The sequence below is a fragment of the Jaculus jaculus genome, chromosome 5 (genome assembly GCF_020740685.1).
Source record: "Jaculus jaculus isolate mJacJac1 chromosome 5, mJacJac1.mat.Y.cur, whole genome shotgun sequence".
Lineage (NCBI taxonomy): Eukaryota > Metazoa > Chordata > Mammalia > Rodentia > Dipodidae > Jaculus > Jaculus jaculus.
The window spans coordinates 50,576,985-50,719,651 of NC_059106.1; the positions used below are offsets into that span (position 1 = coordinate 50,576,985).

The window sequence follows — 142,667 nt, forward strand, 5'->3', positions numbered from 1 at the left end:
TTGTTACTCAAACGCCTCAGTAGATGTAGACTCCAGGAGAGCTCCCCTGGAGCCTGCATATGAGCTGGAGACGGGCCCAAGAGTGGCACCACCTGACAGGCAGGCAGCTGTCCTCAGCAAGTGAAGGTAATGGTCTTGAGGGGTCTGCCAAGTAGCCTGGGGGACAAGGAATAGCTGCGCGGGCCTGGTTCTTTGTGAGATCCGTGGTGCCCACCCCAAGAGCAATGGGGGGGCCTATTGTGCTGCCGCTGTTAAGGGTTTGCTGAGAAGCAATGGTCCTCACCGAGAATCCCACTCTACTCTTCCTGAGGCTTCTCCAAGACACCCACGTCCAAGACCAAGCCTTAAGAAGGAAGCTGGCCGGTTCCCCCAGCGCATGTGAGCCTGGAAATGTTCCTGATCTGTTCTGGGTTCTGACACAGGCCAATGATGCCTAGAGGTGAGGGCCAAGGTTCCCGTGAAGTCTATTTGCATTTCTAGATGACCTGGAAAAGCCAAATGGAGGGTGGTGGACCCAATTCTAGGAAAGGGAAACCTGGCGCTTGGAGGGATATAGCATCTGCTTGCCCTGGCAGGGTCCATCTCCTGGGGCACTCACCTGCTGCTGAGCATGGGGAACTCAAGCCTGCTCCACAGGCCCTGACCACGCCACCCGCACAGGCCTTTTGGCTAGCCCTGGGCTCTCACAGCATGGCTGCTCACAGGACACCTGTGAGAAGCACCCCCCCCCCCCAAGTCTGTTCAGCAGGGGACACCTAGGGGCAGAAGTCTCCAATGTCTCAAAGCTGGGTAACCAACAGCACACACAGTAAGGCTGGAATTGGTCTGGGGACAGAGCGCTGTGCTGGTGTTGGCCTTGCGTGCATGAAGCTCCCCAAAACTGCAACAAGTAAACTTAGCCAGGCTTGGTGGCGCACGCCTTTGAGTTCAAGACCAGCCTGAGACTACAAAGTGAATTCCAAATCAACAAGGGGGACCCTACCTTAAAAAAAATCTGTTGTCCAGGGCTAGAATTCCAGCCCCCAAGTTTCTTGGCTACCCTGGCCAGAGCCAGTCCAGTGGTTACTTGACTTGCCATGTCTTTAATAAGCTGTCCCCTCCCATCTGCTTAGACTGAGAAACTGCTTCCTCACCTGTGCAAGGGAGTGACTACGTGGATGTCCTTGGGACGAGGTGGGGGTAAAGGGACAGGACTCGGTTTACCTAGAAGGTCTTAGGAGGCGGCCAGCAGGGAGGGAGCCTGCTGTGCCCCATGGGTCTAACCCTGTAGTCCCTGAACTCTATCTCTGGCTTCGGACCCCACTTGTGGATAGGTGGGGGCACCTAAGGGCCCAGGAGAGGTGAGGACAGTGAAAATTCCAAACTTCCCATATGCTACCCCTGAGTGGGTGGCTTTTTTTTTTTTGGGTGGGGGGGAGACAAGGTCTCATGTAGCCTGGCTGGCCAACTCACTAAGGACAACCTTGAGCTTGTCTTGCATCCACATCCCAGCTGCGAGAGTTGCGTATGTTCAACAGCACATCTAGTCTATGTGGTGCTGGGGATTGAAGCCTGGGGTCTTGTGTATGGTGGTCAAGCACTCCAACTAAGCTGCATTCCCAGATCACCTAGTTCTTTTCAGATTCTATTTGCATTCACATGGGTGGGGGAAGGGCACCCCAGGGTCTGTTGCTGTCAGCTGTGCCAACAAGCAAGTACCTTTTAACCACTGAGCCAGCTCCAAGACCCCCCCCCCCGCCCATTCTCTCCCCTTCGAGGCAGGGTCTCACTCTAGCTCAGGCTAACCTGGAATTCATTATGTAAGACTCAAGGTGGCCTCGAACTCTTGGCAATCTTCTTCTGCCTCCCAAGTGCTGGGATTAAAGGTGTGTGTCACCATGCCTGGCTTTTTTTTTTTTTCCTCAGCCCCTTCTAATAGTGTTTCAGGTGGGGGTGCACTCAGCTGAAAGAGCCCCCCCCACACTTTGCCCTTTAAACCATTTAGAGATTTTGTCCCATTTGCTTGGCCCGCCCTGCTAGCCCTAGTTCCTGGTGAAAGCATGGGCTCTGCAGCCACTATCCTCAGATCAGTGACTGAGCAAGTCAGCCGCTCTTCAGGCCTCTCCAGTGATCATCCTCTTGGGACCAGGGTCCTGTATGATCCTGTCCCCACCCTCCCAATGGAGAGTGGAGTGAGGGTTAAGTTCACAAGCCCTAGACAGAACCAAATGGGCCTTTTATTTTTGGGGGGATAGAGTCTGGCTCTAGCCCAGGCTGACCTGGAATTCACTATGTAGTCTCAGGGTGGCCTTGAACTCCGTGTTCCTCCTACACCTCTGCCTCATGAGTGCTGGGATTAAAGGCATGCGCCACCACGCTGGGACCGGATGGGCTATTCTGTTCTGCTCTGGGGCCTAAAGAGATGCTGGGGACAGAGGGCACGGTCCCGGGAGGACGCTGACCTGGCAGTGGCAGGAGAGCAATGGCTATGTAGGGGACTAAGCCCCAGACTGGGCCACTCTGCACCCGCCCTCAGGAAGCTGCTCTGCTGCCAACCGCCAGCGACCTTGCGGGGCTTAGGCTTTGCCAAGGGAATGCTGTGCCGGCAGCTCCCATCAGCGCTTGAAGTTCACAAGGTCTCCTGCAGGGGCGCCAAGCATGCACGGGCCTTCCCACCACGCCTTACCTATCTGCACCTCACACTTCCTCTATGAGCAGCTTTCAGACTGTTGGTGCGCATTACAGAAGATATGCAGCAGCCACCCATTACAGGCTCCAGGGCCCTAGCTGTGGCCTTTGCTAAGGCCAGCAAGGCTGCAAAGAACACAGGATTGGTCTCTTGGTGCCCCCTGGTGGGCTGCTGTGGTGAGGTACCCATAGCACCTCTGTGTGGATGAAAGTAGGGTTATCCTGATAACGCCCCTCTCGTGGGGCTCAAAGCATGTGAAACTCAGTGATGACGGCCTGCCTAGGCCTAAGTCTTGTGGCACTGGAATTAAAAGCGAGCAGTACCATGACTGGCCCCATGGCCCCTAAATGATGCTTCCCCAGCGTGCACAAGACCTTAGGTTTCTGATCACCTGCACCACCAAAGCGCAGAAGAAACATCAAAACATCTTAGGGCAGGCTGGAGAAATGGCTTAGCAGTTAAGGCATTTGCCTGTGAAGCCAAACACCCAGGTTCAATTCCCCAGGACCCATGTAAGCCAGATGCACAAGAGCGCGCATGTGTCTGGAGTTCGTTTGCAGTGGCTGTAGGCCCTGGCACACCCATTCTTTATCTGTCTTTTCCTCTCTGTGTCTGTGGCTCTCAAGTAAGTAAAAATGAACAAAAAAAATTTAAAAAACAAAAACAACTTACGTCAAAATACACTCACATACCTAATTCACCGAGCAAGCACTGTGACTAAAAGGGACCTTCGAATGCTCTAGGTTTGGCTGAGTCACAGCACACAAAGACATCTCATGTAGTGGGCTTGGTGGCACATGCCTATGATCCCAGCATCAGGAAGGTAGAGAGGGCAGGATCAGCCTGGGCTAAAGACCCTTTCAAAAAGTCAAAAACCTAGAGGCCATGTACATGTTTCTGGACACAAACCATCTGCCAGCCATGTTCTAGGCCCCTCGGAGGCCAACTGTGGATGAGCACACTCCCAAAACCCAGGAAAAATGTGACAAGACCATCTCTAAGCTGAACAGAGGACCTAGGCCCTGGCCCCTCTCCCTGTTCCCACAGGTCAAGGGATAGAGTCGGGGTCCACATACCTCCCAAGCCCTGCAAGGAGGCTAGAAGCCCCCATTTATGGGATCCACACGCAGGGAGCTTAGAAACCAGCTGCTTCCCACGCATGTGCTACTGAAAAAGAACCACAGAGGCTGAGACAGAGTAAACAATGATGCCATTTATTTAAAATGTTTACTCCAAGAAATATATATATAAAAAAAATAAGACAATTAACAGCACTAAACCAGGCACCTTCAACCAAGTCACACTGTCCTCTTTCTGTCCCCTTCACACTGCCCTCATCTCTCGAGCAGGAGCCCATGGGCACACAGGCCAGAGCAATCCCCCACCTTGGGCTCTGCACCTCTTTCCTATCCTAAAGGGGCTTCCCTCGGGAAAGTGTAATTCTGCGCCACAAGTAGGAGCTGTGGCAGGGCACAGGGCTGGCTCCCTATGGAAGGTCCCTTTCCCTAGTCCCTAGGGGGCACTCTAGCGTACTGCTGGTTTTAATGTTGTCCCTTGGAAGGTCTGAGCCCAGCTCAGTCCAAGGAAGTTCCAGTGCCTCTTTGTCCTTGGCCCTTTTGTTAACCATACAACGTGAGAGAGACCTCCAGAGTACAAGGAGCAGACGCAGAGCCACACACCAGAGACCAGGGAGAGGCTGGGGTCCTGCTCAGGGCAGCGTGAGGGGGTGGGGTCTGCGGCGCCTTGGACAAATCAGATTAGTTCACAGTAGCGCCATCGCTGCAGAAACTTGTTCCTGGACTTACTAGAGTCAAACACAGGACAGGAGAGGGGGGTAGACAAAGACCAAGTCTTAGAAGACTCAGACCCATCTCCTGTGAGGCTGGGGGACTGGCTGAGACAGAGGCCACACGGAACGGGCAGAAGCCACTGGGAGACGTGATGGGCAGGACAGGGAGAAAGCCACAACTAGATCGTTTTTGGCATTTTAACATCAAGACAATGACAAGCGGCCACATCAGCAAAAGCAAAAACAGAAGTTCAAGACCAATTATTTAATATTCCCATCCACCCAGTGTCACACGGAAGTCCCATCCCCTCACCCCCACCCTAAGCACCACCCAACTCAAACCTGGTTAAAGCACCCAAACCAGCCCAGACCCTCTGGACACAAGAGCCCCAGCCCAGGCTGCTACCCGCTCAGGTCCAGTGAGGAGGGGTCCGGGAAAGGCACCTCGAAACTCAGCTGCGCAGTCCATGCCGGGACGGGCTCAGGCAGAGGGCACTTGCAGGGGGGACGCAGGTGGCAGTCACAGCATCTGCACTGACACTCGGGGCAGGGGGACTTCACCAGGAATCCCAACTATTTGGTACCAGAGCCAAGCAAATGCGCCAAAGAGCATTAGGGCCCTCAGAACAGTGACTGAGTCTCAGAACAGGGCGCTGTTCCGGGCAGGAGCCAGCAGGAGTGGACAGGCGAAGCAGAGCAAGGAAGACAGCGGCTGGTTCAACGGAGGACTGGTCCTTCTTGGCCGGGGCTAGGAATGTACTTTTGACTGCTGGCTGACCAATCTCTAACTGGCAAACGCTAGCAATGGGGCTGGGACTCCACAGGGAGCCGTAAAGCTGGACCTTTCAACAGATACAAAGGTTCCCCACCTGTCTGCCCCACTCCATCATCCCTTGGTTCCTTGGTCACCTGTTGCTCACTTGGACTTCTTTGACAGCTAATGTAAATATAAATGGCTAAACGCAGACCCCCCCCAAGGCCCCCACCAAGACTGCGGGCCTTCCAGGCAGCCAAGGAGAGGAACAGCACAGAGCTGGCCTCAGCAGGTCTACAAGAAAAAGCAGGCAAGTGACTGGAGGATCCTGGAGCACACAGTTGAGTTTGCATGGGCTGTCTTGCCTAGACACTGCTGGCTCCTGGAAAGGCCATCTCCCGCTGGGTAAATGGCCTCTTCGCATGTGGCACCCACTCGGATCACAATGCTAATGACAACTGGAACAGAAGGTCTGGGCAAGAACACTTAGGAGAAGAAAAATACAACGTAAAAAAAAACCTAAACTGCTCAGTTTCTGCCTCTTGTAGGAATGGCAAGTTGATAATGAGCAAATATTTTAATAAAACATTGAGGGAGGAAAACACTTTGGAAAGCATACAGAAAAAGGTAGTTAATGTTGAATCACTTAGAAAACGGAACCTCAGGGACGCTAACGAAGATGCACCTTCGGCCAACTTTTGCTTCCTAAATTCCTCGCCTGACTTCCGGTCCCAGTGCGCGTGGAAACGACAGCTGCCGCGGGAGGGGAGCGGCCGCCTCAGAGGGTGCGCGGGTTGTACTCCGGCAGCCTCTTGAGCTTCTCCTTCTCAGCCTCGCTCTCGTCCCGTGCGATCACCAACGAGTGCGAGTACCCCATGGCCACCTGCGGGACGAACCGTGTCAGCGGGGCGCAAGTAAAGAGACGGCCGGACACTGGACAGGCTGAGGGGTCAAGCATGGGGGAAACAAGACCCTGCCTGGGAAAGTGAACCAAGGCCCCTGCTTTCCACCTGGAAGACAGCAGGTCTCACAGGGTAGATAGCCAGCCTGAGGACAGGGAATCACCTCAATGTGTAAGGCCTTCCCCTCCCCATCCATCTGCCACACTTTCCACTGGGGACTTGGGGGGCTGCCTCCCACTCCAGTCTATCTAGTGACTTCCGTGCCTGGTCATGGCCAGCACGACTCTGCTCCCTCTCTCCTGATGGCAGGTCAGGACGCATCACAACTCACCAGGCTTTGAAAGCACCTGTGAACAGTGGGGCAGCCACGAGCTTACCTGTTCTGAGAAGATGCCATCCAGAGTCTTCACCTCCTGGGCTGCAGTGGAAGACTTGGGTTTGTGGTCCCCATATCCCTAGAGGCAAGAAGAGGCTCACCAAAACACGGGCACCAATGTAGTTGGCCAGAGAACTGGAGAGACGCCCTGCCACTCTCAGCAGTGTAAGAGCCACCAGGTGACAGGTTTTCCCTCAGCTGACCCAGATGCTAAGTCCTACCTTGGACTAAATAAAACCTCCTGAGGAACATCACAGGGTGACACCCACAGAGGGAGGGCGGTTCACCACACCCCACCAGGCCCATGCGGTTCAAAGGAACACTGGCCACCCATGTTTCCTCAGTGCCTGACACGTCAGAGAAAAGCAGTCCTGGTTACAAGTAGCAACTCCAAACCCTGGAGGTCCCAAGGGGAAGAGGAAGTGGTTAAAGTGAAGGTGAGGCCTAGGCTGTCCCAGCTTCCTTCCCCTCCTGCTCACCCAACAGTTGTGGCAGTCCTCCCAAAACTCACACCACCTTCTCAACCCCACGGGCTTCCCAAAGCCCATACAGCCATCCCAGACTTCTAAGTTCTATTTGGTTTTGTGTGTGTGTGTTTTTTCCAGGTAGGGTCTTGCTCTAGCTCAGGCTGACCTATGTAGTCTCAGGGTGGCCTCAAACTCACAGCAATCCTCCTATCTCTGCCTCCCAAACGCTGGGATTAAAGGCATGTGCCACCACGTCCGGTTCTATTTGAAAGGTACAAGTCCTTCACTTTTTGAGATGGGGTGTTGGCTCTGTCCTGTCACTTAAACTGGCCTAGAACTTTCAGCATTCCTCCCGTTTCAGCCTCCCTAATGATGACTGTCAAGGTATACTTCTGAGGAACCCCACAAGCCAACCCTGCTTCTGAGAGCAAAAGAGAATTGTGGCAGATTCACACTGTCCCTGTCCCTTCCCTTGAAGAAGAGTCCCCAAGTCTGGAAACCCAGACAGAAGACAAGTATGTGCTGAGCCTCAGTGAGGAACAAGAAGCCATGGAGACGTGAGGGCCCAAGTACAACTCAGCCTGGCCCTACTCTACTGGTCAAGTCCTGTCCCCACGAACAAGGCAGTACAGAGGGGAGGCTGGCCAAGTCCATGGGAAAAAATGATACAAGAATACAAAAGATGAGCCGGGTGTGGTAGCGCACGGCTTTAATCCCAGCACTTGGGAGGCAAAGGTAGGAGGATTGCCATGAGTTCAAGGCCACCCTGAGATGACAGAGTTAATTCCAGGTCAGCCTGGACCAGAGTGAGACCCTACCTCAAAAATCCAAAAAGAAAAAAAAGAAAAAAAAAGAATACAAGAGATGGAAAGATGGCTTAGCGGTTAAGTGCTTGCCTGTGAAGCCTAAGGATCCCAGTCCGAGGCTCAATTCCACAGGAACAACGTAAGCCAGCTGCACAAGGGGTCACATGTGTCTGGAGTTCATTTGCAGTGGCTGGAAGCCCTGGCACACCCATTCTCTCTCTCTCTCTCTCTCTCTCCTTCTCTCTGCCTCTTTCTCTCTCTCTCTGTCGCTCTCAAAAAAAAAAAAAAAAAAAAAAAAAAGCCAAGGACCATGCTGAGGATTCAACTATGGCCATAGCAAACATACCATCAGTATAATTAATGCCATAGCCAACCACCTCTTCCTCTCCTTCAAGTTCAAAGTTAAGATCAGTGCTTAAATTAACTCTAGGACCTTAAGACAAGATATCTGAATGGAATGGCCAAGAAGAACCAAGCAGCACTGGTTCTTACTTCACAAAAGTCACCAAGAGTAAAAATAGAAAATTTGGGCTGGAGAGAGATGCCTTAATGATTAAGGTGCTTGCCTGTGAAGCCTAAGGACCTAGGTTTGGCTCCCCAGAGCCCACAGAAGCCAGATGCATAAGATGGCACATGCAAGCTGGGCTTAAGTGGCATACGCCTTTAATCCCAGCACTTGGGAGGCAGAGGTAGGAGGATCGCCGTGGGTTCAAGGCCACCCTGAGACTACATAGTGACTTCCAGGTCAGCCTGAGCTGGACTGAGGAGACCCTACCTTGGGGGAAAAAAAAAAAAAGATGGCACATGCACCTACAGTTTGCGGTGGCAGAAGGCCCTGGCACACCCATTCTCTCCCTCCCTCCCCCCCTCTCTGCACCTCTCCCGCCCCCACCCCAAGTAAGTAAATAAAATAGAAAATTTGGGGGCTGAGAGGAAGATGGTGCAGTTAAAAGGGCTTGCTTGCAAAGCCTGCCAGCCTGGGTTCAACCCACATAAAGCTAGACATTAAAAGTGATGCAGCTGGGCATGGTGGTGTACGCCTTTAATCCCAGCACTTGGGAGGCTGAGGTAGAAGGATCGCGGATGAGTTCAAGGCCACAATGAATTTCAGGTCAGCCTGGGCTACAGCGAGACCCTACACCTCGGGAGTGATGCATACTTCTGGAGCTAGAGTTCGTTTGCAGCTGCAAAAGGTACGTACCTGCTATGCCAGAAGGCTAAAAGGATACAGGGCTCCTGACAACCAGACACATACTGTTTAGGCAGATACTAACTGCTTCCTGTGGCTCTGGCTCCACTAGGAGGGAAGAGCAAAGGGCCCTTCCAATGACAGGCCCACAGAACCGAGGGGAGGGCCCGGGCCTCCCACCCTGAGAGTACTCAGTACCCACCAGCCAGGACGGTCCTGAAACCTAGCATGCTTCTACCAATGTTACAGAGCAGGGTAGACCTTACTGTGACTAGGACACCTCCTTGAGCACGTGTTTAGGAGAGGGCCACAGCCTGCCCCTCCCACCCTGGGATGAAGGCTCACCAGTTCCCCAAAGGTTGGCGAAGGACCCCAGCTGATGGTGCTCTCATCGGCCGCCACAATGATGCTGCTCTTCCTGAAACAGGCAGAGGTGTCACCACCCACCCACAGCCAGGGACACCTGCCAGGCCACCGTGCCAGCACAATGACCATCGGGTGTCAAGGCTGACCTGTGAATGACTCTGCGGCCCAGGCTGGCCTCACATTTGTGGTGATGCAAATGCTCCTCCCTCAGCCTTCTGTGTGATGGGATTAAAGGTGTGAGTCACAATGTCCAACTACAGACAACTTTAAAAACACACCTTTGGAAAAGGGAAAAAAACAAAAACAAAAAACGTACCTTTAATCCCAGCAGTGGGGAGGCAGAGGTAGGAGAATGGCTGGGAGTTTAAGGCAAACCTGGGATTACAGAGTTGGCTTCCAAGTCAGCCTGGGCTACTAAGACCTACCTTGAACAACCAAAAATAAAATAAAAATAGAAACAAACAAAAAACACATGCTCATCTCCTCACTTAATCAGGGACAAGATAATCCCCCACCCAGAGGCCATCCCTGTCCTGCATGGCCACTTAGGGCTCAGGGCCTGTTGCAGGACTGGGACCAAAGTCAGGGCCTTGCTGCCCACCCCTCTCCCAGGGCTCTTTGAGTAAGGTCACGTTGGGAGACAACAAGGAGATAAAGTGACCGTCTGCTCCCAAGCGAAGGGCTTCACAGCAGCCCTACGCTGGAGATCAACAGCTCATAGTCACGCTGACCACTGACGCGCATGGAGCGCTGCAAAGCTCAGCACATTTCCTGCAAGGATTGTGGAGTTCAAGGCCCTCTCTGTCCCAGCGGCTTGAAAAACTAAAGCCTAGTTTCCAACTGAGGGTAACTTTCCAGCCTCTGCCGCCACACTCCCCCCCCACAATGCTTTCAAAGTAATTGCATAGAGAGGAGGGGCCATGTTCCCTAGTACCAAGCAGGCCCTCTCTTTCCCCAGCCACACCTCCAGTAAAACATCTCCGACATAGGAATGGCACCGACGGCCATCCAGCAGCCTTCACTGCCACCTACCCACAGGCCAGGCTCCGGATCCTCCAGCCACAGAGGTCCTGCACTGCTTTCGGGTACATGGTTGATTCACGGGAGGTGTTAGTGGCCCCCCAGAAAAACAGGCCACCTGCAAGAAGGCAGAGCACTAAAGTAAGGCCACAGGCCAGTGACAAAGTGCTGTATTTAAAATGACACTGGGGAACAGTAAGGGTTCACAGGGACAGATGTCTATCGCGGGTCCCAGAGGGAACAGTGGTCATGAGGGAAGGAACCTCAGGTAGGAGGAGGAGGAGCCACTAACCCACTTCACTGACGGCAAAGGAGCAGGTGTAGCCAGCGTAGATCTGGGACGCGCCCCTCCCAGGGAAATCAAACAGCTTCACAAGGCGAGGCACCATCTCGTCTTTCTGCTCAGCATGGCCCAGCCGGCCATAGCCCCCAAAGCCCCAGGAGAAGACACGCTTCTGGGAGTCCAGGACCAGCTGTGAGGAGGGAGGTGGAGAAAGGTCACCACTGCTGTTCTTAAGACCAGGGGTGGCAGCTGACAGGATAAGGGCAGGACACGAGGACAGCCCACAGCTGCAACCATCCATGGACAGAAGCAGTGTGGACAAGGAGCCTTCAGCACAGGCGTCTGTGGGCAATGCCGTTTCCTTTAACCACAAGTGTCTGCCTTTCCTCTTCAGAAGCAAACGGGCCTTCTCCAGACAGCACAGCATTGCTCTGGATTCCCAGCACAGGGTAGACTAACCTGCTGAGCATGGAGGAGAAAGACCTGCCTGCTCTGCACTTCCTGTGCCACAGGTACACGCAGGTGGGCTGTGCCTGTTACAACCTGCCTTCCGTTCTGGGTCTTGGAGGGTTAATGTCCAACCATGCCAAGTGTGCAGCTTACTAAAAACCTCAGAGGCCACTAGGGTTGTGGTTCAAAGGTAGAGTGCTTGTCTAGCATGTACAAGGCCCCGGGTTCCATCCCCAGGAACTACAAAAAATAAACCTTTGTTTTCCTCAAACTGTCCTAGAACTCACAGCAATCCCCCACACCTGTCTCCTGAGTGCTAGGGTTAGAGATGTGCACCACCACGCTCAACAAGATAACCATTTAGCGTAAGAAGCCCTAACCAAAGGCTCACTGCTTTTACTTTGCCTGACTAAGCTACAGAAAAGAGAACTCTGGCTTGCACACCTGCAGGCCTGGACCTCTCATCCCTTCTACTGTGAACACCACAGAGGAAAAGCCCAAACCAAGAACATGGCCCAAAACATCATAATCCAGGCTCAGAAAGACAAACATCACAAATTCTCTCATATGCAGACCTTAGCTTCTGTTAAGTATGTGTATCCAGGTGGGAACAAATGTGGGGGGAAAACAGGCTTTCAGGGAAGGGGTGAGAAAGACAATGTAACAAAGTGGGGAGGGGAATACTGGGGGCAAAGGGCCGCAGTGGGGAAAAGTGGGACAGGGAGAAGAGGGGTTCAGAGGAGGAAAAGAACCCACCAAAATGAAATATGGAATACACATCAAAATTCCATATATGCGGGCTGGAGAGATGGTTTAGCGGTTAAAGCGCTTGCCTGTGAAGCCTAAGGACCCCGGTCCGAGGCTGGATTCCCCAGGACCCACGTTAGCCAGATGCACAAGGGGGCGCACGCGTCTGGAGTTCGTATGCAGTGGCTGGAAGCCCTGGCATGCCCATTCTTTTTTCTCCCTCCCTCTCTCTCTCTCTCTCTCTCTCAGTCTCTCTCTCCTCCTCCTCTCTGTCACTCTCAAATAAATAAATAAACAAAAAAAATTAAAAAAAAAAATTCCATATATGCCAGGCATGGTGGTGTTCACCTTTAATCCTAGCACTCGGGAGGTAGAGGTAGGAGGATTGCTGTGAGTTCAAGGCCAGCCTAGGACGAAACTACATAGTGAATTCTAGGTTAGCCTGGGCTAGAGTGAGACCTTACCTTGAAAAACCAAAAAAAAAGAAGAAGAAAGAAAGAAAGAAAGAAAGAAAGAAAGAAAGAAAGAAAGATCCATCTAGAAAACCTGACAACCCATCATGGATGGTTGACAGGCACCCCACCCCCTCCCTGCAAAAAAATACAAAGTAGAAGAGGAACTGACTGGGAAGAAGGGAACAGACTGAAGGATGACAGGCAAGAGGTAGTTAACAGGAGGGCTTTATGCTCAAAATACACCATGTCTTGAATGAAAATGTCAAGAAAATATTTAGAGCTGGACATGGTGGCACACACAGTAGAAGGATCGCCATGACTCAAGGCCACCCTGAGACTACATTGTGAATTCCAGATGCCAAGTCAGCCTGGGCTAGAGTAAGACCCTACTTTAAACAAACAACAACAACAAAAAAAAAACCACAGAAAAGAGGGGCTAGGGCGATGGCTCAGTGGTTAAAGGTACTTGCTTTCAAAGACTGTTAGTCCCAGTTCAGTTCCCCAGTACCCATGTAAAGCAAGATAGGCATCCATTTAAAACAGCTAGAGACCCTGGTGTGCATGCATACATAAATATATGTGTACACACACCAAAAAAAAAAAATTAAGAAAGAAAAACAGCTGAGCATGGTGATATACACCTGTTATCCCAGCACTTGGGAGGCAGAGGTAGGAGGGCTGACGTGAGTTCGAGGCCAGTCTGAGACTTCAAAGTGAATTCCAGGTTAGCCTGAGCTAGAATGAAACCCTACCCCTCACCCCAAAAAGGTAATAATGGAAAAGAAACACCCTTAATAACTAAGCAGGCCTAGCCCTAGCAAACGGGGTATCCATTACCTGTGACTGCAAAGCCAGGGACATGCTCACTGTGTTCCTGAGGGTAGGGGTGACAGTCACATTTAGTACTGACTATGGACACCAGAGACAAGGAACTCTGGCCACACCCAGCCGACAATATAGACAGCCTCTGAGGAAGGAACGCTGCCCACCTGGACGGGGTCTGGGCACTCTTTCTACCAGCATGGCGCTTGAACGGTGCCTTACCGTGTGATTGGCTCCACAGGCCACGTCCCGTACCACCACATTTGGGACAGGCAGTATCTGCCCATCCTTGGTCTTCTCGATGAAGATGGCCACCCGCCGGGGCACCAGCTCGCAGTCATACTCTATCCGCTGGGCCCGGGCAATGAACTTCCCATCCGAGTTGTGTCCTGTGTTGGGCAGAGCAGCAGCGTGAGGACGTGACAGACTCCAGGCCCTGCCCTGGCCAGCTAGGCCCCCTAGCATCTCCAGCCTGAGGACCAGCCCACAAAGGGGGTCCTGAGTTGAGTGGAAACAACATATATTTTTTAATTAAACAGAATTTGGCCAGGTGTGGTGGTGCACACCTTTAAAGCCAGCACTCAGGAGGCAGAAGTAGGGAGAATCTCTGAGTTTGAGGCCAACCTGGCACTACACAGTGAGTTCCAGGTCAGCCTGGGCTAAAAAAAAAACAAAACAGCAGGACTGGAGAGATGGCTCAGCAGTTAAAAGTGCTTGCCTACAAAGCCAAAGGACCAGGGTTCGATTCCCCAGCACACACATAAAGCCAGATGCACAAGGTGCTGCATGAGTCTGGAGTTCTTTTGTGGTGACTAGCAGCCCGAGTGAGCCAGTTCTCTCTCTATCCTTCACTCTCAAATAAAGATCCAGGAGTGGTGGTGCAAGCCTTTAATCCCAGCACTCAGAAGGCAGAGGTAGGAGGATCACTGAGTTCAAGGGAGGCCTGAGACTACATAGTGAATTCTAGGTCTAGGGCTAGAGTGAAACCCTACCTTGAAAATCCAAAGAAAAGCAAATAAGATTTTTTAAAAAGGGAGTTAAATATCTTTTAAAAATAAACCAAGCTGGGCATGGTGGTGCATGCCTTTAATCCCAGCACTTGGGAAATAGAAGAGGGAGGATGACCGTGAGTTTGAGGTCAATCTGAGCTAGAACAAGACAACTCCTCAAAAAAAAACCCAAACAAACAACAAAAAAAAACAGGTGAGTTTAAGGGCACTCTGAGACTACATAGTGAATTCCAAGTCAGCCTGGACTAGAGTAGGACCCCAAATCTCGGGGGGGGGGGACAAAAAACAAAAACAGAAAAGGCATAATAAGGCCCAGCCCATGCCCCACTAACCAGGGGTCTGGCTGCCTTCAGCCCTGAGAACTGAGCAGCAGCACTCTTGCTCCTAGGCTACCAGTGCATCGGCAGTGCTGTGACATGTCTCCAGTGGGCACTACACTCACACAGCAGGGAGCAGCCCGTCCAAGGCAATGCTGTCATGCAGAGCCACGGCTGGTCCCCACATGGGATCTTTGTGGACAGTGGCGTGTGAATGCTGTGCTGCGGAAACACCACGGGGTCACCACTGGATGGAGCTTTGCAGGGTAGCGGGTGCTGTTCAGAACGGCCTTCAGCGAGAGGCTTAGTTAGCTCTGACACCACTGGCCTTCTCCTTCCACTGGGATGCGCCTGTCAATTGAAATTCTGAGTTGCCTCAAGAGGAGCATCCCCATCCTTGCAGACACTGGCACATCTTAGGACACTGTAGTAACCTAACGCTCCTCCCCCTTTTTTCTTCCTCCCTCCCTCCCTCTCTTTCTCACGCATGCACGCGCAATGCCATTTAAACACTTGTTCTCATCAACAGGAGTTCCCAAGTCCCTTCAATGTCCTATCCAGGCTGGACACTGAACCAAGCTAGCAGTGCCAAGGGCAGAAGGCAGGTCCTGTAACTCTTCATCCTTCTCCTCCAGAAAAGCTGTGCGAGGCTAGGCATGGCATCTCGCAGAGCAGCAGTTCCTCCCAGACAACCCAGGGAGTGCCCTTGTTTCGCCAACCTTTCTAACCCAGTCAATGCCCTACAGCAGACAGTTGTGACGGTGTGACCTAGAGGAGACCCTTTCCAAGATTACCCTTTCCTAATTCTTTTTTTTTTTTTTTTTGGTTTTTTCGAGGTAGGGTCTCACTCTGGTCCAGGCTGACCTGGAATTAACTCTGTCATCTCAGGGTGGCCTTGAACTCATGGCAATCCTCCTACCTCTGCCTCCCGAGTGCTGGGATTAAAGGCATGCGCCACCACGCCTGGCTACCCTTTCCTAATTCTAAAAGCACCTGTCTAGACAAGAACGGAAACACAAGAGCCAGGCATGGATTACAAGCATGCAACACCATGCCCAACTCTGGGTGGAAATGTGTTTGTAACACAAGCTAGAGAGTTAAGTGAGGCTACATGAATGTTAACCAAGCCAGCTTCCCGGCCTACTTTTAAACAAGCACAAATTAAACAAAAGGGAGTCTGTGCACAGGGCTTCAGACGCCCCACACAGGCCATCCTCATCACTGCTGAGATGGCTTTCCTGAAGGAAAAGCCATCGCCAAGGGAAGCTGTGTGTGCAGTTCTAGGAAAGCCAAAGGCAGCAGGGGAGCTGAACACGTAGCAGGAAGCACACAAACACACTTCCGGGGCTGGGCTGAGCCAGGCCTGCCCTGGGTACAGCAAGAGGGCCGTGGCCATGGAAACCGTTTATCCAACAGTCCCGACAACTTGGCAACCAGCAGGATGTGCGTAAGGGGCTGTTCCTTCTTCACTTCTGACTTGAGGTATATTTAGTTTCACAAAGTCACTGTTCCCTGAAGTCTAAGGCCAGCGCACCGCTCTGCCTTCTATTTATACTTTCCCATCTGCGTGCGCACTCCTAATGACGTGGGGACCCAGCAACCCAGATCCTGGGGGCCTGCAGGTTGTCCGGAGGCCAGCAGAGGGCGCCCATGCCTCATCTCCAGGAGGAGAGCTGAGTGGAAAGGCGCCAGGAAGAAACACACACCTCAGTGTCAGATGGGAAAGGAAAATGGAGACCTTGCGAAAGGAAATTCAGATGGGGAGCCTCGGCCCCTTTCTGCGAACTCCTGGCTGGAACTAGGAACTCAGTTTCAGGCCCGTGCGGCATTTATGCAAACCCACCTTAGGGTGAATGCGTCCTGGGAGGCAGCCTAACCGCCCTGCACACCAGGCTGCTGGTGCTGAGCCTGACACCCAGGCCAGGCTTTGCAGAAGCCACTTGCTGTTACATAATTTTCTCATTTTTAAGTAAAGGTTCAATTTGTACATGTGAAGCTAAATGGAGGTGGGGTTCGGTTTTTGTCTTTTTTTTTCCCTCTTTTTAAAATCAGAGGAAAGACTCTTTTGTCACACTCCTGATGTTTGCAGGAAAGCAAAGCATTGTAATTCTGTGTAACCCTGTGAGTAATGGTGAGATGCTCCACTAACTGAGACCCACTTAACGGATAAAGGCTATTATCTGAGATCAATTACCCACAGTTCCAACACGTGTGTGCAGCTTCACACTGACTTCTGGCTCTAAATTTACAGCTAGAGAGCTTTTAAAAAAAATCTACTTTCTTACCCAGCTGGCCATATTCAGGGCACCCAAAGGAATAGAGGTTTCCCTTGCAGTCCATTATCATACTGAATTCAGCCCCACAGGCCATTTTGGTAATTGGCTGGCCGTTGTACATTATCTGAAAAGAAAACATAGCAGACTGTCAGATAGGCCTAAAGGACCAGTAAGTCTCTCTCAACTCCACCCTGGAGTGAAACTATGCCAGGGTTATTTTGTAGCTCTGAAGGCCAGAGCTCAGAACACTGTGTAATTCAGAGCCTAAACTGTAGGGACACCTGGTGACCTCCTCCCAGGACAGAGCGGAGGCAGAATCATCAGTCATGTATCCTGTTCTGGGGTCTCTGTACTCCTGAAAGCACTCCAATTCAATGACATGCATGGGAACCAGGGTTGGAGACAACAGAAACCGACAAGTGATCCCAAATGTGAATGACAAAGAAATGCTTTGTTCATTCTCACTGGTGGTCTACCAGTTAGAGCCAGCAGTTTAAAATTCTCCTTAGTAGCATATAGCTACTCCCACAAATAGATCTTAAATTTTTTTTTTTTTACTTATTTCAGAGAGAATGGGTATACCAGGGACTCCTGCCCCTGGGAACAAACTCCAAACTCGTGAGTCTGGCTTTTCATGGGTACTGTGGAATCAAACTCTGGCTGTCAGCCTTTGTCAGCAAGTCCCTTTAACCACTAAGCCATGTCTCCAGTTACCCCTATTAAGGAATCCTTTTTTTTTTTTTTTTTTTTTTTTTTTGAGATAGGGTCCCACTTTAGCCCAGGCTGACCAGGAATTCACCATTTCACCATGTAGTCTCAGGGTGGCCTCGGAACTACAGCAATCCTCCTACCTCTGCCTCTGGGTGCTGTGATTTAAAGGAATGCTGGGATTTGAAGGCATGTGCCACCATACCCAGATTCATTAATGAATCTCAACTGAAGGTGTGAACAATGAATTAGAAAGACTCAAAATTAAAGAAGCCAGGACCCAGAAAATGGCTCTTGCTTCAAAGTCTGTGGGTCTGGGTTTGATGCCATAGCACCCATGCACAGCCAAAAGTGGAGCAAGTACCTGCAATCATTTGTAGCAGCACGAGACCCCGGCACTTGCACACACATGTGCATGCACACACACACATAAAAAATTTAAAGTCTGGCGTGGAGAGATGGCTTAGTGGTTAAGGTGTTTGCCTGCAAAGCCAAAGGACCCAGGCTCAATTCCCCAGGACCCACATTAGCCAGATGAACAAGGGGGCACACGCATGCATCTGGAGTCCGTTTGCAGTGGATGGAGGCCACACGCCTGTACCCTCTAGTTCTCTCTTCCCCCTCCCTTCTTTGTTAAATAAGTGAATAAAAACGGTTAAGAATTAAAAAAAAAAAAAAAATTTTTTTTTTTTTCAAGTTAAAGGTAGCAGGTAGCAAGGTTGTTCCTACTAATACAGGACCTGGAAACCAAGCTCAGAGCCTGGACAGGCCCAGTTGGGAGCTAGAGGAACAGAAGTAAGTAACTAGTGCTTAGGCCAGTGATGGAGAAACAGTGCAGATGCCAGGCACTTGCCACCTCTGCAAACTGCCTGGTGGTCCCACTCCAGAAAGTGTGTCTAGTAGAACAGGGGTCCTTTAACCCTAGAGCCACATCTTTCTGAAGCCAAGAAATCAAAGCCCCCCACCAGCCCTAAGCCACTCACACTGGGCACTCACTGCCTGACTGCCCGTGTACATTTCAGGGAGAAGCCATCACAGGTTTCTCATAAGAGACTGACACTTTCTTGTGTTCTGAGCATTCAACGGGTGACTTCACACCAGGTCAAAACAAATACTTGCCGGTGAAGAGCTTACATCCCTATGACATGTCCCACTTTCTTTGGAACAGAACAGACTTAAATGAAGCAAGGCCCCTCTATTCCCATTTTTTCCTTTGGAAACAGAACACTGTTCCCAAGATGTTGTCCAACCCAGCATACGCAATATGACCACAGCCTGAGATCTGCTCGGACCTGTGCAGGGCTGGGGACAGCATCTGTCTGGTTGCCAAGGCCCAGCTGACCCATCTTGTTCTCTCCAAAGGCAAACACAGATCCAGTTTCTGAAAAGAGAGAGAAATAACAAAAAAGGGAATATAAGAATGAATGTTTTTACTTGGGCTGGAAGGCCACTGAGAAATCCTGCTGGAACTGAGCTGATAACCTCCTCCATGTAGACCAGCTGACAAAAAGCTGGAAGAGGCCGTTCTGCATGCAGTTCAATGGGAGAGAGAGAAACCACCAGTGAAGATACTCACTAGTGGACACTGCAAGCTTTATATTTGGCCAGCTAGGCCAAATGAGCCAACCGGTGCAATGTGTCATGGTGGAAACCAACTGCCCTCCAATTGGACTGGAGGCCTGTTCCAAGGGAGGGAATACATCCCTGATGCTGAAAACTTAAAACAGGAGTAGTCATGAGCCCTAGAGGTGTTAACATCTGCTGATGTCTGGGTAAGTGTATATACTATGCTTATCACACTGCCAGTAAGCAGTTCTCTTAATATTCATACCCTTATATTAATGCTACTCTCACTTTGGGTAGAGATTTTCTCTTTTCTGATGGCAGTGATCTTGGGATGACTTAGAAGGTATCATGGTGCTGGAAAGAAGTGACTGGAGTACCGAGTAACATCTCGATCACACCCTCCAAGGCTCAGGGTCTCATGCAGAAGAGGTGGTGGAAAGAATGTAAGTACCAAAGGAAGGGAAGGACTCCTTGCAACATGCTCCCTCCAGACATAAAATGGCCTCAATATCCATGACCATGACCTCACTGTGCCTGACACTACCTATACAAGACCATCATAGGAGGAGGGAAAGATCATGACATCAATATAAAAGAGAGACTTACTGAGATGGGGAGGGGATATGATGGAGAATGGAATTTCAAAGGGGAAAAGGGCAGAGGGAGGGTATTACCATGGGATATTTTTTATAATCATGGAAAATGTTTAAAAATTTTGAGAAAAAATAAAATTAAATTTTAAAAAAGAATGAATGTTTTTAACTATATTTGACATAAAAATTATCAAAACAGCTTACCAACCAGGCAGAACGCGAGTGGGAGATTGGGAACAGGACTGTGCGGTGCACCGCAGCCTGGGGTCTTGGCTCCCCACCACCATGGGGTGCTCTCACTGCTCAAGAAGTCCCCACTAACTGGGCTCCTAGTTAGTTACCTTCCAGATGTTGACCACAAGTCACTCAGCAATCAAACCCATTCCCCTCCAGTGAACTGTTTTGGGCCCTTCTACCAGTTAGGAGGAAGATAGCCACCTCCTTACCTGTCAATGCCAGGGTGTGGTTGCGCCCACAGGCTGCCAACACAATCGTCTCGTGGCTGAGACCCTCAATGAGTCTGGGGGCTTCCACCCTTTTGGTATCGCCATGGCCCAGCTGTCCCTTCTCATTCCGACCTGCAGAGTACAGCTGGCTAAATGAGCAGTTTCCATTCCCATCCCCATCCCTGTCCCACAGAGGAAGCCTCCAACAAACCCCAAGGTGACAGGGGCTCCTCTGTGCAGTGGAGCCCACAGGCCTGAGCAACAGAGCTGCTCAGACACCATGCAGTGCGCCCCTCTGGCTCCTAGTGCCTCATAGTAGACTCATGACAGACACCCAGCCCTGCTGCTAGTCATGGGAAAGTGTTAGCTGTGCAGGGTCAGCCCAGGGATGCATCCAGAACCACAGTGTAAGTAAACCTCAGCAAGGAGAACAGGAAGAACCTATCTGAAGTTGGGAATATTGACATAAAAGGCAGTGGCATGAAACCAGGAGATGGGGGAAGGGACCAACAGCAACTGCAGAAAACAAACCAGGGCAGATGTCGGCATGCCATCAAGAGCCTGTGAAGGATAAATTTGGGCCACACATACTTGTAAGCTTTTTTCCAACAGAATTACAAAATTAGCAGAGTGCAGAGAAGACAACAGATGTTAATATATTTGGACGTTGGTACAGCAGCTCATGAAATCATACACACACACACACAAAAGGTTCAAACAGACCAAAATAAAAATGTAGTCATATGGTCCACAAGCCAGCCAAGGGCCAGAAACAAAGGGTGGGTGTGAAGCCAATGTGCCCAGCTACTAGAAAATGGCCTGAGACAAGAGAGCCTCAGGTATTACCTTACAAGTGACCTGAAGGAAGAAAGGTGGGGAGCCACAGGAAAGCCACACGTGGAGGAGATGGAGAGGCAGACAGGAGCCACCAAGGACCCGGGTAAGAACAGAAAAGGGAACAAAGGATGTGTGGAGTGGACACCGAGCAAAGGTCACAGATCCAGTGCTAGTGGGACCCCACCTCACATGGAACCAAGGGCCTGGGACAAGAGGTGGCAGCTACAAAAGCCAGTGTGGCAATTATGAAGCAGCAAGAACGCAGGCCGTGGCTGCTCTGTGCACAAGGCAGGCCTGAAACAGACTGACGGTCTGAGGCCCGCTTCACCAGTCTCGAAGCTCAGGAAAGTCCGCTCACAGGTGCCAGTTTGAACACTAAGAGTGGGAGGGGAGGCGGGAGGAAGGGGACTGACTACAGGGTCTCGTCAGGGTCGGAGAACAGCAGGGCGGTGCCTTGGCGAGGGCACAGGCCTTTTCTAGATGCTGAGAAGCAAGTTCCCGCAGCAGCCCATGCCCATGTGGTCGGTACTCACCCCAGCTCCACAGCTTCCCTTCTGTGGTGATGAGGAGGCTGTGGGCCGCACACGAACCTGAAACCACCGTCCTCACCCGGACCCCGGACAGGCACCCATACCTGTGGGGCCCCCACAAATTCTGACCGAGGTTGCGGTAAGCGACTGTGAAGAGAGGAATATACAATGGGCTGCTGTGGAGCCCCAAAGATGGGTGACCAGGAACCACCTCTTGAGCCACCCAACAGCCCCAAACACAAGCTGCTCTGTGACATTGGCCACCTCTACAATGATGCAGTCATTCCCACCTGTGCCACGCGAGCACAGCTTAGAGCCACACAGCCGCTGGGAGCATGCTACAGGGGTGTCACAGGCAGGAGCCAGGGACTGGTCCTCAATTCTGCCTTCAGACAGGGCTACTACCCACACCCCAACGTTGGCACACAACCCCCAATTAGGGACGTCGTAACATACATCCCCACCCATCCTCCTGCATCTTGGGCCTCCCTGACAGAGGGTCCTTCTCAGCCACAATCCTAAAGGCACCTGCCGTCCTTGGAGAAGGCTTCACTGTCACCCTCCCATGGCTCCAACCTGGCTGTCATCCTCACATGCCTATACCTGTCAGCCAACTTATACCCCTGACCTTTGCTCACTAAGTCATTCCCACCCCCATGTCATTCTCTGACCCCTACACCAGGGATGTCCCTTTAACCCAGGCCATGGTAGCCCTATGCTTGGGATGCCCCTAAGCCTAGCAGGCAGAAAGCACTTGGTGCTGAGGCAGGACTTAAGAGAAAAAAAGAAGCTTCACTCCCTCAGCTTCCCCACTAGGCTCTCAGGACGGGCATGGCCACTTTCTCCCCCCCACCCCCACCACCAAAAAAGCAAGGCTCTGAAGAACACTTTTAGAATGGTGGCGACCAGCTTGAGAAGCTAGCTACTGCTGGTCAGGAACATCCCCATTCTCCTTGGGTCACCACACAGGCAGGGCAGACCCCATGCTGGGCACCAGAGGACCCTGCACTGGGACTCAGAACTTCAGAACCGCACCTCACCTACAGAAAGGTAGGAAGAAAACCAATCCCTTCCAGGGGACAGAGCAGAATGACAGCTTCACATGCGACAGGAGTGGAGGAGAAGCCTGAGGCAACAGCTGAATCACAGTGGGCAGAAGATGTAGGGCTGAGGGCATGTCAACCCCCTGGTGACCCTGGCTCCATAGCCAGACTGGTTGACATTAACCCTCAAGGTCTCGAGATGCCCAGGGCCTTGGTCTTTACCGTGCACTGCGAACAGCAGGCGTGACCATGCTGTCATGTCAACCAAGGGAACATTTGGGCCTCAGATCCAATGGGCCTGTGAGAAGGCAGCTCCAAGGACCCGAGAGACATGCAGGGTAGGCAGATAATCTATCCTGCGGATTTCACAAGTCCACAGATAACCAGGACTTCCCAATTAAAAAACAAAATTCCCTTTCATCCCAGCACTCAGGAGGCAGAGGTTGGAGGGTCGCCGTGAGTTCAAGCCCACCCTGAGACTCCACAGTGAATTCCAGATCAGCCTGGGCTAGAGTGAGACCCTACTTCAAAAAACCAAAAAAAAAAAAAAAAAAAAAAAAAAAAATTCTGGTCGGTGTGGTGTTGCACTCGGGAGGCAGAGAGGTTGGAGGCCTACCTTACAAAGCAAAACAAAAAATACCAGGCTAGAGAGTGGCTCAGCAGTTAAGGTAGTTGCCAGCAAAGCATAACAACCTGGGTTCACTTCCCAGTACCCACATAAAGCCAGATGCACAAGGTGGTACATGCATCTGTCTGGAGTTTATTTGCAGTGACTAGAGGCCCTGGCACACCCATTCACTGTTTCTCACATCTCTCTCTGCTTGCAAATAAATAAAAATACTATTTGGGCTGGAGAGATGGCTTAGTGGTTAAGGTGCTTGCCTGAAAAGCCAAAGGACCTCAGTTTGATTCCCCAGGACTCACATAAGCCAGATACACAAGGTGGCGTATGTGTCTGAGGTTTGTTTGCAGTGGCTGGAGACGCTGGTGCACCCATATTCATTCTCTCCCCCCCACTCCCCGTGTCTTTCTCTCAAATAAATAAATAAAAATTGAGGGCTGGGGGATGGCTTAGCAGTTAAGGCATTTGCCTGCAAAGCCAAAAGACCCAGGTTCAATTCTCCAGGACCCACATTAGCCAGATGAACAAGGGGTGCACATGTCTGGAGTTCATCTGCAGTGGCTGGAGGCCCATTCCCCCCTTTCTCTGCCCAATAAATAAATAAATAATAAAATATTTTTAAAAATTAAAAAAGAAACATATTGTTTAAAAATTTCGGAAATTTGCCAGGCATGGTGGCACACACCTTTAATCCCAGCACTGAGGAGGCAGAGGTAGGAGGAGTGCCATGAGTTCAAGGCCAGTGTGAGGCCTACACTGTGAATTCCAGATCAGCCTGAGTGAAAGTAAGACCCTAGCTTGAAAAACAAAAACAACAAAAATATTCCATAAACCTGATGTAGAAAGGATTAAAGGACAAAAAATGAAAATGAAGCTGGAACAAAAGGCCTTCCCTTGGATGAGCCAAACCAGCAAATGCCCACCACTGTAGACGGTACAAAAGTGGCAGTGACCTTCAAGTGGAGACACCCTGACAGATCTGCAGTGGCAACGACATACACCAGGGAGCAGCGGCCATACTTGTCCTGCCTGTCTGGACGTAACTTGCCTGTACCATGACCTGTTTCCAGCTACAGTGGCCATTGCTAGGATCAGAAACAGGGCTGACAGATACTGGCCCAAAGTGAGAGGTGTCATCTGGGACATGGGGTGGCCTGCTGGAGGCCAGCCATTTCTACAAGGGGAAGAACAGCCTATCAACTCCATCTCTCTAACAAAGGAATCACCTTGCTGCCTTCCTGGGAGGAGATGAAAATATAAACCCCCGGGGCTGGGGCGCCAGGGTACTTATATCTGTTTGCAGGCAAAGCAAAGTGGGAAGCTCTTGGGAGCATTAAGCCATAAAATGTGGCTAGAAACAGGCATGGTGGCGCACGCCTTTAATCCCAACACTCGGGAGGCAGAGGTAGGTGATTGCTGTGAGTTCAAGGCTACCCTGAGACTACATAGTGAATTCCAGGTCAGCCTGGGCTACAAAACGAGACCCTATTCTGAAAAACAAAACAAAAAATTGGCTAGAGCCAGCTCTCTTCTCTAGTCTGGGCCTACTGTCCCCAAAGAAAGGTAACCCATTTTTCCATCAGGCAACCAGACACAGCAGAAGTGGACTTCCCTGTTCCCCGTTCTCCAGCTCCTGCAACAAGTTGGCAGTATGCTTGCTCAGCAATACAGACTGGCAATGTGACACCTCCACACCTGACATGCAACAAGCGCCCAGGGACTCCCAGCGTCCCTGAAGAAGGACCAGCCTCTTCCTGTGGTGAAAGGAAGTGACATAAGAAACATGCAGGGGGGCGTGCGGGGTTCACTTTCCTCGGGGTTAACCCTCAAGGGAACTGGTTTTGTAAGTAAGCACCTGTAACTGCAGAGCCACTTCTCCAGCCCAGTGGAATTGTTTTGTAAAGGCAGAACTGAGCAGAGACTTGCATAAGACCAAGGTTCAAATCCACACCACCTCAATTCAGTGAATGGATGACCTCAGGCAATTCACTTGGCCTCTCAGAACATGCCCATAACCACAGAATACCTACCTGGTGGGTGGGCACCAGACAATCAACTTTCAGAGACTGTTTCTCATACCTTGTTGTTTAGGCACTTCCTTCCGACCAATCAAGTCCCAGTTGGTGGCCCCAAAAATCAAAAGCTGCCCCTTGCACTTTGACCCTTCAAGTTTCTAGAGACAGAAGGAAAACAATCACTTGTTAGGCTGCCTGGTTGGCTTTCCAAACCCTTTTTCTTTTCTGCCTATGTGCCCCATACTGCCCTTGAGCTTGTGATCCTCCCACCCACAACCTTGGAAGTACTGGGGGAGGGAGGTAGTTTACAAGCATATAAGAAGAATTTGGAGCTGGGCACCTTTGATCCCAGCACTTGGATGGCAGAGGTAGAAGGATACTTATGAATTCAAGGCCACCCTGAGACTCCTTAAGTGAATTCCAGGTCAGCCTAGTCTAGAGTGAGACCCTACCTCAAAAAAAAAAAAAGAAAAGAATTTGGGCTTGAGAAATGGTTTAGCAGTTAAGATGTTTGCCAGCAAACCCACAGAACCCAGGTTCAACTCCCCAGGACCCACATAAGCACAAGGTGGCGCATGGGGAGTGTGTCCGGAGTTTGTTTGCAGTGGCTAGAGGCCCTGGAATGCCCATTCTCTATGTCTTTCTCGCTCTCCAAAATAAGTACTTTTATAAATTTTTATTTTTCATTTATATATTGGAGGCAGAAGGGGGAAGAGACAGAACAGGGGCACCAGGATCTCTAGCCACTGCAAACAAACTCCAGACACATGAGCTCCCTTGTGCATCTTGGCTTACATGTGAGATCTGGAGAATAGAACCTGGGTTCCTTAGGCTTCACAGGCAAGGGCCTTAGCCCTAAGCCATGTCTCCAGCTAAAATAAAATATATTTTTTAAAATATTTAAAAAGTGACCAGAGCGCTCGGTACTGTAATATCTCTATCACAACTTCCAGGGTCTAATGCGGAAGAGGTGGTGGAAAGAATGCAAAAGCCAAAGGAAGGGTAGGACTTCTTACAATGTGCTCCTCCAGACACAAAATGGCCTGCATATCCATGACCTCACAGTACCTGACACTACCTATACAAAACCATCATAAGAGGAGGAAAAGATCATGACATCAAAGTAAGAGACTGCTTGAGATGGGGAAGGGATATGATGGAGAACAGAGGTTCAAAGGGGAAAGTGGGGGGAGAGAGGGAATTACCATGGGATATTTTTTATAATCAAGGAAGTTAATAAAAATTTGGAAAAAAAATTTGTTGGGTTGGAGAGATGGCTTAGTGGTTAAGGCATTTGCCTGCAAAGCCAAAGGATCCTGGTTTGACGCTCCAGGACACAAGTAAGCCAGATGCACAAGGGAGCACATGCATCTGGAGTTCATTTGCAGTGGCTGGAGGCTCTGGTACACACATTTTCTCTCTCTCTGCCTCTTTCTCACTCTCAAATAAGTAAAAAATATACATATTAAAAAATGAAAATAGCCGGGCGTGGTGGCACATGCCTTTAATCCCAGCACTCAGGAGGCAGAGGTAGGAGGATCACCGTGAGTTCTAGGCCACCCTGAGACTACATAGTGAATTCCAGGTCAGCCTGGTCTAGATTGAGACCCTACCTCAAAAAACGAAAAACAAAAATAAAAATAAAATAAAATAATTAATTAGATAAAAATAAAAAAAGAATGTGTTGCCGGGTGTGGTGGCACACAGCTTTAATCCCAGCACTTGGGAGGCAGAGGTAGAAGGATCCTTATGAATTCAAGGCCACCCTGAGACTACACAGTGAATTCTAGGTTAGCTTGAGCTAGAGTGAGAACCTACCTCGGAAAACCAATAAATAAATAAATAGAAGAATTTGTTGATATTTTCACTCCAAAGCTTGGGACAGTGTTCTCCTACCCAGTCACCCCCTCATCTAACTGACCCAAGATGGGAGACCCTAAACCTGCCCATAGCAGCCCACCGATCTATTCAGTGCTCCAGTGGAACGCTGACATGTGCGTGCACGGTGGTCTACATGATGGAGGGGCGAGCAGGACAGCCCGGTACACCAGTGGCCTTCGAGCCTGCAGCCGCATCACATCTATGCCCACAGTGGCTTAGCCTTGAGGGAGGGGTGGCCTCAGGGGACAGCAGGGGCTACACTAGCAGCCTTCCATGGGCGCCCTCACTGCTTCCCACCAGCCAGGACCTCTGGTCACCGAGGGCAGCCAGGGCACTACAATGCTTGCCCTCCCCCAACCTCAACACTGAAAGTTAGCAGGGCCACTGAGTCCAACTATTCATGCAAATTTGTCATTTTAAAAGGTCATTATTCAATTCTGGGCTGCATCTGTAATATTTTCAATACTTCTTAACTGTCAAAATATACCTTTTTTTCTTCCCTTCTATATACATTTTCTTTTTGGCTTGCTTTTTTGAGGCAGGGTCTCACTCTAGCACAGGCTGGCCACTCACGGGAATCCTCGCCTACCTCCGGGCTAGGACCAAAGGCTTGTGTGGCCAGGCCTGACTCCTTGTTCTGAAACAAGGTCCCACTATGCAGCCCAGGCTGGCCTCAATTCCAGCAACCCCTCTGCCTCAGTGCTGGGATGACAGGAATGTTATCACTATACCTGGTTTCAAAATACTCTTGATAAAATGTACATGGTGGGTGAGGAGATGAAAAAAATGGCTCGGCAGTTAAAAGGTGCTTGCTTGCTTGTGATGCCTGCTGGCCTGGCTTGGATTCCCCAGCACCCACATAAAGCCAGGCACACAAAATGGGGCATGTATCTGGAGTTGATGTGTCGCTAGAGGTCCACAGACGCCCAATCTGTCTGTCTCTCAAATCTTCTTAAAAAGAAAAGAAAAAGAAAATGAAGAAAAGGTACCCCAGTAAGCCAGGCGTGGTGGCGCACATCTCTAATCCCAGCACTCAGGAGGCTAAGCTAAGATGATAGGAGAAGGACTGCTGTTGAGTTTGAGGCCAGCCTGATACTACAAAGTGAATTTCAAGTCAGCAATGGGCTAGGGCGAAACCCTACCTCAAAAACACAAAACAAAAACCAAAACAAAAAGGTACATGATGGCCTGGCATGTAGCTTAGTGGCACAGCCATGCTCAGCCCTGAGCAAAGCCCTGGACTCCACTCCCCGCCCTACACTCAATCAATGCAGCTAAATAAAGCAAACTGAAGACTCAAATCTGTGGGCCCACTTGGGGCCTTCCCTTCTGCCTGTGTTCTGCACACCATCCCTGGTGCTGACGTCACTCACTTTTGGCACCAACTGGATGTCCCTGGCAACACACTCCACTACTGGCGTCCCCAATACCACAATTTCTTAGGGAACCATCTCTCCCAGGTGTGTTCTGCCATGCTCAGTCATGTCCCTGAGACAGGAGGAAGGGGCTAAGCTACAGGACTGCGGCCCAACCAGCCCAGGTGGGAAGCTGCTTCTGCCTGCTGAATTATTCAGAGCTCCCCTGGGGAGTTGGGCAGCCTCCCCAGTGCCAGACATAAATGGAAGCCTACTTTCCCATTATCTCTCCTTCTTTACTGAAAGGCAGGTGTGGCTGGAATATTCTAAGAGCCTCAGTGCCCCAGGAGGCTGGGTTCTCTGCAAGTCACTGTGTGTGTCTTCAGGTCAGCATGAAGGATGGAGCAGAAAGGGAGATGGACAATGCCTTTAATCCCAGCACTCAGAAGACAGAGGTAGGAGGGCTACAATGAGTTCAAGGCCAATCTGGGCCCACAGAGTGAACTCTAGCTCAGCTTGGGCTAGAGTGAAACCCTACCTTGAAAAACCAGAAACACTGTACTGATCAGCCCAAGGACTGCTCAACCGTTCCTCTGACTTGTTGGCTTGACAGTCTTTAACCCAGACTGCCTTGAAAACTCAAAATCTTATGTATTTTTAAAAAAAGGTACTTGTGGGCTGGAGGGATGGCTTAGTGGTTAAGGCGTTTGCCTGCAAAGCGAAAGGACCCAGGTTCAATTCCCCAGGACCCACGTTAGCCAGATGCACAAGGGGGCGCATGTGTCTGGAGTTCGTTTGCAATGGCTGGAGGCCCTGGCGCGCCCATTCTCTCTCTCTCTCTCCCCACCTCCCTCTTTCTCTGTCAAATAAATAAATAAAAATATTAAAAAAGGTACTTGTAAAGTTCATGTCATCCTTGGCCATAGACCTGCACCACCAATCATTGAGGAATAGACCCCAGAGGGGCCCCCCAGAGACAGCTTTGTATCCAGAGCAATTCTCCTAACCCGGTAAATGTCTGAGGCATGCCTCAGTGATGGCGTGTGCACTGGGCGTGGGCGGGGCCCTGGACCCCATACCCAGCATCAAAGGGAAGGAAAGTGGTGTGCACCCCGAGTCCCAGCACAGAGAAATAATAAGATCACCAAGCCAGACATCTTTAATCCCAGCACTTGGGAGGCGGAGGTAGGAGGACCACCGTGAGTTCAAGATCACCCTGAGATTACATAGTGAATTCCAGGTCAGGCTGGGTGAGACCTTACCTCAAAAAACAACAACAAAAAATCCAAGCTGGCATGGTGGCACATGCCTTGAATCCCAGCAGAGACAGAGACTAAATAGTAAGTTCCAGGTCAGTCAGCCTGGGCTACAGTGAGATCCTGCCTCAAAAAAAACCAAAAAGTAAAATAAAAATCTACAAGCTGTGCATGGTAAGGCTGAGGCAGGAAGACTGTCATGAGGTTAGGCCAGCCTAGGGCTAGAGTGAGAGCCTGCCTTGAAAAAATAATAAATAAATAAATAAACGAATGAATGAATGGGGGAGAGGAAGAAAAAAACAATAAGCTTCAAGGCTTAACCCAATCTGCATAAATGGACAAGAGACTAGACTGCTTTGAACATGAACTTGACATCTGCAATATTTCTGTGTCAAAAAGGCCTGTGCAGCAGACATTCCTGAACAACAGTCTCCACAGGACCAGCAAATTTTAGTTCACCTTGCTGCCTCCCAACCAATGGTCTTAAGTATGACCTGACCCAGATGAATGGTGGAAGGAAGGACAGAAGGAAGGAAGGAGCGAGCCAGGCCTTTGGGGCACACCTTTAATCCCAGCGCCCGGGAGGCACAGGGAGGAGGATCGCCATGAGTTTGAGGCCATTCTGAGATTACATAGTGAATTCCAGGTCAGTCTGAGCTAGAGTGAGACCCTACCTCCGGGGAGAAAAAAAAAAAGGCGGGGTAGTTAGAATGAGCTTCTTCAAACAACAAAATGGGATTTCTGGTTTAAAGCAATTTTTGAATTATTGCCAAGTTTAAGAGGAACATTTGTGAGGCTGAGTCAACCTTTTAAACATCCATTTAAAGGACAGTTGTTCTCAAGGCCCAGAATAAAATGATAGCAACAGTCCCTATGGGGTTACCAACTCACCCACTTCAAAGTTCTGTCTTCAGCTGTATTTACTGGGTTCTCTGAGAATGGACAGAGTTGTCCCAGGGTCCATGAAACCTTAGCAACCCGGACTGGAAAAACCACGCAGGCCAGGACACCTGTGCCACTCCCCAGTTTCTGAGGACCGAGCCAAGGTTGCTTGCTTTACTTGCTCTGCAGGCTGTGAGGCTCACAACAGTCCTCAGAGGACAAAACATCCACCTGACAGATACCTGTGAATCCTCTCAGAGACCTGTGGGTCCTCTCAGAGAGCATGGTCCAAGCCTGAATTCACAGGCATTTTCTAAAAATATGCAAGTTCATCTTGCCCCTCAACACTGTGTGTGACTAAGCTCCTCTCCCACCCCACCCCCCAAGGAGGCATCTATACAGCTTTGAGGTGAAGGTGAAGGCAAGCAATGACTCCTGAAGCAGCCCACAGGGTAGATTTGAGAATGCTCTCTCAGAAGTCCTGAAATGTGAGGACTGCTAGTGACCTACTGCAGCACATCAGTCCCCAACTCTGCCTAGCCAGAGGGAGACTGGAGCCTTGGGGCCAAGGCCACTGGGCAGGAGGCCAGGACAAAAGACTGCCTAGGCCTGTGGGAAGAACAGGATTACCAGGCATATCGCTGACCCTGGACCACATTCATCAATCCAAATGGAGAAAGGAGCTGGGAGGGGGGCACTTTCCAGAGGCGTAACAGAGCATCACTCTGGAATTCCACAGTCCCCTGTATTCACCTATCCTCAAAAACACTGTACTGATCAGCCCAAGGACCTGCTCAACAGTTCCTCCGATTTGTTTTGACAGTCTTTGACCCAGACTGCCTTGAACTCACTGCAACCCTACTACCTCATTAATGAGCCACCACATTCAGCTCTTGGCTTTACATGATGGGAGTAAGGAACTTATGGCTTATAAGTTCCAGTTCCTACACAGACATACTGTTTATTTACACACGTATAATGCATAGGAACAGGAAGTGAAGCTAAGTTAAATGTACACTAAGACAAGCAAAACTTCAGTGGACTCAGACCTCTCACAGTTCACGAGAACAAACCACCTTCCAGAAGGAAGGGCTGTCACTCTCAAGTGAATCCCAATATGGGAGATCGTTTACCCTGACCATGCAACCAGAGCCAGCGTTAGTTAACTCACAACTAGATGGTGCTTTTACAAATTTACTCAAAACACAAAGACAGGCAGAAGCCAGTCAGGCTTTGCTTCTTAGATCTGTCCTTATAACACTGTGACAGGGAATGCGGATGTTAGGAGTCTTGAAAAGCCAAGATACTCTGGCTGGCGAAGGCCCTACCCCTACCTAGCCAGACCTTCTAAAGGGCTCTCCTGCGATAGCGACCATCACTTCCCCTGGAAGGCCCTTGCTATCAAAGCATGGCTACACAGACAACCAGCAAAGTCTAAGAGCCAGATCCTTCTGCACTTCCTACCATCCAGACAAGGCCCTTTAAACGCGGTTTTTCCTTATTTAAAGAAATGCGCGGTTGTTTTTTTTTTTTCTTTTTTTCTGGAGACAATCTCATGCGGTCACTATAGTGGAGGATGCACCTTGAACTTCTGATCCTCCTACCTCTACCTCCCAACTGTAGGGATTACCACCTAAGGACAGAACCTCAGAGCTTCGTGAGTACCAGGCAAGCACTCTGCCAACTGAGCTATGGCCACAGCCCAAAGTGCTCTATCCCTTACTTCTGAAGCATGCCTGGACATGCTGGGCAACACTCAAGTGCCCACAGCCCTTGTCATCAGTGGAGAGCATCCTGCGGGTAGAAAAGGCACCCTCCACTCTAAACCTCATGTTCTAACTGTTAACTGAGAAGGTGATGAAAGTCTGGAACCCCTCTTGCAAAACACAGTCCCCCACAAAACTTGCTTTAAAAAGTTCCGTGGAGACAGGGCAGACCCTAGACTCCCAACGCCGGTTCCGCAGAGGCTTTGAAGTTGGATGAGCAACGAGCTTCCCTGCGACGGCACCACGGAAGCCCACTCACGCCGCGGGAAGCCCGGGCCAGCACCCCACACCGCATTAACGGCCGGCGGCAGACAAAGCCCAGCACCTCTCCGCGGGGGCTGCCAAGACCGGGGGAGGGCCTCGGAGCATGCGCCCTTCCAACCCGCCGGCGCCGGCGGCCCCCGCCTGGGCGGCGCGCGCGGACGGCGCAGGGCGCACGGGGCATGCGCGTGAGCCGGAAGGCCCCGCCCCCCTGGGGCGCCGGAGCCGCGGCGGCGGGAACCTCAAAGCCCCGGCGCGAGCCGGCGCTCCCCGCAGGACGCGGGCCGCCCTCCCCGGCGCGCCCGGGACTCGGGAGCCGGCGCGCGGGGGGTCTGGAGGGAGCGCGCATGCATGCGCGCACAGGGCTCTCGGAGGGCCGCGGTGGCACCCCCACCTCCCCCGCCCGGGGCCCGAACGAAGTTACCCAAGTCCCTGCTCCGGGGCGGGGGAGGGGCAGGGAGCGGCTCGCGCGGCGCCGGGGGCGGGGCGTGACCCCCGCAAGGCGGCGACGGCGGCGGAGGAGCGCAGGCGGCCTCCCCTCCCCCGCGGGGCCCGGGGCGCGCGCCCTAAACCGCCAACGGCCCGCGCAGGAGCCCCCACCTTCTCTCCCCCCCAGGGGGGGGGTCCTGCCAGGCCGCAGCCCGCGCTCCACCGCGGGTCCTTTTGTGCGCGGAGGCGGCGATGATTCAGCCGTGGCGCCCGCGCGCGCGCGCGCGAGATCCCCTCCCGTCCCCATCCCCATCCCCCTCCCAGGCCCCACTCACGACGCGCTCCTTGGTGTGTTCGGGTTCGGTGATGATCACCGCCGCGCCGCCCGCTTTGCCCGCCGCAGCCGGCCGTGCCGCGCGCTTGCCGCCCCCGGGGGCCCCGTCGAGCTCCAGGCCGTCCTCGTCGCCGCTGCTCCCGCCGCCGCTGCTGCTGCTGCAGCGCTCGGGTCGCTCGCGCTTCCTCCCCGCCGGGCCGCCGCGTTTCCTGGGCCCCGCACGGGCTGTGCCATTGCCAGAGCTCGGCTCCTCCCAGGCCGCCGCCGCCGTCGCCTTCTTCCTGGGCATGGTCGCGGCTGGAGAAGACACGGGGCAGCGCGCACAATGGACGGGTTATAAACTGCGCGGGGGGGAGGGGAGGAGACGCGCCACCACCGGCCTCCACTTCCTCCCCCTGCCCGCCCCAAAGTGGCGGCCGCGGGTGGGCGGAGGGGGCGAGCCCGAGAGGAAATCGCGCCCCTCCCCGGCTCGGGCCCCCAGGCGCCTACAGGGGAGAATCCCGCGCGGGAACCCGAGGCACCCCCTGGCGCAGGAGAGACCCCCGAGAAAAGTGGACGACCCTCTTCTCTCTCCCCCCCCTTTTACCGACCCCATCTCCAACTTAAGACCCAGCGCACAAAAGCATCACAGTTCCAGACTGCCCCGGAAAAAGTGCAGGCGAGGGAGAAGGATGCTCGGGTTTGAAACCCGGAGGGCTTCGGACACTTTCAAGATGCCCGGGGCACCGAGGGCCGAAGGAGCTCCCTCCCTCGGGCACCCCACCTGCTGCTGCTTTTTTTTTTTTTTAATCTCCGTGCCCCCTCCCCAACACTCAATGGAATGCAGTAGAGTCGTGTCATCCCCCCCCCTTTCCCAGCTCCGCTGCCCTGAAGCACCTCAATTCTCCCCAGGCTGGGCATCCTCACCTCCCGCTCCGCCGAACCGAGCCCCTCGGGGGATACCCCGCAAGGTGGGGGGGGGCTCGAATCCAGCCGCCCCCGGCCGCGAGCACCTGCTCGCTCCCACACGGGAGGAAAAGACAACTTTGATGGGCCTCCGCCGCGGCCCCGCGCGTCGGCCGGTCTGCTTGTCTTTTTTTTTTTTTTAATATATTGATTTTGAACAATGGGATCTCTGTCTGTCTCCGATTAAACCACGTGGATCCGCCTTCCTTCCCCTTTCTTATTCATTCAGTCCCCTCAGCCCTCCCTTCTCGGATTTTTTTTTTAACCTTTAATCAAAAAGAAAAAAAAAAAAAAAAGAGGGGGAGGAGAAAGGGGAAAGAAAAAAAAAAAAAAACTTTCCCAGACCCTGCAAACTGGTCCCAGTAGATTTGCAAGCCCCTACCTGGCTGGAGTGAAGAAAAACCCGAGAGAACAAGGAAGAGGAACAACTCGAGAAGAGACGGGTTGGAGGGCTTCTTTCTGTTTCCGGCCCAGACGAGGGTTGCAGCCCACTCACCAGATACACTTAAAATGTAAATACGAGCTTCCAGAACAAATGCTACAACACAAAACAGAAACACATGTGCGGCCGGGCGGCAAGCGAGCGCGCGGCGGGCCGGCCGGCTCGGGGCCCCGGGGAGCGCGCGCCCCCTGGCGGCCGGCGGACCTGCGTCGCGCCCCCCCACCCCACCCCGCGTCCTCCCCGCCCGCCCACCCCAAGCCTGCGCCCCGGGCTCCCGGCGCCACGCCGCAGGCCCTGCTCTCCCCGCCGCCTGCCGCGTTCCGCAGGCTCGCGAGCGCGCCCGGGGCCTTCTCCACGCAGCTCGTGTTGCACGGCGGAAGCGTGTCCGGGGCTCAGGAGGAGAGTGTTGGATTGTTGTTTTGTTTTTTTTTTTTCCTAGGCGCGTCTAGACAGGTCACCCGAGGACACTCGTTGGAAAAGAGTTAGTTTTGCTCACGCAGCAGCCAGCGAGGGACGTGCCCTAATTGAACGAGTGGAATGAGAGACGGATACAATTTGAATAACTTTCCCCAATGCAGACCGAGAGGCTCGGTTGCATTTGCCTGTGAACCTGATCCCTGTATGTAGCTAGGTGCTGTGACATGGTCAAATGACGCGAAGGCTTGATGTATTAGTTCATTCATCACAATTTACTTCAAGGCCATGGATGCACTTGAAGATAGCTTGGATGGATGATTTTTTTTTTCACGTTTTGATGTATTTTCTGAGCCCGCGGTACGTGCAAGACACACACTACTAAGTGCTGGGGTTTTACAAGAGCTGGGGAACATGATTTCTGCCTTACTGGAATGCAGAGTAAGAAGAAAGATTAATTAAGCAAATAGCGTGATAAGCACTTCAAAGTGATCCCCGCAAGAAAGAACATTACAGGGAGGGAATGTATTCAAGGATCAGGGAGGGCACTGCCTGGGCAAGTTGAACATGGCAGGAAAGAAATAAGGCACACTGGAGGCGGAGTTGATGGGTACCAAGGGTCCTGCCAGCCTGGTCGGGGAAGAGTGCAGAGTCCAGGGATCCTGGGAGAAGAAATGTCCAGAGGCAATGAAGTGAGATTAAAGTGGCAGGAGCCAGGTCGCACAACTGAGGGAGTCCCATGGAACCCTGAGGTTTGTGGGAAGATCTTGGCTTATCTTGGTCTGAGTTGAAAAGGGCTTTCTCCATCCTCACATTATGATGTCAGTATCACCTTCTCTCCTTCCAAAGGGTTGGTGGGGGGGTTAGACGGGTGTATGGCATATGCATCTGTGTGTAGCTTCACATGCCCTGTGTGCACAAAGGACAGAGAGAATGTCCTGTGCCTTCCTCTAAAACTCGTGGCATTATATACTTGAGATGCAGTCTCTCTCCCTCAACCCCAAATTGCTGTTTTCGGTCAGTGAGTCCCAAAAATTCTCTGCCTCTGTCCCCCTCATCCCCAGCACTAGGGGTATAGGTATGTATGATATGTGACCACACCCAGCTTCTTACCTGTGTCCTGGGAAGTCAAGTCAACTGCGTGAATGTTTTACCAGCAAGTATGGCTGAGCCATCTTCACAGTCCCTTGTTTCGTTTTGTTTTGTGGCAGGTTGCCTTCAAACTTGCATGTAACCAGGCAAGCCTCAAACTTCTGGTTCTTCTGCCATCACCTCCCAAGTACTAGGATTGCAGGCATGAAAATTCCTTCTTTAGAGAAAAGCCTGAAGATGGTTAGAAAGTTCTGGAATCTTTGCAGTCCACTCCTTCATTATAACAAGAGGCAGGATGGTGTGAATTCCAGGTCAGCCTTGGCTAGAGCGAGACCCTACCTTGAAATAAAAGGCGGGGGGGGGGGGGTAGATGAAGATAACAGGGGCAAGGCAGAGAGAGAATCCAAGAGTCAAATCCAAGTTATTTGGTCAAAGTCATAAATCCGTGTGTTTTGGGAGCCGAGAACACTTAAGGTAAAGCAACTCTAAGACTCAGGGATCGCCTGCTGCATCTCGGAATTTCAGAAAGGTCAAGGAGAGTAGAAGCATCCTTTGAAAACCTCTTCGTAATAGGCCTGGCATTAAGAAAGACTGAAGAGATTAAACCTTAGTGCTTTGATATAAAACCTAAGTAGAACCAACCAGAAAATAATTTTGCCCAAGTGTGCTATCAAGTCCCAGTTTCAGGAAAAGACACGCGAATGCTTGTCAGGCAGAGGAGGTACTTGGTTGGGTGTTTATCCTCCCAACACCCTGTGTGGCCAATTAGGAACACCGACACTGCCTTTAAAAGGATTTCAGCCTGCAAGCGAGTCTTTTTCTTTCTTGCTCCTGCCCCATTATGCTGCTTTCTTCCTGTCTAAAGTGCTCGTGCGTCAGAAACACTGATGCAATGAGACGCTAATATCACCAAGGTGTGGTGCTCCCAAAACTGGTTTTTCTTGAGGTAGTGCAGGAAAAGAAGAGCACTTGGGGACAACACTCGCCAGCTGGCCTTCCTTGTCGGATGACCAAAGAGATTTCTGCCGCTACATGCCTCATACCTATACCAGTGTTAGCACAGGGGAAACAGAGTGACGCTCCTGGCTGAGATGGGTGTGTGGCGATTCACACACTCACCAGCTGGGCATGTCACTCTGCCGCTCAGCTTACGTAACCAAAGACATAGAGGTGTACCTACCAGGCAGGCGGCAAGCACTTCCTCCCCTCGGATGTGCTTGGAATTTTACTACTTCAGTTGAGCAACTTCTCAAGGCACAGAAGAGATTGGGACAAACTTGGAGGGAAAGGAATTGCAGGGCTCAGTGGTTAAGGCACTTGCCTATAAAGTCTAACAACCCTGGTTCAGTTCCCCAGTTCCCAAGTAAAGCCAGATGCATGAAGTGATGCATGCGACCACCACCGTTCTCTCTCTCTCTTAAATAAATAAGCAAATAAACAAACAAACATAGGTTGTTCAGGAAATGCCCCAGCAAGCGTGAGGACCCACATAAAAAGCTAGGCCTGGGACTGGGGAAATGGTTTAGCGGTTAAGGTGTTTGCCTGCGAAGCCTAAGGGTCCAGCTTCAATTCCCCAGGACCACATAAGCCAGATGCACAAGGGGATGCAGGCATCTAGAATTCGTTTACAGTGGCTGGAGGCCCTGGCATGTCCATTCTCTCTTTCCCTCTGTCTCATCCTCTCTCTCTCAATTTAAAAAAAAAAAAAAAAGAGCCAGGTGTGGTGACGCATGTCTTTAATCCCAGCACTTGGGAGGCAGAGGTAGGATGATCGCCATGAGTTCAAGGCCAGCCTGAGACTACAAAGTGAATTCCAGGCCTGAGCCAGAGTGAGACCCTGCCTTGAAAACAACAACAAAAGGCTAGGCCTTTAATCCCTGAGGGCTAAAGTAGGAGGATCACTGTGAGTTCAAGGTCAGCCTGGTGAGACCCTACCTCAACCCACCTCCCCACCCCATAAAAAAGGTTGGGACACAGGTCCCTACCTATGGAAATGGCAACATGAAGTGTTGGAGGAGATGGCTCAACAGTAAAAGGTACTTGTTTACATACTGTGCTGGACAGGGTTCAATTCCCCAGCCACCACTAAAGCCAAATAGGCAGTAATGGAGGCCCTGTTGTGCCCATCCTTCACATCCCTTGCCTCTTTCTGTTCCTCTCTCTTAAATAAATAAATAAAAATATTTTTGAGATGGTCGTGGTGGTGCACGCCTTTAATCCCAGCACTCAGGAGGCAGAGATAGGATCGCCGTGAGTCTGAAGCCACCCTGAGAATACAGAGTGAATTCCAGGTCAACCTGGGCTAGAGTGATTCCCTACCTTGAAAAACCAAGAAAACTTAAAACAGGGATAGTCATGAGCCCTAGGGGTGTAACATCTGCTGATGTCTGGATAAATGTATATACGATGCTCATCAAATTGCCCAGTAAGCACTTCTCTTAATATTTATACCCTTATATTAACGCTACTCTCACTTTGGTTAGAGAATCTTCTCTTTTTAGATGGCAGTGACCTTGGAATGACTCAGAAGGTATCATAGAGCTGGAAAGAAGTGACCGGAGTACTGAGTAACATTTCGATCACACCTTCCAAGGCTCAGGGTCTAATGCAGAAGAGGTGGTAGAAAGAATGTAAGAGCCAAAGGAAGGGTAGGACTCCTTACAACGTGCTCCCTCCAGACATAAAATGGCCTGGATATCCATGACCTCACAGTGCCTGACACTACCTACATAAGACCATCATAAGAGGAGGAAAAGATCATGACATCAAAATAAAAGAGAGACTGATTGAGATGGGGAGGAGATATTAAGAATGGAATTTCAAAGGGGAAAGGGGGGGTATTACCATGGGATATTTTTTATAATCATGGAAAATGTTAATAAAAATTGAGAAAAAAAAAGAAAAACCAAAAAAATAAATGTTTCTTGTTTTTGTTTTTGTTTTTCGAGGTAGGGTTTCACTCTGGTCCAGGCTGACCTGGAATTACCTCAGTAGTCTCAGGGTGGCATTGAACTCATGGCAATCCTCCTACCTCTGCTTCCTGAGTACTGGGATTAAAGGCGTGCGCCACCACGCCCAGCAAAAATATATTTTGTTAAGCAACACATTCCCCCTCCTCCATGTGTTGGTATTTTTTTTATTTTAATTTTATTTTTTTGGTTTTTCAAAGTAGGATCTCGCTCTAGCCCAGGCTGACCTGTAATTCATTATGTAGTCTCAGAGTGGCCTTGAACTCATGGTGATCCTCCTACCTCTGCCTCCTAAATGCTGGAATTAAAGCATGTGGTACCCTGACCAGCTTTAAAAAAATTTTTTTTAAGTTTTATTTATTTATTTGAAAGTGACAGAGAAAGAGGCTGATAGAGGCAGAGAGAGAGAGAATGGGTGCACCAGAACCTCCAGGCACTGCAAACGAACTCCAGATGCATGCGCCCCCTTGTACATCTGGCTAATGTGAGTCCTAGGGAATCGAGCCTCGAACCAGGGTCCTTAGGCTTCATAGGCAAACACTTAACCACTAAGCCATCTCTCCAGTCCATGACCAGCTTTTAAAAAATTATTTATTTATTTATTTGAGAGAGCAAGAAAGGCAGATAGAGAAAGAATGGGCATGTCAGAGCCTCCAGCCACTGCAAACTCCAGAAGGATGCACCACCTTGTACATCTGGCTTTATGTAGGTACTGGTGAATCAAACCTGTGTCCTTTGGTTTTGCAGACAAGTGCCTTAACCGTTAAGCCATTTCTCCAATCCAAATATATTTTTTTAAAAAATGGCAGCATGAGGCTGGTTGTGGTTGTGTATTGTGTATGCCTTGAATCCCAGCATTCAGGAGGTAGAGGCAGGAGGATCGCTGTGAGTTCAAAGCCACCGTGAGACTATAGAGTGAATTCCAGGTAAGCCTGGGCTACAGTGAGACCCTACCTTGAAAAACAAACAAACAAACAAAAAAAGTTTAAATATTACAGTGGGACCTTTAAGTCCGCAGCCTGTGAGCCACTCCTGGGCTTGGCCTGTGGTTTATTCACCTTTGTTTGTCTAGGAAGCAACCAGGGCAGCTGGCTTGACACAAGCTGTCAACGTCTGCCTGTTGACTGACCTAAATAATATGCCAAGGAAGCACGGAAGTCCAGGGACACCGTGGGACATCCCAGAGCCTCATAACTGGATGGGAGGAGAGCCTGGAACCTGTAGTGTGTGTGGTCTTGAGGTCTTCTGAGGAATTGATCTACTGGATGCTGGGTGTGAGGGCACATACCTGTAATCCCTTGAGAGGCTCAGGTAGGAGGACTGCATGAGTTTGAGACCAATCTAGGGCTATAGAGTGAGTTCCATATCCTGGCCCCTCCCATACACACACACACACACACACACACACACACACACACGTGCAAATAAATAACATTTTTATTTATTTATTTGAGAGAGACAGATGGAGGGAGAAAGAGTGTGAGAATGGACATATCAGATCCCACTGCCATTGCAAATGAACTCCAAATGCATGGACTAATTTCGTGCATCTGGCTTTATGTGGGTACTGGGGAATTGAACCCAAGTCATCGACTTTGCAAAGAAAAACTCATCTGCTGGGCCATTTCTCCAACCCCATATATTTTTTAACTTAAAAAAATACATATATATGTTTTGTCTCTTTGTTGTGTTTCAAGGTAGGGTCTCACTCTGGCCCAGGCTGACCTGGAATTCACTACGTAGTCTCAAGGTGGCCTCGAACTCACAGCAATCCTCCTACCCCTGCCTCTTGAGTGCTGGGATTAAAGGTATGTGCCACCAAACCCAGCTTTGAACTCTTTTTTAAAAATTTTTGTTGTTGTTGTTCATTTTTATTTAGTTATTTGAGAGCAACAGACAGAGAGAGAAAGGGGAAGATAGAGAGAGAATGGGCACACCTGGGGAATTGAGCCTTGAACCAGGGTCCTTAGGGTTCACAGGCAAGAGCTTAACCACCAAGCCATCTCTTCAGCCCAGCTTTGAACTCTTGATCCTCCTGTTTCTACATACCAAGAGCAGGGATTATAGGCATGGACCACCATACCTGATTTTATGTAGTACTGGGGATTGAACCCAAGACTTCATGCATGCTAACCACATACTCTACAACTGAGTACAACTGAGCTACATCCCCAGCCCTGCCTTTTTTTTTTTTCCTTTTTTGAGGCAGGTTAGCACCTAGTTATGGATGGCCTTGAACTTTCTATGTTGCCAAGGATGACCTTAAACTCCTGATTTTTTTTTTGTTTCCACCTCCCAAATGCTGGGATAACGACAGGCTTGTGCCAGCAAGCCCGGCTCAGAGTACCTGCTTAGGATATTCCAGGTCATGGGTAAGATCCAAAATTAAAATAAAATCAAGTGAAGCAGGTAACATATAGCTGTAGTCCCAACAATTGGAAGATGGAGACAGGAGGATCAGGAGTTCAAGGTCATCCTCAGTTACATACTGAGGTCACAACTAGCATAGGCTACATGAGACCCTGTCTCAAAAACAACAGCTAGAGGGCTGGAGAGATGGCTTAGCGGTTAAGCGCTTGCCTGTGAAGCAAGGACCCTGGTTCGAGGCTGGATTCCCCAGGACCCATGTTAGCCAGATGCACAAGGGGGCACACGCGTCTGGAGTTCATTTGCAGTGGCTGGAGGCCCTGACGTGCCCATTCTCTCTCCCTCTCTCCCTCTCTCTCTCTCCCTCTCTCTCTCTCTCTCTGCCTCTTTCTCTCGCTGTCTGTTGCTCTCAAATAAGTAAATAAAAATAAATAAAAAATTTAAAAAAACAACAACAGCTGGAGCCCTGTGTGGTGGTGCCAGTCTTTGATCCCAGCACTTGGGAGCAGAGGTAGGAGGATCACTGTGAGTTCGAGGTCACTCGAGACTATATAAGTGAATTCCAGGTCAGCCTGAGCTACAGTGAGACCCTACCTACCTTGAAAATCCAAAGTAAATAAATAAAGAGTGTGAAAGACCCCAGTGGAGGAGGAGCTGGAGGGGCCTTGAATCGGCACAGTCTGCAAGGTGGCCTGACTGAGGTGGCTAGAGGCTTTGAGCTTCCCAGTGTTGTTCCACTCACGGATGTCTGTCCCTCTTCCCCAAACAAACGGGAGATCAGCTGACCCTAGTGTTTGAGCATAGAGACCAAACCATATCCAGACAAGGACCCCCACCAGGCTTGACAGCTGAGACCATCAGGGATCTGTTGATGTATCAATTTCTAAGAGACCTTGATTCCTTCCTGCCAATTACATTGCTCACCACATCCGGAAATCAGAGAACATTCTATTGACAAGTAATGGGACAGTCAAGCTGGCTGACTTTAGCCAGACCAGAATCTACAGCTGTGAGATGGCCTTCACCCCTGTGTTTGTTATATTCCCCCCTGGGTTTGTTACATTCTGGCCCCATACTTCTGAAGTTCTCTGGCAATCTACATATGCAACGCCTACGGGCATGTGGAACATTGGCTGTATCTTCACAAAAAAGGTTCTCAAAAGCCTCTCTTCTGTCGAAACTCTGGGGCTGTTATCTTCTCATTGCTGGGACAAAACAGCTGATCAGAAGCAGATGATGGGAGGAAAGGGTTTGTTTCAGCATATAGTCGTAAGGGGAAGTGTCATTATGACGTGGCAGAGCAGAGGCTGGGCATCACATCTTGTCACATCAGCTGGTGGGTAGCAGTAAAAGTGAGATCTTCATACATCAGCAGCAGGGCAGAGGCAGCAAGAAAGAGTGAGCTGCAAGGCCCTCCCTCAGTGACACATCTCCTCCAGCAGGGTGCCACCTCTCAAAGGCTCCACTAGCAGGAAGTGGAGTATGAGGTTTAACCACAAAAGCATGAGGTTGTGGGGGACATTTCACATTCAAACCACCACAATGACCAACTGGGCACATCTTGTGTCTGATTGCGCTGCCCCTAGAGGGTGACTGGCCTTAAGCCCTATCTCTATCTGGAGGAGACTTTTTCCCCAAGAGGGCCAGTGCAGTTGGCAGGATTGGACATGGAGGAGTGTGGTAGGCAGCTGCTATTGGAAATGTCGACTTTTAACCCACTCTGCCTTCCAGGCACTGCAGCACTCATGCACATGAGGAAGATGGTGGTCTAGAGCGAGCACTGCAGTGGAGAGACCCCCCCCCCCACTGAAAAGCCTTTCCTCTAAAGCTGGGAAGACCCCTTCAAAATTCTTTATAAGTATTTTTTTACTTGAGAGAGAGGAAGAGAGAGAAAGATAGACATAGAGTGACTATGGGTGTCCTGGTCTCCTGTCACTGCAAAACAAAACAAAACCAAACCTCCAGACGCATGTGCCACTTTGTACATCTGGCTTTACATGGGCACTGGGGAATCAAACCCCAGCCACCAAGCTTTGCAAGCAAGTGCCTTTGACTGTTGAACTATTTCCTCAGCATGACTCCAATGTTTATATTTTAAAGCATATTTTACTGCCGTAAATAACATTACTGTGCTGAAAGATGGCTCAGAGGCTAAAGGCATTTGTTTGCAAAGCCTGCTGGCCAAGGTTCAATTCCCCAGTATCTGTGTGTAGCAGACAGCTTCAGGTCGTTAAGATGAACTTCCAAACCAGGCACAGTTATGGAGGAAGGGATATTTATGGTTACAGATCCAGGGGAAGTTCCATAATGGCAGAAGAAGATTGCCACTTTCACAGGTCCAAACCAAAACCCAAAAGGCACACAACACATCACACTTAGGAACTCCAGGCAAAGCTCAAGCACTTTGCATATCTTTAGACTGGAAGTCCAAATCCACCTCCACACCTCAGGGCTGGACCCTAGGATCCACCTACAGTGACACCACCTCTAGCCAGGTGGCTGCAGATCTAAATTCCAGACTTTTTTTTGTCTTTTTTGACAGAGAAAGAGGTTGAGAGTGAGAGAGAATGGGCGCACCAGGGTCTCCAGCCACTGCAAATGAACTCCAGATGCTTGCGCCCCCTTGTGCATCTGGCTAACGTGGCTCCTGGGGAATCGAACCTGGGTCCTTTGGCTTTGCAGGCAAATGCCTTAATCGCTAAGCCATCTCCAGCCCTAAGTTCCAAACTTTAATAAAATCCTGAATATACTGGGGGCCATCCATTTAAACTACCACACCATGTAAAGTTTTTTTTTTGTTTTTTTTTGTTTTGTTTTTTCAAGGTAGGGTTTCGCTCTAGCCCAGGTTAATATGGAATTCACTCTGTAGTCTCAGGGTGGCATCGAACTCTAGGCAATCCTCCTACTTCTGCCTCCCAAATTCTAGGATTAAAGGCGTGTACCACCATGCCTGGTTCCATGTAAAGTTGGATGCAAAGTGGTACATGTGTTTGTCATTTGTTTGGAGTGGACAGAGACCCTCCTGTGCCCATACACAATCATACACACAAAAGGGATGGAGGTGCATGCATTTAGTCCCAACACTCAGGAGGCAGAGGTAGAAGGATCTCTGTGAGTTCAAGGCTACATAGTGAAACCCAGGCCAACCTAGGCTAAAGTGAGACACTAACTCAAAAGAAAGAAGGAAAGGAAGAAAGAAAGAAAGAAAGAAAGAAAGAAAGAAAGAAAGAAAGAAAGGAAGGAAGGAAGAAAGAAAGGAAAAGACATCCCTTACCTCTACTTGAAGCTTATCCTCCTGCCCTACACTAAGGGAAATAGTTTTACTCTTCCCCTCACTACCTTGATAACAGAATTCTCTCTTTTTTTCATATTTTAGTATTTGCAACTAGAGAGAGATGGAAAGACAGAAAGAGAGGGAGACACAGAGAGAATGGGAGTGTCAGGGCCTCTAGCCACTGCAAACAAACTCCAGGTGCATGCGCCACTTTGTGCATTTGGGTTTATGTGAGTTCTTGGAAATTGAACCTGGTTTCTCTTGCTCTGTAATAAATAAATCAATTAAAAATATTTTTTAAGCCGGGCATGGTGGCACACACCTTTAATCCCAGCACTTGGGAGGCAGAGGTAGGAGGATCGCCATAAATTTGAGGCCACCTGAGACTACACAACATATTGAAATCCAGGTCAGCCTGAGCTAGAGTAAGACCCTGCCTCAAAAAAAAAGAAAAAAAATATATATATACTTGAGAGAGAAAAGAGGAAGACAGAGAGAGAGAGGGAGAGGGTATGGGCATGGTAGGGTCTCTTGCCACTGCAAACTCAGATGTATGTGCCACTTTGTGCATTTGGCTTTGCATAGGCTCTGGGGAATTAAATCCAGGCCATCAGGCTTTGCAAGCAAGTGCCTTTAACCACTGAGCCATCTCTCCAGCCTCAGAATTCCTTTTTAAACTGTAAAATCACATGAGACCAAGGAAACACACAAGAGCAGGTGTTCTAGCCCTGAGCAATGCCCTTCCTCCAGCCAGGAAACGGCACTTTCAGCAGGATTGCGCATGTGCTGTGTCTGCATCTGAAAGCAAGAGTAATGTTAGTCTAGTCATTCGCTTTCCTCATGGAAGGCTCCCAGGCCCATTCTCCCCCCCCCACCCAGCTGCTCCCTGCACAGTGCATAGTGAGGAGGTACCAACTGAAGGCTGCAGGACTCGCCAAGCTAGCCCAATGAAGACTAAGGTTTACTTTAGGAGACCTCAACAAACATTGACGGACCTTGTGGCCCATGTTGGCAGCAGGGCCCTGCTTCTGCTCCCGAAGACCTGAGGGGCTTGCCCCTGTGCGGTCCCTGCCGCCGCCTGCCCCTTCGGCGTCAGGCCATCACGTACGGATCGTGTCCCTGCTGGTCTCACCATTTCTCCTTTAATACAGAGAGGCCAGAAGAAATTTGAAATGAAAACGGGCTTATCTGGGGAGTCAAATCTAATTTTTCAGAACCGGGAAAAATAAGATAGAAATCAATTTTATCAACGTCTGTGGGTTATCTTGGAACTACCAGTCGCTCCCTATTCTGCACGAATGTTTGCATTCATGTTGTGTTCTGGCCTTATGATGGAACCACAATTGCTAGAATTGGTCTCTAATCAATAGCTCACCAGTCATTTTCTAAGAGTCTCCCTCACCCAAGCTCCCAAATTAAAAAAAAATCATATTTTCCAGTCTATTTTCTCTGGTGGTAGTCAGTATGGATGCAGTGTTCTGGTGTTTGTGCACGCGCGTGTGTGTGCGTGTGTGCGTGCGTGTGCGTGTGCGTGTGTGTGTGTGTGTGTGTGTGGTGTATGCATGTGCATGTGCCCCAGGCACTCATCTGCAGTGGTGTGTGCTCTCTTACAGTGACCAGAGCAGAACCCTGGGTTCTCTCACTCTTCTGCTCACTCATACGTGAGCCAGAGTCTCTTACTGATCTGGGAACTTGCTGGGGTTTTTCCCAGAGTTACAGATGTGCTTGGCCACTGCTAGCTGCTTCTGGGGTTCTGGGGATTGAACTCAAGTAGTTTCTCAGGCCTCATGCTTACATAGCTGAGCCCTCAAGCACTGAGCCCTTTCAACAGACCTGTTTTTGTTTTGCTGAGACAGGGCCTCATGTAGCCCAGCCTGGTCTCAAATTCACGTGTAGCTGAGGATCCCTCGAACTCTTGAGACTGAGTGGGGCGTGGCGGCACACACCTGCAATTCCAGCTCTTGGGCGGCAGAAGCAGGAGGAGCACGAGTCTCAGGCCAGCCCAGACTACTGAGCGAGACCTATCACAAGAAAGTAATCATACTAAAGCAGGACATGATGACTCATACTTATGATTCCAGCACCCAGGAAGCTGAAGTCGGAGAATGATCACTGTGAGTCTGGGCTACAGCGTGATATCCAGGTCAGCCTAGGAAAGAGTAAAACCATGCTTAACGGGGGGGGGGGGAGGGGGGAAGGAAGGGTATGGAGCAATGGCTCATTGGTTAAAGGTGCTTGCTTGCAAAGCCCAGCTTCCTGTGTTCAGTTCCCCAGTACCCATGTAAAACTAGCTGCACAAAGTGGCATATGCATCTGGAGTTCATTTACAGTGGCATGATGCCCTAGCATGCCCATTATTCTCTCAAATAAATAAATTATATACATATATATATATATATATATATATATATATATATATATATATATGGAGAAAGAGACAGAAAGAGAGCGAGCTAGAGAAATGGCTCAGTGATTAAAAGTGATTGCTTACTAAATAAATACCCAGCCAGGCCAAATGAGCCAATGGGTGCAATAGTGGTATGTCTGTTACAGGGGAAACCAACCACCCTCTTATTTGACTGGAGGCCTGCTCCATGGGATGGAATATATCCCTGATACTGAAAACCTACAACAGGGATAGTCATGAGCCCTAGGAGTGTAACATCTGCTGCTGTCTGGCTAAAAGTATATACTATGCTCACCAAACTGCCGAGTAAGCACTTCTCTTAATGTTCACACCCATATATTAATGCTACTCTCACTTTTGATTAGGGAATCTTCTCTTTTCAGATGGCAATGACCTTGGGAGGACTCAGAAGGCAGATGGTGCTGATAAGAAGTGACAGAGGAGTGCTCAGCACTGAAATATCTCTATCACACCTTCCATGGCTCAGGGTCCATGGTGGAAGAAGTAGTGGAAAGAATGTAAGAACCAAAGGAAGGGTAGGACTCCTTACAACGTGCTCCTCCAGACACAAAATGGCCTGGATAGCCATGACTTCACAGTGCCTGACACTACCTACACAAGACCATCATAATAGGAAGAAAGATCATGACATCAAAATAAAAGAGAGACTAATTGAGAGGGGGAGGAGATATGACAGAGAGCCGAGTTTCAAGGTGGAAAGTGTGGGGGGGAGGGAGGGAATTACCATGGGATATTATTTATAATTATGGAAGTTGTCAATAAAAAAATATTCTCAAAAAAGCCTGGTGTCAGGCTGGAGAGATGGCATAGCAGTGAAGGCACTTGCCTGCAAAGCCCAAGGACCCAGGTTCTATTTCCCCAGTACTCATATAAGCCAAATGTACAAGGTGGAGCATGCCTCTGGAGTTCATTTGGGCTAAAGGCCCTGGCCCACACATTTCCTCTCTCTCTCTCAAATAAATTAAAATAAATAAATAAATAAGCCTGGTGTTAAGCCAAGTGTGTTGGCACATGCCTTTAATCCATAGTGAATTCCAGGTTTGCCTGAGTTACAGCAAGACCTGACCTCAAAAAAAAAAAAAAACTAAAAAAAAAAAAAAACCAAAAAGCTTGGCAGTTAATTTCACATTCCTGGCAGAAAACACCTGACTAAGAACAACTTGTGGGAGGAAAGTGTTTATTTTGGCTTACAGACTCTATAGGAAGCTCCATGGTGGCAGAAAAAACAATGACATGAGCAGAGGGCAGACATCACCACCTGGCCAACATCAGATGGACAACAGCAGCAGGAGAATGTGCCAAATACTGGCAAGAGGAAGTTGGCATTAACACCCATAAGCCCATCCCCAACGACACACTGCTTCCAGAAGGCTCTAATTCCCAATAAGTTTATGGGGACACCTGAACCAAACCACCACATTCCACCCCTGGCCCTCATAAACTGATAATCATTCATGATGTAAAATCAAATCACCATACCTGGCATGGGTCAGATATAGTGATGCATATCTTTAATCTCAGCAGTTGGGAGGCTCAGGTAAGAGGATCACTGTGAATTCAAGGCCAGCCTGACACTACATTGTGAATTCCAGGTCAGTCTGGGCTACAGTGAGACCCTACATCAAAACAACAACAACAAAACAATTCACATCCAGGCAGAGGAGACCACCTTGGAGAGGGGCAAATGTACTGTATAAACCTGGTATATACCAGATGTGTACAATACTTTTTGCATTGGCTTTATTATTTTTTAAATTTTATTATGGGAAACTTTAATAATTATAGACAATAAACCATAATTCCCTTCTCCCTGCACTGGCTTTATGTTGGTGGCTGGGGAATTGAAGTCAATTGTAGACAAGGGCCTTTAACTTCTGCGACATCTTCCCAGCCCCACTTTAAAAATAAATTTGAGATAAATTGCCCTTGATGGTCTTCAACTTGCAATCCAGTAGCTGAGATTCTAGGCTTATACCACCATAACTATCCTTTTTTGGTTTTCTTTCTTTTTTAAGAAAATTATTTCTTTTTATGAGAGAATTGGCACACCAGGATCTCCAGTCATTGCAATTAAAATGTGTGTGACCTTCACACTTGTATCACCTTGTGCATGTGGTTATGCAGGACCTGGGGAATCAAACATGGGTCTTTAGGCTTCGCAGACAAACACCTTAACCACTAAGCCATCTCTCCAGCCTTTGGTTTTCTGAGATAGAATCTATAGCCTTGAACTCTCTGACCTTCTTCCTTGGCCCCAAGTGCTCTTGGATTTCTCCCTCTTTCTCTCTTTCTCACTGCCCAGGATGAAATCCATGCCTTTATCACTGAGCTATATCCCTAGCCTGTTCTTTTTGTTTTTTGGTTTTTTGAGGTAGGTTGTCACTTTGGTCCAGGCTGACCTGGAATTAACTATGTAGTCTCAGGGTGGCCTCGAACTCATGGTGATCCTCCTACCTCTGCCTCCCCAGTGCTGGGATTAAAGGCATGCACCACCACGCCCAGCTCCTAGCCTGTTCTTTTTTTTTTTTTTAATTTTAATTTATTTATTTTGTTGAGAGAGCGAGAGAAATGGATGCACCAGGGTCTCTAGCCACTGCAAAGAAACTCCAGATGCATGTACCACCTTGTGCATCTGGCTTACATGGGTACTATGGAATTGAACCTGGGTCCTGAGGCTTTGTAGGCAAGCACCTTAAACACTAAACCAGCTCTCCAGCCCTCTATTTGTTTAGTTTTTCTGAGACAGGGTCTCAATGTAGCCCAGGCTAATCTGAAACTTGCTCTATAATCCAAGGCTGGCCTGAAACTTACAGTGATCCTCCTACTTTTGTCTTCCAAGTGCTGAGATTAAAGATGTGTGTTGCAATGCTTGGTTTAAAAAACATGTATTTATTTATTTGCAAGCAGAGAGAGAAAATGGGCATATCAAATGGGCAAACAAACTCCAGATGTATGCACTACTACTTTGCATATCTGGCTTTAAATGGGTAGTGGGAAATTGAACCCAGGCCAACAGGCTTTAAAAAAAAAAATATATATATATATATATATATATATGTTCATTATTTGAGAGTGAGAAAGAGACAGAGACAGAGAGAGAGGGGATGGGTGCACCAGGGCCTCCAGCCACTGCAAAGAAACTCTAGACACATGCATCATCTTGTGCATTTGTGCATCTGGCTTATGTGGGGAATCGAACCAAGGTCCTTTGGCTTTGCAGGCAAGTGCCTTAACCACTAAGCCATCCCTCTAGCCTCCAAAAGGCTTTTCAAACAAGTGTCTTTAACATCTAAGACATCTCCCCAGGCCTATCTTATTTTATTTTCATGTTTTAATTATTTTGGTTTTCTGAGGTAGGGTCTTGCTCTAGCTCAGGCTGACCTGGAACTCACTATGTAGTCTCAGACTGGCCTCGAACTCACAGCAATCCCCTTACCTCTGCCTCCCAAATGCTGTGATTAAAGACATGTGCCACCATGCCCGGCTCATTCATTTTTTTTTTATTATCTTCTGGGTACATTAAATAACTGTTATTAAATACACAGCTTTCAAAAGAGTGTGTTCATTACTAAGCCCCATTAAACTGCTTAAGACTTGGGCTGGCTCCCTTCCCTGCCTGGGAGGGAGGAAGGTACTTGGCTGGACACTAAAGCATTCTCTCCCACACGTCACTGCTGAGTGCCATGCTTCCATGTCACCTGGGCTGCTGGGGAGGGGCTCCAGGTCACTCAACAGAGGGAAGCATAGGGGACGCCAACAGCAGGACCATCTGTGAAAGCTGGAGGTGAAGACTGAGCAAGGGTGAGCTAGGGACCTGGAGCATGCTCAGCTCTGCCACTCATGTGCTGTGTGATCTTGCCCACGCTAAACTGCCTCTCTGCGTCTTGCTTCCCTCTTTTCTAGGTAGCTATGATGACAATTAAATCTATCAAGGAGTGCAGGTAACCCAGGCTGGCCTTGGGCTTACATTCGTCCTGTCTTAGTTTTCCAATTGCTGGGATTAAAAGCGTATGCCACCATGCTTACCTTTTTTGTTTTTAATTGAATGTTTAGCTTTAAAAAAAAAAAAAAGTATTTATGTGCAAGCAGAGAGAGAGATAGAAGAGAGAGAAACAGAGAGAATGGGCATGCCACGGCCTCTAGACACTGCAAATGAACTCCAGACGCATGCGCCACTTTGTGCATATGGCTTCACATGGGTACTGGGGAATCAAATCCTGGTTATTAGGCTTTGCAACAAGCACCCTAACCACTGAGCCATTTCTCCAGCCCATGATTTTTTTTTTAAATTAATTAATTAATTTATTTATTTGAGAGCGACAGACACAGAGAGAAAGACAGATAGAGGGAGAGAGAGAGAATGGGCGCGCCGGGGCTTCCAGCCTCTGCAAACGAACTCCAGACGTGTGCGCCCCCTTGTGCATCTGGCTAACGTGGGACCTGGGGAACCGAGCCTTGAACCGGGGTCCTTAGGCTTCACAGGCAAGCGGTTAACCGCTAAGCCATCTCTCCAGCCCCTTTTTTTTTTTTTGAGAAAACATTTCATTGTTAAAAGTTAAGAATGATTGTGAAGGAGGATAGGAGGAAGCTAGTTTCTTTTAGGCAATTTCAGTTAGAAATTGAGGCCCAGAGAGCCAGAGGCCACTCCACATGCCACTTTTGGCAAAAATGGAACTCCTGTTTGATGGCAACTGATCTACAACGCTCGCTGCTGCCCACAGTCTAACGCACCTCCTGGATGGGTTGGCTCAGGTGGGCGGGCTCTGGCATTCACCCTCCAAATCTACAAACCACTCACTCTTGCCCTGGCCTGTGAAGGGCTGCTGTCCTCTGCCTGTGGCTGGCTCCTCCCCGCTCCTCCCCGCTCCACTCCGCTTTTGCCGGCTGGGCTCTGCTTTGCCTGACTGCGCTCAGGCCCCAGGGACACCCGTTCTGCTCAGCATAACCCGCTTCTAGGTCTGGGGAAATTTCTGCGGGCCTCCACGTGGTTACATGCATGATTTTCCTCTGGTCTCTGTTCCACATGCCTATTTCCCTCACATGCTAGATCTACCATGTGGGCGCTGAAATTTCCTTAAACTCGGGGTAACCATGAGTGTAACTCTTCATTACTCATTTCTCCTTTGAATTTCTTGGTCTCTGCTTTGATTTTTTCTTTCCTCTCTACTATTCTTCCTTAAGTCACCACCATTTCTCTTTTCACTTTCTTCCGTGGGAAGAGCACATGGCAGGCGCCACGGGCCTTCCTTCTGCATCTCCCCACACAAGCTCCTTAATTCTACCTTCCATGTGCTCATGACTCTACCTCAGTCTTTCTTTAAAAGCCACAGTTTCCCTTCAGTCCATGTGCTTGCAGCTTTACTGTAATCTCTCTCTCTTTTCTTTTCTTCTCTTTTTTTCCCAAGGTAGTGTCTCACCCTATCCCAGGCTAACCTGGAATTAACGTTGTAATCCCAGGCTGGCCTCGAACTCACAGTGAGCCACCTGCCTCTGCCTCCCAAGTGCTGGGATTAAAGGCATGCGCCACCACACATGGCTTCATCTCTCTCTTTAAAAGACTCAGTTTCTCTCTTTTTTTTTTCTTTTTTTTTTTCGAGGTAGGGTCTCACTCTAGCCCAGGCTGACCTGGAATTCACTATGTAGTTTTAGGGTGGCCTTGAACTCACAATGATCCTCCTACCTCTGCCTCCCGAGTGCTGGGATTAAAGGTGTGCGCCACCACACCTGGCTAGGACTCAGTTTCTCTTAAATCTCAATCTTCCTTTTAAGTAAACCCAAGTTGTGATTTCCTCGAAATAAACTTAATAATTCACAATTTATCCCTCTGGAATCCATCTTTATTAATTATTTTTAAAATATTTTATTTTATTTTTGAGAGAGAGGGAGAGAGATACAAAGAGAGAGGAAGAGGCAGATAGGGAGAATGGGCATACCAGGGCCTCTAGCCACTACAAACAAACTCCAGATGCATGCACCGCTTTGTGCATCTGGTTTACGTGGGTACTGGGGAATAGAACCTGGGTTCTTTGGCTTTGCAGGCAAGCGCCTAAGCTGCTAAGCCATCTCTATTAAAGGTAAGACAGAACCCAATACCTGGGGTTCATGAATTCTGGGAGACCCCTCTGGAACCTCCAAATCCTGCATCAATTGAGTTCCTAGAAGAAGCTCACTATTCTAGCTGAGGATCTGGCGAATTCTAAGCCCTTAGGTGCTGTCCCTGCTTCAACAGCTGCTCTGCCTGCAGTCCAGTAGCAGCAGCTTCCAGGGTTGAGGACTCACAGACAGTGGCTCTAGCCCCGGGGCCCCTCCTGGCCCCTCTCCCAACACCTGGGGCTTTCCCTCCCCACAAGGCCTCTTTCCCCAGAGAAAGAAGGCCCAGGAGGAAAATCCCTCCCTTAGTGTGACATCTCAGGGCCTGCAGCGTGGGGCCAACAGTACCCCCTCCCTCAACCCCAGAGATAAGCAGTCTGTAAGTTGGAGGAGGGGTGGAAGTGAAGGGGAAAAGTGCCCCCCCCAAACCCACACACACCAGAAGGCCACCTCTGGTAGCTGAGAAGGGAGATTCCAAAAAGACAATCTCCACAGTTGCCCCGCCCATACTGTTATAGGCATGAAGATTTGCAACATCTTGTTCCTGGAACTGGAACCAGGAACTGGACCAGGGAGGCATAGATAGTGGTAGATGCTAGATTTTGGAATTCGCAATAGTGAACCAAGATGGACAGTTTCCTGGGCCCCAGAGGTTTATTTAATATTAGAAAAGACTGGCATAGGTTGAGCATGATGGCACACACCTTTAATCCCAGTATTTGGAAGGCAGAGGTGAGAAGATCAGCATGAGTTCAAGGCCACCCTGAGGTTACATAGTGAATTCCAGGCCAGCCTGGGCTAGAGTGAGACCCTACCTCAAAAACAAACAAAAAAAATAGACTGGCAAGATCCTATAGGATCAGAGAACTTATAGATAGTTTCTTGGATCCAAGATTTTATTATAATGGTAGAGAAGAAGGGCAAGAGGAAGAGAGAGAGAGAGAGAGAGACAGAGAGAGAGAGAAGGAGGGAGAGGGAAAGAGAAAAGACAAAGGCAGGGGTTCTATGTCAGGAGAGCCAAAAGAAACAGGGCCAGAGAGAGAGTTCTACAGAGAGGAGAGAAATTGCTGTGAGGGAGGGGCCTTTTTAGGTACTGATTTGGGGGAGAGATGGTCAGAGGTACCCTCAATTACCATACATGGAGGCAGTACCATTGTCCCTGGAGGAACCTAACCAGGCGGTAAAAGAGAAAGGGGGATGGGTTTGAGCTCTGGGACTAACAATATAAAGGAGTTTATTTCTTGGCTTTAGATGGACAGCTGGGGAATTGAACCTAGGTGGGTGGGCTTTGCAAGCAAAAGCCCTTAACCACCGAGTCATCTGCCCAGTCCTTTTTTTATTTTAATTTTTTGGTTTTTCAAGATGGGGTCTTGCTCTAGCCCAGACTGACCTCGAAATTAGTCTCAGGGTGGCTTTGAACTTGGCAGCAATCCTCCTACCTCTGTCTCCTGAGTGTTGGGATTAAAGGCATCTGCCACCATGCCTAGCTTTTATTTTATTTTATTTTATTCTTTTTTTTTTTTTTTTTTTTTGGTTTTTGGAGGTAGGGTCTCACTCTGGTCCAGGCTGACCTGGAATTAACTATGTAGTCTCGGGGTGGCCTTGAACTCATGGCGATTCTCCTACCTCTGCCTCCCGAGGGCTGGGATTAAAGGCGTGCGCCACCATGCCCGGCTTTTTCATCTTTTTAAAATATATTTCTTATTTTATTTATTTGAGAGAAAGAAAGAGCAGATAGAGAGAATGTCTTTGTCTTTTCTCTGAAATAAATAAATAAATCAGAAAATACCTACTGTGACTTTAGAGTAAAATTCTTCTCCTACTACACCCTGAATTCTTTTTATTTAATTTATTTTTATTTATTTGAGAGAGAGAAAGAGGCAGAGACAGGGAGAGAGATGAGAAGAGAGAGAGAGAGAAAGAGGGAGAGAATAGGCACACCAGGGCACCCAGCCACTGCAAATGAACTCCAGACACATGTGTCACCTTGTGCATCTAGCTTATGTGGGTCTTGGGGAATCGAACCTGGGTCCTTTGGTTTTGCAGGCAAGTACCTTAATCACTAAGCCATCCCTCCAGCCCCTGAATTATTATTATTATTACTATTATTTGGGTTTTTGAGATAGGGTCTCACTGTAGACCAGGCTGACCTGGAATTCACTATGGAGTCTTAGGGTGGCCTTGAACTCACGGGGATCCTCCTACCTCTGCCTCCCGGGTGCTGGAATTAAAGGCATGTGCCACCATGCCTGGCCAGCCCCTGAATTCTTAAGTTTAATCTCTTCATAGTGTCCCAAATGTCTTGAAATTCCCATTCATATCTTCTAATTAGATTGTCTTTCTCTTGGTTAGACTGTTGTAGATTTTGTCTTCTAGTTTAGATATTCTGTCCTCTCCTTGATCCATTCTATTGGTGAGCCTCTCTACAGAGTTTTTTATTTGACTTACTGTGTTTTTCATTTCTGACTGGAATTTCTTCAGTATTTCTATGTCCTTACTCATATCTTGTATCAACCTCCTTGTTTGCTAAGTTGGTTTTCTGAGTTCTCTTGGGATTCCTTCAGAAGTTTGTTCACTTATATGATTCCTTTGATTTCTTTGAACATACTTCTAATCATTATTTTGAACATTTTGCCTGGGATTTCATCTAAATCAGTCTTACTGGAGGTCATTTGTGCTGGATTTATGATTTTTAGTGGAATTATATTATTGTCTTGACTTTTTGTTTTTCTTGTATTATAATGTAGAGATTTTTGCATCTTGAGTCAATTCAACGCTTAGGTTTTCTAATTATCTGCTGGATTCTTTTTTTTAAAAAATTTTTATTTATTTATTTGAGAGCGACAGACACAGAGAGAAAGACAGATAGAGGGAGAGAGAGAGAATGGGCGCGCCAGGGCTTCCAGCCTCTGCAAACGAACTCCAGCCACGTGCGCCCCTTGTGCATCTGGCTAACATGGGACCTGGGGAACCGAGCCTCGAACCGGGGTCCTTAGGCTTCACAGGCAAGCGCTTAACCGCTAAGCCATCTCTCAGCCCTCTGCTGGATTCTTAGACATGTAAATCAAACATTACATCTTTAGGATAAGAGCCTAAGGTGCCAGGTGTGGCTCTTTTATATATTATTTCTAAAGTAATAGCAGGATGGCCCAAGCTATTGAACTCCCCTCCCTCCCAATAGGATCTCCCTCTAGCCCAGGCTGACCTGGAATTCACTATGTAGTCTCAGGGTGGCCTTGAACTCACAGTGATCCTCCTACCACTGTCTCCCGAGTGCTGGGATTAAAGTCGTGCACCACCACGCCCGGCTCCATCTTCTATTTTGATGCTCTCACTTATTTCCTCCTATTTTGCAGGCCTTCTGTTGGTAGCGTCAGCCACTGTGAGGCCATGAATACTATGACCACTTTGTGTCTGGAAGACAGTATTGTAAGCATTCTTCGCTGTCCTTTGACACTTACATTCTTTCTACCACCTCTTCTGCCATAGTCCCTGACCCTTGGGGGTGTGACAGAGATGTCTCACTTAGCACTGACCACTCAGGTGTCACTTCTCAGTACTTCGGAGTTCTGAGTCACTCTAGTGGTCACCACCATATGAAAAGAGAAGCTCCTCTGGCCAAGAGTGAGAGTAGCATTAATATATGGACATAAACATAAATTATGCCCATTAGAGGGCAGTTTCATGTGCATAATATATCCATTTAGCCAGACGACAGTAGTAGTATCCCCCCCAGAGTTTACATCATCACCATTTTATTACTGGTAGGTGAGTTAAGTTCTAACAAGTCACACAGCAGATTTAGTGGCCGCTGGGCATGTGGCGCATGCCTTTAATGCCAGCACTCGGGAGACAGAGGTAGGAAGATCGCTGGGAGTTCGAGGCCCCCCTGAGATTACATAGTGAATTTCAGGTCCGCCTGGGCTAGAGCGAGCCCTGCTTCAAAAAAATCAAATAAATAAATAAATGATAGATAGATAGATAGATCGATAGATAAAGAAAGATTGATCGATAGATAGATAGGGCTGGAGAGATGGCTTAGCGGTTAAGCGCCTGCCTGTGAAGCCAAAGGACCCCGGTTCGAGGCTTGGTTTCCCCAGGTCCCACGTTAGCCAGATGCACAAGGGGGCGCACGCATCTGGAGTTCTTTTGCAGAGGCTGGAAGCCTTAGCGCGCCCATTCTCTCTCTCTCCCTCTATCTGTCTTTCTCTCTGTGTCTGTCGCTCTCAAATAAATAAATAAATAAAATTTTTTTAAAAAAGGTGTGCACCATCGCACCTGGATTTTAGATAGATAGGTAGATGATAGATTAAGTGGCCAGCTGTGCTGGCCCTTTCTTGATTATCTCACACGTCCCCTGGATGCAGCAGGGCCTCAGAGCTCTCTGAGTATGATTCCCTCCCTGGAGTTCTCCCTCCTATCTGGATGGCAGGTTCTGGAGTTGGTACCACCTCTTTAGCCCAGGTACATTCTCCTTCCTCCTGCCCAGGCAATGCCAGGAGCCCAGGGGTTTTCTGGCACTGAGGGTTGTGTAGGTGATGACAGGCGTGAGGGGGAGGAGCTAACAAGTGCCAGCCTGCTCTGCCTGCATGACCTTCGTCTGGTAGCCCCCACTCTCCTGCCCGCCCAACTGAGCCAAGGTACGTCCCTAGGCAAAGTCCCACACACCAGAGGCCAGCTGACTAGGCCCCCTAGGGAATCAGGTGACAGACCTACCCCAAGGACTAGGGTGGTTTTTAGGCAAACAGCTCTGCTCATAGAATTGACAGCTTTGGAGTCCCAGGGACCGCCCTGGAACACACCCGCCCCCTGGAACACAGAGCTGGTTTAACATGGCCACCTGGAAGCCTGAGCAGACCTCGCATTAGAGGATGGCACCATTCCAAGGTCTTTCATGCTCGGGCCAAAACAACTTCTGAATGAAAGCCTACTTCTCTGTGTTGAGGACTTTTTTTTTTCCCCATTCTAGATTCCCGGAAGTAGACCCTCTGGGGTAAAGGACAGGCTTTTTGAGACAGGATCTCACTTGTGTAGCCCAAGTTGTCCTTGAACTCGAAATACTACTGTCTCAGCTTCCCCTTTCAAGTGTCAGGGTTATAGATATATGTCACCATGCTCAGCTCAAAGACAGGACTAGTATATTTTATTTATTTTGTTTTTTTTTTTTTCCCCGAGGCACACTTATGGAGGTCAAAGGACAACTTTCAGGTCTGTCTTTGACTTCCTCCTTGAGAGACTCTCTCATTGTTCAGGGAAATTCTCCTGTCTGTGACCTCCCTTCAAGCTGCAGGCCCAGTGGGATCACAGAAGCCCACTCCAGTTTTTGGCTTTTATGTGGTGTTTGCGATCTAAACTCAGGAACCCAGTTCCGAGCTCTTTATCCACTCAGCCATCTCCTCACCCCTTGTTCTTTTTCCTTTTGGAAACAAGGTCTCAAGTAACTGCAGTGGGCCTGGAAGTTCTTGTGCAGCCAAAGATAACCTTGAACTAGAGACTCTTCTGCTTTTGCCTCCCACGAGAGTGCTAAATTACTGGCTTTCTCCACCATGCCCCGCTCCAAAACAAGACCTTTTTTTTTTTTAGGCAGGGTTTCACTCTAGCCCAGGCTAACCTGGAACTCACCCTGTAGCCCAGGCTGGACTCAAACTGCTATTCTCCTATGTCAGCCTCCCGAGTGCTGTGATTAAAGATGTGAAACACAATGACTAGTTAAGGGCAGGAGTGATTTAAGAGATTGCAGGTTTCACAACTAATTGACAGAGGTGCTGCCCAGCCTGCGCATGCCTTTAACCCCAGCACTCTGTAGGCAGAGTTAGGAGGATTATTGTGAATTCGAGGCCAGCCTGGGTGAGAGCAAGACCCTACCTTGAACACCCCCGCCAAAAAAATATATGTAGTTGGGTGTGTTGACTTGTGCCTTTAATCCTAGCACTAAGGAGGCAGAGGTAGAAGGATCACCATGTGTTCAAGGCCAGTCTGGGACTGCAGAGTGAATTCCAGGTCAGCCTGTGCTAGAGTGAGACCCTACCTCAAACAAACAAATATATATATATATACACACACACACACACATACACATATATATATACACATATATAATATATATATATATATATATATATGCACACACACACACATACACACATATATATGTATATGATGTGTGTGTAAGAGTGTATGAGCATGCACGAGTGGAGGTCAGAAACAACCATGAGGTGTCTGTGGTCTCTATCCATCCTCCTGGAGACATGGTCTCTTGGGGCTGAAAATGACCACCAATCTAGCTGGCCAGTGAGCTTCTGATTTTCCTGCCTCTGAAGCCCATTGTTGTAGGCACAGTGGTACTAATGGCCTGTGCCACCACACACAGCAGGGAGAGAAGGAGAGAGAATGGGTGCACCAGGGCCTACAGCCACTGCAAACGGACTCAACGTGCACCGCGTTGTGTCTCTGGCTCTACATGGGTACTGAGGAATGGAACTCCGCTCATTAAGCTTTGCAGGCAAGCACCTTCACTGCTGAGCCACCTCCTCAGGCCTTAATTTTTTGAATATTTTAAAAAATTATTTATTTATTTATTTATTTGACAGAGAAAGAAGGAGGAGAGAGAAAGAGAGAGAATGTACACGCCAGGGCCTCCAGCCACTGCAAATGACGACCAGACTATTGTGCCCCCTTGTGCATCTGGCTAACGTGGGTCCTGGGGACTCAAACCTGGGTCCTTTGGCTTTGCAGATAAATGCCTTAAGCAATAAGCCATCCCTCCAGTCCCTCAGGCCTTACTTTTTAATTAACTATTTATTTATTTGCATGTATGTGTGTGTATGGGTGGATCGCCAAGAATTTGAGGCCACCCTGAGATTACAGAGTGAATTCCAGGTCAGCCTGGGCTAGAGTGAAACCCTACCTCCAAAAAACAAACAAACAAGCAAACAAACAAACAAAAAAAGGCGGGAGGAATATTTCTTTTGTTAATGAAATAATGTGTTGTACCCCGAGAAAAGCCCCTCCCTGGGGCAGTTGTTCCCAGACAGACCCTGGCTGAAGCCGCCCTCCTCTCTGAGTTCTAACTCAAGAAGCCTGGCTTTCCATTTGTGCCTGCCTTTCTCTTCTTGGATGCCAGCCAAACTCCCGAGCGGGCCTGCTCTGGCCCTTTGAGGTTTTCCCCCCACTTTTTTTTCTCACTAAATCTCCTTTGTCTTACTCAAGTCTTATCTGTGTATCTGTCTACTTTCTCGTGATCACAAGACAGAAAACTGGACAGTATGACAATCTGCAAAAATCTCTTCCTCTCCCTATGTCTCAGGTTTTGTGTTTTGTTTTATTTTCTTTTGCTTTGTTTCTGAAGCACTGGGGACGATGTGAATAATAGGCTATTGAGATCAGGCTGCGCACTGCTCTTACTGTGCCCTATCCTTAGAGACTCCATTTAAAAAAAAAATTTTTTTTTGTTTATTTTTACTTATTTCTTTGAAAGTGACAGAGAGAAGGAGGGAGAGAGAGAGAGAGAGAGAATGGGCGCGCCAGGGCTTCCAGCCACTGCAAACGAACTCCAGACCCATGCGCCTCCTTGTGCATCTGGCTAACGTGGGTCCTGGGGAATCGAGCCTTGAACCGGGGTCCTTAGGCTTCATAGGCAAGCGCTTAACCGCTAAGCCATCTCCAGCCCAGAGACTCCATTTTAAAAATAACTTATTAAAAATATTTTTTGTTTATTTTTAGCCGGGCGTGGTGGCACACACCTTTAATCCCAGCACTCAGGAGGCAGAGGTAGGAGGATCACCATGTGTTCGAGGCCACCCTGAGACTCCATAGTGAATTCCAGGTCAGCCTGGGCTAGAGTGAGACCCTACCTCGAAAAACCAAAAAAAAAAAAAATTTTTTTTTGTTTATTTTTATTTATTTATTTGACAGTGACAGACAGAGGAAGAGGCAGAGAGAGAGAGAGAGAGAGAGAGAGAGAGAGAGAGAGAGAGAGGGAGGGAGGGAGGGAGGGAGGGAGGGAGAGAATGGGTGTACCAGGGCCTCCAGCCACTGCAAACGTCTCCAGATGCATGCACCCCCTTGTGCATCTGGTTTATATGGGTCCTGCGGAATTGAGCCTCGAACTGGGGTCCTTAGGCTTCACAGGCCAGCGCTTAACTGCTAAGCCATCTCTCCAGCCCTCTTTTTTTTTTTTTTTAGGTAGGGTCTTGCTCTAGCCTAGGCTGACCTGGAATTCACTAGTCTCAGACAGACTTATAGTGATCCCCCCACCTCAGCCTCCTAAATGCTGGGATTAAAGGCATGTACCACCATGCACAAGCAACAATATATATAATCAATTCCCCAGTACTTTAAGTACTTTAAGTTTAAAGCCAGGGGCACAAAGTGGCACATGTATCTGGAGTTCCTTTGCAGCCGCAAGAGTCTCTGGCATGCCCATTTTCATTTTTTCTGCTTGTAAATAAAAGAAAAAATTTTTTTTCCGAGGTAGGATTTCATTCTAGCCCAGACTGACCTGGAATTCACTATGAAGTCTCAGGGTGACGTGGAACTCCTATGTCTGCCTCTCCATTGCTGGGTAAAAATATTTTTCAAGGGCTGGAGAGATGGTTTAGTGGTTAAGTGCTTGCCTGTGAAGCCTAAGGACCCCGGTTCGAGGCTCGGTTCCCCAGGTCCCACGTTAGCCAGATGCACAAGGGGGAGCACGCGTCTGGAGTTCGTTTGCAGTGGCTGGAGGCCCTGGCGCGCCCATTCTCTCTCTCTCCCTCTATGTGTCTTTCTCTCTGTGTCTGTAGCTCTCAAATAAATAAATAAATAATGAACAACAACAACAAAAAATTAAAAAAATTTTTTTTCAAGCCAGAAGTGGTGGTGCATGCCTTTAATCCCACACCTGGGAGGCAGAGGTAAGAGGATCAATTGCCATGAGTTCAAGGCCACCCCAAGACTAATTCCAGGTCAGCCTGGGCTATAACAAGACCCTACCTTGAAAAACCAAAACCAAAAGTTAAATAAAAAAATTTTTTAAGGGCTGGGCATGGTAGCTCATGCCTTTAATCCCAGCATTTGGGAGGCCAAGGTAGGAGGATCATTCTGAATTCAAGGCCAGTCTGAGACTACATAGTGAATTCCAGGTCAGCTTGGGCTAAAGTGAGACCCTACCTTGATAAACAAAACCAAACCAACAGGGTTGGAGAGATGGCTTAGCAGTTAATGTGTTTGCCTACAAAGCCAAAGGACCCGAGCTCTATTCCCCAGGACCCACGGAAGCCAGATGCACAAGGTGGCACATGCATCTGGAGTCTGTTTGCAGTGGGTGAAGGCCAAGACCTGGGTGCACCCATTTTCTCTATTTGCCTTTCTCTCAAATAAATAAATAAAAATTAAAAAAAAATGAGCCTGGTGTGGTGGCGCACGTCTTTAATCCCAGCACTCGGGAGGCAGAGGTAGAAGGATCACCATGAGTTCGAGGCCACCTTGAGACTGCATAGTGAGTTCCAGGTCAGCCTGAGCTAGAGTGAGACCCTACCTCAAAACAAAACAAAACAAAAATGAACAGAAAAATCATACAAGGAAAATCAAGTCCAACAACTTATAAGATACACCTGACCTAGGAGAGGATGTGACTCCTCACCAGGACCCCATGAAGAAATGGACACCCAGCACTGTGATGGTGACAACCCCCACAGACCTGTCATCTGACTTCCCAGTGTGTGCCAAGGAACTCAGGACTGTTCCAGGGGCGTCATCTCCTCTCTATCTCCATGGTTGAAGTGGTCCACTCAATTGCCTGTCCGCCAGCCCCTACCTTTGACCTATCTGTCCATGCTGGCACTGACCTTCACTTGTCACTGCTGCAGCTTAGCCCTGGCCCCGCGGCCTGACTCTAAGGCCAGCAGCAGCTCACTCTCTTAAAGTTATCCAGGCAGTCCTTGAACTCATGATCCTTACTATCTCAAACTCCTGAAAATTACAGACATGTACTCCAGGCCCAGCCCAAGGATATTTTCTTTACCCACATGACCTGAGAACTTCTTGGTTTTTTTTTTTTTCTCAATTTTTATTAACATTTTCCATGATTATAAAAAATATCCCATGGTTGGGCTGGAGAGATGGCTTAGCGGTTAAGCGCTTGCCTGTGAAGCCTAAGGACCCTGGTTCGAGTCTCGGTTCCCCAGGTCCCACGTTAGCCAGATGCACAAGGGGGCGCACACGTCTGGAGTTCGTTTGCAGTGGCTAGAAGCCCTGGCACACCCATTCTCTCTCTCTCCCTCTATCTGTCTTTCTCTCTATGTCTGTCACTCTCAAATAAATAAATAAAAAATGAACAACAACAACAAAAAATTTTAAAAAAATATCCCATGGTAATACCCTCTCCCCCCTTTTCCCTTTGAAATTCCATTCTCCATCATATTCCCTCCCCATCTCAATCAGTTTCTCTTTTATTTTGATGTCATGGTCTTTTCCTCCTCTTATGATGGTCTTGTGTAGGTAGTGTCAGGCACTGTGAGGTCATGGATATCCAGGCCATTTTGTGTCTGGAGGAGCATGTTGTAAGGAGTCCTACCCTTCCTTTGGCTCTTACATTCTTTCTGCCACCTCTTCTGCATTAGACCCTGAGTCTTGGAAGGTGTGATCAAAATGTTACTCAGGAACCCTTCTACACTGCTGGTAGGAATGCAATCTGGTCCAGCCATTGTGGAAATCAGTGTGGAGGTTCCTAAAACAGCTAAAGATTGATGTACCATATGACCCAGCTATTGCACTCCTAGGCATATATCCTAAGGACTCGTCTCATTTCCTTAGAAGTATGTGCTAAACCATGTTTATTGCTGTTCAATTTATAATAGCTGGGAAGTGGAACCAGCCTAGATGTCCCTCAACTGATGAGTGGATAATGAAGATGTGGCACATTTATACAATGAGTTCTACTCAGTGGTAAAGAAAAATGAAGTTATGAAATTTGCAGAAAAATGGATGGATCTGGAAAGGATTATACTAAGTGAAGTAACCCAGTTCCAGAAAGACAAAGGCCACATGTTCTCCCTCATATGTGGATCCTCACTACAGATGATTGGGCTTCTGCATGTGAAAGAAAATACTTAGTAGCAGAGGCCAGTAAGTTAAAAAGGAGACATAAAGGGAAGAGAAAGGAAGGGAGGAGGGTACTTAATATGTTGGTATTGTATATATGTAAGTAGAATGATTGAGATGGGGAGGTAATATGATAAAGAATGGAATTTCAAAGGGGAATGTGGAGGGGGGAGGGTATTATCATGGGATATTTTTTATAATCATGAAAAATGTTAATAAAAATTGTGAAAAGATAAAAAAAAAGTTACTCAGTACTCCAGTCACTTCTTTCCAGCACTATGATACCTTCTGAGCCATCCCAAGGTCACTGCCATCTGAAAAGAGAAGATTCTGTACCCAAAGTGAGAGTAGCATTAATATAAGGGTATGAATATTAAGAGAAGTGCTTACTGGGCAGTTTGATAAGCATAATATATACATTTTTCCAGACATCAGCAGATGTTACACCCTCAGGGCTCATGACTGCCCCTGTTTTAAGTTTTCAGTATCAGGGATGTAGTCCCTCCCATGGAGCAGGCCTCCAGTCCAATTGGAGGGCAGTTGGTTTCCACCATGACAGACATGCCACTATTGCACCCGTTGGCTCATTTGGCCTGGCTGGCCAATTATAAGGCTTGCAGTGTCCACTGTTGAGTATCTTCACTGGTGGTATCTCTTTCTCCCATTGAACTATATGTAGAATGGCTTCTTCCAGCTTTCTGTCAGCTGGTCTACATGGAGGAGGTTATCAGCTCAGCTCCAGCAGGATTTCTCTGTGGCCTTGCAGTCCAAGTATGTGGAAGCTTCAGCAATAGAGTCTTACCATCTATTCCTGGTGGGAAACCAAGGGCCTTGGCAATGGCCTATAATGTTTTGGGGGCATCAAGGACCTCCCTGGCCAACAACTCACTGGAGGTATCCCATGCCTGGCACTGAAAATTTTCTAACAACGATCTATGGCTCCTGAGTGTTCCATTGTCCAAAACAGGAGGATTCCATATGATTTATTTGCATCCTCTTAGATTTTGATTAGCCCTCCCTCCACCTTTCCTTTACTCAATCTCTTCCCCTGACCTCACTTTGGGCCTTTTCACCCCTGTTAATCTATTCTTCTACTTATATTTATACAATACCAACCTATTAAGTACCCTCCTCTCTTCCTTTCTCTTCCCTTTATATCTCCTTTTTAAATTACTGGCCTCTGCTACTGAGTTTTTTCCTCTATAGCCCATTTTTTATTGGGTTGTTGAAGTTCTTATTATTTAGTTTTTTGAGTTCTTTGTATATCCTGGATATTAATCCTCTGTCAGATATATAGCTGGCAAAGATTTTTCTCCCATTCTGTAGACTGCCTCTTCACTTGGCTAACAGTGTCCTGTGCTGTACAAAATCTTTTTAATTTCATGAGGTCTCGCTGCTTGAGTAGTGGCCTTATTTCCCGAGTGAATGGAGTTCTGTTCAGTAAGTCTTTCCCTATCACTACATCCTGAAGCATTTTCCCTACTTTTTCCTCTAGAAGTTTCAGGTCTGACATGAAGGTCTTTGATCCATTTGGAGTTGATTCTTGTGCATGGAGAGAAATAAGGAGTTAGTTGCATTCTTCTACATATAGATATCCAGGTTCCCCAGCACCATTTGCTAAAGAGGCTGGACAATCATTTCTTATACTGGGAAACCCCTGGTCCTGATGAACGAGGCTGCATATCCACCTTGCCCCTCACTGACTCCTCAGGATAGAGCCTGGTACTTAATAAATGGTGTTGTAGGGCTGGAGAGATGGCTTAACAGTTAAGACATTTGCCTGTGAAGCCAAAGGACCCGGGTTTGATTCCCCAGTACCCACGTGAGCCAGATGCACAAGGGGGTGGATGCATCTGGAGTTCATTTGCAGTGGCTAGAGGCCACTGACGCATGCATTCTCTGTCTGTCTCTCCTCTTCCTCTCTCTGTCTCTGTCTCTCTCTCTCTCTCTGCTTGCAAATAAATCAATGGTGCTGTGGGACTGAGGAGATGGCTCAGTCAGTAACGTGCCTGCTGTGCAAGCATTAGGACCTGAGTTCAGATCCCAAGCACTCATGTAAAGGCTGGGGGTGGTGGCACATGCCCGTAATACAGTACTGAGGAGGCAGAAACAGGAGGATCTCTGGGGATTGCAAACTAACCAGTCTAGCCCAGTCAGTTAGCTCCAGGTTTAGTAAAAGACCCTGCCTCAGGGTGGGATACCTTCCAGGAAGTTGTTGGCCAAGGAGGTCACTGATTCCCTAAAACATTACAAGACATTGCCAAGGCTCTTGGTTGTCCCTCAGAAGCAGATGACAAGACCCTATTGCTGAAGACTCTGCATGCCTGGAGTGCAGATCACTGAGAAATCAAGTTGAAGCTGAGCTGGAAACTTCCTCCTTGTTGACTAGCTGTCAGATAGCTATAAACAGCTATGCTACATGCAACCCTTTGGGAGACAGGAGTCATCCATGGTGTTAAACAGCAGAGGACTCAAGATTGGCCAGCCAGGCCAAATGTGCCAACTGGTACAAGAGCAAGCATGTCTGTTATGGGGGAAACCAACTGCTCTCTAATTGGACTGGAGGCCTGCTCCACAGGAGGGAATACCTGCCTGGTACTGAAAACCTAGTCAAAAGCCTAAGGCGGTGGAGGTCATAAGCCCTAGGGGAGGAGTACCTGCTAATGCCTGGTTAAATGCATTTACTATGCCACCAAAGTGCCCTCTAAGCACTTTTTATGTTTATACCCATACTTTCTTTCTTTTGTTTTAGTTATTTATCTGCAACCAGAGAGATACAGACAGAAAGAGAGAGAGAGAGAGAGAGAGAGAGAGAGAGAGAGAGAGAGAGAGAGAGAGAGAATGGATCTCTAGCCACTGCAAATAAACTCCATATGCATGTGCCACCTTGTGCATTGGGCTTACATGGGTACTGGGGAATCGAATCTGAGTGAGTCCTTAGGCTCCACAGGCAAGCACCTTAACCACTAAGCTATCTCTCTAGCCCTCCCCCTCCACCCCCAGAACTTCTTTGAGCCAATTGCATACAGACCATGAATTTTGGTGTTCCTCTCTCAGGGTTCATTCTCCCTCTTGTGACTTCCTCTTCTCTGGGGGGACAACTCTAGACTCCTCCCTCAGGAACATACTTCTCTGGGACCTTGCCTTCATGGTCAGGAGCTAGTGTCCTGTTTGGTAATGTTTCTAGTGTGGACTTACATGCTTTGAGCCCTAATACAACCAGATTCTATCTTCACGCATTTATTTTGCTTTAGGGATGACCTTTGGGTCAGATGGGATGAAGTACAGTTGGGAAACTTCCCTCAGCCCTGGGTGTGGCTTTGGAATGCAGTTCAAGTCCTAAACAGCTAAACAGGCTGGTTGGGGGGCCTGGAAAGAAAGCACCCAAAATAAAGCCTTCTGGGTTATCCCATCTCCATAATTTAAGGTAAAGTTCCCCTAGGGACAGTGGGTGCTCAACGCACCTTGTCTGATCCTGTTTTTTTTTTTTTTGGTTTTTCAATGTAGGGTCTTGTTATAGGCCAGGCTGACCTGGAATTCACTATGTAGTCTCTCAGGGTGGCCTTGAACTCGCAGGAATCCTCCTACATCTGCCTCCTGAGTGCTGGGATTAAAGGCGTGCGCCACCACACCTGGCTTTTTTGTTGTTGTTGTTTTCAAGATAGGGTCTCACTCTAGCCCAGGCTGATGTGGCATTCACTCTGTACTCTCAGGGTGGTCTTGAACTCATGGCGATCTACCTACCTCTGTCTGCTGAGTGCTGGGATTGAAGGTGTGTGTCACCACACCTGGCAACTGATTACTTCTGGGTAAAGGGGAGAGAACTGGCTGGGTAGAAGTGTTCATCTCTCTGTCTCACATTGGACTACTGAATGAGACCAGACACCTCATGTTCTTCCTTGCCACGATGGACGGCAGCTTTGAACGATAAATAAACCTTTCCCTTCTCTCCTCTCCCCTCCCTCCCTTCCTCTCTTCCCCCTTTTCTTTTGTCCTTCCAAGTTGTTTCTGGTCAGGTATTTAGTCACAGCAGTGGGAATGTAAGTGGGAATGTACGCCTGGTATAGGCTCAGGTCTTAGGTTTGATCCGTACCACCACATATGCCTCTTTTTTCTCTCCTCTTTCATTCTATGTATCTATGTACTTATCTATCTATCTATCTATCTATCTATCTATGTACTATCTATCTATCTATCTATCTATCTATCTATCTATCTATCTATCTATTCATTGTAACACTAAGAAATGGGTTTACTCTAGCCCAGGAGGGTGACCTAGAAGTCCAGGTTGGCTTTAAACTCAATGCTGCTTCTCCTACCTTAGCCTCCCAGGGCTGGCATTAGAGGCATGTGCCACCACACCTGCCTTATGATCACAGTGTTCATTATCACCCCATTTTACAGATGATGACACCAAGAAACAGGAAGGTCATGTGCCTGTCCTCCATTGCTCAGCTAGCTCCTGGAGAGGCTGGGGTTGGGATTCAAACCTGAGTTTTGGCCCCTCTGCATGGAAAGCTGTGAGTCTTGGTTTGGATACAGTGCCAGTTGAATCCTTTGGGGGCCTTTTGGGGTTCCCTTACACTTCTCTCACCAGTCCATACCCTCCTGACTAGGAAGCAGCTAAGGGCTCAGCCTTGGCTGAGGCAGCCCCAGGACCTCTTTTGCCCAGAGCTGCATCCCTGCCATGTTGGGCAAGGAGCTGGCTCCTGGCACAGTTCTGGAGTCCTCATCCCTTTTTACAAGTCCTCACAAGTCTGGCCGCAGTCTATGTGAGGACTATTGAAATAAGCATGCCCCCATATGTGAGTGTTCTGTCTGTGCCCTCTTGAAGGGAAGGCTCAACAGCTCTCACTTCCTTCTCCTCCCTTCAGGCCAGCTGTGACATCAACCCTTTGGTCCCCTGCCTCCTGGAGACCCACTGGGTCTTGCTATGCAGCTCAGTGTGCCTGCCTCAGCTTCTGAGAGCTGGGATCATAGGTGCAGGATACCAAACCTGGCTCCCTCCTGTGCTTTTTATTTATTTATTTATTTATTTATTTATTTATTTATTTATTTATTTGAGAGCGACAGACACAGAGAAAAAGACAGATAGAGGGAGAGAGAAAGAATGGGCACGCCAGGGCTTCCAGCCTCTGCAAACGAACTCCAGACGCGTGCGCCCCTTGTGCATCTGGCTAATGTGGGACCTGGGGAACAGAGCCTTGAACCGGGGTCCTTAGGCTTCACAGGCAAGCGCTTAACCGCTAAGCCATCTCTCCAGCCCAACCATGGGATATTTTTTATAATCATGGAAAATGTTAATAAAAATTGAGAAAAAAAAAACCAAGAACAGCCCCCTCCTGTGCTTTTTATAATGGAATATTTTGCATCTCCCCCTTTTTCTTTTTCTGAGATATTTTTCTTTGTGTGTGTGTGTGTGTGTGTGTGTGTGTGTGTCTGTGTGTGTGTCGCGCATGCGCACACGTGCCTATGGGCTTTACGTGGGTGGCTGGGGAATTGAACCTAGGTTGACAGGCTTTCCAAGCAAGTGCCTTTATCCAGTCAGTGACCATCTACTCAACTCATCCGTTTTTCAAGGCAGGGTCTCGCTCTAGCATAGGCTGATTTGGCATCCACTATGTAATCTCAGGCTGGCCTTGAATTCACAGCAATCCTCCTACCTTTGCCTCCTGAGTGCTGGGATTAAAGATGTACATTTATCTTATTTTGGGATAGGGTCCCTCATTGACTTAGAGCTTGCCAGTTAGGCATGAAGGGCTGACCACTGTGCCCCAGGGATCCTCTGCAGTGCCAGGGTTGCAGGTGGGCACTACCCTGGCATTTTCATGTGGACTCTAAGGGGTTGAACTCTTGTGAAGGCATCACCTTACTGACTAGGCCATTTTTGCAACTCTTTTCCCTTTATAAAACAAGTTACTTTTTGTAAAAACAGTGTGAGATCTATCCCCCCCCCCCCAAGTCCCCTGTCACTGTTCAGGTTTGGTGGGAATGGACCCAGGGCTTTGCAGGTGCTCTGCTGCTCCTGTTACCTCAGCTCAGAGGTACCCTCTTTTTTTAAAAAAATGTTTATTTATTTGAGAGAGAGAGGAAGAGAGATAGAGAATGGGCACACCAGGGCTTCCAGCCTCTGCAAATGAATTCCAGATGCGTGCGCTACTTTGTGCATCTGGCTCTACCTGGGTACCTAGAGATAGAACCGAGGTCGCTGAGCTTTTCAGGCAAGCCCTTAAGTGCTGAACCATCTTTTCAGCATTCTACCCTCTTTTTTTCTTTTTCTTTCTTTCTTTTTGAGGTAGGGTTTTGCTGTAGCCCAGGCTGACCTGGAATTCACTATGTAGTCTCAGGGTGGCCTTGAACTCATTGCAATTCTCCTACCTCTGCCTCCTGAGAGCTGGGATTAAAGACATGCGCCCCCACACCTGGCCTCTACCTTCTTTCTCAGCGCTTGCCTGGAAGCCTAAGGACCCCGGTTCAAGGCTTGATTCCCCAGGACCCACGTTAGCCAGATGCACAAGGGGCGCACACATCTGGAGTTCATTTGCAGTGGCTGGAGGCCCTGGCATGCCCATTCTCTTTAAATTTTTTTTTAATTTTTAATTTATTTATTTGAGAGCGACAGACACAGAGAGAAAGACAGATAGAGGGAGAGAGAGAGAATGGGCGCGCCAGGGCTTCCAGCCTCTGCAAACGCGTGTGCCCCCTTGTGCATCTGGCTAACGTGGGACCTGGGGAACCGAGCCTTGAACGAGGGTCCTTTGGCTTCACAGGCAAGCGCTTAACTGCTAAGCCATCTCTCCAGCCAGCATGCCCATTCTCTATCTACATATCTTTCTCTGTTGCTCTCAAATAAATAAATAAATAAATAAATAAATTTTAAAAATATTTTTTATTTTTATTTATTTACTTGAGAGGCAGATAGAGATGAGAGAGAGAGAGGAAGAGAGAGAGAATGGGCTTACCAGGACCTCCAGCCACTGCAAAGGAACTCCAGATGCATGAGCCACATTGTTCATCTGGCTTATGTGCATCCTGGGGAATCGAATCTGTCCCCTTTATCTGCTAAGCCATCTCTCCAGCCCTCTACCGCTTAAAAAAATATTATTTTCCTGTTTTTGTTTTTTGAGGTAGGGTCTCATTTTAGCTCAGGCTGACCTGGAATTTACTATGTAGCCTCTGGGTGGCCTCGAACTCTCAGGGACCCTCCTACCTCTGCCTCCGGAGTGCTGGGATTAAAGGCGTGTGCCACCATGCCCGGGTTTAAAAAAATATTTTTTATTATATTTATTTGTGAGAGAGAACAAAAGAAAATATGTGTGCCTGTGCCTCTTGCCGCTGCAACGAAACTCCAGATGCATGTGCCACTTCCTGCATTTGGTATTACGTGAATACCAGGGAGTTGAACTAGGGGTGGCAAGTTTTCCAAGCAAGCGCCTTGAACTGCTGAGCTATCTCCTCTGGCCCTCTTTGGTTTTCCAAGGTAGGGTCTCACTCTAGCTCAGGCTGACCTGGAATTCACTATGGAGTCTCAGGGTGGCCTCGAACTCACAGCTATCCTCCTACCTCTGCCTCCCAAGTGCTGGGATTAAAGGCGTGCGCCACCATGCCCGGCAAGCCCTCTTTCTTTGAGACTCAGCATTATGTAGCCCATCTTGGCCTCCAACTAACTCTCTAACAAAGGATGCTCTTGCATTCCTGATCATCTTGCCTCCACTTCCCTAGCACTATATGGAGTGCCCCATCACACGGCGCCTGCTTCTTGGGCACCACTGACATTATGGCCCGCTGAGCAGTGCCTAGGAAACCCAGCTGAAATTCTAGCCCACCCTAACCCCCAGGCTGCCTGTGGCTGGAAGTGTCCTTGCACACTGGTTGGTACAATGTTGGATCCAAGGTGGTTCCCCACAGTGACTTCCAGAGGACCTTCAATCTGAACCTCATTGCCATTTCATCTGCATTTGAGTGACATTACCCTAGCACCAGTCAATTGACAATTGTGATGAGGGCTGGAAAGAACCATTAAAAAAAAAAGCCGGGCTGGAGAGATGGCTTAGCGGTTAAGCACTTGCCTGTGAAGCCTAAGGACCCCGGTTCGAGGCTTGATTCCCCAGGACCCACGTTAGCCAGATGCACAAGGGGGCGCATGCATCTGGAGTTCGTTTGCAGTGGCTGGAAGCCCTGGTGCACCCATTCTCTCTCTCTCTCTCTCTCTCTCTCTTTCTCTGCCTCTTTCACTCTCGATCTCTCTCATATAAATAAATAAATAAACAAAAAATTTTTTAAAAAAGCCAAAAAAGAGCAATACCCAAATTCCAGGAAAATCTCCACCCATTCCCAGAAGAGCTATGAATACTTTTTGCCCTCATCAGCCCTTCCCCCACATTTCTTTTGTCCTATGGCTGTCATCTCCTCTGCCGTGGTGTGAGTGAGAAGTTGATTTGTGCTTGTCCCACTTCCATGTTTTTAAATTTATTTTTATTTGTTTGTGAACAGAGCTGGAGAGAGCAAGCGTGGGGCGCCAGGGCTTCTTGAGGCTATAAACATACACGCACCACTTTGTGCCCCTGGCTTTATATAGGCACTGCCAAATTGAACTCGGACAACGGGCTTGCAAAAAAACATCTTTAACTGCTGAACCTTCTCCGTAGCCCCGCCCACTTCTGTTCTTGGACAAAAATGAGTTTCTCCTGTTTGTTTTGAAGCAGGTCTCGCTCTAGCCCAGGCTTACCTGGAACTCACTCTGTAGTCCCAGGCTGGCCTCGAACTCACGGCAATCTTGTCTCTGCTTCCTAAGTGCTGGGAGTAAAGGCATGCGCCACCACGCCCAGCAGAAATAAGTTTCCTTCCCTGCTCCCTGGGTGCTGGGTCTCGTTTCATGATTCTGGGAGACAGACGGACCAGTTTGGAGCAACATCTGGGGACAAATAGCAGCAGCATCATTCTTTGTGGCGGGACTGGCTGTGCGTGGTGTGAACTGAGGTCTCGGGAGAGGCTGCATCTGTCTTCAAGCTGCTTTGGCTGAGTGGGACACTGACGGTAGAAAGGTGGGAAGTTCTAGGTCAAGAGCCCAGTTTTTTTTGACTGCCTTCAGTCCTTTAGGTATTTACTATTCACCTCTGTATCTGACTTAACATCCTCTTTTTTGTGTGTGGTTTTTCCAAGTTGGCTCTTGCTGTAGACCAGGCTAACCTGGAATCCACTATGTAGTCTCACACCGGCCTTAAACTCACAGTGATTTTCTTAGCTCTGCCTCCTGAGAGCTGGGATTAAAGACATGCGTTCATTTTATGTTGGGGTAGGGTCTCTCATTGACTTGGAGCTCATCAATTAGGCAGAAGGGCTGGGCTGACCACTGCACCCCATGGGTTCTCTGCAGTGCTAGAGTTGCAGATAGGCACTACCCTCGCATTTATTTTCTTTCTTTCCTTTTTTTTTTTTTTTTCTTTATGAGGTAGGATCTCACTGAGGCCCAGGCTGACCTGAAATTCACTATGTAATCTCAGGGTGGTCTTGAATTTATGGTAATCCTCTTACCTCTGCCTCCCAAGTGCTGGAATTAAAGACATGTGCCACCACACCTGGCGCACCCTGGCTTTTTTTTTGGCTTTTCGAGGTAGGGTCTCACTCTAGCTCAGGCTGACCTGGAATCCACTATGTAGTCTCAGGGTGGCCTCGAACTCACGGCGATCTTCCTACCTCTGCGTCCCAAATGCTGGATTTAAGGCGTGCACCACTGTGCCTGGCTTCACCCTGGCATTTTCATGTGGACTTTAAGGGGTCAGACTCTGGGTTTCCATGCTCGTGAGGACATCACCTTACTGACTGGGCCATTTTCTCAGCTCCTTTTCCTTTATAATGCCTACATTTCCTTTAAAGAGAGAGAGAGAGAGAGAGAAAGGGAGAGAGAGATATTTCCTGAGGCTAAGGATTGTAGCTCAGTTTGTAGAGCTCTTGCTTCGAATGCAGGAAGCCCTGGGTTCAGTCCCTGCCACCACATAAACTGGGCATGTTGGAAACACACTTGCAATCCAAGCATTTAGGAGGCATACACAGAGAGAGATAGAGAAGAGACAGAGAAAGAGAGAATGGGCACAACAGGGCCTCCAGCCATTGCAAACAAACTCCAGATGCATGCATCACTTTGTACATCTGGCTTTATGTGGGTACTGGGGAATCGAACCTGGTTTGTTGGCCTTTATAGGCAAGTGCCTTAAATGCTGAGCCATCTCTCCAGCTCTATTTATTTAAAAATATTTTTATTTATTTATTTGTAAGGAGAGAGAGAAAATGGGCATGCCAGGGTCTCTAGTGGCACTGCAGATGAACGCCACATGCATGCACTCTGGGCATCAGGCTTCAAGTGGGTCCTGGTGAATCAAACTCGGAACATTAGGTTTTGCAGGCAAAAGCCTTAACTGCTGAGCCATCTCTCCAGCCACTTAAAAAATATATATTTTATTTATTTATTTATTTGCAAGCAGAGAGAGAAAGAGAGCGAGAAAGAAAATGGTTGCCCCAGGGCTCTAATCACTGCAAATGAACTCCAGATGCACACACCACTTTGTGGGTACTAGATAATCAAACCTGGGTTCGTCAGGCTTTGCAGGCAAGTGCCTTAACCACTGCGCCATCTCTTCAACCCTTGGTGTTTTTTTTTTTTTTAAGACTAGTCAAGTGCAGTAGTAAGAGGAGGGAAACTAGCCTAAGGCATTCAACCTGTAACTTTTTTTTTTTTATTTGAGAGCGACAGACACAGAGAGAAAGACAGGTAGAGGGAGAGAGAGAGAATGGGCGCGCAGGGCTTCCAGCCTCTGCAAACGAACTCCAGACGCGTGCGCCCCCTTGTGCACCTGGCTAACGTGGGACCTGGGGAAGCGAGCCTCGAACCGGGGTCCTTAGGCTTCACAGGCAAGCGCTTAACCGCTAAGCCATCTCTCCAGCCCTCAACCTGTAACTTTGAACAATCAATTAAGATAACTCATTACCTTTGCTTTGTACCAGTCCTTGTTTTATTTATTTATTTCTGTTTCTGCAAGGCAGGGTCTCACTCTCGCACAGGCTGTGGTGCTGGCAGGGCGGGCCTCTGGGGGAGGTGGTCAGACCCACCTGTCTCACTTGGATCTCAACAATCTAGCCAACTGCAGGGCCACGAGTTTTGAATTTGCATGGGAACCAGAATCTGTGTCCCACCCTCACCATGGTCTGGCCGCAGAGGGTACCTGGACTTTTCAGGGACTGTGGAAGGTAATGACATGTCATTGATGTCTTGGTTAATGAAAAAAGATCTCAGGTGATCATATTGGCTCAGGCATTTTAAAATCCCAGCACTGAGAGAGGCTGAGGTTGGAGAATTACCATGAGTTCAAGGCCAGCCTGGGCTACATACAGGGTGAGTTACAAGTCATCCTGAGCTAGAGTGAAACCTTACCTCAAAAAAAAAATAACAATAATAATCAGGGCTGGAGAGATGGCTTAGCAGTTGAGGCGCTTGCCTGCAAAGCCAAAGGACCCAGGTTCAATTCCCCAGGACCCATGTAAGCCAGCTGCACAAGGTGACACATGCATCTGGAGTTCATTTGCAGTGGCTGGAGGCCCTGGTACACCCATTCTCTCTCTCAAATAAATAAATAAAAATAATAAAATATTTGAAAAAAGAAAAATCAAAATTATTTATTTATAGCTGGCCATGGTGGTGCACACCTTTAATCCCAACACTCAGCAGAAGTAAGAGGATGTTAGGAATTCAAGGCCAGCCTGAACTAAGAAAAAATAAATAAAGGAAGGCAATTCAGTAGAAGCTTTGTCCTTTGACCTTGCTAGGTTCTATTCTTCAATTCTGCGATTCTGACTTGCCAACACAGGACACACCAGGCCCCTGCAAGCAATCCACTAATCAAATTTACATGATAATGTTGGAATGGGGTGGGGGCAATCCCCAGACCAGCAGATGGTGAGTGACTGTTGCCAGGATAGAAGCTATTTGGCACAAATTCCAGAAAAGAAAATAAGTTAGATCCCTTTGTTTTGGCTCTGTAGTAGAATAGCTAGCCCAGAGTTGTGGGTATGCTGGAGGGGTGCTCCAGCCCTGAGCTGCACCCAGCGCCCCCTGCTGGTTGTTTATTATTACCTTTTTAATTTTTTTTTTTTCTTCCAGGTATAGGGTCTTGATCCAGGCCAGGTTGACTAGGAATTCACTGTGTAGATTCAGGGTGGCCTCGAACTCACAGCAATACTCCTACCTCTGCCTTGGAGTGCTGGGATTAAAGGTGTGTGCCACCACACCCAGCTATTAGTACTGTTTTTAATTTTTTCCTTTTTGGTTTTTTGAAGTAGGGTCTCAGTCTCTAGTCAAGGCTGACCTGGAACTCACTATGTAGTCTCAGGCTCACCTTGAACTCACAGGGATCCTCCTACCTCTGCCTCCCGAGTGCTAGATTAAAGGTGTGTGCCACCACACGTGCCTATGTTTTTAATATTTTTGAGACAAGATCTTCCTTTGTAGTGATGCTCCTGCCTCTGCGTCTCCAGTGCCATGAGTACAGGTATGTTCTAGCACACCCACTTGTACATTTAGTTCTGCAGATCTGATTTAGCTAGCTTCTTTCTTCTAGCTCCTTCCTTCCCGTCTTCCTCCTTTTCCATCCCATCTGTTCCTCAGTGAAGGTGCTTTGGGACGCAGCTTGGACAATTAAAAGCTGCCTATAGCTGCTGAAAGCCTTAATGACCATATGTATGCCGATGAATTTTGAAGTCAGTTGCAATCCTGGGACACAGTTTATGTAAAGCTTATTTGCATTTCTCTCAGTTTTCTATAATACACTGAGTGGTTGGTTTCCATAAAGACTAGGAAAGGTGTACGGAGCTGGCGCAGTGGCACACGCCTTTAATCCCAGCACTCGGGAGGCAGAGGGTCGCCATGAATTTGAAGCCAGCCTGAGACCACATAGCGGGTTCCAGGTCAGCCTGAGCTAGAGGCTAGAGTGAAACCCTACCTTAAAAAACAAGGGGAAAAATAGTGTATGTAGCTGGGCATGAGGGCTACGCTTGTCATCCCAGCACTGGGGAGTGGAGATAGGAGGAGCCTGAGCTCTAGGCTAGCCTGGACTACATATGAAGACCCTGTCTCAAACAACCAAGGGCTGGAGGGGGGCAGCTCAGTGGTAGGGCACCAGCATGTCATATGCAAGGTCATGGGTATACACACACACACACACACACACACACCATGCCTTTTTTCCTTCCCCACTTACTGTTCTGGAACATTCTGTATCTCCTTATATGCTGGCTATCTGTCTGCTTTGCTACACCTTAAGAGTTGAAGTGAGAGCTGGGTATGGTAGCTCATGCCTTTAATCCCAGCACTTGGGAGGCAGAGGGAGGAGAATTGCCATGAAGTCGAGGTCACCCTGAGACTACGTAGTGAATTTCAGGTCAGCCTGGGCTACAGTGAGACCCTATCTCAAAAACAAAAATCAAAAACAAAAACAACAACAACACAGAGTTGAAGTGAGGCCCAAACCTTTTGTGCCGCACCATTGTTTTATTAAGATCAAGAAAACCAGGAACAGCTGAGGTAGAAGGATCACCATGAAGTTGAGGCCAGCCTGGGCTACAGAGTGAATTCAAGGTTATCCCAGGCTAGACCTTGCTTCCCTCCCCTCCTTTCTTTTCTTTTCTTTTCTTTTTTTTTTTTTTTTTTGACAAGGTCAGGCTATGTAGTATCCAGTCTGTCCCTCTTACCTCTGTCTCACAAGTGTTGAGATTACAAGTGGTCACCACCGAGAGTGGCTTCAGCTTTTCTTAATATCACAGAAAGATGTCCATTGTTTTGGTGAAATAATCTAAGTTATTTGAGCCTCGGGGAAATAAATTCCTGAATCAGGCCCACTCAGTATATATCAGCTCCTTCAGGAAGCCTTCCTAGACTCTGTACAGTGGGTCAGGCATTTTTCCTTGGAGCTGTGAGGGACGTCATTCGATGTACTTTGAGGGGAATGTGAGGCTTTCAAGACAGGGACAATGCTTTATCCATTTCAGCATCCCTCGCCCCAGACGAGCCCTGTGAACTGCTGTAGGCTAGAAGCTAGCCATCGGCTAGGCATTCTTTTCACTGTCACCAGCAGAGGGCGCTTGGGCTCCACACTTCTGCCTAGGTAGCTCCCACCTCTAGGGGAAGAGTGGCCAATCTTGTCCTGAAGAAGCCCTGGCACAGGTGACGTTTCCCTTGTCCCTTGAGAATCAGGTCACCTCATCAGGCAGTGACACGCTGGGGACTTGGATCCAGACGTTCCATCTTGGGTTTTGTGTCTTTCCATCCGACCCTCCATTTTCTTTTCTGTAAATTGGCAGTAACTTTACCTGTGGGGAATTTCTCTCTCTCAATGCCTCTTCCTCTCTCAAATACAATAAAATAATCTTTTTTTTTTTTTTAAAAAAAAAAAAGAATTATTGCTGGGCATGGTGGCACGTGTCTTTAATTATAGCAGGCAGAAGAAGGAGGATTGCTGTGAGTTCGAGGCCAGCCTAAGATGGCCAGGTCAGCCTGGGCTACCTTGTAAACCCAAAAACAAACAAACAAGACAGCAACAACAAAAACCCCCAAACATCAATAACAACAACAATAATAAAAAGTTATTTATTTGTGTGTATATGGGGGGGGGCTCGCATGCCACTGAGTACATGTGGAGGTCAGAGGACAACTTTGAGGTGTCTGCGATCCATCTTCTTTGAGATGTGGTCTCTTGCCTCTGCAAATAAACTGCAAAGGAACTCCAGACTAGCTGCCTGGTGAGCTTTGGATTCTTCTGGCTCTACCCCTGCCCCGTCCTAGGCCCAGTGGGATCACAGATGCATGTGCCACTTTGCATCTGGCACCATGTGGGCACTGGGGAGTTAAACCCAGGCCTTAGGAAGCTTTGCAAGCAGGAGCCTGTAAATGCTGAGCTGTCCCCCAGACTTCTCTCTCTTTTTTTAATTTGTAATTTTATTTTATTACTTATTTGTGAATGTGTGTGTGTATATGTTCATGTGTGTGTGTATGTGTTCATGTGTATGCGTGTTCATGTGTGTAGGTCAGGAGACAACTTTCAGGTCTGTCCTCTGTCTTTCCACTCCATTTGAGGCACAATTTCTCTTGGATTGTGCTGAATTTGCTACCACGATCTTCCAGTGAATTCTCCTGTCTCTGCCTCTAATCTCACTATTACCATAAACATGCTAGAATATGCAAACCTACCTTGATTTCTGACATTTAAAAAATATTTAAAAATATTTTATTTATTATTTATGAGAGAGAGAGAGAGAGAGAGAGAGAGAGAGAGAAAATGGGTGTTCCAGGGCCACTGCAAATGAACTCCAGATGCATGTGCCACCTTGTGCATCTGGCTAATGTGGGTCCTGGGGAATCAAACCTGGGTCCTTTGGCTTTGCAGGCCAACACCTTAACTGCTAAGCCATCCCTCCAGTCCGATTTCCGACATTTTTACTGGGATGTGGGATCAGGGATTAAACTCCAGCATTCTAGTTTGGGCATTGAGCATTTTATCAACTGTTGTGGTTTGAATAGATGGCCCCCAATATATACAGTTGTTTATTTGTTTGTGGTTTGCATCTGCAGCCACCTGGCTGGAGGCAGTATCACTGGGTGGATCTTAAGGTGTGATGGTGGGCTTCAGATTTCAATTTAAAGATATGCAAAGTATGCCTAGCTGGAGTTCCTAAAGTGTGCTGTGGCTTTTGACCTTTAGGCTTGTACTTTCTCTCTCTCTCTCTCTGCTTGGTCCTGTGAAGGCAGGCCAGTTTCTTCTTCCATTTATGGAACTTTCCCTGGATCTGTAGGCTTTAATAAATATCCCTTCCTCCATAACTGTGCCTGGTCTGGAAGTTCATCTCAGTGAACCTGAAGCTGTCTGCTACAGAACTTGGTACCAGGAGTGGGGTGAGATGTACCTGGCCATGTGGATGTTGGTCTTTGGAACCTTTGTTTTGGAGGAATGGGCATGAACTTAGTGCTTGCAACTGAAGATGTCTTCTGGAGTGGTAAGCCAAGTTTTATGGACTATTCTGATGAGAGTTTGAGAATGCTAAGTGCAGACAGTGTTGAACTTCGAGGCTTGCCTTATGAGCTTTCTAAGGGGAAGGAAAGGACTTTGTTGGAACTGGGCTACTGGCATAAGGGGTGGCTGTGTTCTGCTGCTGAGGCCCAGACAGTTTGATCAAGGTTACATTTGCTATGGACTGATGTGCTTGGCTAGAGATATTGGACTGAGAGATTTAAGATTTTAAGCTGGAAAACTTTAAGCAAGTTAAATTTACTGGCACAGAGACTGGCTTTAGATTACTAAAGCTGCTATTGTCTACACATTAGAAATCTTTAGGAAGATGGTCCAATTGCTTTACATTAAAACAATGAAAACTATGCCCAAGGAAAGACTATCATAGAAAGGCAAACTCTTTTGGAAAGAGTTGACTGGAGAAGGAAGCTGCTTTTCAAGGTTAGGATTTATTTTGTCCCTGAATTAAGAATATGGCTGTGTCCTGTACACCTGGTATTGGATTCAGAAGCATAGAAGATGTGAGGAATGGTCATGAATTGCACATGGTTCCAGGGGCTGCTGCTAGATGTGGCATGAGGCAGGGCATGATGCTCTGATAGGCTGAAAGAGCCTTTGGAAGATGGACTGTGTTTTCATGAAGACCTCAAGATGTTTTGGATATACCAGGACTAGGCAAGAGCTACCATAGAGCGCACTTTTGGCCTGAGATGGAAGTGTTCCCTGGCTACTCTGCCCAGCTGGAGGGGTGGAATTGGAAAATCTGGAGACTGTCAGTCTTTGGTTATATTGGACTTGAATTGCAGAAGTTTGATGTTTGTTTGATGGTGGTTCAGTTTGCATTGTTTTAGTCTCTCCTTGCTATGCTTTATACCAGTTGAAAATGTTTACTCTGTGCTTTTATATGTTAGAAGTGTTTAACTTGTTTGATTTTACAGGTCTTAATATCTTAAATTGGTCAAGACTGTGGGGACCTTTGAAACTGAACTGAGTACAATTTACAATGTGTGATTGTTATAAATATATTGGGGACTAAGGGCAGAATGTGGTGGTTTGAATAGATGGCCCCCAATATATTCAGTTGTTTATTTGTTTGTAGTTTGCATCTGCAGCCACCTGGCTGGAGACAGTGTCACTGGGTCGATCTTAAGATGTGATGGTGGGTTTCAGATTTCAATCTAAAGATATGCAAAGTGTGCCTAAAAGGAGTTCCTGAAGCGTGCCATGGCTTTTGACCTTTAGGCTTGTACTTCTCTTTCTCTGCTTGGTCCAGTGAAGGCAGACCAGCTTCTTCTTCCATTTATGGAACTTTCCCTGGATCTGTAAACTTCAATAAATATCCCTTCCTCCATAACTGTGCCTGGTCTGAAAGTTCATTTCAGTGAACCTGAAGCTGTCTGCTATATCCACTGAGCCATCTCTCTAGCTCCCCACTTTTTTGAGACAGGATCTCATATATTCCAGGCTGGCCTCTAACTCATTATGTATCTGAGAATGACCCACCTTGAATTTCTAAACTTTCTGCTTCTATATTCCAAGTGCTAGGGTTATAGGTGTGCGCCACCACACTTGGTTTATTCAGTGCTGGAGATGGAACCTAGGGCCTCCCGCATGCTAAGCAAGCTGTCAAAGGAACTACATATTCAGCCTCCCCCTCCTTTATGTTCCTCTCTCTCTCTCTCTCTCTCTCTCTCTCTCTCTGTGTTTATGAGCACTGATGGTCTTTTTTGTTTGTTTGTTTGTTTGTTTTCTGAGGTAGGGTCTCACTCTGGCCCAGGCTGACCTGGAATTCACTATGGAGTCTCAGGGTGGCCTCGAACTCATGGCGATCCTCCTACCTCAGCCTCCTGAGTGCTGGGATTAAAGGCGTGTGCCACCACCCCTGGCTATTGATGGTCTTTTTGCCACTACAAATGAGTGCCCATCAGGCTTTGCAAACAAGTGCCTTTAACTGCTAAGTCATCTCCCCAGCCCTTTCTTTTCCTTCCTTCTTCCTTCCTTCCCTCCTCCCCTCCCTCCCTCCCTTCCTTTCCTTACCTTTTTTTTTTGAGGTAGGGTCTCATTCTGGCCCAGGCTGACCTGGAATTCATTATGTAGTCTCAGGGTGGCCTCGGAACTCACAAGGATCCTACTACACCTGCCTCCCAAGTGCTGGGATTAAAGGCGTGCACCACCATACCCAGCTTTCTTTCTTTCTTTCTTTCTTTTCTTTTGTCTTTTATTTTAGGCAGGGTCTCAAGTAACTCATGCTGACTTTAACCTAGCTTTATAACCAGAATGACCTTGAACTCCTGATGCCGTTTCTACTTTTCAAATGCTGGAATTACAGGCTCACACTTAGCATTTTATATGGGTTTTGGGGATCCGAACTCAGGGCCTTGTGTTTGCCTGGGAGGCACTCTAGAAGTGGATTTCTACTGCAAGTTTGAAGCCAAACTCATGTATATAGCAAGTTCCAGGCCAACCAGAGCTTTAGAGTGAGAATCTCTCTAAAAAAGATTGCATAGGGAAGGGGTGGGGGCTGGAGAGATGGTTCCGAGGTTAAGGTGCTTTCCTGAAAAGCCTAATGACCCAGGTTCGATTCCCCAGTACTCACATAACGCCACATGCACAATGTGGTGCATGCATCTGTGGTTCGTTTGCAGTGGCTGGAGGCCCTGGTGCGCCCATTCTCTCTCTGTCTCTCTTCTCTCTCTGCTTGAAAATAAATCAAAATTGTTATTAAAAATTACATACAAAAAACCCCATACATGCTAAAAAAGATACATACCTGCATGACCGGGTGATGGGGATGGGGGTAGAGTGATAAGGCTGCTTCTGGGGTGGGAGGTGCTTATGGGTACCAGGTACACGCCCTCCCCGAGGGCTGCAGCCTCCAGCACTGCGCAGCGATAACTCCAGGGGGCGCTGTGCACCTGCATCGCTCTCTCGGTGATCCTGTCCTCCTTGACTCAGCCTACGGCATGGCAGGCTATTATTTATTGACTGTCCCTCATCCCCAACCCCTTAGGGACAGGGCTCCCTTCAGATCGCTGGCTCTGCTTCTCCCTCTAATTTTCTTTCGGTTCCTTCGACATCCTGTTGTGCGTCCAGTTGTTTGTGCCGTGAATAAAATTCCCAGGGTGGCCCTGAGCTTGGCAGGGAACAAACACAATAAGTGCACAGGTACCAGGTAGGGGGATGTGGATCGCTATGTTCACAGCCTCTCCAGGTGGGTCACTTTTCCCAGGAGAACGCTGAAGGGCTGGCGCTGGAGCTGCCCTACATGGTAGCACAGTCTGTGGGCTCTTTGACCCGGGACTCAGGATGGCTTCACAGTGAAGTGGTGGGTTTGAGTTCTAATTCTGCCCCAGCTACTGTATGCAGGTCAAGAATGGCCATTGCATGTCGCTTCTTGGGCCCATTTTGGCAACACATTTGCTAAATTTACTTCTGTCTACTCCTAGTTTTGATCAACAGGATGGGGCAGAGAGGAGGACATGTGGTTTCCAAGCCAGGGCCAGAGAGACCTGGCACACTCCCTGTTCTCTTCCTTGGATTTTGGTGGCCACTGGTGGCACAAGAATCCAGCAGACCACATGTGAAAAATTGTCCCCAACAAGGTTTCCATAGCCCAGCTGAGAGCCACCTAGTTCCTCTCCAGCAGAGAGGCTGAGCGGGGAGGATCACTGTGAGTTTGAGGTTAGTCTGGGCTTCACAGTGAGTTCCAGGTCAGCCTGGGCTACAGTAAGACCCTGCCTTTAAAAAAAAATAAGCAAGGCTGGAGAGATGGCTTAGTGGTTTAGGTACTTGCCTGCAAAGCCAGCGAATGCATGTTTGAATCTCCAGGTCCCACAAGCCAGAGGCGGCGAGGCAAGCATGCAATGTTGCAATTCACCACAAGGGGGCGCACACACCTGAGTTCATTCACAGTGGCTGAGGCCCTGGTGAGTCCATTCTCTGTCTCTCTCTGTCTCATTCTTTCTCTGTCTCTCTGTCAAAACTAAATAATAATAATAAAAATTAACAGCTGGGCATGGTGGCACACACCTTTAATCCCAGCACTTGGGAGGAGGTAGGAGGATTGCTGTGAGTTTGAGGACAGCCCAAGACTACATAATGAATTCTAGGTCAGCTTGGGCTAGAGCAAGACTCTACCTCCAAAAACCAGAACAGACAAACAGACAAGCAAACAACAACAACAACAAAAAGAAGTCACAATAGTGCCTGCATTTGCTTTGGTACTTGATATCGGGGATGGAACCCAGGGCTTTGGGCATGCTAGGTGGGGACCTGCCACTGGGCCTCACTCCAGCTTCTGCTTTTCTTTTCTTTTTTTTTTCTTAAAATCATTTTATTTATTTATTTAAGAGTGACAGAGAAAGAAAGAGGCAGAGAAAGAGAGAGAGAGAGAGAGAGAGAGAGAATGGGCGCGCCAGGGCCTCCAGCCACTGCAAAGGAACTCCAGAGGCCTGCGCCCCCTTGTGCATCTGGCTAACGTGGATCCTGGGGAACCGAGCCTCGAACCAGGGTCTTTAGGCTTCACAGGCAAGTGCTTAACCACTAAGCCATCTCCCCAGCCCCAGCTTCTGCTTTTCATGTGTACTCCGGGCACCCGAGCATATGGTCTCTAAAATTCTTCCATCCTTCCTCCCTCCCTCCCTCCATGCATATGGGCACACTCATGCCATGGCAAGCTTGTGGTGGCCAGAAGACAAGATAACCTCTGATTGTAGGTGCTCACCTTCCACCTTGTTTGGGACAGAGTCTCTTTATAAAAATTATTTATGGGCTGGAGAGATGACTCAGCAGTTAAGGCGCTTGCCTGCAAAGCCTAAGGACCTGAGTTTGATTCCCCAGAACTTACATAAAGCCAGATGCGCAAGGGGGCACATGTCTGGAGTTCATTTGCAGTGGTTAGAGACCCTGACAGGCCCATAATCTCTCTCTCTCAAATAAATAAAAATTTAAAAAAATTACTTATTTGTGTGTGTGTGTGTTCTCATCAGGATCTTTTGTCATTGCAAACAAATCCCAGACACATGTGCCACTTTTTTTTTTTTTTTTTTTTTTGAGGTAGGGTTTTGCTCTAGCCCAGGCTGACCTGGAATTCACTATGTAGTCTCAGGGTGGCCTCAAACTCATGGCGATCCTCTTACCTCTGCATCCTGAGTGCTGGAATTAAAGGTGTGTACCACCATGCCCAGCTGTTTTTTTTTTAACTTAATTTTTTTTTATTTAGTTATCTATTTATTTATTTGAGGGAGAGAGAGAGAAAGAGGGAGAGGAAGAGAATGGGTGTGCCAGGGCCTCCAGCTACTGCAAACGAACTCCAGACACATGTGACCCCTTGTGCAACTGGCTTACATGGGTCCTGGAGAATCGAACCAGGATTCTTTGGCTTTGCAGGCAAATGCCTTAACTGCTATGCTATCTCTCCAGCCCTGTTGTTTTTTGAGGTAGGGTCTCACTCTAGTCCAGGCTGGCCTGGAATTCAATATGTAGTCTCAGGGTGGCCTCGAACACATGGCGATCCTCCCATCTCTGTCTCCTGAGTGCTGGGATTAAAGATGTGCACCACCATGCCTGGCTACATGTGCCACTTTGCATCAAGCTTTATGTGGGTAATGGGGATTTGAATTCAGGCTAGCAGACTTTGCAAGCCAGTGTCTGTCTCTCTCTACTTGTAAATAAAAAGTCATAAAAAGAACTGCAGGTGGGCGACATTAGTACTTGAACAGCCCAGGGCCATGAAAAACAGGAGTGGGGTGTGGAACCCTTAGAGGCAATTCAGAAGCCTGGGCAGCATCCACCTCATGCCCGCCTACCCTTTGGCAAAGCTCGTGAGTTCTCTGGAATCTGGACCTAGCTAGCCTTCAGCTGCATGATGTGGTCCCAGTGACCAGCAGGGGGTAGCAGATACCTTGGGCCATAGATAGGGTGGTCTCGAACTCAGGGTGATTCTTCTACCTCTGCCTCCCAAATGCTGGGATTAAAGGCGTGTGCCACTACGCCTGGCCCACCTGGCCTTTGTCTCAAGGGGGGAGCTTCGGGATGGCAGGGATAAGATGGTAGAGCAGAGGCTGGACATCATCTCCTTGCCAACAGCAGCAGATTCTGGGCGTGGTGGTGCACGCCTTTAATCCCAGCACTCAGGAGGCAGAGGTAGGAGGATCACCGTGAGTTCGAGGCCACCCTGAGACTACATAGTGAATTCAGGTCAGCCTGAGTTCGAGTGAGACCCTACCTTGGAAAACCAAAAAAAGAAAACAGCAGGAGGTGAGTGGCTGGTTTCTGGCAAGGGAGAGCTGCCCATGGCACGGAAAAGCCCATGCCCAGGAACACCCCTCCTCCAGCAAGTCTCCACCTCTCAAATTGCCATCAGCTGGGAACCAAGCGTTCAAACTCCTTGAGTTTACAGGGGGCATTGATTCAGACCACCATGGTTATGTAACATTTCCTCCACTGAGTGTGTTCCTTCCCATGATGCATCTGATTTGATCCACCCAGTTATACGTAGGCGTAAGATGGTAAGTAGGGGTTTCTCTCTAAAAGTTCACTTAGAGGGCAGTTTGCCTTATTGCGCATGCACCCCAAACCAGTCCAGGCTGAATAGTCTCCTGCTGTTCTGATCTCAGATCTATCTAAGAACATATTTGAATAGGTACTGACTGCCAAGAATGGCCACTAAGGGGAGGAGTAAACTAGGCCATTGGAGTGGAGGGGTGTGTGCAGCTGTGCTGGGTGTGGGGGCCCCAGCTTCCCTGAAGGTTGCTAGGTGCCTTGCTTAGGGGAAGAGTGTGATTGCTGTTCAGGCCAAGCAGTGTCCTGGGCAGCTGAGCTATTCCCCATGCTTGCCTGCCACGGTCTCTCCCTAGCCCAGGCTGGCTTGGAACTCACTCCGTAGCCTGGCCTGACCTCAATCTCATGGTGATCCTCTGACCTCAGCCTCACGAATGCTGGGATTATAGGCATGATCCACCGTTACAGTCACCTGCTCGTTGCTGGAATAAAACATCCGGCCAAGAGCAGCGGATGGGAGGAAAGGGTTTATTTTGGCTTATAGTCTCGTGGGGAAGCTTCAAATGGCAGGAGAAGGCTGGACACCACATCTTGTCACAAAAGCTGACGGAAAGCAACAAGGGTGAGCTGCGCTCTGGCAAGGGGGAGTTGGCTATCAAAGTGCCTGGGAGGCAGAGGTCGGAGGATCACTGTGAGTTCCTGGTCAGTCGGCTAGAGTGAGACTCTACCTTAAAAAGAAAAAGAAAACTCATGTGCCCCCATGAGTCTACAGGGGATAGCTAATTCAAACTGCCACACAACCATGCAGCTATATAAAATTTTAATTCTTTTTTTTTTTTTTTTTTAGTTTTTTGAGGTAGGGTCTTGTTGTAGCCCAGGCTAACCTGGAATTCACTAATGTAGTCTCAGGGTGGCTTCGAACTCATGGTAATCCTTTTACCTCTGCTTCTCAAGTGCTGGGATTAAAGGTATGTGCCACCACGTCTGGCTGTGTGAAATTTTAATATTTTTATTATTTGAGAGAGAGAGAGAACAGACAGAAAGAGTGAATATGGGTGTACAAGGGCCTTCTGCCACTATAAATGCACTCCAGACACACGGGCCACTTTGTGCATCTGGCTTTACATGGGTACTGGGGAATTGAACCCCCAGGCTGTCAGGCTTTACAAGCAAACAACTTTAACTGCTGAGCCACCTCTCCATCTCCAACTTCTTTTTTTTTTTAGGTATAGTCTCACTCTAGCCTAGCCTGACCTGGAACTCACTCTATAGCCCTAGGTTGGCCTCCAACACACAACCATCTTCCTGCCTCAGCCTCCAAGTACTGGGATTAAAGGCAGAAACCACCATGCAAGCCTTTTTACTTGTTTTTTTGAGACCGTTTCAGGAAGCCCAGGCTAGCCTTGAACTTTCCTCATAGCTGAGGATGATCTTGAGCTCCTGAATGTCCTACTTCCTTCTCCCAAGTGCTGAGATTCCAGGCATGTGCTGTCTGTGTGTATGTACCCTTTTTTTTGTTAGGAGGGAGTTGGGAAGTATGGGAAAGGACCAAGTCTCTATGTAGCCCAGGTTGGCCTGGAATTCACCATCCTCCTACTTCAACCTCTTGATAGCTGAAGTGACAGGTGTACACCACACCCTGCGGTTACAGGAATTCTTAGCTTGATGGGATGGAAGAGGATGAAACCCACACCCACTGTCCCCATAGAATGAATGGCTGGCCTCGTGCCACGTAAGTGCTTTCTTTGAATGCGTTCATTTACTTCTCGCAATAACCTTCACAGTGCAGCGTCTTCACTCCCATTTTATAGATGAGCAAATAGAGGTCAAGGGGTCAAGTGGCTTGCCCTAGGTCACATGGCTGTCAAGGAAACTGGACTCTTAATTTGGCTTGGTTTGATCTGTCCTAGTGATAATTACAGACCTCGTCCTCAGGCCCTTGCTGCAAGATTTGTTGGTAAACCTTCATCCCAGGCTTCATGGCTGCAGGCAAGGTTCCCACTGGAGATGGAAGAGGGGCTAGCAGAGCTAGGAGTGGCGGCGCACACCTTTAATCCCAGCACACGGGAGGCAGAGGGACGAGGGTCGCTGTGAGCTCAAGGCCAGCCTGAGACTACAGAGAGAATTCCAGGTCAGCCTGGGCTAGAGTGAGACCTGCTTTGAAAAAAAAAAAAAAAAAGAGGGGGCTAGCAGCAGGAAGACCCTGCTGGCCCAGCCCAGCCCCTGGTCAAATGGTAGCCACAGCTCTGGTTTCAAGATGCACTGGCCGGCTGTTCTGGGAACGACCTCTGGCCTCAAGTTTGTTTGCAGCAGCTGATGAAGATGGTGGGCTACATCCTTGGAGCAGGAAAATGCAGCGCATCATGTCTCATGGCCTTGAACTTCTCAAGGCCAATGCAAGGACTCCCAGCTTTCAGTGATACTTGCCATCGCCAGACTCAGTCCTACTGTAGATTCAAATACCAGCCCTCCCCCTTACTAGCTCTAGTGAGGGACGGCCTTTGAGTCTCAGTTTCTTCATCTTCCAAATGGGCGTGAGAGCCGCCTGAGATGATTTGCAGTAAGTCCATGGTCTCTTCCAGAGCCTAAAAAGGTAATCCTATTTGGGGAGGCTGGGGTGTACCCACAGCCTCTCCCCAGCTGCCCCAGTGAGGCTGCACAATGGGGCGGGACCCATAAACCTTCTTGGCTTTTGTCCTGACTGCCTGAGTGCTTGCCCATGTAAGAGGCTATTGTCCCTTCCGAGGGCCACCTTTGGGAGCCACACACCTGAGCCCTGACATTTCCTGGATCTTTGCTCTTGAAACCTGGGCAAATTCAGGAATTAGTGAGGAGTCTTAGTGACCCAATACTGCCGATTTGGGTTTGAATAGAGAACACAGTGAATTCTTGTTTGTATTTATTTATGGAGTTTTTCTTTTTTTTAATAGAGAATACAAGAAATGCTTGTATTTATTTACTTATATATTTTTTGGTGATAGGATCTCATGGAGCCCTCAGCTGGCCTGCGACTCTCTATATAAAGCTAAGGATGGCCTTGAACTCCTGATCCTCCTGTCTGCCTCCCAAGTGCTAGGATTACAGGCATGTGCCACTGTGTCTGGTTTTATGCTATGTCCTGGGTAGGGATCGAACTTGGGGTTTTGTGCATGCCTAGCTGTGCATACCAGTCACAGAGCCAAATCCCAACCTGGCATGAACAGGGCATTCTGATGAGGAAAAATGGAGATCCAATACAGGGGAAGTCTGGGGTGGTGGGTGAAAGTGAGGCCAGCCCTGGCTGGTGGCTGGAAGAGGAACGACAGGGACCCCAAGGGAGTGGCTGGAGTCATAGTGGAAGCCTCCTCCCCAGATCTGAGGGGATGTGCGGGTGGGCACGGGAACCTTCCTTGCAGGGCTTGGAGCCACCCTGCCAGCAGTAGTGGGGAGCCCCCTTCTCCACCTGCCCTGCTTATCGCCCAGGCCCTCTGGCAGTGATGAGGAGGGTGGTCCAGCACCAGGGAGGGGCTGACTGCCTGGCGCATGCTCGGTGCTCTTCTTACCCGTTTCTGCCACTTTAGAGGTTAAACCCAAGCAGCGTGACTTACCCGGTGAGTCGCAGCCTCCCGGGAGGGAGTCCAGTAAGTCAGGCTGTGGTTTACCTTCCTGGACTGAGGGACCTCTCACCCCAGCCAGGACTCGCCTGCTTGAGTGACTTGTGGAGCCTGAGGCTTTGGACTCACGTAGCAGATCCAGTGTTGCTGTTGTTCTTGTGTGTGTGTGTGTGTGTGTGTGTGTGTGTGTGTGTGTGTGAGGGGGTGTCTGTTTTGTTTGAGACAAAAATCTCATGTATCCCAGGCAACCCTAAAATACACTATGTAGCTTTGAACTTCTGATCTTCCTGCCTCAACCTCCCTAGTGCTTGGCTTACAGGTGTGTATCACCACATTTGGGTTAAATAGTTTACTTTTTTTTTTTTTTTTTTGAGGCACGACCAGCAGACTGCCTCATTTTAATGAGAGAGACTGAGAGTGAGAGAGCAAGAGAGAGACACAGAATCAAACTTTACACACATGAGCCCACTTGTGAGAATGTGCAACCTTGTGCGTGTGTCTCCTTGTGTGTCTGGCTTACGTGGGCTCTGGGGAGTTGAACATGGGTCCTTAGGCTTTGCAGGCAAGCACCTTAACCGCTAAGCCATCTCTCCAGCCCTACTTTAACTTTTGTTTTTTTTGAGGTAGGGTCTTAATCTAACTCAGGCTGACCTGGAATTCATGATGTAGTCTCAGGGTGGCCTCAAACTCCTACCTCTGCCTCCCAAGTGCTGGGATTAAAGGCGTGCACCACCATGCCTGGCTTACTTTAACTTCTTGTTGACAACTATAATAATCCACTTTATTTTAATCTCTCTCCTTTTTTCTTTTGAGGCAGAGTCTCACTATAGCCTAGGCTGATCTGTAATTCACTGTGATCCTCCTGCCTCAGCCTCCTGAAGACTGGGATTATAGGTGTGAGCCACCATACCTGGCTCCAATTAAAAAAATATTATTTATTTATTTGAGAGAGAGAGAGAGAGAGAGAGAGAGAGAGAGAGAGAGATAAGAAAGGAGGGAGGAAGAATGGGCACACTAGGGCATCTAGCAACTGAAAACAAACTCCAGATGCATGTGCCACCTTGCGCATCTGTTTTATGTGGGTCCTGGGGAATAGAACCTGGGTCCTTTGACTTTGTAGGCAAGTGTCTTAACTGCTATCTGGCTCCAATTTTTATTAAAAAAAATTGTTGTCAGGCATGGTGGTGCAATCTTTACTCCCAGCACTCAGGAGGGTGAGGTAGGAGGATCACTATGAGTTCAAGGATAGCCTGAGATTGCATAGTAAATTTCAGGTCAGCCTGGGCTAGAGCAAGAATATACCTTGAAAAACCAAAAAGAAAAAAGAAAATTGTTTATTTGAGAGAGAGAGAGTGCGAAAATGGGTACCCCAGGCCCCTTGCTACTGCAAATGAACTCCAGATGCATGCACCACTTTGTGCATCTGGCTTTATGTGGGTTCTGGGGGATGGAACTCAGGCTGGCATGCTTTGCAAGCAAGTACCATTAACCACTGAGCCATCTCCCAGCCTTTCTCTCTCTCTCTTTTTAAAAAGTTTTATTTTTATTTATTTATTTATCAGAGACAGAGAAAGGAGGAGAGAGAATGGGCACACCAGGGCCTCTAGCCACTGCAAATTAACTCCAGATGCATGTGCCACCTTTGGGCATCTGGCTTACATGGGAGCTAGAGAACTGAACCTGGGTCCTTAGGTTTCACAGGCAAGTGCCTTAACCACTAAGCCATCTCTCCAGCCCACCCCCCCCCCTTTTTAAGATTTTATTTTTATTTATTTACTTATTGGAGACGGAAAGAGGGAGAGAGATTTTTTTTTCTCTTTTGGAGGTAGGGTCTGAATACATAATGCAATCTGACCTTGAGCTCACTATGTAGCCCAGGCTGGCCTCCACCCTTGGGGGATCCTCCTGCTTCTAAGCCCTGAGTGCTAGAATCAGACCTGTGCTACCACACCTGGCTACACGCACACTCGACTTCTGGAAGCAGTGCGGGCTGGACTTGACTTTGGGTCGTCAGTGGCTGGCTTCAGGCTTTGGCATTGGGGCTGAGAGAATGGAGCCACAATTTGGTGTGGAATCTGAGCCTGCCTGTACGTGCTGCCGATCTGTGTGTGGCGCGGTTACCTTCGTGTCTCAGTCCTAGCTTCTCTGGACTCATGGGACAGAGAGTGTGTGTGGCATCGACAAGGACAGCTGCCTGTCTTACTGTGCGAAGAAGTGCCTGTGGTCTGAGCTACTCTCCCTGCCTGACAGTCCTGCCCGGTGGATACTCTTAGCGTGACTGCAGTGGTGACTCAGGCTCAGAGAGGCCGGCCCGTCTGCTGAGGTCACACAGCTGCCCCTCAAGGAAGGGACAAAGACTCAAACTTGGATATTTCCTGCTCTTTTTGTTTGTTTGTTTTTCTACTTTCTTTCCTTCCTTCCCTTCCCCTCCCGCCTTTCCTTCTTCCCTCCCTTCCTCCCTCCCCTTCCTTCTCTCTCTCTCTCTCTCTCTTTCTTTCTTTCTTTCTTTCAGGTAGGGTTTCACTCTAGCCAGGCTGACCTGGAATTTACTATGTGGTCACAGGCTGGCCTAGAACTCACAGGGATCCTCCTACATGCTGGGATTAAAAGTTTACTGCACCAAGCCACGCCTTGCTCTTCCCTACTTTTTTTTTTTTGGTGTGTATTTATTTACTTATTTATTTTTAAAATTTAATTTATTAGTTTTCTTTTCAGTAAATACAGGCAGTTTGGTACCATTATTTAGGCTCATCTGTGATCTACCCCCTCCCATTAGACCCTCCTTGTTAATGAAAATGGGTCGTGCATTGTGGAGTTAGCCCTACTTTTATCGATGCCTGTTTCTGTCTACCTTCGCTGGTTAAAAGGTCTGGCACGAGGCAGACCTACTCCCTTCCTTATCCTTCCATCCCAAGCCCCGTCCTGTCCAGTGGGCAGCAGGCGGCACTCAGCGCCCCACCCCCACGGCCGCACCTTCTCTTACGCGCCTCCCTTCTACCTTGGCCAGTTTCCTGGGCCTCCTAGGGTTGGGCTGAGGGATAGCTAAGCCTGATCTGGTCTTACTCAGTCTAGACCTTTCCTGGTGGTAGCCAGAGCCCACTCCTGTTCTCCAGCCTCCTGCCCTCTGCCCGCCTTCCCACCCTGCCCACCAGCCCAGCAGGTCTGGCTGGTGAGTGACTCACACACCTGCGCTGTCTGCAAGCCCGGGAGCAGCGTGTGTGCCAGACCTGGGCTCCTGCCTGCGCTGCCAGCTGCTTGCCCACACGGGACCCTTCTGCAGCAGTGCGGCCTGTCCCAGTCACTTGTACCTCGTCCCCTGAGGACTGCCATTGAACCGCAGAGACTCCAGGTCAGTGGTTTTTTCCCCCCACCCCTTTTAAACCATTTCTGTTCCTTGCTGGGGCGCCTTCCGTCATGGCGTGGCTGGGTTGACACTTTTGGTCTCTTGGCTCAGGGATGCCCTGTTCCCTCCAAAGGCACCAGGGAGGTTTGGAGAGGACTGTGTTGGTGACTCTGGCTGTGACCCTGGCTCGTGACTAACGGGGCAGTTCAGAGTAATGTGGGAGGAGGGATGCAGAGGGAGCCGCAGGTCAGGTGCATGGTGGGAATTTCCTCCATCCCTCCTTAGGGTCACAGAGGTTGACGGGTACAGCTTGCTGTGGTCTAGAACACCTGCTCCACCTCACTGTTTCCAAGCTGGGGAACTGGGCTCTGAAGCCTGGAAGAAAGTCAAATCAAGGTTCCTCAGCGGATTGATGCAAAAGAGCGGCTAGGTTCCCCCCCCACCAAAGTCCACTCCCTGCCTTGTTCCTCTATAGCTTCCTGTCTGTCCCCTAAACCCAGGCACCCTGGTAGCTGCCTCCTGCCTAGACTGTCCCATCTTATCCTTTCCCTGCCATTTTGCATCTGGAGGGAGGGACTCAGCCAAAAATGTCCTTGGCAGGGATTTGATGGGCTCACAGTTAGATGGCATTTTAAAGGTCACCCTGTCAGTACTGCCTTCAACCTGACAGGTGGTTGTTTTGAATACCTCTGGTGATGGGCACCTCACTGCTTCTGGAAGGAGTGTTTCTCTTTCTTTTGGCCAGTGTCCGGTGAAAATGAGATAATTCTTGCTGGGACCTTACTTCATGCCAGGCATTGGCTACCACAGTGTGCTGTATGTAGTGACTCACTGAGTCCTGTGACACCCTGACCAAGTTGGTATTACTCTTGTCCCAGGCACAGAGAGGTGGAGATAACTCACTGAAGGTCTCACAGCTGAGAACAGAGGAGCTGGGCTCTGCAGAGGAGGAACGGTGGTCAGGTCAGGGGAACAGGAAGGGCCTGGCTGTCCCTGTCTCTTTCTGTCCATCATCGCCATCTGGAAGGTCCTCTGATAGGCTACCTCTCAGTCTTCTCTTGCTGTCTATTAAGGGACACTTGGTGATCAACAAGTCCCATCCCAAGGCACGTCAAGGCTGCTTGTCCCCAAGGGCCCTCACAATAGCCTTACCTAGGCTGGGCAGCACAGGGACAGCCGCCCCCATAATGCCTGTCCCCATGGTTAAGTGTCAGAGCTTAGAGAGGTCAGATGATCTCTCTGAGGTCACACGTAAGAGATGGCATTAAGTCAGAGCCTCCTTCATGCCCAGATTAGCTCCTCTGCCCTGTGGGCCCTGATGCGCAGGACAGAAGGGTCAGAACTGCTTCCTGAGGCCTGGGTGGTGGTCACCATGAGCACTGTGTTCTCCTGAGTGCACTCCTTCCAGCTGGGGGGGGGGCGTCTCTAGGGTCCCCAGGCATTTACATGTCTTCCTGCTGGAAGTGAGAAGAGTCCTTGCTCTCAAATAGTGAGCCCGTTCTGATCCCAGTGTAGTTACAGTAATGGCATCACTTGCTCACACTCACTGTGACCATGTTTCTACTCACTAAGTGCCACCCTGTGCCAAACATGGGGCCAAGCCTACTCCTCCTGACAGCCCCCATTTCACAGAGGAGGAAGTGGAGGTTCCGGGGGGTGGAGTCACTTGTCTAAGGTCACACACAGAGTTGGTCAGTGGCATGGACATCATTAGTCAGAAAGTTGAGATCTCAGTCATCAGAGGTCGTCATCCAAGCTTACACAGCATGCTCAAGGCCCAGCCAAGACCAGAATCTGGCTTGTTTGGCGTGTGTTTGCCGGTACCTCTGAGCTGGGCTGCCATGGGCCTCAGGAACAGTGAGTTCTGTCCTTGCTTCCGCATGGGAGCAGGATAAGTTACTCGACCCGGTGCCTGGTTTGCCTCATCTGGGTGCAGAGGCCGATCATTTCATCCCTGAATCTCAGAGGGCTCCGAGCGTTCACGGCTTGCCACGTTTTAAAGTGCTGGGCAGAATGGCTCACATCTGTAATCCCAGCACTCCAGAGGTTGAGGTAGTAGGAATGCCATGAGTTTGAGGCCAGCCTGGGGTGCAAAGTAAGTTTAAGGCCAATCTGGGATGTAGCATTTCTTATTTCAACAGTAACAACAAAACTACCCAAGCCCCTAATGAACTCCCTGAAATAAACAAAACACCCCCACCCGAAACCGACACCTCGACCTATAATGCAGATGAGCAACTCATCATCCCAGTGTCCCTGGTCCCTTTGGTGACTGTGTCAGTCTCACCCTGGTGGCCCCTGTGGAATACGGAAGCACAGGCTGGTTCTGGGGAAGCTCAGATCACGGTCAGTCAAGGTCACAGGGCCACAGGGGCAGCGGTGGGAAAATCTTCATGTTCCCAGAAGTGAGCACCCTCTCTCGCAACAAAAGCTCCTTGGGGAGAGGGGTCTCCCCACATTCTCAGGAGCTGAGCAGAGAGCAGGTTTAGAGAGAGACACTGACCCCTGGGATTCCAGGAGGCCGCCCCTGGGGAATAGGTTCCAGGAAGTGAGCAGGTGGGTCTGAACAGGTGCCACACTCCCATGCGGTGACTTCTCAGCCCCAGCTCAGCTCCTCCCCATCTGCCCCCTTCAGTAGAACGAGGGGACCCCACCCCCACCCTACCTCCTCTCAGGAACAGATGGCCCTTGTTCCCAGGGGACCAGAAACTGGGGGAGCCTCCCGTAGCCAAGCAGCTTGCCCTGTAGGGAGCTGCTCCCTCCTGGCTCCGCCCAGCTCAGCCACATGTGTGACGCCCAGCTGAGGGAGCCAGGGGTCAGGTAGCCCTGCTGCCTCCCTCCTTCCCCTAGGCTGTCTCTCCCCATGCTCAAGTTGGAAGGAAATCAGGTGAGCATTCCTTCCATCTGATAAGAGCTTTCCAATGTTGGGGTTTGTTTGCATGGGCCTCAGTTGGGGGTGGGCCCAGGGCCTGGAGCCAGGATGCTGACTTCTTATCCCCCAGGGGCTCCAGTTTTCTCTTTTGCAGCCCTGGGCAAATCCTTGCCCGCCCCCAGCCTCAGTTTCCCTTTCTGGCAAAGGAAAGGGCTGGCCTGGGTCATAAGTCTTTGAATTGCTCTAGTGGGTGGCCTCTAGCGGCCTGTGACTTCCTGCCCGCCCTCTCTCTCTGTCTCCCTCCCTCCCTTTGCCCCCAGCATGGCCACAAAGCCCAGGAAGTATGGGAATTTGTGGTTTCTGGTGGGAGAAGGGTTGAGGAGACTGGAGTGATCACACATCAACCTGCTCCTCTCCTGGGGCCAACTTTGAGTGCTATCGTCCATCTGTGGAGAAGAGGCCTTCAGGTCCTTTCTGCCTCCTCAGTGGACGAGGGTGGGCTTTGGGGACAGGTGGGTTCAGACCTCAGCTCTGCTTCCGTGGGTTTGTGCTTGGAACCACCAGCCTTAGTTTGTGCAGCTGTGAAGAAGGATGGTACCCCTGGGCTCAGCCAACTGAGGAGGGGTGGCTTTGCCCAGGCACGTCACTGAGCCTGACTTGTAGTAGATGCTCAATAAAAGCATGCCTAGTACCAGTGCCACCCAATGACCTGTTTCTCACACATGGGCAAGATTCAGGCTGGCAGGATGCCCCATGGTGCTGTCTTAGGCCATAACGCTGTGCTCCACGGCGATGTCTTTAAAGGATGACACGTATCTCTGCATTTTTCCCTCCCTCGCTCCCTTCCTCCTTCCCTCATTTCTTTCTTTCTGAAGCAGGGTCTCACTCTAGCCTAGGATGATCTGGAACTTATTGTGTAGCTCTGGCTGGCCTCAAACTCATGGTGTTTCTCCTACCTTAGCCTTCCCAGAGCTGGGATTAAAGGCATGCACAACCACATCCTTGTTTCCTTTCTTTTTTTAAAATTTTTTTTTGTTTTATTTTTACTTATTTATTAGAGAATGTCAGAAAGGCAGAGAGAGAGAGAGTAAAAAATGGCCAGACCAGGGCCTCCAGCCTCTGCAAACAAATTCCAGATGCATGTGCCACCTTGTGCATCTGGATTATGTAGGGACTGGGGAATCTAGCCTTGAACTGGGGTCCTTAGGCTTCATAGGCAAGTGCTTAACCACTAAGCCATCTCTCCAGCCCCATACCCTTCTATTTTCCCTTCCTCCCTTCCTTTTTTTTTTTTTTTTTTTTGAGGTAGGGTCTTACTCTAGCCCAGGTAGACCTGCAATTGACTATGTAGTCTCAGGCTGGCCTTGAACTCACAGTGATCCTCTTACCTCTGCCTCCCAAGTGCTGGAATTAAAGGCATATGCCACCATGCCCGGCCCCACACCTTTCTTTTTAAAAAACCCATGTGTGCATGTGTTTGTCGATCAAAGATCAGCCCCGACGTATTCATCCTCTTGTCCACCTTCTTTGAGGCAGGGTCTCTCTTTTTTGTGCTGCTGTGTGTACTAGAATCGCTGGCCCCTGAACTTCAGGATTCTCCTGGCTCCATTTCCTACCGCCACACGGCACTGGGATCATAGATTTGTGAGCCACTTTGTATTCGGGGTTGGATGCCGGGGAGAATTGAAGTCCTGGGTGTTGAGCAAGTGCCTTTAACTGCTGAGCTATATCCACAGCCCTTTTCTTCCATTCTTTTAAAAATTTTCTTTTCTTCTTCTTCTTTTTTAATTTGTTTTTCAAAGTAGGGTCTCACTCTAGCCCAAGCTGTCCTGGAATTCACTCTGCAGTCTCAGGTTGGCCTCGAACTCGGCAATCCTACCTCTGCCTCCCAAATGCTGGGATTAAAGGTGTGTGCCACCATGCCTGGTTTAAAAAATATTTTTATTTATTTATTTATTTGCAAGCAGAGAGAAATAGACAGAGAGAGGGAGAGAGAGAATGGGCATGCCAGCTGCTGTGAATAAACTCCAGATGCATGAGCTACTGTGTATCTGGCTTTATGTGGGTCCTGGGGATTTGAACCTGGGTCATCAGGCTTTGTAGGCAAGTACCTTAACCACTGAACCATCTCTCCTGCTCTCTTTTCTTCCATTCTTAAAAACTTATTCTGGCAACTAGGAAGCAGGGCCACATGCCTCCTTGCCTGCTGGCCTGGGACTGTTTGGTCTCTGAGTCTTGCCTCTCCCACAGGAAATGGGAAACCCGGGGCTCTGTACAGGGCATGGTGGGGAGTAACCCTCTACACACTCTCTCACCCCAGAGTCTGGCCACCAGGAGCCACAGGCCAAAGTCCATGAAGCAGGATGACTTGGGGGTCACATGAGATCTCTGAATTAAATTATGCCAACCTAGTGGGGTGTGGTGTGCACGCCTTTAATCCCAGCACACAGGAGGCAGAGGTGGGAGGATCGCTGTGAGTTCAAGGCCAGCCTGAGACTCCATAGTGACTTTCCAGTCAGCTTGGGCTAGAGTGAGACCCTACCTTGAAAAAAAAAAAAAGAATGCCAATCTGGCAAGTCTGGACTGTTGGGGGCACATTCATTCACGGGTCTGAAAGTTTGCAAAGAATGATGGGAAGGGCACTGCCAACCAAACCCACAGCTCTGGACCCAGGCCCTGACCTGAAGCCAGAAGGCAAGAGGTTCTCCCCGGGCACACCGCATCGCTGTCCCCATGCCTCCCGCCACTCCCAGGGCCATGGAGCTCGGGGCTGAGCCACGAGGCTTGGTGGCACTCGGTGTCTGGGAAGGGGAGTGCCGGATTTTCCTCTTTGCCGTGGCTGGCATTCAGCTTTCCCCAGGTTTCTCACCGATACCTCACTTCTGTTCTCTGGTGCCCAAAGCAAAGTGCCAATAGTTGTCTCTGCTTCCCCTGGCATGCCAGCCAGGGGATTTTCCAGTTAGCAGGCAAACTGCATCTGGTTTCCTTCCTCTCGACTGAGGAGAGGTGGCTGGACGTGGAGGAGTATGGCCCCTGGCTCTGCTCTGCTTGTTTTTTAGCTTATTTATCAATTTGTCATCTATCCATCCACTTGTCCATCTTCTACTCATCCACCCATTCATTCCTTATTTATTTATTTATTTGCATGTGTGTGTAGGGGGCTGTATGGGTGCACTAGGGTCCCTTACCCCTGCAGATGAATGCCTGTCTGGCTTTATGTGGGTGCTTGGAGAACTGAAGTCAGGCTAGCAGGTTTTGTAAGCAGGCACTTTTAACCACTGAGCCATCTCCTAAGCCCTCATCCATCCATTAACCATCCATTTCCCATCCATCTATCAATCTCTCCTCCATCATCAATCCATCTACCTACCCATCAAGCATCCATTTTCCATCCATCCATCCACCCACCCATCTTTATCCAACCATCTACTCACCCATTCACAGACTGGCTATTGAGAGCCTTTTCTGGACAAGGCATTGTATTCTGAAGACGTGACATTGCAAAGTGGACACGATCCTACCTTCAGGAGGTATAATTAACTTCTTGGTTCTGGGGCAATGCACCTGACCAAAAACAGCTAATGGGAGGAAAGGTTTTATTTTGGCTTATGGTCTTGAGGGCAAGCTCTATGATGGCAGGGTCCAGCGTGGCATGTGTAGAGGCTGGACCTCTGCCACAGAGAGTGAGCTGAACTCTGGCAAGGAGGAACTGGCTATCATACTCCACACCCTGCCCCTGATAACACACTTCTTCCCGCAAGCCTCTACGTCTCAACTTTCTACGAGCTGGGGACCAAGTACACAAAACACACCATGAATTTTTGGAGTACATCTAATTCAAACCATCACATTCTATCACTGACCCCCTAAACTCATGACTATCCATTATGTAAAATGCATTTAGTCCAACTTTAAAAGTTCCCATAGTTTTTTTTTTTTTTATCAATTCCAACACAGTTCAACTATCCCAATCACCCAATCTCTTAACTGTGAGCTTGTAAAACCAAAACACAAGTTAAAGAGACATTTACAGCACAGAGTAAACACTCACACTGCAAAAGGTGGCATTGGACATTGCAATGAAAGACTGAACCAATACAAATAGGGCAAATATCAAATCTTGAAACTCCAGGTCCATTATCTGTAACCAGTGACAAAGTCTCTGGGGTTGCAATTCTGCCCCTCTGGGCTGCTTATAGCGCAGGGAATGATCTTTCCTACACCTGCAGCTCTCCTTGGTAGGCATCCCATAGACCTGGGATCTCCAAAATCCTGGGGTCTCCATTGCATCCTATTCATCCTCATGGCTCCTGACAGATCTCCATGCAAGGACTCCAACAACTTTGCCTCATATTTCCCAGTGGTCATTGCAAATCCAATGACCCTCTCTTTCTTACTTTTTTGTTTTGTTTTGTTTTTGAGGTAGGGTCTCGCTCTAGCCCTTGTTGACCTGGAATTCACTCTGTAGTCACATGCTGGCCTCAAACTCACAGTGATCCTCCTACCTCTCCTCTTGGGTTGCTGGGATTAAAGGCATGCACCACCACACCCGGCCTTAAAAATGTTTTTTAAGAGCAAAAGCTCACTTTGTATCCCAGTTTGGCCTTGAACTCATAGTGATCCACAGCTCCACCTCAGCCTGTCAAGTGCTGGGATCAAAGATGTCTCACTGGGTCTTATGTGGCTGCCTCACTCTGTCTGACCTGGCAGGGGCTTGAGGTTTCACCAGCTCATTTCTGGGGCTCAGCCTCTTGGGTTCCTAGGGAAGGGCTTAGCTGGAGACAGAGGGCCTGGTGTAGGAGTCACTGTGTGACCTGGCATTCGTCACCTAGCTTCTCTGGGCCTGTTTCCTTATTCACTAAGCAGGACAAAGCTGCCGTCCTGGCAGGACAGCCTGAGAGCCTGCTGCACAGTGGTCCCCGTGAATGAGAGCGATGAGGCCAGCCTCACACGGGGATGGGCTAGCAGATGTTAATGAGTGCTGGGGCTGGTCCAGAATGCTAGTCTATAAAACTCCTGCTTCCAGCTCTGGGGCACTGCTGATGGGCGTTTATGTGAAGGGCACAGTCACAGAAGGGCCCATTGTTCCGAGTGGGCACGGTTTTATGACTCTTAGAAAGCGTCTTTCATCTGGGGACCAGGGAGCTGGTGGAGCCTTCCAGCCCTGGGCAGCGAAACCTAGGGACAATGAAGGTTTCTGGGCCCCCTGCCAGGCCACAGCTATAGCCAGGCTCTGCTGTCATGGCCGGTGTCATTGCAGGGTCTGGGCTGGTAGTCACGGGGCCCCCTCCCCAGCAAACCTTCTGTCCGGCCCCAGTCCCTGGTCTGGTCTGCGTGGCGCGGTTAGAGGCTCACTATATGCCTCATTCCCTTACTGCTCCTCTCTGTCAGCAGCCAAGGCCCCTGGTCATTCATCCCCATGGCAGCTTCCAGATCAGGCTCTGGGCTCTGTGTGCCATCAGCTGACTAGCAACTCGCCTGCCTGGGAGGCTCGCCTGGCGCTCTGGGCCCTGGGGCAGTAGTAACCTGATGCCAGGAAGCAAAGACCTTGCCTCCTGTCCTTTTGGGCGGGCTCTGTGCCCAGGCCCCAGGCTGAGCAGTCGCCCTGAGCATTCTGCTTGCTCACCCACAGGGGTTGAAGACATCTGAGCTGTAGGCGAGGCTGGTTCCCGTGCACGTTGGCTGTCACAAGGGTCTGTGGGGATGGGCTGCTGGGCAGAATTTCTGCCTGCTGGCAGCTGCCTCTGTTCACCCTTCATCATTTTCTATGTATCTATCTATCTATCTATCTATCTATCTATCTATCTATCTATCGTCTATTATCTATCTATCTAATTTGTTGATTAACTTATTAGAGAGAGAGGGAGGGAGAGAATGGTGTACCAGGCTTCTAGCCACCCCAAATGAATTCTAGATGCATGTATCACTTAGTACATCTGTTTTTACATGAGAACTGAGGAACTGAACCCTGAGCCATCAGCAAGCACACGCCTTTAGCCATTGAACCATCTCTCCATCCCTATCTATCTATCTATCTATCTATCTATCTATCTATCTATCTATCTACCTATCTTTTTTTTTTTCAAGGTAGGGTCTCACTCTAGCCCAAATTGGCCTGGAATTCACTATGTAGTCTCAGGCTGGCCTTGAACTCATAGTGATCCCCCTACCTCTGCCTCTTGTGTGCTGGGATTAAAGGCGTGTGCCACCACGCCCAGCTATCTATTTATTTATTTATTTATTTATTTTTTTAAATTTTTATTAACATTTTCCATGATTATAAAATATATCCCATGGTAATTCCCTCCCTCCCCACCCCCACACTTTCCCGTTTGAAATTCCATTCTCAATCATATTACCTCCCCATTACAATCATTGTAATTACATATATACAATATCAACCTATTAAGTATCCTCCTCCCTTCCTTTCTCCACCCTTTATGTCTCCTTTTCAACTTACTGGCCTCTGCTACTAAGTATTTTCATTCTCACACAGAAGCCCAGTCATCTGTAGCTAGGATCCCCATATGAGAGAGAACATGTGGCGCTTGGCTTTCTGGGCCTGGGTTACCTGACTTAGTATAATACTTTCCAGGTCCATCCATTTTTCTGCAAATTTCATAACTTCATTTTTCTTTACCGCTGAGTAGAACTCCATTGTATAAATGTACCACATCTTCATTATCCACTCATCTGTTGAGGGACATCTAGGCTGGTTCCATTTCCCAGCTATTATAAATTGAGCAGCAGCTATCTATTTTTGAGGCAGGGTGTCACTCTAGCCCAAAATGACCTGGAACTCACTTTGTAATCCAGACTGGCCTTGAACTCAGGCCAACCCTCCTACCTCAGCTGGAATTATAGGGGTGAGCCACTGTGACTGGCTGCCCTGCTTCTTTTCTTGCAAGTTTGAAGCAGGAGGTGTGCCTTAACTGGTCACAGGGCTCTCATCCTGTGTGGTGCCAGGCGCCATGAACAGGGGACACCGCTTGCCTTTTGTCACGAGTTGTTTTACTTACAAGGAATAAAAATGCCCTTAGGGGCTGGGGATATAACTCGGTGGGTAGAGTTCTTGACAGGCAGACAAGAAGCCTGGGTTCGATCCCCAGCACTGTATAAACCTGTCATGGCAGCACATGACTATAATCCCAGCACTCAAGGGAAGGAAAGGAAGATTATGAGTTCAAGGTCATCCTTGGCTACACAGTTTGATGCCCATCTGGACTACAAGGCACTCCCAAAAAAGAGGAATAAGCAAACAAATGTCCTTCAGCTGGTCCCGGTGGAAAGGGCTCTATGTAAGGACAGGGCCCTGATGGAATTCAGGAGCGGAGCAGTGTCTTTGTGCCTCGGTTTCTGCATGTGTAAAATGGGGACAAGAGTGCCCATCTTGTAAGGTGGCTGTGGGGGAGCAATGAGTTAACAGATGGAAGGGCTCCCGTGGAGCTCCAGACCCACAGGGCTGTGTGTTTCACGACTGATGCCTTGACTTTGTTATGAGCATTGAGTTGCTTGGACCTTCCGGATTAATACTGTCTCTGGCTTTTCCACTCACTTTATACTTGACCTTAGCCAAAAGGCCAAAAAAGCAATCAATTACTTTAGTCTATGTTTTTTTTTTTTTTTAGATTTCAGTGGTGGAGGTTGAACCCAAGATCTTGCACATGACTCTAGGCAAATGCTGTACCGCTGTCCTGAATCTCCAGTCTCCTGTGATCCGTAGGCCTGTTTCAGCTTCTTGAATAGCTAGGGTTTACAGGCTTGTTTACACCAACTGGGTTTCTTTCTTTCTTTCTTTTTTAAAAAATTTATTTTTGTATGCTTTCGGAACCTCGGCTTGAACTTGGCTGTGGTTTCCTGCTGACCCTGTGCTATGGTCTTTGTGGTCATCTGCTCAGATCAGCCTCTCTCTCCAGGTCTGCATTCCTGGGAGCACGAGCTGATGGGCCCCCCTGATCCGCTGCGCAGGGAGGAGGCCGTGGGCTGCCTGTGTCCGAGGCTCCATTCCAATGGAGATGGAACCTTTGGGCCAGAGCTGAGGGCTGCCAGCCTGAGGAACTGAGAGGATTCTAAGCTTTCAGGACTCTTGTTTTTTATTTGCTTATTTATTATTTAATTATTTGTTTGGTTTTTGAGGTAGGGTCTCACTCTAGCCCAAGCTGACCTGGAATTCACTATGTAGTCTCAAACTCACAGTGATTCTCCTACCTCTGTCTCCCGAGTGCTGGGATTAAAGGCATGCACCATCATGCTGGTCCTGCTTAGTTCCTATTTTAAAATTATTATTATTATTTTAAAATATTTTTATTTTTATTTATATTTATTTATTAGAGACAGAGAAAGTGGGGGGAGAGAATAGGCACGCCAGAGCCTCTAGCCACTGCAAACGAACTCCAGACACATGCACCACCTTGTACGTCTGGTTTATTTGGGTAGGATTTGGAGAATCAAACTTGGGTCCTTAGGCTTCCCAGACAAGTGTCTTAACCACTAAGACATGACTCCAGCCCCTAAAATTATTATTATTTTATGTTTTTGGTTTGCTTTTTTGAGGTAGGGTCTTGTTCTAGCCTAGGCTGATCTGCAATTCACTATGTAGTCTTATGGTGGCCTCAAACTCACAGCAATCCTACTTCTGCCTCCCAAGTGCTGGAATTAAAGGTGTGTACCACCACACCCAGCCTTAAAATTATTTTTTAGTGCACATGCATGCGTGCGTGTACACGTGTGTGTGTGTGTGTGTGTGTGTGTGTGTGTGTGTGTGTATGGTGGGATGTAGGCATGTATGCATGCATGCAGATACATGCCTCATGTATGTATGTGTGGAATCTGAGGAGAACATTGTATGTCCTTCTTATATCACTCATCCATGTATTTCTTTGAGATAGGACCTCCCCCCAACATATATGACCCAACTCTGCCCTGGTCATCATTTTTGAGTGTGTAGTCAGTAGCATGTATCTGTTCACAGTGTGTGTGACTGTCACCACCATCCTCTCTAGGTCACTACTGGGACACACAGAAGCTGTATCCATCAAGTAATGACTTCCTGTCCCGTCTCCCCTTAGCCACTGCTACCTCCTGTGGTCCCTGTGAGTTTCCCTGGTTTAGATATTTCCTGTAGGAAGAATCATGCAGTACTTGTCCCTTTGTGTCTGGCTTGATTCACACCAGCATGATGGCTGCTTGTTGGAGACAGGGTCTTCCAGTTTAGGAGTCTGGGTAGTGATACTGGAATCTATCTGGATGTAGACTATTGGTTTGCCTAAAATTTGAAATGCATGCTGGGTGTGGTGGCGCATGCCTTTAATCCCAGCACTTGGGAGGCAGAGGTAGGAGGATTGCTGTGTGTTCGAGGCCATCCTGAGTGTACAAAGTGAATTCTAGGTCAGCCTGGGCTGCAACGAGTCTCTACCTCAATGCCCCCTCTCAGAAAAATTGGAATGCTAGGGCTGGAGAGATGACTCAGGGGTTAAAGATGCTTGCTTATAAAGTCTGATGTCCCAGTACCCATGTAAATCCAGATGCACAAAGTGTCACATGTGTCTGAAGTTTGTTTACAGTGGCAGGAGGCCCTGGTGTGTCTCGTAAATAAATAAATATTCTTTTAAAGTGCTGGACGGGGGCTGGAGAGATGGCTTAGCGGTTAAGCGCTTGCCTGTGAAGCCTAAGGAGCCCGGTTCGAGTCTCGGTTCCCCAGGTCCCACGTTAGCCAGATGCACAAGGGGGCGCACGCGTCTGGAGTTCGTTTGCAGAGGCTGGAAGCCCTGGCGCACCCATTCTCTCTCTCTCCCTCTATCTGTCTTTCTCTGTGTCTGTCACTCTCAAATAAATAAATAAAAAAAAATCCATTTTAAAGTGCTGGACGGCCCTGGCATGGTGGAGTACTTCCTTAGTCTTTTCACTCGGTAGGCTGAGGTAGGTGAATCACTGTGAGTTGGAGGCTGGCCTGGGTTGAGTGAGTGAGGGAGACCCTGTCTCAAAACAAACGAAAATAAAAAAACTGGACTAGAGAGATGGCTTAAGTGGTTAAAGCTGCTTGCAAAGGCTGCTGGCCTGGGTTCAATTCCCCAGTCACCCGTTTAAGCTGAATGCAAAAGAGTAGCATGGATGTCCAGTGTTTGTTTATAGCAGCAAGAGGCCTTTACACACACACACACACACACACAGATAAATAAATAGATAAATAAACAGAGTAACTTCTAGGTCAGCCTGGGCTACAGCGAGACCCTACCTCAAACCGCCCCCCTTCAAAAAGAAAGAAAGAAAGAAAGAAAGAAAGGAACATGCTGGACATGATGACACCTACCTTTAGTCCCAGCACTCAATAGGAGATTTGCTGTAAGTCTGAGGTCAGCCTGGGGGCTACAGAGTGAGTTCCAGGTCAGCCTGGGCTAGAATGAGACCCTGCCTCAATAAACAAACACACGAACAAAAAGAGAGAAAGAAAGGACTTTCAGTGTTCAGAAATGTTTCAAGTCCAATAGTCCCACTTCCGCCCAGTCACCCTCCTGTGATGCTGGAGCGGGCTCCGCTAGCTTCATGTCCTTCCCTCTGGACACCACAGTGTATGTTTCCTGCACACAAGGACACACTGCCTCAGAGCCACCACCCACCCAGCAGGGTCAGGCAACTCACAGGACACCTTGAGACCTTCTATAATCCTCAAACCGTATTCAAGTTTTTCCAGTTGCTCAACAATGGCCTTTGTGGGAGAGAGATTGAGTTCTGAGTCTCATGTTGTACTTGTCAAATCTCTTCAGTTTCCTTTGCTCTCAAAAAGTTCCTCCGCCTTCCTTGGTGTTTGTGACGTTGGCACGGTTGGTAACAAACATTTGGAGGCTGGCGATGGCAGCTTATGCCTGTAATCCCAACACACTTGGGATGCTGAGGCAGAAGTATTAGAATAACTTTCGGGCTAGGTAGGGCTAATAGCAAGACTCTGTCTCCAGAGAAACACACAAACAATAACAAAAACCAAACAAGGGTTGGAGAGATAGCTCTGTGGAAAAAGCACTTGCCACACATGCCCGAGTGTCTGGATCCTCAGACCCCACATAAAAGCCAGAAGCTGTGGTGGGCTTCGGTGAGATGGGAGGAAGGCCGGAGAATTTCCTGGAAGCTCATGGACCAGCGGCCTGGTGAATGCAGCAGGAGCCTGCCTCAAATGAGGTGGAAGGCGGAACCAATGCTCACTATGTAGTCTTAGGCTGGCCTTAAACTCACAGCAATCCTCCTACCTTGGCCTCCCCAGTGCCAGAGTGAATCCTTGAAAGTTGTCCTCTGACCTCAACACATGTGACTTGGGCCATGTGGGCCCACATTCACATGCTTGAACACACACACAGAGAGCTTTTTTTTTTGTTTTCTCTTCCCACTTTATAGCCAGTGGGACAAGTGGAAGGTGTGAAGGCTGCTCTCAGGATGCAGTGCTGAGCTTGGGTGACATCATACCTGGAGCCCTGTGTGTCCCCCAACCTCCCTTCCACTTTCATTGTTTGAGAAGAACAGTAGCTCAGACTGGTTTCTTCCTGACACCATAGCCCTTAGAGTGGAAACTTCAGGGAGGTCAGCTTCCATCCCTGCCTGAGCACCCAGCGCCCATCTAGACCAACCCTGGCTGTGCCCTTGACCACAGCTCGCTTTTACATGACTGCCAATCCAGGGCTGGGCTTGGGCAAAGGGCCGAGAGAGGGGTGCTCAGTGTGTAGCAGGTTGCACCCCAACTATGCCAGTTCCGGTAAGCAGGAGTGTTATGGAAAGAGAGCTTTGTTGTGGCGAGCTAGACTCCAACATCCTCGTTCGTTATGGAAATGGACCTAGCCTTAGAAAACGCCTATTCAAGATTGGTTCTTCAAAACATATCATAAAAAGAGCGATGACTCAGTGGCTAAAGGCATTTGCTTGTTAAGTCTGATGACCTGGGTTCAATTCCCCAGTGCCAGTGTAAGCCAGATGCATAAAACACATCATAACAGAAATACAGAGGCTACAGTGAAGTCAATACCAACTGCTAACATTCCTGCCAAGGCTCAGGGACTGTTGCAGAAGAGGGGACAGGAAGATTGTGAGTCACAAGGCAGGTAGCAATAGCCTAAGGCACAAGCCCCTACCCCCTCCCCCCCCCCAGACAGAGGCTCTAATTACCCCACTGTGAACACCAATAACCCTACTGGAGAGGACCCACAGAGAAATGGGGATCAGGAGAGAGATTAGGCTACAACGCCCCCCCCACGCACACACACATGAAAAAAAAAAATTGGTTCTTAATGGTGGGCATGGTGGCTCATGCCTATAATCTTAGCACTCTGGGAGAATTAGTGTGAGTTCAAGGCCAGTCTGGACTAGTGAATAAGTTTCAGGTCACCCTGGGCTAGAGTAAAACTCTGACTCAATAAATAAATAAATAAATATAAATAAATAGAAGCAACCAAAATGGTAACAAAAAAATTGGTTCATAAGATTACAAGAACATAGATTCTTTAAAAAATTTTTTTTTTAAATGGGAGAGAGAGAGAGACAGAGAATGGGCACATTAGGGCCTCCAGCCACTGCAAACGAACTCCAGATGCGTGCGCCCCCTTGTGTATCTGGCTAACGTGGGTCCTGGGGAATCGAGCCTCGAACTGGGGTCCTTAGGCTTCACAGGCAAGCGCTTAACCGCTAAGCCATCTCTCCAGCCCAAGAACATAGATTCTTGAATATTCTTGGAGTGATGGAACAGGGGTGTGCCACCGTGCCTGCCTTTTTATATCCACAACAGGGCCATGGTGATGGCAAGGAGGTCAGAGCAGGGACTGAGGCAGGGTCCCTGGGTTTCCATCCGGGCTTTGACAACAGCTTGCCGAGCAAATCACACAACCTCTCTGGCCAGTGGAACAATCCTACCACTGCCCTGGCTCCTGCCTCTTTCCCAGCTCAGCGATGCTGGCAAGGAAGAGACTCCTGCATCCCGTCCCAAGGGGATGCATCCTTAATGGTGATGTACACAATATATCCGCAGCCACCAGGGATGCTTGCTGAATGGGTGAATCTGGTGGATTGAATGTTCCAGAACATGGAGAGATTCCCAGAAGTCTTTTCTGTCCCTTCTGTGGCTGTTGAAATAATCTTGGTTTCCACTGTAGCAGGTTGTGTCCTAGGTATTAGGATGATGTGCAGAATGGAGCCAGGCATCCAGGAATGAAGTACTGGGGAGGCTACAGGGAAGCCACACCTGATGCTTGAGAGTCCTGGAGTCCAGGAGGAGACGACAGTGAAGGTCCCTTGGAGAGGTGCTTTTGCTGAGGAGAGTTCTATGTAGCTGTCACCAAGCCTGGCATGCTAGCACTTGCCTGTAATCTTAGTACTTGGGAGGCTGAGACAAGAGGATCTTGACTTCAAGGCCAGCCTAGGCTAAGTAGTAAGACTATGTCTCAAAAAAACCCTAAATAAGGGACTGGAGAGACGGCTTAGTGGTTAGGGTGCTTGCTTGCAAAGTCTAAGGACCCAGGTTCTGCTCCCCAGGACCCATGTCAGCCAGATGCGCAAGGTGGCGCATGTGTCTGGAGTTTGTTTGCAGTGGCTAGAGGCCCTGGCGTGCCCATTCTCTCTCTCTCTGCCTCTTTCTTTCTCAAATAAATAAATAAAATATTAAAAAACTTACATAAAGTAATACAAAGCAGAGTGCTGCATCTGGCATGAAGTAGGCAGACATGGTCCAGGCAGTGGGAACAGCAGCAGCAGGGGTTCAGAGTCACCCCTTGGGTGTTCATCTAAGCTGTGAGCTTAGAATGTAGAGCTGGTGGGTGAGGACACACCTATAATTCCAGTGTTTTGGAGGCTGGCAGGCTGAGGTAGGAGTAATGTGAGTTCAAGGCTAGGCTGAGAAATATAGTAAGAACCTGTCTCAAAAAAAATCAAAACAGAGGGCTGGAGAGATGGTTTAGTGGTTTAAGCATTTGTCTGCAAAGCTTAAGGAAGCCAGGTTCGATTCCCCAGTCCCCACATAAAACAGATGCACAAGGTGGTACATGCACCTGGAGTTCATTTGCAGTGGCTAGAGACCCTGGTGTGCCCATTCTCTCTCTCTCTTTCTCTCTCAAATAATAAATAAGTTAAAGAAAATCAAAACAGGGTTGAAAAGATGACTCAGCAGTTAAGGCACTTGCCTGCAAAGCCTAAGGACCCAGGGTTGATTTCCCAGTACCCATGTAAGCCAGATGCACATGGTGTTGTATGCATCTGGAGTTTGTTTGCAGAGACTATCTTGTGTGTCCAATTGCTCTGTCTTTCTGCCTGTCTCTGCTTATAAATAAATAAATGAATAAAATATTTTTAAAAAGTAGCTGGCTGTGGTGGTGTATGCCTTTAATCCTAGCACCTGGGAGAGAAGAGGATCACCATCTATTCGAGGTCACCCTGAGACTACATAGTGAATTTCAGGTCAGCCTGAACTAGAGTGAGACTCTACCTAGAAAACCCAAAAATGAACGAAAGAATTAACTAACTAATTAATTAACTTATATTTGTGTGCATGTGCGTGCATGCATCCATGTACGGTGAAATGCCATCATCCTGCTTCTTACTGTCATGGAGGAGAGCATTGGGATCACAGACGTGTGTACCACTCTGTCTCTGGCTTTACATGGGTACTGGGGAATTGAACCCAAGTCAGTAGGCTTTGCAAGCAAGTGCCTAACCACTGAGAAACTTCTCCAGTCCCAATCTGGCTTTTTATGGCTCAGCTCCCAATGATCAAATATCAGGGACTAGTTAACAACAAACCATGTCCACCAAGCCCAAATTGTTTTATGAGCTTGTGGTCCACAGCCCTGGGGAGTCTATGGATGAGGGTTTGAGGGAGTCCATGATGATTTGCTAAATGTTGAATGGGTCTCCACCTTGTGACCCTGTGCAGAGCTCCGGGGTACAAAGGGGCCCTGTGGCATGGCCTCTGCCTTCAAGCCTGGATTAGTGTCTTCCAGCTACACAGAGTTCCCGTCAGTGTATATTCACGGCTGCTCATGGCAAAAGCAGTATGCACTATGAAGCCCAGAGGAATGGGGGGCCACGTGGTTTGGGGAAGGGAGCTTCCTGGGGATCCTGGGCTTTGGGATAGTTTTAGGAGGGGCTGGAGGATTCAGGTCCTGAAAGGCTGCGAGGACATATGCAGGGTGCATACTGGGCTCTGGCTATGACAGCGGCTCTTGTGCATCCACATTCTGCTCCAATACTTAATGCAATGATCCCTGAGTCATTCAATGGCCATCTGAAGGTAGTTCTTGTTTTGATGGCATTCCAGAAACTTTCCTTTCCATTTTCTGGCCATGGTACACTTGTTCCTCGCATGGAAGCTTCCCCAGGGTAGTGACCTGACTTGTTTTGCTCGTGAAGTCCTCTATGTCCCTGGTATAGTGCCTGGAACAAGGCAAGTGCCATACATATATTTCATTATTTATTTACAGAGGGGGAGGGGAGAGAATTGGTGTGCCAGAGCCTCAGCCACTGCAATTAAATGCCAGACTCTTGCGCCACCTAGTGGGCATGTGAGACCTTGTGCCTGCTTCAGCTATGTGCATCTGGCTTAAGTGGGATCTGGAGAGTCAAACTTTGGTCCTTAGGTTCTCCAGACAAGTGCTGTAATTGCTAAGCTGTCTCTTCAGCCCCTGTTCTAGTTTTAAAATTTTTATTTAACTACTTGCAGGTGTGTGCATGTGCGTGCCAGGGTCTCTTGCTACTGCAAAGGAATGGCTTGTCATGGGTGGCTGGGGAAACTGACCACAGGCTGGCAGGATTTGCAAGCAAGTGCCTTCAATCTCTGAGCCATCTCCCCAGCCCCCTTCTCCTATTAAAAAAAAATTAGCCAGGCGTGGTGGCGCACGCCTTTAATCCCAGCACTTGGGAGGCAGAGGTAGGAGGATCACCAAGAGTTCGAGACCACCCTGAGACTACATAGTGAATTCCAGGTCAACCTGAGCCAGAATGAGACCCTACCAATATATATATATATATATTTGTGAGGGAGATATGAAAGAGATAGTACATGGGTATGAATTCCAGATGCATGCACCACTTTGTGCATCTGGCTTTACATAGGTACTAGGGAATCAAACTAGGACATACAGATTCTGTAAGCAAGTGCCTTAAACTGCTGACCTATCTCCCTCATCCTCCTCTCCTTTTTTTTTTTTTTTTTTTTCCTGAGGTAGGGTCTCCCTCTAGTCCAGGCTGACCTGGAACTCACTGTGTGGTACCAGGCTGGCCTCAAACTCATGGCAGTCCTCCTGCCTCTGCCTTGGGATTAAAGGAGTGCGCCACTCTGCCTGGTCTCCTCCTCTATTTTTTCTTTTTGAGGTAGGGTCTCGCTGTAGTCCAGGCTGACCTGGAATTCACTATGGAGTCTCAGGGTGACCTTGAACTCCCGGTGATCCACCTACCTCTGCCTCCCAAGTGCTGGGATTTTTTTTTTTTTTCGAGGTAGGGTCTCTAGCTAGTCCAGGCTGACCTGGAATTCACTATGTACTCTCAGGGTGGCCTCGAACCCACGTCAATCCTCCTACCTCTGCCTCCCAAATGCTGGGATTAAAGGTGTGCACCACCATGCCTATTTTTTTTTTTTTTTTAGCCTTCCTCCATCATCCATGAAAACATGTTGATGGGTCAGTAGTGTGCAGAGTAGACAGCCACTGGCTCAACAGATATTCATTATCTTCTTGCCACGACAGAGTATTCACTCGTCTGGTGGTTCAGCGTAAGTCTTGGGGCAGGCTCTATGGTGCCTAAGTTCTTGTGTGAAATGAACAATAAACAAGCAAACAAATCAATGGACAAGTTGATTTCAGAGTCCTTGCAGGGCTTGTGTCATCGTACTGTGGTGGCCTGTTTATTGGTGTCTCCTCCCTGCTTGAGAAAGCCAAGGGGGCAGGGCTGGGTCCCTGCGCAACCTTGTTTCTTTGCAGCCTCTAAGGCTGGTGCCCGACAAACAGGGAGTCGTTTAAAAAAGCGAGTCAGCTGGGGTGGTGGCTCACATCTAATGCCAGAACTGGGGAGGCTGAGGTAGGAGGATCACCATGAGTTCAAGGCCAGCCTGGACAAAATGACAGCTACAAAAAGGTCTGGAGAGATGGCTCAGCAGTTAAAAGATGCTTGTTTGCAAAATCTGCTGGCCCAGGGCTCACTTCTCTTAGCGCTCACATTCAAGCCATCCAGGTAAAGCCGATGACGTACTAGCAGACTTGTTTGTAGTGGCCAGAGATCCTGCCTCAAAGCAGGTGGAGCACAGGCAAATCCTCTGACGTCCATATGTGCGCACGCGTGCACACACACACACACACAAATAAATAAACAAATAAAGCGAGCAAACAACAATAAAACATCTTTCTGCAGGCTGCGGGCACAAGCTGACAAGTCAGTGATTTCATCCTATACTTTGCACCTCAACCCTTCAGGGGCCATGAGCTCATTATTACCCACCCAGGAGTAATTGCTGATAAGCCTTGCATGTAGAGAGGTAGCTGGGAGTGTTTAATAACAATGGGATAATCTTAATTAGTGGCCTGATAACTGTGATTAATTGCATCATATCCGGAGGCCCTCTTTGGAATCCTAGAGGGAGTAGCCTTGTGTTTGCACCCTGGAAGCTGGCGAGGAGGGAGAGCTAGAAGCTGGGTTCCACCTCTTCCCTGCTGGGCAGAAGCTTTGGCCAATGACTCCCCATTCCCAGCCTCAGTTTTGGCACTGGAAATGGGGCTGTGTTACAGTTTAGCGGGGATGTCAAAGCTCCCACCCCTTAGCCAGTCCCCAAACCTGAGTTATTGCTACTGGGGCTCTTATAGGAGGCCAGGATGTGCCCCCCCCCCGCAATTGACCCTTGTTAATCTAGGACGACATTAGGGCCACATTAAAAAGGTCTGGGTTCCCCACACCCCCAAGGATGGCCCAAGTACCACTCATTCTTACAGGGGAAGTGAAGGAGACCCCAGCCCAGGGTCTATGGGATCTTCCCTAAGATGGAAGAGGACAGGCATGGTGGTGTGTGGGGGTGTCTTGTGAGAGAACCCGAAAAGGGGGTCCTTGTGTCAGTTGGGGGGGTCAGACTCACCCAGAACCCCCTCCCCCGCCCCGCCCTCAGTTTCTCCGGTTTGGGGCGGAGGGTGGTTGCAGTGCCGAGCCCCGCCCATCAGGGGGAGCGGATCCAGGACCGCGGGTTAGGGGAGTGAGGAGGGGGCGCGCGTCGGCGGGGCCAGGCCACCAGGGGTTAAGCGGTGACCTCAGCCGAGGCGCCCCGCGACCAGGAGGGCGGGGGCGGCGCCGCGTCGGTGGCGGCGGCGGCGGCGGCGGCGGTGTCTGGAGCAGGCCGCTGGCTGGAGCGCGGGGCGCCGTCCCGGCCATGGGCGCCCGCGGCGGCCGGCGGAGCTGCAGGCGCGGCGGCGGCGGCGGCGGCGGCGGCCCGGCGCCTTTGTGAGCGGGCGAGCGAGCGGGCGGCGCGGACTGGGCGGTGAGCGAGCGCGGGGCGCGGGTCCCAGGCCCCGGGGGTCCCCGGCGCTCCTCCGCGCCGGCTTTGTGTGGCGGGGTCTCGGGCGGAGGGCGGGAGCCTCCGGGAGCTGGAGTCCCTCGGGTCCTTCTGGTAGGGTGGCTGTGTCCTTGCCAAGGCTCCCGCGGAGAGCGTCCAGCCCTGGGTGACCCTGTCCTCGTGCCACTTCGGGGCTGTGTCCCCAGTGTGTGGCCCCTCCTCCCAGCCTGAGTCCCTCTGGTCCTTTTGGGTGTCCCTCTGCCCAACTGGTACGGGCCTCTTTGTGCCTCGGTCCCTCTCTCTCTCTCTCAATCTCCATGACACACACACACACACACACACACACACACACACACACACACACACAGAGAGAGAGAGAGAGAGAGAGAGAGAGAGAGAGAGAGAGAGAGAGAGGGGATGCAGGGAGGGAGATCCCAGCGTATGTGGGGGCAATTTGTGTATCCTCGCCCCCCCCCCCCCCCGCCTCCCGCGTCCCGTGTCTCACTTTGTCCAACCATCCACTGCTGTCCCCTCCACCCTCCTGCTGACCTTGGCTGGGGAGGGGCACCCAGATTTGCATGAGTGTGAAGCCGGGGACTGACCCGGTTGCCTGGGCTCTGGGTCAGCCTCTTCCCACCCTGGGTCCTTCAAAAGCTGGCCAGGGAGTGCGGCGTGGGAGGAGAGGATGCTGGCTCGCTCACAGGCCAGGGCCGCGGAGTTAGGTCAGCCCTGGGCGGCCTTGGGCGCAGACACCGAGAATGGAGGTCAGCTTCTAGGCTGGGACTTGTGAGAGGGATCCCAGGATTGTTGTCTGAGAGAAGCCCCCGGGGTGAGGTGGGAGTGTTCCTCTGTTCCCCAAGAGTGGGGAACTTTTGCCTCTAGAACCTGAGGGTCCCACCTCAGCCCAAAGCAGAGCGATGGGTGAGTCTGTTTGCACGTGCTACTGAGCTCAGTGGCTGCCTCACTCGCACGGGGGAACCCCACCCTGCCTGCCAGAGGCCCCATCTGCTCCTGGGATGCTGGGCCTAGCGCAGGTTTTGCAGGCTCGTTAATATGCATAGCTCTGCCCTGCAGCCCTGACCCCATGGCTAGGAGCCAACAGCACGCATCTGCCTACCTGTCTGTCCACGCAGCGTGACCCCCACAAGGTCCAGGTACGGCCTAGAGAGGATAGAGGAGGGCACAGGGTGAAGCTAAAAACCCTCTTTGCCCATTGTGAGTCTGCTCACTTTGCCCACATCGCACTTTTGCTCTAGCATCGTTCCTTCTTGATGTGATGCTCCTGACATTCCCTTCCTAAGCTCTGTGCTCTATCTAGAAGTTGGCTCTACCCTTCACCTCTCCTGGTTCTCACTTAGAGATGCCTCCTCTGCAGCAAGCCAGACAGGCTTCTGATGATGCTCTCAGGGGTACTTGGCCCTCCTCGTCAAGGTCAAGGTGGCTCCTTTTCACCTCCTCGGAAGCCTCTGAGGGCAGACCCCAAGCCTGTCCTCAGCCCCCTGCTTGGTAGACAGTAAGTGCTCAGCAGGTAGTGACGGGAAATGATACTGGAACTAAGAGCTGCTGTTTCAAGGTTTCACTTCCAAGCGCTGGGAGTGTAGCTCAGTGGCAGAGCACTTGCCTGGCATATGTGAGATTCCAGGTTCCATCCCTTGTTCCTTCAAAACAAAAATTAATTAATTAAAGAAAAAAAAATTGAAGCCAGGTGTGATGGGACATGTTTTTAAGCCCAGCACCCGGGAGGCTGAGGTAAGAGGATTGCAGTGAGTTTGAGGCCAGCTTGCGTTACAGGGTGAGTTCTAGGTCAGCCTGGGCTTCGGAAAAGAAATCGATGATTTTCTTTTAACTCTGATATCCAGCTTTAGCTTCAGAGGAGTGTGGGGAAGGGGAAAGCTGGAGAGCTCCTCAGGAATCTGGGTACCATGTTAGAAGCTGAGGAAGATCCACAGTGAATTTGAGAGATAGTAAGTGCTTGGATAGACCTTTATAGTATCCGCTAGTGCCCAGAGCTGGGCCTGGAGCTGCCGGCACGTGACCTCCTATACGCGGGCTGGTGCCAAGTGTAAAGAGCACAATCTCCTTAGATAAAGTTTGAATCGATAAAATGGGTGATTATATATGTATGATAACAACTTGGTTTTATATTGTACTTTCACTGTCTCTTTGCTCCCATAATGACCCTGCTAATTGCACAGGGAATATGGGCCTGGGCCCATTTTACAGATGACGAAGGCCACAGCGAGTCAGTGAAAGAGTGGGGACTCCCTCTGGGGCTCTCCAGTGCTCCGTCCTACCCTTGCTGGCTTCTGCCAGTTTGTCCCAAGCACTTCTGTGTTCTGTCACTCTGCCCCGCAATGGCAGACAGGCCTCTGTCTGGTCCTCAGGTGTCCAAAGTCCACCAGTCCAATTTATAAACAATGATTGTACTGGAGCTTTCTTCCTGCTTCTCTGTGCCCCCTCCCCCGCGGGCCCGGCCTCTGGTCTGCAGTCCCCAGAGAGCTCCTCAGTGTCTCTGCCCTGGTGAAGGCCGCCAGGGCCACTTTCCTTCAGGGTCCCCGCAGCCAGTCATCCTTACAGAGCTGTACAAAACTTCAGGCAGGGCTATGTCCTGATGTGCGTTTGGGAGAGAGCCAGTTGCCAAGTTTTAGAAACTCTAGGAGCTGTATTAAACACACCATTATAAAATATTCTGAGAGGGGCTGGGAAGATGGCTCAGCGAGCAGGTGCTTGCTTGCCAAGCCTGCCAGCCTAGGTTCAATTTCCCAGCCACCTACATAATCTGGACTCAAAAAGTAATGAACAGCCTGGTGTTCGTTTGCAGCTGCCAGAGCTCCTGGTGCTCCCCCTCCCATAATTATTATTCCCACAAATAAATAAATAATACCGAGATATAAGCTTATAATTAAATATGCTGTATTAAAGGCAGGTAATAGGACTGGAGAGATGGCTTAGTGGTTAAGACACTTGCCTGTGAAGCCTGAGAACCCAGGTTCAATCCCCAGTACTGTGTAAGCCAGATGCATAAGGTGGTGCATGTCTGGAGTCTGTTTGCAGTGACTGGAAGCCCCGGCGCACCTATTCTCTATCTCTCAAAATAAGTGAATAAATAAAATATTTAAAAACCAGGTAATAGATACTCAGAGTGACTTCCTAGTCATGTTTTACTGTTCCAGTGCACTTGTGGTGGGGTGTGCACATGTGTACCGTGTGCACACATCGTAGCACGCTCAGCCACACCTCCTCCCTCTGCTCAGTGATGCCACCCTAATATCTCGTAGCCATCACGGCACATCCAGGGCTTTGCCCCGGAGAGTCACTTGTGAGCCATTTTCCAGCACCCCACTGAGGGATCCAGCAGGGGACAGCTGGGGCACAGCCCCTCCCCTAGAGTTGATGGCTGGCCTGGCTGATGCTGGGGTTTCTCATGCTGCAGAGTGACAGGGGGTGACGGCTGGGCAGTACCGCTGTGGAGATAGTGCATTGAAGATTGCCCTCAAGTCAAATGAGATGTAACAGTGAGCTGTTCCCTTGCACCCAGAGGAGTGGACTGGGGGTTGGGGGTGTATCTCAGTGGGTAGAGCACTTACCTAGCATGTAAGAAGTTCTGGATTGCACCCCAGAACTCCATAAGCCAGGCATAGTGGAGTACACCTGTAATCTCAGCTCTTGGGACATCTTGAGACCCTGCCTCCAAGCACCAGAGGGGAAGCTGGGTGCGGTGGTACACGCCTATCATCCCAGCACATGGGAGGCTGAAGTAGGAAGATCAAGGCCAGCCGGGCTACAGAGTGAGTTTCCGTCGGCCTGCACTGCAGTGAGGCCCTGCTTCAAAACTAACAAAAGCAAGGGGCCTGGAGCCAGAGGGCTGGAGAGATGGCTCAGTGGTTAAGGTGCTTGCCTACAAAGCCTAGGGACTTGGGTTCAATTCCCCAGTACCCAAGTAAAGCCAGTTGCACAAGTTCATTTTCAGTGGCTTCTTTCTCTTTCTCTCTCAGAAAACCGTGATTGCCCAGCATGCATGAAGCTCTGGGTTGGCTCCCCGGTACCACATACATGGTGGTGTAGGCAAAGTCATCCTTGGCTACACAGTGGCACCAGGCAGAGCCAGGCAGCCAGGTAGCAAAGTGACAAGTCAGATAGCTCGGACTGATGCCCAGGACATGTGTGGTGGAAGCTATCTAGGAGTAGCTTGGTCCCTGGTGGCCATAGCTCACTTAGATAGATTTGGGGACCATGTGTGAGAGAGGAGTCGGGCCGCTCTGGACAGTCTGTGCTGCTGCTTGGGATGCGTGAATGACAGGTCCTTCCTGTGTCAGAGCTGGTCACTTGGGCAGTGATGGACTGCTGGGGTCAGTCTGTACTGATGCACGAGTGGATGGCTGAGTTTGAGATGTTCAAGCCGGCTGTTCAGCATGGCCATCATAAGAAAGTGGACGCAGTGTGGCTGCCTGTGGTGGAGGAGCATGACAGGTGTGGCATGACGTGTGGCATGGAGGAAGAATGGTGTGTGAAAACCAGCGACAGGCAAACTGGAAGTCTGTGGGGTTGTGGTAAAGCAGGAAAGTGCTGGACCTTCCTCCTGTCATGGGGACATAGTTTTGCATGGGGACCAGGAAAGGGTGCCTGCAGCCTTCACCCTTCAAGGCGCCGTGCTAATGTCACCCCTTTCTCTGCATGTTTGTCCATCGGGGTTCTTGGTATTTCTTGCTTCAGTTCAGCCCCTGGGTTGTGGCTGCTGGTTCCCCTTTAACATCAGGTCCAGCATGACAGAGTCGGGCAGGTGAGTCTCCTGCCTCCACCAAAACCAGAAATGCTAATACTCAGGTAATTTCTTCTGTCTTACGTTCAGATAAAAGGCAACTTGTGTTGACATGAAATGCCATTTTTCATGCACCCTCTATATTTAAAAAAAAATCATTTATTTATTTGCAGACGGAGGGAGGGAGGGAGAGAGAGAGAGAGAGAGAGAGAGAGAGAGAGAGAGAGAGAGAGAGAGGAGAGACAGCTAGAGAGAGTGGGTGTGCCAGGGCCTCTAGCTACTGCAAACGAACTTTGGATGCATGCACCACTTTGTGTGGGCACTGGGGAATTGAACCCAGGTTGTTAGGCCCCGAAGGCAAGTGCCTTAACTGCTGAGTCGTTTCTTCAGCCCTTAAGTTATTTTATTTGCAAGCAGAGGGAGAAAAGAGAAAATATAGAGAAAAACATGGGGGGGGGGGAGAGAATGGGTGTTCCAGGGCCAGACACATGCGTCACTTTGTGCGTTTGTCTTTATGTGGGTACTAGGGAATTGAACTCAGGTCATTAGGGTTTACAGGCAAGCACCTTAACCACTTAGCTATCTCTCCAGCCCCTATGCCCCTTCTATTTAACCTTCCCTCCAGAGGTAGGTACTCCCATGGAATCCAAGAGATGAACCTGGGGCTCAAGGGAGCCAGTGGCCTGGTGCTACTGTGCTTGGATCAGCCAGGTAGGGCCCATGTCCTTTTTTAAATTTAAATTTTAAATTTTTATTTCTACTTATTTATTAGAGACAGAGGGAGAGAAAGAGGAAGAGAGAATTGACAAGCCAGGGTTTTTAGCCACTGCAAACAAACTCCAGACACATGTACCACATTGTACATCTGGCTTACATGGGTACTGGGGGAACTGAACCTGGGTTCTTAGGCTTCACAGGCAAGTGCCTTAACCACTAAGCCATCTCTTCAGCCCCCTCTTGTTCTTGAGACAAGATATGCTAAGTCGCTCCGGCTAACCTTGGACTCATGATCATTCCCCTTCAGTCTCCTGAGCTGTCACTGTAGGTGGGCACTGCTGAGCCAGCTCCTTGGCTCTTTCTAGTTTTCTGCTACCCTCCTTTATTCTGAGTTTCTTTTGCTTTGGGGAGAGATAGGGAAGAAAGAAGACTCACAAATGTCTATAGTTGCTACACATTTTACTGCTCTTTGTTTTGTATTTTTTGCCTGTGTGTATGGTATTTATGCGTGCTTGTGTGTGTGTGCGTGCATATGAGACCAGAGGTCGGTGTTGGGTGTCTCTCTCGGTTGTTCTCCACCTTATTTATTTATTTATTATTATTATTATTTTATGGTTTTTGAGGTAGGGTCTCACTCTCGTTCAGGCTGACCTGGAATTCACTATGTATTCTCAGGGTGGCCTCAAACTCAAGGTGATCCTCCTACCTCTGCCTCCAAAATGCTGGGATTAAAGGCGTGCGCCATCATGCCTGGCTCTCCACCTTATTTTTGTAAATATTAAAAAAATGTTTATTTTTATTTATTTATTTGAGAGCAACAGAGAGAAAGAGGCAGAGAGAGAGAATGGGTGCAGCCAGGTCTTCCAGCCACTACTGCAAACAAACTCTAGATGCATGCGCCCCCTTGTGCATTGGGCTAATGTGGGTCCTGGGGAATCTAGCCTTGAACTGGGGTTCTTAGGCTTCACAGGCAAGCGCTTGGCTGCTAAGCCATCTCTCCAGCCCTTCACCTTATTTTTTTGTGTTTGGTTTTTAAAGACTTTTTAAAAAAATTATGAGAGAGAGAGGGAGAGCACATGAGAATGGGTGCATCAGGGCCTTTAGCCACTGCACAAATGAACTCCAGAGGCAAGTGCTACCATGTGCATCTGGCTTATGTGGGACCTGGAGAATCAAACCTGGGTCCTTAGGCTTCGCAGGCATGTGCCTTAACCGCTCAACCATCTCTCCAGCCCCTTTCCTCTACCTTGTTTTTGAGTCAGGGTCTCTCACTGAATGTGGGGCTCATGTGCCACCATGCCTGGTGCACCATCTTTTCACCATCCTTCCAGGGTTGAGAGGTAGCCTTGGGCTGGGTGCAGTGTAGCCAGGTTTGTGGTGCCAGCCTAACATGACATATGCCCATGATGGTGCCTGTTCACTGTAGACCTAAGGCAGGTGATGTATTTGGGTTTAGGTTCCCCTCTCTCCCAGGGCCTCTCCTCTGTAAAAGTCCCATTCTTGTGGCTGCCTGCTTACTATGCACCCTGAATCCCAATCTCCTTGCTTCTTCCCCACTTCATTGTTTTAAGTGGGCAGACAGGAGGGAGTAGTATTAGAAACACAGCTTTTATTCAATTTCCCTAGGAAAACAATGGTTAAATCAAGTGGAAAAACAACAGTCCTAGAAATAGACAGAAAACATCCTGAACCTGGATGCTACCCAGAATCAATGAGTTTCTTTTGAAATAAGGGTTTATTTTACTTAAATTTGACACATGTATTACATGACCATTGAAAAACATTAGAGGATGCTCAAAATCACCCTTTATTCCCCCAGCTCCAGACACTCTCTCAATAGGGTGGCATACATCATCCACATACGCAGTGAATTGCTGCCTTGTTTTGCAAGCTGCTGTGACCCACAAAGGGCCAGGCCTGCACCAGCCTAAGTGGAGGAGTCCACTGTTCACTGCTGTGGGACTCACTTGACTCCCTCATGCCTCAGTTTTCTTTTCTGTAAAGTGGGAATGATACTAGTAGTGGCATCTTAGGGTGTGGGGATTTAACAAGAGGAATGCAAGCAGGGGCTCAGGACGGTGCCTGACCCATGTGAATTCAGCAGTGCTGACCATGGTGAGGTGGGAGGGGAAAAACTTTTCCTTTGCTCTGTTAGGTTCTCTCTTGGGGACTGTGAATAACACTGGCAAAAGACAGATCTAGGGCTGGAGAGATGGCTTAGCGGTTAAGCGCTTGCCTGTGAAGCCTAAGGACCCCAGTTCAAGGCTCGGTTCCCCAGGTCCCACGTTAGCCAGATGCACAAGGGGGCGCACGCGTCTGGAGTTCGTTTGCAGAGGCTGGAAGCCCTGGCGCGCCCATTCTCTCTCTCTCCCTCTATCTGTCTTTCTCTCTGTGTCTGTCGCTCTCAAATTAAAAAAAAAAAAAAAGACAGATCTAGGGGCTGGATTTGTTTTGAGTTTGTTTGCAGTGGCTAGAGGCCCCTGGCAACTCCATTCTGTCTTTCTAGGTAAGTAAATAAATAAAATAAAAAACTTAAATTATTTTATGTACTTACTAGAGGGAGGGAGGGAGAGAAAGACAGAGAGAGAGGGAGGGAGAGAGAGAGAGAGAATGGGCGCACCACAGCCTCTAGCCACTGTAAACAAACTCCAGGTGCATGTGCCACTATATGCATATAGCTTATGTGGGACCTGGAGAATCGAACCTGGATCCTTGGGCTTTGCAGGCAAGCGCCTTAACCACTAAGCCATTTCTCCAGCCCAAAATAAAATAATTTTTAAGAAAGGCAGATTAAGAAAAGAACAGGCATGCATGTTTTATTTGCTCTAACATTAAAATTTATTTGTTTATTTGCGTATGTGCATGTGCATGCGTGTGTGCGCCAGGGCCACTTGCTGCTGCAAAAGAACTCCAGACACTTGGATCACTTTTTGAGTCTGGCTTATGTGGGTAGCTCAGGAATTGAATCCAGGCTAGCAAGCTTTGCATGGAAGCACCATCTTCCCAGCCCCTGCTGTTAATTTTCTTTTCTTTTTCTTCTCCCTCTCCCTCTTCTTCCTTCCCTCCCTCCTTCCTTTCTTCCTCCCATCCTCCCTCCCTTGTTTCACTCTAGCTCAGGCTGACCTGGAATTCACTATGTAGTCTTAGGGTGGCCTTGAACTCATGGCGATCCTCCTACCTCTGCCTCCTGAGTGCTGGGATTAAAGGCACATGCCACCACGCCCGGCTCGCTCCTCTCTTTCTTTCTTTCTTTCTTTCTTTCTTTCTTTCTTTCTTTCTTTCTTTCTTTCTTTCCTTCTTTCTTTCTTTCCCCCCCTCTCTCTTCTTTCTTTCTTTCTTGTCCCAAGGTAGGCTGACCTGGCACTCACTTTGTAATCCCAGGCTGGCCTCAAACTCACAGCAGTCTATCCTCCTCCCACTGCCTCTCGAGTACTGGGACTCAAGCCATGTACCACCACACCTGGCTCGATGTTATTTTATTTTATTATTTTTTCCCCTGAGGTAAGGTTTTACTCTAGCCCAGAACTGGAATTCACTGTGTAATCTCAGGGTGGCCTCGAACTCATGGCAGGTCTCCTACCCCTGCCTCCTGAGTTCTGGGATTAAAGGTGTGCGCCACCACGCCCGGCTTGATGTTAATTTTTAAAAATCAGGCTGAGGCTTCACAGACAAGAAGTGAGACCCTTAAGGGAATGCTAGCCCTAGGGGCTTCTATACTTTTATAAAGGGTGACAAATTGTGATGAGACTAGGCAAAGGAAAAAGGGTTGGCTCCTGAGGACAGTAAATTCTGGGAAAGTGGCTAGGAAATGTATGAAAAGAAGGGACCCTGTATTAGTTACTTTACTCTCTGCTGTGACAGAACGCCTGATGAAAGCAAGTAAAGGAGGAAGGGTTTATTGTGGCTCGCAGTTTGAGAGTACATAGCCCATCATGGCGAGGAAGGCATGGTGATGGGAGCAGGAGGTGGCTGGTCATGGTGTGTCTGCAGTCAGGAAGGAGAGAGAGAGAAAAAGAGAGGGAGAGAAATGAAGGCTGGTGCTCAGCTTCTTTCTCCTGTTTATTCATTCTGAGACCCCAGCCATGGGATGGTGCCCCTGCATTCAGGTTGAGTCGTCTCTCCTCAGTCAAATGTCTCTGGAAAAGACTTTCCACACTTGCTCAAAGCTGTGTCTCCTAGGTGATTCTAAATCCATTCACCATTGCTTGGTAGATTGTCATGCAGATAAGCCTGGTGAAGGAAGATGATGCCTTTGCTGCGGAAGCCTGTGTGACTTCCACAAAGGGAGACTGAGGCCAGGCAGAAAGCGGGCAGGCAGAGAGTTTTTCCTGCTTCTGCTGCTCAAGGGCCTTCAACTCACCATGACCCTTGTGCTAGGGAAGCATACTTCAAGTGACATATTCTGATTCCTTTCAGTTCCAACAGGGGATAGGCAGGCTGGTACCTCACCTTTGGAGCATCTATGATGGCAGATGGATTACTTTTCAGTTAGTGTAACAAAGTACCTGAGGCTGGACATCTCATAGTGAAAAGGGGTTCACAGTGCACAGTTCTGGAGGTTCAAGGGCATGCTGATGACACATCACCTCAGCTGTGATGATGGCCTCACGCCAGGTGGCATCATAATGGTGAGAGTGTGGCAAGATGGGGAAAATCACATTGTCAGAGAGGAACCCAGGAAAGACTAGGGTCCCTTGGTCTCTTCCTAGAGGAACTCCCTTAGGATTTACATGTTTTTTTTAAAATTATTTATCCATTTTGTGTGTGTGAGAGAGGCAGATATATACAGAGAATGGGCATGCCAGGGTCTCTAGCCACTGCAAACAAACTCCAGATGCATATGCCACCTTGTGCATCTGGCTTATGTGGGTCCTGGGGAATTGAACCTGTGTCCTTAGGCTTTGCAGGCAAATGTCTTAACCACTAAGTCATCCCTCTAGCCCTTACCTCTTTTTTTTTCTTAAAAAAATATTTGAGAGAGAGAGAGAGAGGAGATAGATAGATTAGATAGATAGATAGATAGATAGATAGATAGATAGATAGATAGATAGATAGATAGGCAGATATAGAGAATGGGCATGCCACGGCCTCCAGTCATTGCAAACGAAGTGCAGACACATGTGCCCCCTTGTGCATCTGGCTTATGTGGGACCTGGAGAATGGAACCAGGCTCTGCAGGCAAGTGCCTTAACTGTTAAGCCCAGGCTTCATCTCTTCAAGGTTCCACATCACCTCCCAACTCCACTGCCTTTGGGACCAAGCTTCCAACACACGGGCCCTTGGGGGACAAATCATATTCAAACTGCAGCAGAGAGAAGCCAAAATGCAAACGAATCAGACAATTTTATACAGCAACGGCGTCTTCATTCAGGAGGCCCTGTGAAGGCAACATCTCAACGTGATGTGATGTGGGGAACAGGGTGTGGGTGGGGGCAGAGAGCATATGCATGAGGGAGTGTGGGTCTAGAGACTGCTGAGGTGGGGGTGTCCCTGCAGAAAACACTGAAGCTGAGGCTATGACAAGAAGCAGCCCCTCTCCCCGCAAAGACCTGAGGGAGAAGCCGCCTTGGCAGCGGCGCCGTGAGTGTGAAGGCCCTGGGGCTGGGCAGCAGCAGCAAACCTTGTAGTGAGCAGGGGTGAGAGTGGGGTACAGGATGGGGGACGGTTGTAGGAAGAGGCTGTGGAGAGCCATGTCGGTGCAAAGGGGAAAATTGGAGCTCGCTCTCTCTCTCCTTCTCTCTCTCATCTGTCTTTCATGTAAATCCATTTCTGGGATTGGGGCATGGCTTTCGGTGTTCACCAGTGGGAGGCTGGAGCCATTACTCAGTGATGGAGTGCTTGTCTAAAGTTCACAAGCAAGGGGCTGAGGACACACGCATGGTTCCGGGGTAGAGAAAGCTAGCCTAAGTCCCCCCAGTGATGGGCTATGAGCATGGTTCACTGGGAGGGCATCTGCCTAGATTTCCCAGTGAGAGCCTGGGGGCATGGCTCAGCAGTAGAGCACCTGCCTAGAATCCCCCAATGAGGGGTTCGAGGTGTGGTTCAGTGGTAGAATGTTGGCCTCTTGCTGGGTTCCAACCCCAGCACCTACCAATAAACAAAACAACTCTAGGATTCTAGCTGTTCATAATCTGTTAAGAAATCTTCCTGTGTGCAGATAATTTATCAAAAATCAAGTCTGGGTATGGTGGCACATACCTTTAATCCTAGCACTTGGAAGGCAGAGGTAGGAGGATCGCCGTGAGTTTTAGGCCAACCTGAGATTACATAGTGAATTCCAGGTCAGCCTGGACTAGAATGAGACCCTACCTCTAAAGAAAAAAAAAATCACTTAGCAAGTGGTTGTGCTACTCGGTGCCATGGGCTGAGGGGCAGACGCAGGGCAAGGAGGCCATGCTCCCAGGCCAGTGGAGGAGGCGAACAGATGGCAAAGATGTGGGAGGTGAGAAAGATGGGGGCTAAGCAGTGGCTTACACTGCTGAATCAGTGTGTGTGTGTGTGTGTGTGTGTGAGTGTATGTGTGTGTGTGTGTGTGTGTGTGTGTGTATCCTGCTCCATGTTGCACCTGCCTCTGTCCAACCTCGTCCTGGCAGTCACTCCCTGCAGTGCAGGCAGAGAGTGGACGTCACCTTTGAGAAAGATCTAGGCCTACTGAGGGGGGCCGGGTCAGGGTCACACTGAGCGGCAGACTCCTGGGGCCAGGGGGAACTGAGGCGTGGGTTCAGGTTACGCATTAGTGTGGGAGAAACGTGGGCTTGGGATTACATGTCAGAGATAGAATCTGCTGCAGTTGCATGGGGGTTGTGTCAGGGGGTGAGGAACGGGGTGACTTTCAGATTCCTGTGCATACCTGATCGGTACCAGTGTCACAAACGAGTCAGTCTGAGGGTGGTGAGGGGATGGCTTTGGGGGAAATTGAGGATTCAGTTTGGGATGAGGTCATGTCGTGAGGTTAGTTGGAAGTTCAAGGGGTAGTGAGGAACTGCGGTGGGAGTCAGATTTCCTTCACGTCATCAATATCTGGACGGGGCAGGTGGGGGCAGTGAGAGGGGAGGGGTCTCGCTGGAGCTGGTAAGCTAGGAAGGAGGGGGTGAGGAACCCTCCTCTTGTGCCAGGCTGGGAGGGTCAGTGGTAACCCTGTGAGGGGCAGGTGCTGTGATTGCCATTGTGTGCAGGGACCGGCTCCCGTGGTCCAGCGGAGTGAGAGGGAGAGCTGCTGTCCCCACATCCTCCCTCCATCTCTCAGAGGAGGATCCCAGAGGTGCACCGATGTGTGCCGTTGTTTTCATCTGTCTGGCCTTGCACTGCTTTCTGACCCCTGTTTACGGAGCACCTGCTGTGTGCCAGGCACTGGCAGGAACTGAGATTCTGAGAAGAGAAGGACGTGGACACCCTCAGCTTCTGGGGAGGGTCTGGGCCTAGCGGGTAAGATACAGAGTTAGCCCAGGAGAGGACAGGTCTCGCGCAGGGGGCATGCCGCTGGAAGGCTCTGTACTTCCCAGTGGACCTCCTGCCTTCCCCAGCGGCTCCTTTGAGTCCTTCAAGTGCTTCAGGCCAGGGGATAACATCATCTTGTCCTGCGGCGGTCCTGGGTTGGAAAGAGAGGGGGCACCAGGGTGGCCTTTAGAATCTGTTTACAGGCTATCTGATTCCTAAGTCATTTTCAATGTTTCCCAAACACTCTCTGCTCATTTTGTTTTTTTATTTTTTTTAATATTTATTTATTTGACAGAGAGAAAGAGGGAGAGAGAGAGAGAGAGGATAGGTGTGCCAGGGCCTCCAGCCACTGCAAACGAACTCCAGACACGTGCACTACATTGTGCATCTGGCTAACGTGGGTCCTGGGGAATAGAACCTGGGCCCTTTGGCTTTGCAGGCAAACACCATAACCACTAAGCCATCCCTCCAGCCCACATATATATTTTTTCAAATGATGGGACCTCTGAGCCTCACCCTCTGGGTTTCCTTGAGGCCCCAGATATCTCACCAAGAACTTTCTTTCAGCAGCAAAGAGCACAAGAAAGGGTCAAATGCGTCCGTCCACCATCCATTCATCCTCCCATCCATCCACCTCCACCTCTCCCTCCGTCCATCCATCTGTCCATCCACCTGTCTTAGCATCATAGGAAACCTGAGAGCCAGGGATTCTGACCTTAGTGTGTGCCAGCTGGGCTCTGGGAAGCCTGTTAAGAATGCAGATTCCTGGGCCCCACCTGGGAGAATCTGATCTTTTTTTTTTGGTGATACTGGGCATGGAACACAGAGCCTGGTGCATGCCAGGTAAGTGCTCCCTCCACCCCTGAGCCCCAGCACTAGCTCAGAATCTGGTCTCTAAAAAGCCTTTTTCCTATACTCAGGACTGAGGCCAGTAGTCCAAGGACCAGCTTGGAAAAGGCTGCCAGATCTTCAGAGTTGGAAATGCTGGGCAGAGTGACCTGCCCTGTGGCTGAGAGCCCAGTGGGGTCCTGCTCTGGGATGCCATCCTTGATGACAGCCTCCAGCAGCTGCCTGTGACTCCCATTGCGTATAAGCTAGTGTACCCAAGGCCGGGCTGATAGGAAGTGTCGGGACGGGACAGGGAAGCTCAACTCTCACGCTTAGAGGTTCTGAGGCAGGCAGACCTTGGTCGGGCCTGTGTTGAAAAAGCTCTCTGGGCTGGGTATGGTGGCATACACCTTTAATCCCAGCACTCAGGAGGCAGAGGTAGGAGGATTGCTGTGAGTTCGAGGCCAGCCTGGGACTTCAGAGTGCATTCCAGGTCACTCTGGGCTGGATCTTACCTCGGAAAATCAAAAAATAAAATAAGATAAAAATAAAAAGCTCCCTGGATCTTCTGTGGGTTTGGCATTCATTCAGGAAGTGTTTGTGGAGACAGGGCCTCACTCCAGCCCAGCTGACCTGGAACTCACTCTGTAGCTCCAGACTGCCTTCAAACTCGTGCTGATCCTCCTGCCTCAACCTCCCAGGTGCTGGGATTAAAGGCATGCGCCACCATGCCTGGTTTAGGCTCTCACTTCTACTACTTGTCAGCTGTGTGTCCTGGGATACGTGTCTCAAACTCTCCATGTGTCCCATTCGGTTTCACAATCCGAGGGTAATACCAGTTGTTGCAAATGCCCCCAAACTGGAGCAATGCTCTGGAGCACAGAAGTTACCTGGTGACATACGGGGGTGGCGGAAATGTGGAACTCTGCAGGCGTTTGGGCTTTGGTGGTTCTGAGATGAAGGACTGGGTTCGAATCCCACCTGTGCCTCTAAATGACTTTAAGACCCTGACACTCTGGTACAGCAGTCTGAGCTCAGGCTTCCTATCTGTGCAGGGGATCAACCCCCCGAAGGGCTGCTGGCGGGAGCCCTGAGTGTCTGATGATTCATTCTCTCCATTGTGGTTTCTCACTGAGGCCAGAAAGCTTGAATCCAAACAGGTAGAGTGAGCTTTCAGTTTGGTGAGAGGTGTGGGCGGTCATGCCTTGGCCTCAGAGTCTGGGGTCAGCACTGAGGTCTATGGGACCATGCCTTCCCGATCCTGGCTCCTTTGGAAATGGCCCTTGTTGTGGCTGGTGCCAGGGGTCTTCAGAGCTGGGTCCTCCTGGCAGCTGAGGCCATTTCGCTCTCTCCAGGCTTATTCCCCATTTCTCCCCACCTTGATGTCCTGCCTGTTGCCCTGGCATGTCTGATGCCTGGCAAGATTTGGGTCACAGAGGTAAATATTAACCTGCACATCTAGCCTCCATCGTGAACTTGTTTGGACCGGCTCATGGGGCTGCAGCTTCCTAACCTGGCGTTTGGATTGCACTTGCTCGGGGAGGAGAGAGCAGCCGCTCCTTACCAGGGATTTGCATTCTGTGCCCAACCCCGTCCAGGTCACATCATCTGTGTGCAACAGAGGCAGAAACCAGAACACAGCCGGGCGTGGTGGCGCACGCCTTTAATCCCAGCACTCGGGACACGGAGGTAGGAGGACCGCTGTCAGTTTGAGGCCAGCCTGAGACTCCATAGTGAATTCCAGGTCAGCCTGGGCCAGACTGAGACCCTACCTTGACAAAACAAAAACAAACAGAGCCTGGTGTGGTGGCTCACGCCTTTAATCCCAGCACTTGGGAGGCAGAGGTAGGAGGCTTGCTGTGAGTTTAAGGCCACCCTGAGACTACCTAGTGAATTCCAGATCAGCCTGGGCTAGAGCGAAACACTACCTCGAAAAACCAAAAAAAAAATCAAAAAAGCCAGAAAACCAAAACAACAACAGCAGAAACCAGGACATAGAGAGGGCAGAGGCCAGGTCAGAGTCACACAGCTGTGGGGGTGGCTCTGTAGCTGGAACCTGGGAGTGCCAGCTTACAGAGCCCCTGCTTTTCTTCAGTGGGTATGAGCAGTCTCCTGGCTCCAACTGAATCATTCCTGGATGCTGTGGGTATAAGAGGCACTTCTGGACCTACCTTGGTTGAGCTGAAGGTTCTTTTTTAAAAAAAAAAAATTTAAAGTTTTTATTTATTTATTTGACAGAGAAAGAGGGAAGGAGAGAGAGAGAGAGAGAGAGAGAGAGAGAGAGAGAGAGAGAGAGAGAGAGAATGGGTGTGCCAGGGCCTCTAGCTACTGCAAATGAACTCCAGACACATGTGTCCCCTTGTGCATCTGGCTAACATGGGTTCTAGGGAACTGAACCTGGGTCTTTTAGCTTTGCAGGTAAATGCCTTAACCACTAAGCAATCCCTCCAACCCTGCAGGTTCCTTTTTTTGTGAGGTGTGGCCAGGCTGGTTGAGGGTCCCTGTGTCAGGCACTGGCCCAAGACACCTCTGTTTTGTGACACTGTGGACTTTCTTGAACCTGGGCTTGGGATCTGGGAAGGACTACCTGACCATCCCTCCCTCCCTCCCTCCCTCCCTCCCTCCCTCCAGCCAGCCAGCCAGGCAGGCATCTCTGGAAAACCATGCATGGGGTACCATGGGGGCCTCTGTGCTAAGCCCTACTCCTGACTACGTGGGGAGACTCACAGGCAGGAGCTAGCATGAAGACTTGGGTTCCAATCCTGGGTATTATTAGCTATGTACCTGATTGGGCACCTTGGTCTCATTCAGTGCCAGGGCCTCCCCTGAAAGCGTTGGGACTAGCATCCTGTGTCCAAAATGGCGAGAGGATAGAGTGAGGGGATGTTAACGGGAGCAGAATCATGAGAGGTGTGGCCCTGCACAGTGGTCATCAACTTCAGCTGAGGGCCAACATGGGTCTGAGTGGGTGGGCCCACTTCCCCATAGTGCTGGCTGCTGGAGACGGGACAGACAGGGCTCAGTCCCCAGAGGGCGGTGAGACAGCTCTGGCTGGGGATGAGGATGCTGGTCTTACCTGTGTCTTGTCCATAGTCTTGTAGTCCGTGGTGGCCTGATGGATGTTCCCAGAAGGGTCCTTGTTCCTGTCTCAGAGGGCAGATCAAAAGTCAAGAGAACCCAAATGTCCTGCCCAGAGCTGGTGGCTGACAGGCCACCTCAGCCTGAGGACCAAAGTAGCCTGGGGTGGGCCAGGCTCCCTGGCCTCTCTGGCCTGCCCTGGGGCCAGCTATGCAGAAATATTCCTGGGCACATGACTCACTAGGCTGGCCCTTCCCTTGCACCATACTCTTCTTTTCCTTTCTGTGATTTTCCCCTAATACGGTCTCGTACGGCTCCCGCTTTCCTGTGCTGAGTGCCTTGTGCCCTGGAAGCCTGGGCCAGGGGATCCCATGGAAGACGCTGCTGGACTCTAGGGCCCCAAGCGCAGGAAGGATCCAAGGGCTTCCAGGCAGAAGCAGTGGAGCTGCAGGGTCCTGGGCTGTGAGTTAAGGCTGCTCATCCTGGTGTGTGCCAACCTTTCAGGGGGAACACATGCAGACTGGGGGGTGTCCTGTCCTGGGGTCCTGCTCTCTCTGGCACCACGGGCACCTGAGAGGTGTCTGCTGTGTTACTAAGAGGGACAGGGGCTGTCTGGGATACGTCTCTGCTGGGGTGGGACTGGCACAGAGAGGGAGGTGGCCAGTGAGACGGACAGTGGGCAAGGGGCTGGGACTGGCTGGCTAGGGCAAGGGCAGACCTGGGGAGAGGAGCTTCATTCTTAGGAGCTCCAGAGGTGGGTGGGAGGCAGATGTCGATCCTTCTCCTGGGGACAGTGAACTAGTGTTCTGCGGAAGGAGCCATTTCAGTGTGGGTCATGGCTTGGGGACAACTTTTGAAGATCCTCCCATGCCAGGCACAGGACTAGGCTCCCTCCTTAAGTGTCCTCGGGTCCAGAGTCTTCTTCCTTCTGCTCATGGATATATCTACCCGAAGCGCCTGTGTGGGAGTCAGCAGTGGGGCTTTAGTGACTATGGGTTGAGTGAGTGGTCTCAGGAGTGTTGTTACACCAAGTTCTCATATGGGGAAATTGAGGCTTGGGGAAACTTAAGCCACACAGTGACTGGGCAGGGAAGCCACGTTTGGAGCCTGTACTGCCTGCTCCCTGACTCTGCGCTCTATCATGCATACTGGTCTTCTTTAGTTTTCATTATTGACAACTTCCATAATTATGCAATAAACCACAATTCCCTCTTCTTACTTTCCCCTTCACAGCTCCACTCTCCATCATGTCCCTTTCCCCTTTCAGTCAGTCTCTCTTTTGTTTTGATGTCATGATCATTTCCTTTTATTACGACGGTCTTGTGTGGGTAGTGTCAGGCACTGAGAGGTCATGGATCGCCATGCCATTTTATGTCTGGAAGAGTGCATTGTAAGGAGGCTGTGACTCCTTAAAAAAAATTTTTTTTTACTTTATTTATTTGAGGGAGGAAGAGAAAGAGAGAGAAAAGAAAGAGAGCATGCCAGGACCTCTAGGTGCTGCAAACAAACCCCAGACACATGTGCCACCTTGTACATCTGGCTTATATGGGTCTTGGGGAATCAAACTTGGGTCCTTTGGCTTTGTAGACAAGCACCTTAACTGCTAAGCCACCTTTCCAGCCCACATATCAGGATTCTTAAGGGGGCTTCTAGCTCTGGTTGCCTGGCAACTTGAAAGTCCCTGCAAGACAGGTCCCTCCCACCTCTGAGCTGTGGGAAACGCAGTATGGCTAGGAGCCTGGGAAGGGAGTCAGAGAACTCCTGCCATTAGCCTACTATGGTGGGTGACACTTTTCCAGAGAGTAATGCCACACCCTAGAGGATCCTCTTAGGTAGTACCTGGTGCCATCATCTGTATCCTTGGTCACAACAGGGCAGGGCATGTCCCAGACAGTGGATGTCACCTGCTCACTCAGGCCAGCACTGTGGGACCTGCACCTCAGAGGTACCAGACTGGCCTGGCTGAATCCCAGGTTGTGGTGGTTTGAATGAGAACTGTTCCCCATAGCCTCATGTTTGTGATTAATCCTCACCCTCAGTCCCCAGCTGGTGGAGGCTTTGGGAGGTGGAGCCTTGCTGGAGGAGGTGTGTCACTGGGGGCGGGCCTTGAGGTTCATTAGTCCAGCCCAGTGGGTGTTCAGAGCTCCCTTGTGCTGCTTCCTCTGAACTGCTGTGACAAAATGTGATGTCCTGCCTCTGCTCTGCCATGCTTTCCCTATCATGATGAAGCTTTCCCTCAAGACTATATGCTGAAATAAACCTTTTCCTCCCATCAGATGCTTTGGGTTGGCTGTTTTGCCCAGCAATGAGAAGATGACTCTCACCCAAGTGTTCCTAGGAACGTGTGCCTGAGCTCAACCCCCAGAGGCTTCCAGGCTGGAACTTCCACTCCAGTGAGACAGCGTGTTGGCGTTGAGCTGTTCCAGGAGCACAGGGCTGGGACCCGGATATATCAGCTTGTCACTGTGGCAAAATTCCTGAGATAACCAACCTAAAAGAGGAAAGGTTTTGGCTCACGGTTTTGGAGGCTTCAGCCTATGGTTTTAGTCCACTGTGGCCATCAGAGCAAGGAGGGCGGCAGAAGAAGCTGCCAATGTCATGCAGATGGGAAGTAGAGACAGGAAAAGGACTGGGGTCATAGTGTCCCCTCCAAAAGCACATCCCCAGTGATTTAACTGCCTTCTACTACACCCCTCCTCCTAAGGGTTCCACCACCTCGATGGTGGTTTGATTCAGGTGTCCCCCATAAACTTAGGCATTCTGAATGCTAAGTTCCCAGCTGATGGAGATTTGGGAATTAACACTTCCTGGAGGCAGTGTATTGTTGGGGGCGGGCTTATGGGTGTTATAGCCAGTGTCCCCTCCAAAAGCACATCCCCAGTGATCTAACTTCCACTACACCCCACCTCCTAAAGGTTCCACCACCTCCCAACCACACATTTGCTCAGGTGTAGAGTGCTTGCCTGGCGTGCCCGAAGCCCTGGTCCCATCCCCAGCCCTTCATGGACTGGACATGGTGGCAGCCACCTAGAATCCCAGCACTCTGGAAGTGGTGGCAGGAAGATCAGAAGTTCAGGGTCACCGTCTTCTATATAGTGAGTTCAAAGCCAGCCTGGAATACAGGAGACCCCGTCTCAAGAGAAAAAAAAGAAAAGGGCCGAATAGCTCCTCATTGCTGGGAGCAGCCCTGGGTACTGAGGACCGAGACAGGCACGATGGTCCTGTGTTAGGGCGACGCAGCACCTCCTTCCTCCTGTTCACCTGCTCCCCCCGATTATGCCACATTCTGGCTGAGGCGAGGGGAAAGCAGAGAAGTGGGTTCGTGAGCAGTGGTCTCTGCCCCTCCCCCGTCTAGTGGGAGAGGCAGGAGAACTAGTCACGGAGCGGAGCGCAGCTCATTTCTTCAGACACGTGCTTCCCCATATTTATCTGCCCTGGAAACCATCAGCAATGGCTTCGGCCTTGGTGTCTCTGTGGCTAGTAAGCTTGGAGTTTACTTTTTTGGTACAGGGTCTCATGTAGCCCAGACTGCATGACTTTGTTCTTTGTGTGCCAAGTCTATTAACAGTGACACTGTTAGTGGCCAGTGTCGCTGTCGCTGTCCTCCGTCAAGGCTGTGACCAGATCTTCTTGGATCAGGGTTTCTCCCCTGAGCGTGAATGACACGGGGACTGGATAACACTCTGTGGGGCGGGGAGGTTTGGCCTCTACTTGCTTGGTGCCAGGGACACTCCCCTTCCCCACCCAGCTGTGGCAACCAGGCATGATAGTATATGCCTTTAGTTAATTTTGTTCTTAGCGTTTTGGCTTTTTGAGGTAGGGTCTCACTCTAGCCCAGGCTGACTTGGAATTTACTAACTATGTAGTCTCAGGCTGGCCTTGAACTCATGGTGATCCTCCTACCTCTGCCTCCCGAGTGCTGGGATTAAAGATGTGCACCACCATGCTCGGCCCCATCTGTGCAGTTTTGAGCGGTGTTCTGTGTGCCGGCAGCAGGCTTGTACTGGAGCCCTCCTCCTATCTGTCCAGCTCTCTATTCTCTGCCCAGGTTACTTGGGCAGTGCCCGTGTCCCTGATAGCCAGGACCATGTTGGTGGGTTGTCACAAGTTTGCTACCTCCAGGAGGGCTGCTGGCCCTGACTTGAGCAGGGTAGTTTTAAGGCTCAGCAGGGACTAGGGAGTCTCCCTTTAGGCTTTCAGTCCTTTCTGGGGCAGCGTTTTGCTCACAGTTCTAGCAGCGGCCCTGTGAACCAGTGTGGACCCGGAGCCTGGAGAGCTCCTTCGTTCACACACGGGGCTCTGGTCATCACTGTTTTTCTCTAGGAGATAGATAGATAGATAGATAGATAGATAGATAGATAGATAGATAGGGATGATACATACACACACACACATACATACATACATAGAGAGATAGAATGAGAATGGACGTACCAGGGCTTCGGGCTGCTGCCCATGGACTCCAGATACATGTGCCGCTTTGTGCACCTGGCTTTTCATGGTTACTGGGTCATCGAACTGTGGCCTTCAAGCTTTGAAAGCAAGCAACTTCAACCTCTGAGCCATCTCTCCAGCCCCATCACTGTGTTTCACACAACAAAGAGAAACCAGCCTTGCTGTCTGGTTTTCAGGTTCTGCCCTTCCTGTGTGCCCCCCGGCCCCCACCCGACCTGGAATCGTGAGTCTGAAGAGGGCAGGAGGCACATAGAGGCTTTGGAGGTACTTATGCTGCTGAGGGTCAGCTCACAGTCTGGCCAAACTGGTGGTTGTTCCAGAGCACATTTGACATTCCCGCCTGCCCCCACGGTGGGGCCTCTGTGGGCCAGACGCTGCAGAAGGGCCTGACCTAGCCCAGATCTTCACTCTCCTAGGAGGACTGGAGCATGGGACCCTCCCCTGCTCATAGGCTGCTGCTGTCCACTTAGGATAAAAAGGTGGCTGTTTATTCATTCAACAAATGATATCAATCATTCTAGGCTCCCAGGGAGGCACTTTATGTGAATAACTACCTTATTTATTATTTATTTTAAATATTTTATTTTTATTTATTTATTTGACAGAGAAAGAGAAAGAGAGCAAGTGAGAATGGGCGCACCAAGGCTTCCAGCCACTGCAAACAATCTCCGGACACATGCGCTCCCTTGTACGTCTGGCTAATGTGGGTCCTGGGGAATCAAACCTGGGTCCTTTGGCTTTGCAGGCAAACGTCTTAATTGCAAAACCATCCCTCCAGCCCCTTGTTTTTGTTTTTTTTGAGGAAGGGTCTCCCTCTAGCCCAGGCTGTCCTGGAAGTAACTCTGTAGTCCCAGATTGGCCTCAAACTCACATTGATCCTCCTACCTCTGCTTCCTGAGTGCTGAGATTAAAGGTGCACGCCACCACACCTGCTCATGTATGTATGTATGTTTGTATGTGTATGTCTGTGGTGCTTGAACCAAGCGTCTCTTGCAGTTAGACATCTTGTAGTTCTTCTTCCCTGTGTGTATGTGTTTGTGCTATACATGCATGTGTATATGTATGTTGGTATGTGTAAGGGGCACGTGCACATGTGTGCACGTGTGTGAGGGGCAGAGTCAATGTCGGGTTGTTCTCTATTGCTCTCCACTTATTTTTTGTCCTGTTTTTTTGAGCTGGGTCTCACTCTAGCCCAGGATGACTTGGAATTTACTATGTATTCTCAGGGCAGCCTCGCACTCAGGGCAATCCTCCTACCTCGGCCTCCAGAGTGCTGGGATTAAAGGCGTGCGCCACTGCACCTGGCTCCACTTAGTTTTTTGAGGCAGAGTCTCTTGCTCAATGTAGAGCTCACCAATTTGACTAGGTTAGGTAGCTGGTGAGCTCCAGGGATCCTCCTGTCTGCTTCCCCAGTGCTAGGGTTATAGGCACGTACCACCACACCCGGCTTTTATGTTGAACTCAGGTCCTCCAGTTTGTGCAGCAAGCGCTTTATACCCACTGAGCCATCTCTTCAGCCCCTTCATTTGACCCTTCTAGGTCTCTGTGGTGAAGCTTCTTAGCGGAAGAGGAAGCTGGTATGAGAGTAGGGAACTACTGTCACTGGAGGGTCACAGCCCCACTGGACTGCAGAACTGGCTGTCCTAAAGACAGTATCCAGGGCATGACAGTGGCACACTGGGCGCCCCAAGGGACACATGGAAGGACGGAGGTGGCTTCAGTGCATCAGTGACCTCAGGTGTAGTGGCCCCAGCTTTCCACTGTGCAAGTGGGGCCCAGGCAGGGTGAGCTGCAGCTCAGAGCATCTTATGGAAACTGAGGAAGTCTAAGTTGTCTTTGTAGGACCCGGTGTAGGCACGGGCTCAGTCGTCAGGGGCCTTGAGAATCTCACTGTGGAGTTAGATAGCTCCACTCCAGTTTGTTACAGCAGATCATGATCGGAGGGGGTTTGGTTAGATTCCCTAACTGAGTCAAGGTCATGGACTTAGCTACACCCCAGGACAGCAGAATTCTGGGCAAATCTTTGTCCGAGTCAACGGCACCTCCCTGCTTTCCCCCTCCCCAACATCTCCTGCTCAGCCTCCTGTGCCCCTTCCCACGCCCTGCTCAGGCAAAGGGCATGCTGTCTTGGAATCAGCATCAAGGGAGGAGGATGGATGTGTTGTCCTGATCTTGGGGTATCTTTCAGCTTCTAGTGAGCCTTTGGACTTTGGAATCAATCAGGCAGCCCTGGGGTCTGCTGGTGGATGTGCCTTTGATAAATTTGACTTTGGATAGCTCTTTGCCTGTCTGAGCCTCAGTTTCCTCTGTAGGATGGAGCTGAGTCTGTCCCTTTGAGGGACTGCTGGGAGGATTAGAGGTGGCTGTGGGTGAACCCTGACCCAGACAGGGTCAGAGTGTATGGGTTTCCCCAGCTTCCTGCAACTGGAAGGCCCCTGGACTCTCAGGGACAGCACTCCACACAGGGCTTGGGGCTGTGCCTGGAGGACTGGATGCCTCAAGGGCTCAGTCTGGGCCTCTGAGTGCCCTAGGTTCTTTGCTGGGATCCACTTCCTAGAGACCTTGGACATTCCTGGCAAACTCACCCTGCCTTGGTTGGGTGGGCTGAGCTGGTTTCAGCTCTGAGCTTTGCAGAAACCCTTCAGACAGACTGAACTGCTTCCTCCCTGGGACCCAAAGATGAAAGTTGCAACCCAGTGGGTGTCTGTGGGCTCTCTCCTCAGCTTGCCAGCCTGGGAACCTAGTGCCTGGCCTTGCCCCTTCCCTGGAAAGCTCTTTGCAAGCTGGAGTACCCGCTGCCCACAGCGACTGATGGTGGCCACCATAGTGCTCTTGGGTCATGACCTCTCTCTGGGCCACGTGCTTCTGACTCACCAGGACAAGAATTGGTCTTTTGGGGATTTTTTTTTTTTTTATAGCCCAAGTCCTTCCCCGCCCTGCCCCACCCCTCTCTTCAGATGACTGTCTGGCGCAGGCCCCAGACCTCTTCCCACACTGGTTTTGGGGTGCCGCCTCTTGTGCACATTGCGTACGCTCGTGTCGCTCGCCTGGGAGGAGCTGGCCTGGCACAGGCCGAGGCGGTAGGAGGAGACCTACTGTGGTGGTTTGAATGAAATGTCTTCCATGGACTTATGTGTTTTGAATACTTGGTCCCCAGGCTGGTGGCCATTTGGGAAAGTCGTGGGACCTTTGGAAGGTTGAGTCTTGCTGGAGGAGGTGTGTCGCTGGGCTGGGCTTTGAGGTAATGTAGCCCAGCTCCAAGACCAGTACTCAAGCTGCTTCCTTCCTATTGACGTGGAGATGTCCTGCTCAGGTCTGCCATGTGTTTCCTTGAAACTATAAGCTGAAATCAACCCTTTCCTTCCATAAGCTGCTTCCAGTTGGGAGTTTTGCCCCAGCAATGAGACGGTCACTTCAGGAGCCGGTACCCAGTACCTGCCTTCCCTAGTGGATCAGGTGGGGGTGAGGGAGTCCGTCTTTCAGCAAGCATGTCTTGAGGTGTTCTGGGTGCCCAGCTGTGCTCTCTGGACTGTGGAGAGAGCAGTGAACCTCAGTCACCATGTCCCACCTTGGAGGAGCCCACCTGCTTGTAGGGGAACGTGGTAGAGACAGAGAGCCCAGGGGACTGGGAATGTGGCTCAGTTGATAGAGTGAGTGCTTGCCTACATGAAGCCCTGGGTTTGCTCCTCAGCACTTGTAAACTGGGTGTGGTGGTCCACACCTGTAATCTTAGCACTTGAGGAGTGGAGGCAGGAGGATCATAAGTTCAAAGTCATTCTTGGCTATATAGCAAGTTCCAGGCTAGCCTGGGATACATAAGTTCTTGTCTCAAAAAACAAATAAACTGGGCTGGAGAGATGACTCAGCAGTTAAGGCACTTGCCTGTGAAGCCTAAGGATCCAGGTTCGATTCCCCAGTACCCACATTAGCCAGATGCACATGGTGGCACATGTGTCTGGAGTTCATTTGCAGTGGCTGGAGGTCCTCGTGTGCCCATTCTCTCTCTCTCAAATAAATAAATAAACCAAAAAATAACAAAACAAAAAAGACAATGAAACTCTGTACTGTAGCCATCAGGAGGTGGAGAATACTTTGGAGACATAGAAAGGCAGGCATAAGGGCTGGAGGGATGGTTTAGTGGTTAAGGCATTTGTGGGCAAAACCAAAGGACCCAGGTTTGATTCCCCAGGACCCACGTAAGCCAGATGCACAAGGGAGCGCATGTGTCTGGAGTTTGTTTTCAGTGGCTAAAGGCCCTGGTGTGCCTATTCTCTCTCCCTCTCTCTATTTGCCTTTCTCTCTCTCTCTCATGCACTGTTTCTCTCACAAATAAAATAAAACAGTTTGTTTTTTCAAGGTAGGGTCTCACTCTAGCCCAGGCTGACCTGGAATTCACTATGGAGTCTCAGGGTGGCCTTGAACTCACGGTGATCCTCCTACCTCTGCCTCCCGAGTGCTGGGATTAAAGGCGTGCACCACCATGCCTGGCTAGTTTTTTTTTTTTAAAGAAAAGCAGGCTTAGCAGTAGAGTAGGAGGTCCCCAGGAGTGCCGATGTTGAGGGAGACAGCATGAGGGTGTGTGGGGGGAGAGAAGAGCATTCTAGGCTGAGGAAACAGCAGGTGCAAAGGCCCTGAGGCAGAAGCATGTGGCCAAGGACCTGTGGGCAGGTTGTGACTAGAGAGGAACAAGCCATGGGAGGGCAGGAGGAATGGCATAAGGGAGGTGGCATGGGCCTGGTAGGGCAAGATGAGTCCCTGGCCTCCCCCTGGGTGAGGCAGGAAAGTAGAGACTTAGTTTGGCTGCCTTGCTGGGCACATAGGGAGGAGGGGAAAGTGGGAAGAGCAGTAAGGTAATAATAGTCTATGGGAGCAGTGCTGGTGGTTTGGACCAGGTGACCAGACATGAACAGACTCGGGATGAACCCTTAAAGTCAGCAAAGTTGAGGGGAGGGGGAGAGGAAGAGTTGACAAGGATGGCCCTCAGGCTTTGGCGGGAGCAGGCGCTGGCTGGGAGGTAGCCGTGGGCTGTCAGCAGGGGTAGTGCTCAGGACTTTGGTGTGGACACAGTGACATTCAGCCTCTGGGAGAGTGGGGTGAGGACGTTGACCCGGCAGCAGCCACGGGTCTGGCCTTCCAGGGAAGGTCAGGCTAGGACACCAAGGAGCAGACAGCGGGCAACGCCACAAGGTGGGTGAGGTCGCCAGGGAGGCGAGCAGGTGGACAGTGGTTTGAGGTGTGGAAGTGGAGGCGGGGTCAGGAGCAGCTGGGCGGGGTGGGGGGAGCCGCAGAGAGGAGGAAGGGAGCTGTGGAGAGCGGGAACCATGGGGACTGTGAGCCGTCCCGTGTGCACGTGCACAGTGGGATGTCAGTGCATTCTGCCCCGTCCCCAGGCTCTGCCTGGAGGTGGACTGCTGGACCCACTCACCCTACCCAAGGTACACGCTGTCAGGAGTCTGAGCCAGGCTGTCCCTGCCATAGAACTGGCACCTATTGGCTCCTGGTGCCTGCCTGCCCGAAGCCAGGAAGCTCGGGTCCTCTGGAGGCTGGGCCCAGATGACATGTTCGGAGAATGCTTGTGAGTGGCAGAGAATGAATGCCCCGGGAGTGAGGAATAGCGGTGACCTTCAGCTCGTGAGGCACGGAGAGTGAGTGAAACTCCTAGTGAGTCCCCGAAAGTTGTGACAGGGTTTCACTCTGATGAGGCCACTCCTGGACCTTCTGTGCCCATGCTGATGTGGCTGGGTGTGGTGGGACACGCCCAGCTTGTGTCTGCACTTCTTCAGTCCCCTCCAGGCTGCCCCCACTGTGTTCCCCCCAGGGCTCCATTCTTTGGGTGGCGAACACTTTACCCACTGAGCCATCGTCTCAGCCCAGGACATCCTGCCTTGACCCCTCCAGCTCTTGCCTGTTGCACTTCCCTTGCCCGTGGGTCTGAAGGGTGTTCCCTGTCTCTGAGCTTCCTAGTGACATTGGCTCAGTCATTTCACCTATGAAGCCGTAACTTCCAGAACTCTGGAAAAGGGTGTGACAGAAGCCACCCTCCGTCTGGTTGGCACTTTGTTCCCCAGGAGGTGGCTTCTCTTCTCTAGGTGAGGAAGCTGCCTTTGGCTATGGGAATGTGGACCAGTGGAGTCAAGTTCACCGTCTCATGTTGTTCACATCCTGGTCTCCAGGGTGCGCTGTGGGGCACCACCACAAGGCTGTGACTAGTGGTGACT

At 49.5% G+C, this 142,667-nt stretch overlaps 1 protein-coding gene and 1 pseudogene across 1 annotated transcript; one reads left to right on the plus strand and one right to left on the minus strand.

The window, feature by feature from the left end:
- Positions 1–3,861: 3,861 nt before the first annotated feature.
- Positions 3,862–34,741, minus strand: Rcc2 (regulator of chromosome condensation 2). The gene is made up of 13 exons (XM_004657596.2): positions 34,549–34,741; positions 33,223–33,518; positions 25,122–25,215; positions 21,381–21,524; positions 20,011–20,142; positions 18,698–18,786; positions 16,707–16,821; positions 13,317–13,483; positions 10,630–10,810; positions 10,350–10,455; positions 9,297–9,369; positions 6,491–6,568; positions 3,862–6,094 (listed from the first exon to the last, which is right to left on the minus strand). The coding sequence occupies exons 2-13, from the start codon at positions 33,508–33,510 to the stop codon at positions 5,990–5,992; spliced, it is 1,572 nt and encodes a 523-aa protein (XP_004657653.1). The 5' UTR covers positions 33,511–33,518; positions 34,549–34,741; the 3' UTR covers positions 3,862–5,989.
- Positions 34,702–104,744, plus strand: LOC123460654 (annotated as a pseudogene).
- The last annotated feature ends 37,923 nt before the right edge of the window (positions 104,745–142,667 follow it).

What these genes read in the sequence shown, in the direction of transcription:
- Rcc2 (XM_004657596.2), bottom strand. Translation starts at nt 33,510, where the DNA reads ATGCCCAGGAAGAAGGCGACGGCGGCGGCGGCCTGGGAGGAGCCGAGC. An exon ending in CTGTCCCCAGCCCTGCACAG is followed by an intron (nt 16,822 to 18,697) that starts GTCCGAGCAGAT and finishes TTTTCTTTTCAG; the next exon opens with ATAATGTACAACGGCCAGCC. An exon ending in CCCTGAATATGGCCAGCTGG is followed by an intron (nt 13,484 to 16,706) that starts GTAAGAAAGTAG and finishes TGCCCAACACAG; the next exon opens with GACACAACTCGGATGGGAAG.